The sequence below is a fragment of the Schistocerca gregaria genome, chromosome 2, assembly GCF_023897955.1.
Source record: "Schistocerca gregaria isolate iqSchGreg1 chromosome 2, iqSchGreg1.2, whole genome shotgun sequence".
NCBI lineage: Eukaryota > Metazoa > Arthropoda > Insecta > Orthoptera > Acrididae > Schistocerca > Schistocerca gregaria.
In genome coordinates, this window is record NC_064921.1 from 864,061,560 (window position 1) to 864,205,738 (window position 144,179).

The 144,179-nt window shown below is 42.5% G+C and overlaps 1 protein-coding gene across 1 annotated transcript; it reads left to right on the forward strand.

Annotated features, from left to right (window-relative positions):
* The first annotated feature begins 26,928 nt into the window (after positions 1 to 26,928).
* On the forward strand, positions 26,929 to 91,178 carry LOC126336025 (uncharacterized). The gene is made up of 3 exons (XM_049999505.1): positions 26,929 to 27,037; positions 51,870 to 53,125; positions 91,074 to 91,178. Exons 1-3 carry the CDS (start codon positions 26,929 to 26,931, stop codon positions 91,176 to 91,178), a joined length of 1,470 nt encoding a protein of 489 aa, XP_049855462.1.
* Positions 91,179 to 144,179: the final 53,001 nt, after the last annotated feature.

Consider the following 144,179-nt stretch of genomic DNA (forward strand, 5'->3'; position numbering starts at 1 on the left):
TGACGTGATAGCATGCTTACCAATTTGTATCATCGCTAAACAGCCCCTCCAGTACTTTGCGAGTACCATCGCGAATGTAAGTAGATGACTGTGCAGTGCATTCATTGTTAATTCTCGAACATACACACGAAAGTATACCAGACAGCTACCTACTTATGTCGAGCACTTCGATCATAGTGCGTAAATTACGATCTTTCTCATTGTGGGTGGAGTCACAAGGCATTCTCGCATTCTAAGAATAAAGTTAGAGACAAATGTTCAAATGTGTGCGAAATCTTATGGGACTTAACTGCTAAGGTCATCAGTCCCTAAGCTTACGCACTACTTAACCTAAATTATCCTAAGGAGAAACACACACACCCATGCCCGAGGGAGGACTCGAACCTCCGCCGGGATCAGCCGCACAGTCAATGACTGCAGCGCCCAAGACCGCTCGGATAATCCCGCGCGGCAGTTACCGACATAAAGATCTCCTCACATTGTCTTTGACCATCACTCCCTGCACCTGACCAGAAGTAGACCGCTGCATTCCACGTTCCGTGTAGGAACAGTGCGAACCGAGGCTGTAACTGCTGTCCCGCACCCATCCAAGAGCACAAGCTTTCTCCAGATGTCGAGGAGGTTAGCACCCCTTGTCGAAGTACGGTTGATATGAAACTGTTGTGATCATATAACAGATGGTTACGAGCAAGAAATGCATGAGGGAGCTCCAGAAGGACAGTGTTTGTTGCGTTTTACGTAAATCAACTACGCTATCAATTCTAAAGTATTGCTCTAGTGTCTCGGGTCAATACCAAGAAGACACTGGTAAGAGAGAACATAACCACACGCACTCCTAAGGCTATAATGTTCTACACTTAAAACACGCTATAATGTTAGATCGTTGATGTTTCTGACCTGTTAGTCGTATGGAAATCAATACTGTTACTATCCCAATGTAAGAAATATTTCCAGCCCATGACCTGCATTCTCCTTGCAGGTTTCTCTACGATAAACTATGGCGATTAACTGTAATATGAAAAACTACTTCCTTAAAATATCGATTCCTTGTGATACACGTACAATATAGCTTTGCAGAGGTATATAGCTCCCCACTATTCACATCCGAGGACGGTTCCGAAATTATACTGTGTTCGCATCAGCCCTATATAAAATGATCGTTTGTGACGGACAAACCCATAGCAGCGGTGTTTCACATGTGAAATTACCCGTCATCCCGCCATTGACTCAGTAAACAGGACATCCGTCTAGCAAATGTATACACAGGGATCCTAGTGCCTCACAAACACCTGTCGCTAACTGAGAATCGCCGCTGTTATGAAATTGAGGACTCGATTTTATGTCCAAGATGCGGCAGGGGTTGGAGTATGTCGTATAAATCTTCGTTAGTCTAGAGGAATGTGTCGAAATAGGATGGAAGTCCTCTGATGACAGAGAGGTTAGATGTTAACGAACGCAGGTACACAGTGCTCTAAGCCACATACAGAACACACAGTTGTATGCGAGTCGAACGCACGTTATATCACAGAACTGATGCGTCCCGACAGAACAACGGAAAAAAATGGTCAAATGACCTACAGCGACTTGTCCCTCTCTCTCTAGAATGCATCGTCAGTGTACCATTAAATCCTACCTCATTACAAATCCACCTCAACTGATCACTCCAGCCACTCTCTTCATCCTTTAACGCATATGCAAGTAACAAGTAACCTTAGAGGCAAATGATGTATTTTTTTTTTTTTTTTTTCAGTAAAGCATCAAAGACAGCAGTCAACTCGCGCGTGTCACTATTACCTCAACAGACATACAGTAGAACGTTGCTTCGACGAAAAATGAAAGACAGTTTCCTCGGTTCCTGGTGTTTCATCTCAATGACTTCCCGTATTCCTATTGCTGTCGTATACTCGTTCCCATATTCAAAAATAGTTCTGCACCAATCAGAAGACATGCAAGTACTTCCTAAATTTCCCCGCATCTCGGCCTATTTTCCCTTAATTTATACGTATTTTCCATAATTTATCGACCTTATGTCACTTCTATCCATGTGAACACGACATCACTTACCGTTCCGTGTTACAAAATTGCTTTTAAATGTAGTACAACTGCCAATACCTAACGCAATTGCACTATTTTTCCTGTCGAGCGGCATAGTATAGCACTGTACTCGAATGCAACCAGTCGCCTCCAGCCGCATATTCTACAGTTGCAGCACTTTTCTGTATGTCTGTAACTGTGCATTTGCCGCGGATGGCTCCCAGGTCTCATAGTTGACCCGAGTTACCGTTCAAGTGTGGATCCGCCAAGAGTTATTCCGGAGTGATGTTGGGATGTGGATTCACAATATACCACATCCGGAACAGGATTTGAAGGTGGAATCGCTGAGCATTATACACTCCTGGAAATTGAAATAAGAACACCGTGAATTCATTGTCCCAGGAAGGGGAAACTTTATTGACACATTCCTGGGGTCAGATACATCACATGATCACACTGACAGAACCACAGGCACATAGACACAGGCAACAGAGCATGTCGCCACTAGTACAGTGTATATCCTCCTTTCGCAGCAATGCAGGCTGCTATTCTCCCATGGAGACGATCGTAGAGATGCTGGATGTAGTCCTGTGGAACGGCTTGCCATGCCATTTCCACCTGGCGCCTCAGTTGGACCAGCGTTCGTGCTGGACGTGCAGACCGCGTGAGACGACGCTTCATCCAGTCCCAAACATGCTCAATGGGGGACAGATCCGGAGATCTTGCTGGCCAGGGTAGTTGACTTACACCTTCTAGAGCACGTTGGGTGGCACGGGATACATGCGGACGTGCATTGTCCTGTTGGAACAGCAAGTTCCCTTGCCGGTCTAGGAATGGTAAAACGATGGGTTCGATGACGGTTTGGATGTACCGTGCACTATTCAGTGTCCCCTTGACGATCACCAGAGGTGTACGGCCAGTGTAGGAGATCACTCCCCACACCATGAAGCCGGGTGTTGGCCCTGTGTGCCTCGGTCGTATGCAGTCCTGATTGTGGCGCTCACCTGCACGGCGCCAAACACGCATACGACCATCATTGGCACCAAGGCAGAAGCGACTCTCATCGCTGAAGACGACACGTCTCCATTCGTCCCTCCATTCACGCCTGTCGCGACACCACTGGAGGCGGGCTGCACGATGTTGGGGCGTGAGCGGAAGACGGCCTAACGGTGTGCGGGACCGTAGCCCAGCTTCATGGAGACGGTTGCGAATGGTCCTCGCCGATACCCCAGGAGCAACAGAGTCCCTAATTTGCTGGGAAGTGGCGGTGCGGTCCCCTACGGCATTGCGTAGGATCCTACGGTCTTGGCGTGCATCCGTGCGTCGCTGCGATCCGGTCCCAGGTCGACGGGCACGTGCACCTTCCGCCGACCACTGGCGACAACATCGATGTACTGTGGAGACCTCACGCCCCACGTGTTGAGCAATTCGGCGGTAAGTCCACCCGGCCTCCCACATGCTCACTATACGCCCTCGCTCAAAGTCCGTCAACTGCACATACGGTTCACGTCCACGCTGTCGCGGCATGCTACCAGTGTTAAAGACTGCGATGGAGCTCCGTATGCCACGGCAAACTGGTTGACACTGACGGCGGCGGTGCACAAGTGCTGCGCAGCTAGCGCCATTCGACGGCCAACACTGCGGTTCCTGGTGTGTCCGCTGTGCCGTGCGTGTGATCATTGCTTGTACAGCCCTCTCGCAGTGTCCGGAGCAAGTATGGTGGGTCTGACACACCAGTGTCAATGTGTTCTTTTTTCAATTTCCAGGAGTGTATCTGGAGCTATGTTGGGATGCGCATCCACAACACATCACATGTGGGATTGGGCTCTATGGTGGATCAATCACTCGTTACGTCCGGAGATGTGTTCTATGTTCGAAGTTGGATCCACTGGCGGGAAGAGCACGTCATGGGAATACTGCATTTCCTAACGATTTTCGAAATGGAGTGTCCCACGAGCCTAGCTCCAACTAAGGTCCTGCGTTCATAGTCTGTTAATTCCTGTAGAGTACCCATAATCACACTGGAAACCTTTTCACATGAAACATTTGCATACAAATGACAGATCTGTATACGCACTTTGTACCTTGTCTACGCGATACAACCGCCATCTCTATGTGTGCGTATCGCTATCTCATGACTTTCATCACCTCAGCGTATATCCTTCTTGCTTCGTCTATCATGGTTTATTTTGACACCAAGGTAACAGCATTGCTTCACTTCACTTACATCGTTGCCCCAAAGTTCGATGTTAACCTTGTTATGAACCTCTCATATATTATTACTCACTATTTTCGTCTTTCTTTGGCTTGTATTGTGTTGTATTTAATCTTAACTGGGGAAACGACGGAGAGGCTCCGTCCCGGCCGCAGCCGCAGTGGTCCACAACCACACGACAAGTACAGCATTCCCGTTCACCCCCCCCCCCCCCCACCCCGCACGGAACCACTCTTTCAGGGTTATTGTGCGGTTCAGCCCCGGTGCCCCTCCCCCCCTCACCTACAAGAAATGCAGGGAATGTCTCACACCAGACGAGTGTAGCTCCTATGTTTGCATGGTAGAGTAATGGTGGTGTACGTGCAAGTGGAGAACTTGTCTGTGCACCAAACGCCAACATAGTTTTGCTGGGGCGGAATAAGAGGAACCAGCCCAAATTCGCCGACGCAGATAGAAACTGCCTAAAAACTATCCACAGACTGGCCGGCTCACCGGACCTCGAGACAAGTCCGCCAGGGACCAGGTGCTCCTTCCCAATCCGGAAGATCGCACGGCTAACCGGGCGGGCATCTTTCTTTGGCTTACTCTCAGGCCATATTTTGTGCTCGTCAAAGTGTTCATTTCATTCAAAAGGTCTTGCAATCGTTCCTCAAGTTCACTGAAGATGACAAAGCTAGAATACTATACAAGTGAGGCTTTGTGTTGCACTGACGTTTAAATGATACTCATTTGATTTATCACGCAAGTTACTGAGAGATGAACATACTGCATCTGGTTGCGACCTTCTGAACTAGGTGTATGAAGGTTGTGACATGGTAAAATAGATGGATGTTTGCAGACATAACGCACACAGGCGTTACTCAATGAGATCATATTTAATTATCCTACTAGCTCTCCATAGTCAGATTTAATTCATACCAGTGAGTTTGAGTGCTGAGAATCCTAAACATAGCGCAACACTGCGCATTTTTCGCTCGCATGCACGTTCGCTTCTTTTTCCTCCTAAGTAACACATACACACCTTTTCAGTGACTTTTTACCTTCTCATCTGGGGGGTACGTGAGGCGGGAAATAATCTCATGTATTTGCCTTAGGTGTCTTAAGGTGGTCGTTGACGGTCGCCTGTGAACAAAGAACTCACGTAGCTGTGCACCCTCTGGCAGTTACTGCGCAAAGTTAGTATTGAAGGAGATGTAGCAGATTTTTTTTTCTTCCCACTGATGTTGCGATACGCGATGAAGGAATTGAATATACACATATCAATAAGAAAAAAACATCTTACTATACTCCGTTACTGTGCGTCACATGATTATAACAAGAGCTGTCATCTTGTTTTGAAGGTCTACACAACCCATTACTTCTCATAACCAAGGGCACTTTGAACTGCTGTTTGCAGTTCGTCAGAATCTGAGTCACTGAAAGACAAATCACTTACTTCATTGTCACCGTTGAAAATATTATCCATAACCTTCAGTAAGCACTCCTCATAGTCACCATGAACTAACCTTCGTCATGTTAGTTGTTTACTAAATTAAGCTACCACATGATAAACATGGCCTATGCTTCGTTTTAGAATACCTGTAAGAGCTAACTACAATAGAGGGGGAGAAGGGGCTGTAACAGTTTTAGAGCAGAGGGGCCCATTGTTCTTGTTATGTAAACAAACTGACCACTTTCTAATTACCCTTATGTAAGCAAGCCACTTGCTTGGACTCTTGTTTTACTTATTTAGGACATGATTAATGGGCAGTAACAGTCATTCTAATTAAAATTCATGGCCTTCAACTGCCGTTATAATTACTGCAATTTATAGGCAGTATGTCACTGTTCACGTTTACCCTTACGTCTGAATGCTTTTAGCGTCAAGTGTCAACTGCCATCACGAAGAAGGCAACTTAGACCCTCAAATGTCGTCTTCCCTCCCCCGCTGTTCCAGCGTCCTCCCACCACACCACCACCTCCTTTAGTGGCTCCAGCATCTTGAGACCGTCATTCATAGTCTGCACCTCTCTCCAGCGACTCCACCACCTCAGCAGACTAATTCACCTCAAAGCCTTTTAGCGATTCTCAAGGAATACAGTTGTAAGTACGGAACATAACTCCACAGTGCACCAAAATACACTGTTTTTAATCTAATATTACAGTATATAACGACCCTTCACAAAAATACAGAGGCTAGTAATTAACGTCACATTGCACCAAAATATACTATCTTCCTACTTTGACACTATAACATTATAATAAATAACATTGGGATGGGTTAGCTATTTGCTTTGTTGGCTCACACTGTACTCGGCTAAGACGAAGGGGGAGAGGGCGGAATGATGGGTCATGTCACAGCGCCAGGTGGCTAATGGACTGACCAGCAGTGCCCAATGCAGGCAGGCGGACTGCTGGCTGTGGCTAGTCGCACCTCACCCTCTGGAGTAAACATGGCCCACCGTCTCTCTCTACATGATTTGCATCTTATTCAAAGTGCTTAAAGACATGCTGCTGGTTTAGCACAGTTAGTATGGTACCTGTGAACAGACAAAGAGAATGGCTATTATTAAAACTGGATGTGCTGAATCAGGCTCACATTTTATATGAAAAACATAAGAAGACACATTAAAAAACCATTTATTTTTATTAGATCCCTTTTTTACAATGTTCTCAACAACGTTTCATGGTAGGTGGACCAAAAGCATCACAGTCTCCATTCAACTGAAAAATTTTGTCACAATATTCATAATTGGAAATAAACTCGTCAGTCTGCAACACTAGTGGTAGCTTGGGAAATATATGAGTAATTCTCTAGGAAATAGATAGTAATCTGTTGCATTCAAATTATAGCATCCATCCATAACAATTTTTTATACATTTCAGGAATCACCTTGCCCCGTCTTATACATTTAAGCTATTTCAGTATGTAATATGCGTAACACTCTCCATCTTGTCGGATCCAGACTCTTCTAGTTGCACCATCGTCACGTATTCCATTATAATTTGTTCAAATATGTTTATAACGGCTTTAGAATGGCTGTAGACTACACAGTGTTGAAAGATGCTTCTGTGCTGAGGAGTTGCAGTATGCAATCGTCGCTTGCATTTAAATTAATGACTAATACCACTGCTCACTTCTTATCGCATTTGGCATCTATTGCCATGATCTTATTCATTGTATCAGGGAATAAACTGACTGTGGAGCTCTCTGCACAATTCTTTTTGCACACCTGAAACGAAAGATGATTACATACACCTTTTTCCTTTTTAATGTTTAATACACTGCTGCATATACAATATATTAACGGCGGTTTAGAATAGCACTATATCAGTCGAGTAAGACCTCTTAGAGTGAAGATATCAAACAGTGAATCACAGTTTATCTCTTCATCTTGAGGCAAGTGGCAAGTAAGTATTAGTGGCGGTGGAGATTTACTAAAAGAGTGTGACCACACATATTTGTATCTAACATATTTCTTCATCTTCCCACAGGTGAGGCGAAGCCACCGGATATTAGAGTTACGTTATATAACACTACCTACAGCTAAAATATCAGGGAGAACAAACGTGTTAGCATTGGGGTGATCTTCGATCGCGAGTTCTACCCAGTGCTCGTTTTCAAAAATTCCTTGATATAGCGATTCCAAAGTCATAATATCCTTAAATGAAATAACCATAGAGTTTCCTCATGGGACTTCCCTGTCATGATCAAGATTTATACCGAAAATGAGAGCACTCGTCTATAGTAGCAGACATTTATAAACTTAATATATGCTACTTACGCAATTATGCATGTCCTGGACAGATGTCTAAGCTTACAATCATACATGTACAAATTCGACGAGAAACTGTGGAATAATTTGGTGGTATTGGCGCTCCAAACTCTTAATCTGTCGGAGAAAATAACTGTTCACCTATGTGATGATTGTTGTGCATTAATACACGGGCATATGTGTGAACCAGCCATGCATGCTGTGAGCACTCTATTACAAGCATACTTAAGCATGTACAGAAATTATAAATTAATAAAAGTGTAAGAGCAATATGTGTTTTTCTTTTCTCTCTATAAAATCCACTGCATGCTAATGTAAACCTGTAGTCTTCACCATGGCAGAGTGAATGAGACGTCCTCATTACAAGGACTTCGCACTAACCAGCTAGTCCCACAGTGATGTTGACACCGAGGAGAAGGAGGGTCAATCCTTCCCAATAGCAAATGCGATTTAACTATCAGGCCTTCCGCCTGTGGGCAAACTAATCTTGTACTGTCACCGCTAACACACCCTGTGGGGTGGGGGTGGGGGAAGGAGGGGGGAAAGATCCACTTCGAACAAGTATATGTATTTTTCAAAAATGTTATTTCAGTCAAGTATCAGCATCTGCAGGTAATTCCGCACAGCATCGAGGGAGTAACATACCAGACGTTCAGTGAAAGCAGTGATATTCCGCCACTTGAGAAAGTAAAACCAAACAGCGTATTCAGAACTGACAACGTTTCAATGGAGAACCAGAATGAGATCTAGAAATATATCTACTTTTGCCATCATATGAAAGTTAATGTCTTTTATGTGAGTCAGACATACTGAAGGATTCCAATGCTGTTGATGGAGGATAATGCTTTCAAATAATTCAGCCTGAATTTAAAGCATATTTACCAAGCCACACTACAAACCAAAATGTCATTCAATGAGTTCTTCACCATATGGGAGGATTGTTGGAGTGACTCCCATATGGCTTCCTATACACATAAAAAAAAGGTTTGCATTACCCCAGTTCCCAGAACACCTTAGGATAGACGTTAACTGTGAATATTGTATCACAAACACAGTCCCTTTGACTGTTCAGAGATGTAACTAAATCGACCCAAAGATGTAAACAACCACACATGAGTAGCGCCTATTACACGGAGAGGGTCCGACAGCCGATCAGTTCCAGTCATTCCACCCGGAAGGAGGTACATGGCTCGTCTTGCCTGTAGTTCAACGAAGCCTACACGGTCAATACCGCAGGTCGATCGCGTCCACATTGTTACTTTGTGCCAGGAAGGGCTCTCAAAAAGGGAAAGGTCCAGGCGTCTCGGAGTGAACCAAAGCGATTTTGTTCGGACATGAAGGAGATACAGACTGACAGGAACTGTCGCTGCCATGCGTCGCTATTACCGCATTGGATGGCCGCTACCTATGGATTATGGCTCGTAGGAAAACAGACAGCAACGCTACCATGTTGAATAATAATTTTCGTGCACCCACAGGACGTCGTGTTGCGAGTCAAACTGTGCGTCAAAAGCCGCCTGATGAGCAACTTCACTCCCGACGTCTACGGTGAGGTCCATCTTTGCAACCACGACACCATGCAGCGCGATAGAGACGGGCCAAAACAACATGCCGAATGGACAGCTCAGCATTGGCATAACGTTCTCTTCACCGATGAGTGTCGCATCTGCCTTCAGCCAGACAATCGTCGGAGACGGCGTTTGGAGGCAACCCAGTCAGGCTGAACGCCTTGGCTTAGACACACCGTCCAGCGAGTGTAGCAAGGCGGAGGTCCCCTGCTGTTTCGCGGTAGCGTCATTTGGGGCCGACGAACGCCGCTGGTGATCATGGAAGGTGCCGTAACGGCTGTACGATACGTGAATGCCATCCTCCGACCGATAGTACAACCATATCGGCAGCATATTGGCGAAGCATTCGTCTTCATGGACGACAATTTGCGCCCCCATAGAGCATATCTTGTGAATGACTTCCTTCAGGATAACAACAACGCTCCACTAGAGTGGTCGGCATGTTCCCAAGACGGGAACCCTTTCGAACGTTCCTGGAATAGACTGAAAAGGGCTGTTTATGGACGACGTGAGCCACCAACCACTCTGAGGGATCTACGCCGAATCGCCGTTGAGGAGTGGGACAATCTGGACCAACAGTGCCTTGATGAACTTGTGGATAGTATGCCACGATGAACACAGACATGCATCAATGCTGAAGGATATATTACTGGTTATTAGAGGTCCCGGGTGTACAGAAATTTGGACCACCTCCACTGAAGGTCTCGCTATATGGTGGTACAACATGCAGTGTGTGGTTTTCATGAGTAATTAGAATGGCGAAAAAGATGTTTACGTTGATGTCTATTCCAGTTATCTGTACCGGTTCCGGAACTCTCGGAACCAAGATGATGCAATTTGTTATGTGTTTAGTTATTGATAAAAATACGAAACTGAATTATGGCCGATACAGAAGAAGTTCACAAGAGTTTTTGTTTAAAAGTCGGTGTAGCAATACATTATTGCATCAGTGTGTTGTTTGCTGTGGATAGGATCAGAAGCATGTCATGCACTCAACTCGATGGCGTGATACGTAGACCGACATCTATCTATACGTTGACACAAAAGTGAAACTCTACTGAAAATATCACCAAAACTCTGAAACAACATACTGAAATGCAAGCATGGACAAGGAGGAGGAAGGGTGGGAAGGAGATGGCGCCTGAACGGTAACTGTAAAGGACAATGAAACTGAAGGAAAATTAGAAGATATGAAAAACTCCTTCTGTGAATATTGGGGAAAGAAATGCACAGAAAGAAAGCACTAGAACGATTCTATGGTTAATCAGTAGAGTGAAGGTAAATGTTGATGAGAGTGGACGAATTTTATACATACGAAAAGGAAACCCTGTACATTAACATACATGTGCAAATAAGTTGTGCACCATCTTGAAACCGGTTTAGTAAGCAGCAGTATTGTTAGCAAAATGAAAAAGTCATCGGCATGGAAGGCTATTCGTCGTAAGTTACGAATGCTAAAATTAGGGGAGTTGGTGCGAGATTATTCCTTTGAGGCGTTTAGGCCGTCGGGAATAGCGCTCACGAGAACGACATCGTATCAGTCATTTCAGAGCTTCAAGAAAGATGCATTATTGAATCATTATGGACATGGTCATCAAAGAGCTCCATAAACCAGCACAAAAAGAAAAAGAACATCAATATGCAAGCGTGCTATTACACGTGGTTTGGATGATTTGCGGCAGGCAGATGTGGATATGAGTCAATATTCGAGAGCAAACAAAGATTTCAAGTATATATTTATGGCTATACATACATATTACAAATTCGCATGCGTTGAACAATTGCTGAAGACAGGGACGAATATCCGTCAAACAAACTTCAAACCGACCATGAGTGTGAACTCTACAGTTGGTATTTTAGGGTAGTAATGGATTGGTAGACAATACACCACTCCTCGACATGGAATATTTGAATAGAACAAATAAAAATCTGTGAATGTGACATGAAGTCTCGCAGGAAGAATGCGATCATACTGCAAATTAATATGAGTGCTGCAAAATTGCTGAATTGGTAGCTAAATGAACTGCCACTGGATGGAAAACCAATGCCTTTACTTGATGCGTTTCGGGAGATACCCATCATCAGATAGTATGGAAACCAAAATACAACTCACAGGAAGTATGCATAAAGTAACTTATACAGTTGTCATGGCAGACTAATTTCAAAACTACATCATGTAGATAATTTACGCCACCAGAGGGCGGTGAAGCCTACACAGGTGGTGCTGCACATCGGCGAAAACAGGGTGATAATTTTAATTTATTTACATAAAAATTGTTGAATATAATCCATAACTTTCAGGAACGTATAGAAAGCAAGAAAGTTAAATAACATGCCACAAAACAATTTTTACATTGACGTCAAATGTCCATAATAAAGCATTAATTTAAAATAATATGCGTAAGGTATATAAACCAATTACACAAAATCAAAATTATGCAAAATGATGTACTGACAAAAAATGTGAACCATACTATGTAGTGTTATACAATAAAATACTTGAAACTGCAAGTTTTTTAAAAAAAAACAAAAAAAGAAGAAGAAGAAGGAAAAGTCAGTCATGGCATATGGCACGATTACAAGCGCTCACAGGATCAGGTAATAGAACTAGTACCATTGAAAGATACCAAAATAAATCAGGGGAGAGGTGAAACACACAAAATAATGTAACAAAGCTCCAGGAATACAAAGCACCAAGGAGGGTGTAACGATACTGTGTAAATGCTTAAAAGTAAACAGTACAAAATATAAAGATAAGTAAACAAAAAATATCTGACATTTAAAGGGTATCTGGAACTCAGATCCTCCAGAAAACACATCAAATGCGGTATGTACAGAAAGCCTGCGTCCGTATAATGACACTAAAAATGTTGCACACATTCTAATAAGAGCATTAAATCCCACCCTCACAGGTCAGGGTGAGGGAGATCGTACAAATAATAGGCGCTGTGACGAAGTACAGTCGTTATGAAATGCATGAAATACATTCACAGTTGTGAAGATGAACAACTATCCGTTGTATAATGGATTTCCCGTTTATTGCGGGCGGCCGGCTTACCTTTTTTCTTATTTTTTGCTCCAGGACTTATTTTACGGACTGGTCACCTTTTTTTCTTTCGTTTCTGGGAAAAGGAGTGTCTACTTCAGGCTGGTGGAGACGTTGTGAACAGGGGTCGAACCCCGAGACCTGACCACGATGCCTCCCCCTTCCCATGGCTGAAGGCCCCTCTGGTCTTACTTTCATTCATTTTTTATCTTTTTTCAATTTATTTATTTTGTTCTTCTACTACAAAATTGCAGATACTATTTAATACAAATTGTTTCTGTTAGCACGAAAGCACTTTAAACAAATTAAAGAACATAAATCATCTTAACATGAAATAAATCTATTTTCACCCACATGTACTACGACCGTCCAACTTCCAACACACAGGTGACTCTTATTTTTACCCATATTTACTACGGTCCTCCAGCTTCCAACACACAGGCGAACGCTAAACATCCAACAACCACACGGTCAAAGAAAATCAAATTAATGATGAAAAACAATAAAGCATGCTCTTCCACGACCGCTTCTCATCTGGGTATAAAGTTCATTGGCAGTAAGTTGATAATTATTTCACCTCATGTCAAGGTGAATTACGGGGTGTCGCCTTTTACGCGGTACAAGCCAACTGTAAGGGGGTTTATGAAGACACTGTGCAAATAGATTGCGAACAGTTGTTGATAGCGAGGAGTGTGCTCAAGTGTGCTTTGGTTATCTTGGAGATATTGTCCGTAGTCAAAAACCATCTTCTCATCATCGCAGAATAAGTAATAAATGGACATGCCTTTAAATAATGTTATAGAATGAGTCTTCACGATCAGGAAGTAACTATCCTCTGGACTCAGGAAGAGCTGTGGGTCAATATTGTGAGGTGGAGCATGCATTGTGACCAATGTGACCTACGTGAATGACATCCTGCGACCCTGGAATATGGTGACACGACGGGTCCAGTGCTGTGAACCAATGTCAACCACTGCAGATGAACTTTGGAACAGGGTGAATACAGCAAGGACGCCAATCGCGCCTTATATATCCATCACACATGGAACAAGTTATCAGGGCCCATGGCACACCCTGTACCTACGAGACAACAGGGCACATGCTGAGCGGAGGTGACTAAAATGCTGATTACGTCCGTAGAACATATTAATGTACAGTCGTGGACAAAACGAGCGAGACCCCTCGCCTTTTCGTTACGCTCATCCGCACAGCTTTAAAGTCTGCTACATAGCATAACAGGCAAGGCGACGAAGTGCTAGCAACATACTATGCACAGGAGTGAAATTGAAAAACCATCCGAATTTTTTCAAACTGTTTTCAATCATGTGTAGGAGTATATTAATGCTGATTAGTGAGTTAAACACAACACGTAAATATAAGATATAAATGAAAGAAGAAACTCTAATCAGTATGAACTGTACTAACAAACCGAATTTCAACTTATCGATATAACATAGCTGTTTTAGTAAGAAAAAGTACCCAAAATCGATACAAATTAGCAAAATGTTGTGCGCATTCCACCGCGAAACGGTCTGTGTCAATGTTCAGACCAGTCATACTGGATTACCGTTGCTGACATTCCATGAAAGTGTGCAAATTTAGCAATGCGTGAAAATTCATAACGAAATTCAGTTAAAAATCATTCAGTATCAACTGACTCCTGCAGGAAGATACTGAAAACGCACCTAGAGGACAGAGAGCTTGTGCGTAAGCGCCTCCAAGTTTTCCTTACTAAATGTAAAACAGTTGCGGCGAGAGATAAACTTCCTCGATTACCGTGACGCAGATCACCGAAGGCAGAGGGAATCTGGAGAACTGCTCGCACAGAGATCCGCTGTGAAACAGGAATTCTGAGAGGAAAAAGCCAGTGCTTCCACTTAGTGACGAATGTGATGCTTCCTTCAGAGCGAATGCTATTCATTCAAAGAAAAAAAATTTAAAGTGCGTACTGCATTATTGGTGGAGAGTCCCCATGTGTGGTGTTCTATCGTAGTTTTACTTGGGGCCACTTCGGCGATTTGGGCGTCGATTATGAGCAAAAGACACAGGCGCACTTACACACACAAGCGGGCACACACACAAAGTCCCGAGCCGAAAAATCCTCAACCTTCCCTTGGCCTCGTGATCCAGAGCTATGCTAACCACGTGACCACGAACTGCTTACACAGTGAAGGAGAACTCACGTTACAGGAAGATCATTCTCCTGTGCTTAACTCCACATTCGTTCACCAGCAGCTGTCCAAACAACGGCATCAACGCTATGGATTGGCCGCCACAGCCTGTTGATACGAATAAAGAAAAACATAGATGCAAGGAAGCCAAATGTGAAGACACTATGCGTAACAGAAGAAATGCCTCAGTTGATCGACGTAAAAAGGAAGTACAAAAATGTTCTGGGAAATTCAGGAATACAGAAATACAAGCAACTTATGAATAAAATAAATTCAAATTGCACAGAAGCTAAGGCGAAACAGCTGATGGAAAAGTGAAGTCAAGGGCGGTAACATTAAAGAGTGCTATGGGAATTCCATTGTTCAATGCAGAGGAGAGAATCGATAAGCAGCACGAGTTCATTGAAGGCTTCTATGAGGAAGAAGACTTCTACGATGACGTGATGGAACAAGAAACAGGAGTCGACAGGCAAAATATACGGGATCCAGTATTAGAATCACAATTTAAAAGAGCTTTCGATGACTTAAGACCAAACAGACAGAAGCGATAGATACCATTCCATTAGAATTCCTGAAATCACTGGTGGGAGTGACAACAAAACGGCTATTCAAATTGGCGTGTAGATACTATGAGACTGAAGATAGACCATCACACTTTCGGAAACGTCATCCACACATAGCAAGAGCCGACAAGGGCAATAATTATAGCAAAATCAGCCTAACAGCTCATGGATTCAAGCTGCTGACAAGAACAATATACAGAAGAACGGAAAACACAATTACAGATCTGTCAGTTGGCAATCAGATCTGCTCTAGGAAAGGTAGTCACCTGAGAGGCAGTTCTCACGCTGCGATTGATAATGGAAGCAAGAGTCAAGAAATATCAAGATACGTTCATAGGATTTGTAGAGTTTGGAAAAGCGTCAGAGAATGGAAAGTCGTACAAGAAAGACGAAAGTAATGAGAAGTAGCAGAAATAAGAACAGCGAGTAACTTAAAAACGGAACTGGGGATCACGAAGTAAACGAAGTTAAGGAATTCTGCTACACAGGCTGGAGGACATAAAAATCAGACTATCACTGGTAAATAGGAAACTGGCCACGAAAATTCTACTACTATCAAACATAAGAATTAATTCTAAGGAGATATTTCCGAGAATGTACGTTTGGAGAACAGCATTGTATGGTGGTGAAACATGGACCGTAGGAAAACCGGAATAGAAGACCATCGAAGCATTTGAGATGTGATACTACAGAAGAATGTTGAGAATTAGGTGAACTGATATGGTAATGAATCAGGAGGTTCTCCGAGAAATCGTCGAGCAAATGAACAAATGGAAAACACTGACCAGGAGAAGAGACAGGACGACAGGACATCTGCTAAGACGTCAGGGATCAGCTTCCATGGTACTAGAGGGAGCTGTAGACGGTAAAATCCGTAGATGAAACAGAGGTGGGAATACATCCAACAAATAATTGTGGACGTGCTACTCTGTGATTGAAAAGTTGGCATAGGAGAGAAATTCGTTTCGGGCTGTATCAAACCAGTCACAAGACTGATGACTTGAAAAAAAAAATCAATTTTAGAATATTTGAGCTGAGGTAGCACGAAAGCTGTCAGATAACCGTCCACGAGACCAGCTAGCTACATCTGACGCCCTCCGAGACTGTGCTCTTGAAACCTGATAGAAAGTTGTCTCATCTGGCAGTTACGTCCGACTCCTCACAGATTCCATGCCAAGACGCATGATTAAATTTAGAAACAATGGGCGATTCTGGACAAGATATTAGAGAACTAAACCAGAGGCAATAAAATATGAATTAGTTTCCTCTAAGTTCCCTTTTTAACTGACATGAATAATTTAAATATTATTCTTCAGTTTCTCCCGGAGCCGCGTGGCATTAGCCGAGCGGTCTGAGGTGCTGCAGTCATGGGCTGTGCGGCTGGTTCCGGCGGAGGTTCCAGTCCTCCCTCGGGCATGGGTGCGTGTGTTCGTCATTAGGATAATTTAGGTTAAGGTAGTGTGTAAGCTTAGGGACTGATGACCTTGACAGTTAAGTCCCATAAGATTTCACACACATTTGAACATTTTTTCTCCCGGCGTATTTGTTCATCGAACAGTCCAAGGTTGTAACGCTGGTTCGTAGTGTACAAGGGGAAAAATATTCCGGCGATAAGTATCTTTTAAATATGTTTTTAAACACTACATTTCTCTTTCAGTCGCTCTCTGCGTACATACTTAAAAAGTAATAAATTATGAGGGACTTTTTAAGGCTATTTTTTGTTGTTTCAAATTCATCTCTCTCTTGCCTCAATTGTTCCCTCCTGTATTCTCCCAAAAAAAAGTAACAGATTTCTTCTAATATTTATTCACCTTTAATATCACTTCCCATGTCTCACACTTAACGAGCTATGGACTGAGATTGGTAGCAACCTGGATGCCTCCGTTTGTATACAGCTGTTAATCATAGAAACCCACTTTCGTCGGCTCTTCTGGACTCGATGTGCCGGTTTCCCGTGAGGTCATGAGAACGTTTCTGATGTTTGCGGTGAGAGAGTTACTTGAGGTTTGTTCAGAAAGCTGCACGTTGCAGAGTAACACTTTTAGGGGCATAGTACGCTAGACGAACGTATATGAGATCCACGGAGAGTGCTCAATCGCATTTCTGATATGAAAAGACTAAAAGAATACGTTCTGTCTCTGTGTGTGCGTGTTAGTTTTATCACCAGTATCTGACATCCGAGGGCGAGTGTTGTAGTTTAGCGCAGAAGCGCTTGACTTGATGGTACGAGCTTCAGATAAGAAGAAGTTTTGTTCTCCAAAGTACTAGAAGTCTGTAACGGAAATTTCCGAACGTCCTGTAAAACATGTGAGGATCGATAGAAGTTAATATCAAACTGTCAGGTAATAAATTAGAAGGAACTTCACTGGCTGTGAGATATTACTTTACAAATGTGCCCCACGCTCAATTACATAAACCTTTTATTGCCATTTCCGTCTCTTTGTGTTATAAGCGTAAGGCAAACCGAACTGTTTATTCATAAGAACTTTTTCTCTCTTCTGAATTTAGCATCAGCAATGATCGTTTTGTATTCGTCGTGGGTAGAAGTTATTTTGTGTTCTTCTGAGTATTATAGACTGTATGACAATTTTACTTTGGAATACCGTATTTCTGTCATCGTATTGTGTTACTTTCTACACTTCCTGCTTCAATTTCTGTGTATCTTCGCATTGTGCTTTTTCGGTAATCTTGATAATTGCACTTTGTTTCTTTGCACATTTCGCTTGTATGATATGAAGCTTTACATTACTCGTAGCCTACGGAATTTCTTTGTGAATGTTCGCGTCCTGCAAGCAAAACTCTGTGTTTGACTTCTAATTTGCATTCCTCTGTTCTGAGGGTAGTGCCAATGACAGTGTTCTCCATAAAGATCAGAAGATGCTTAAGTAAGCATAGTGTTTACATTACAAGCATGGTAGCCGCTCCAAGAATGTTAATCACATTTGGTGAATGAGATTTTCAGTTTCCAGTGCGCTTAGAAAGAAAAACAATAGTGGCTGTGACAGCAATTCATTTACGATTTTCAGGTTGCAGTCAGTGCATCTGAATTTTATTAGTATCTATACTTTAGCCCATAAGACTAGTTACAGAAATGAAAGTAAGTGTCATTGCTTAATACTGTTCATATTTAGGCCCTGAGTCAACTCGGCAATGTACCTTTGAGAAACGAGGTATAGTCTGCACTTCCATGTCTGCTCACAGAAACCGTTCGCAGTGTAAACGTATTATTCCTGTGGTTAGCAAACTGTCAACATCACATAATATGTTAGGCAACTTTGTGATCAAGTTACTTCCTGGAAAGGCACAGATTTATTCTGGTAAATTCACTTGAATTTTCATGCAGCTGTATTAAACATTCTGAGTGATTTTCATGTACGATGCGGAATTGGTTCATCAGATTTATGGTTTTCAGTCGGGGAAGAAAGTTCCACAGAGAAATGAAACTACTCTCGTCTTTTGCGTCGCAGATCTCTATGTCAACTATAAGTATGGCATTGACAGAGCCTGAAACATTCTGCTTTCAGTAGTCGTGCGGCTATGACGTCTGTTTACATCCCTACCACAGAGCTTCACGCTCACGAGGTTGTTTACTTCGTGTTAGTCTTCGCCAGTGCTTGCACTTTCGACATAGAATGGCGCAGAAGTACCGACAGTCTACCACCAACATCGGCTTCTGTCCGCAGCTGTGGTCTCGCGATGGCGTTCTCGTTTCCCGAGCCCGGGGTCCCGGGTTCGATTCCCGGAGTGGTCAGGGACTTTTCTCCTGCCCCGAAATGACTGGGTATTTGTGTTGTCCACATCATTTCATCATCATTCATGAAAGTGACAAGAGTGGACTGAGCAAACGTTGGAAAATTAAACCGCGCAGCTGAGCGTCCCACAAACCAAACATCATTATCAAATGGCTCTGAGCACTATGGGGCTTAACATCTGAGGTCATCAGTCCCCTAGAACTTAGAACTACTTAAACCTAACTAACCTAAGGACATCACACACATCCATGCCCGAGGCAGGATTCGAAGCTGCGACCGCAACGGTCGCGCGGTTCCAAGCTGTAGCACCCTGAACCGCTTAGCCAACTAGGTCGGCATCATTATCAACATCGGCTTTAATAATGAATTTGCATGACGGAGGGCGCCAGAGAGGGGAACAATTTATACGAGAAGAAAATAGAATTGAACCACCAGATATGATTGAAATCCACTTCCCCAATATAAGCAGAGTGGTCTACGGTCTTCGTCAAAAACACCTACGATAAGGTGTGTGACAATTTTTTTTTTTTTTTTTTTTTTTTTTTTTTTTTTTTTTTTTTGTCATCAGTCTTCTGACTGGTGTGATGTGGCCCACCACGAATTCCTCCCCTGTGCCAACCTCTTCATCTCATAGTAGCACTTGCAACCAGCACCCTCAATATTTGCTGGATTTATTCCAATCTCTGTCCTCCTCTACAGATCTTGCCATCTACAGCTCCCTCTATTACTATGGAAGTCATTCCGTCTGTCTTAACAGATTTCCAATCATCCTGTCCATTCTTCTTGTCAGTGTTCTCCACATATTCCTGTCCTCTCCGATTCTGCGCAGAACCTCAGTTCTTACAGTATCAGTCCACCTAATTTTCAACATTCGTCTGTAGCACCACATCCCAAATCCTTCGATTCTCTTCTGTGTGCGGCTGGTCCCGGGGGAGGTTCGAGTCCTCCCTCGGGCATGGGTGTGTGTGTTTGTCCTTAGGATAATTTAGGCTAAGTAGTGTGTAAGCTTAGGGAGTGATGACCTTAGCGGTTAAGTCCCATAAGATTTCACACACAACTGAACATTTGATTCCCTTCTGTTCCGATTTTCCCGCAGTACGTGTTTCACTACTATACAATGCTGTACTCCAGACTTACACTCTCCGAAATTTCTTCCTTAAATTAAGGCCAATGTTTAATACTAGTAGACTTCTTTTGGCCAGGAATGCCCTTTTTCCCAGTGCTAGTCTGCTTTTGATGTCCTCCTTACCTAGGTAGCAGAATTCATTAACTTCATCTCCTTCTTGACCATCAGTCCTGATGTTAAGATTCTCGCTGTTCTTATTTCTGCTACTTCTCATTACTTTCGTCTTTCTTTGATTTACTCTCAATCCATATTCTGTACACTTTAGATTGTTCATTCTATTATGTAATTCTCCTTCACTTTCACTCAGGGTAGCAATGTCATTAGCGAATCGTATCATCGATATCCTGTCACCTCTAATTTTAATACCACTCCTGAACCTTTCTTTTATTTCCACCACTACTTGGCCTGCCGCGGTGGTCTCGCGGTTCTAGGTGCGCAGTCCAGAACCGTGCGACTGCTACAGTCGCAGGTTCGAATCCTGCCTCGGGCATGGATGTGTGTGATGTCCTTAGGTTAGTTAGGTTTCAGTAGTTCCAAGTTCTAGGGGACTGATCACCACAGCAGTTGAGTCCCATAGTGCTCAGAGCCATTTGAACCATTTGAACCATCACTGCTCCATCGAAGTACAGCCTGAACAGCAGCGGCGAAAGAGTATATCCCTGTCTTACAACCTTTTTAATCCGAGTACTTCATCAGGGCACACCGCTTTAATGTAGCGCTTTCCGTGAGCGGGAGGTGGTTTGGTTGCTCTGGATCTGGAGGGCTTTGCCAGCGACAGCGTAGCTACCAGCAGGGTCACCCATGCCGGACAGGCCGAAGGGGAGGAACCAGACCCCTGTGTCCCACAACGACCTATCGATAACCTCTCTTCTATCCTTTTCCTAACCCTAGCCCATCCTTATCCTTTTCCTTTCCATTTCCCCTCCCCCCCCCACTCCCCCCCTCCCCCGTTAACCGATGCTAGCGGTTAAACCACGCATAGGGCTGCGGAAGTAATGCCAATCCCATATGCAATATGCAAAGCATCTGGGCGATAAGGTGGCAGCCCCACCAAAGAAATCGGAAGCGTTGAGCCAATCACCCGCCCTTCTTAAAAAACCTGAATACTGAAACCGAGACTTTTTTCTTAGTCGTCCACTCTTATTATTCCGTCTTGTCTCTTGTACATAATGTATACAACTCGTCCCGCGCTTTAGTTTACCCCTATTTTTCTCAGGATTTCGAACATTTTGTACCATTTTACACCGTTGAACGCTTTTTCCAGGTCGACAAATCCTATGAATGTGTCTTGATTTTTCTTTAGTCTTGCTTCCATTATCAACCGCAACGTCAGAATTTCCTCTCTGGTCCCTTTACCTTTTCTAAAGCCAAACTGATGGTCATCTAGCATATCCTCAATTTTCTTTCCCATTATTCTTGTCAGCAGCTTGAATGCATGAGCTGTTAAGCTGATTGTGTGATAATTTTCGCACTTGTCAACTCTTGCAGTCTTCGGAATTGTGTGGATGATATTTTTCCGAAAGTCAGACGGTATGTCACCAGACTCATACACTCTACACACCAACGTGAATAGTCATTATGTTGCCAAATCTCCCAACGATTTTAGAAATTCTGATGGAATTTTATCCAGCCCTACTGTCTTATTTGATCTTAAGTCCGCCAAAGCTCTCTTAAATTCTGATTCTAATACTGGATTCCATACCTCTTCTAAATCGACTCCTGCTTCTTCTTCATATCAGACAAATCTTCCCCCTCATTGAGACTTTCCACCTATCCGCTCTCTCCTCTGCATTTAACAATGGAATTCCCGTTGCACTCCTAATGTAACCCACCTTGCTTACAATGTCACCGAAGGTTGTTTTCACTTTCCTGTATACTGATTCAGTCTTTCCGACAGACATTTCTTTTTCGATTTCTTCACATTTTTCGAGCAGCCATTTCGTCTTAGCTTAGCTGCACTTCCTATTTATTCAATTCCCCGGTGACTTGAATTTCCGTATCCCGGAGTTTTTCGGAACTTTTTTGTAATTCCTCCTTTCATCGATCAAATGAAGTAATTCTTCTGCTACCCATGGTTTCTTCACAGTTATCTTCTTTGTTCCTACGTTTTTCTTTTCAACTTCTGTGAAGGCCCCTTTTAGATATGTCTATTCCTCTTCAAACGTACTGTGTAATTCAGTACCAGTAGCCTTAGAGAACTTCAAGCGTATGTCGTCGTTCCTTAGTACTTCCGTATCCCAATTCTTTGCATGTTGATTCTTCCTGATTAATTTCTTAAACTTCATCCTACTCTTTACTACTACTACATTGTGATCTCAGTCTATATCTTCACGTGGTTGCGCCTTACAATGCAGTATGTGATTTCGTAATCTCTGTCTGACCGTGATGTAATCTAATTTAAATCTTCCTGTATCACTCGGCCTTTTCCAAGCATACGTCCTCCTCTTGTGAATCTTGAACAAAGTATTCACTACTACTAGCTGAAATTGGGGACTCAGAAGGAGCCACGTCTGCGCAGTGCCAGAACACTCCGGAACTGCTGGCAGCAGGCATGGACTGCCGGATGGAAGGGCTGTGGTTACAAGGGTGCACTACCTCGTCGTAAACCGGATCCAGCAAGCTTTAAGATGATTGCATTTCAAACCAAGTAGAGAAACCTTCACCATTGTAACATCTCGCGATTCTCCAGTGACTTAGGTTCGTGTTGCTGCTCGTAGTGTCGCCGAGGCGAAGAGAAGCGAGTGGAGTGCTTGGGGAAATCGTATCTGTTTAGCTTTCCTCGACTTCTTAAACTGTTTACTGCGTCCAACTTGTTACAATTTGTTAAGTTCAACCAACGGTAATTTTTCTTGCCTGGTGGCCAGTAACTTCCCAGTTACCTGCCCTGGGGGTTAGTGAATGTAAAGGCAGTGTACGTTTCCTCGCCTTGCCGCTGCTGTCAGGTAAGATGTGTAGTTTTGACAACTTTGTTGACTGTAGGCCGGTTGATGATTCTTCTGCTCCGGTGGTAGTGATTCCTTTCTCGTTCCGGCGCTCTAAACACAGTATTCTGGGGGGACAGTGCAGACCGACGGTTCCGGCTTTGGCGTATTGTTCCATCGTTGCATTTGGTATATCGGACGTCAGGTATCTTCACCAAGATTATCATTCATTAGACTGCCACTAGTCTGAGTTACCATCTTGCAAAGTTAAAGCAACTCTTGGCTGCCTATCTCATCGCTCGAGGAAAGTGTTTGTTACCGGACCTTCTCAGAGGTCGATTCCTGGAGCACCGTCTGTAGCCCCTTGGTTCGTGTAAGACATGTGTGCTCTAAAAGGAGGTCTGATGGCTAGTAGTTCTGTATAGCGCTCCTTCAGCCCACGCCTTCTGCGGGTATAATCTGCCTCAGTACCCTTCAACGAACTTATATATTGGTCCTAGTGATTTATTATTGCATTGTTTATTACAATACCTTGTAATGCCTACATTAGAGGCTACATATGTCTAGTTAATAGTTCTGGTCTCCTTCTGTAATAAATCTGGAGTGTAGTGTTCAGTGGATGTTAAGGGTTGTGTTACAAAATTTGCCATTATCTTATTTCACCCATTTGGTGATCAGTTGCTTGTTTTTTAATTAACCTTAATTTTTATATTATTGCCATTCCTGTCGTGTTAGTCCTTCAGCCCAGATCACAGTGACTTGCTTTTAAAACATTATCTGCTGTATCTGTATTTAATGGTGATTTGCTAAAATGTAACTTACCGAAAACACTATTATTTACACAGTTGTATAATACTTCATTAATAACGTGAGGTATTTTTATTTATTTTCGAATCTGGAATTACTGCTTTAGAATAAATTGTGTGTAACTGTAAGAGGCAACCAATAATTATTGTTTACGGCCCCGTCGACAATCATAACTGAATGGTGCCTTCCCTTGACTACCAGGTATCATCTAGATTGAGCCTTTGCATTTCCCTTTTCAGATTTTCCAGTTTTCCTACCACGTTCAAGCTTCTGACATTCCACACCACAGTCTTTTTCTCATGGTCACCTCCCCCTTGGCAGTCCTCTCCCAGAGGTTCGAATGGGGGACTCTTCCGGAATCTTTTGTCGATGGAGAGATCGTCACGACAGTTTTTCAGTAGCAGGCCACGTGTCCTGTGGGCACATTACGTATCTTTAATGTAGTGGTTTCCATTGCCTTCTGCATCGTACACCACTACAAAGAAGGACTTAAATTTAAACATTCTGTCGGCCATGTCGAAGTAGTGGCTATTGATCAGGCGTGGCTTGGATTAAGAACTGTTGGAGTATTCGAGCTACAGTTTGAGATTCAGGCTGATATCGCGCTTGCAGCGCTACAACTCTATGGTAACAGAAAAATGGACAACCTACACTAAGTACTCGGAGCTTAATGGGGTGCTACAAATACGGTTCCAACTACCAAAACATCTGTATTCTTATCCCACAGTTGGAGGCTGCAGAGCGGTAGTCATTTATGACGGTCAGCCAAAAACTTGCTCGGATTGTGGTCAGCAAGGCCACGCCCGTTCAGCATGTCTTCAACGGAAAATACTACATGTACCGACAGGTGAAGATGTAGCAACATCTTTGGTGACATCCCTCCCTCTCACATATACAAACGTGTTCCGGAAGGACGCCCCGTCGAACAGTGACCTCAAGCAACAGCTGGACAGTCCCGTCCAAGAGCGGATGACGACACGAGCATGGTGGCGGCGGCGACGCCAACCGCCGAGCAGCAGCGACCGATACCTGTAATGCAGAGATCAGGACAGAAAATGGTCATCGATAGTTAGGTAGTGTTATCAGCTGTTTCCCTCTCAGACCCAGTGGCAACAAAGGCACACGCCCACGTTCTGGTATAGAAACGCACATGCGTAAGCAACGATCTTCGAAAGGGCACAAGAACGTCGCCTTACCCCGTCGGACGACTGCTTAACATGATGAAGAAAAGGCCGAAGAAGACGGCCACCGTATGGGGGTACCGACACTTCACATCCAGAACACCACAGTCTCGACAGCAGCATACGCCAAGAGCGACCTGAAGTGGTCGAGCGCGACAACGTAGAGCTACCAGCAGTCAGCTGCTAATCCGAGTTAGTAGAAGAAACGACACAGAAAGACGTGGTTGGAAAGACCCAGCCGACGGCAAACCTGTTCCAAGGAAACTGGGGTGATGATTGTGAAGTAGTCCCACTTTCGGTCGCAACAGGCGACACGGCGGGGGCGGTGTTCTGTATAAAGTTAGAAATACAGCCAACGCCGGTGGACAAGACGGAGCCACGCACCCTGTCAGTCAACAGCAGGTGGCGTAAGCTCCCATGGCCGATACACACGCGATGCAACGAAGACCGGGATATCGGCTTGCCTCCATCAACATCAATACAATACGATCTTCAATTAAGATGCCTTTACCCAAAGATACGCTACAAGCGGTGAAGATCGACATCGTCCTCCTGTAAAAAGTATGCGCTGACGAATTTCCTGTCATGTACGGGTTCGAATACAAAGTGTAAAAAAAAAAAAAATTAAAACTGCTCTGAGCACTATGTGACTTAACTTCTAAGGTCATCAGTCCCCTAGAACTTAGAACAACTTAAACCTAACCAACCGAAGGACGACATACACATCCATGCCAGAGGCAGAATTCGAACCTGCGACCGTAGCGGTCGCGCGGTTTCAGACTGAAGCGCCTAGAGCCGCTCGGCAACTGCGGCCGGCCCTACGTATCGCACGCCTCTTAAACTGGCAGCGGCATACTAATACTTCTCAGTCAGAGTATCGCGGCAAAGGATGTACTGTACGTACCGTTGGCGCGGGGATTAGCAATGATGGTGCTTGATGAATTACACATCAACATCTGTGCACCCTCCGGTACAGACGGGAGATGCGAGTGTTTCCGCTTCTTCGCAGAGGAAATTGCCCCGCTCTTCCAAGGTCGACACGACCGCTAATCCTACGAATGTTGGTGCACAATATGCATTGGTTGCCACCTGCGAACATGTCCATGACCTCCATCCGAATACACCCAAACGACGAGTCATTCCGCTAGCCGTCTCGCCCGAATATATGTTACACGCAATCTTAACGCTGACCTCATCGAAGCCTGTGGCCTGCAGCCTACGCCGACCATAAGGCATTAATCTGTACGATCTCCGTCCAGCGGTAGCAGGTATGGCGGAGGCGCGATCCTTCGAAAATGACCGGCGCCCATTTGAGAGATGCCATTTAAGTTTGGAGATCTTGCGAACGATTGCTCCAGCCGTATCCTACAATACTACTTTGGTGCCTGGATTGTACCAAACTGGCGCTACACTGCTCAATAGTAACATACGTTCGTTAGCTTTCGGTGTGCTGACGTGAGACAACGGAATTTTATTTCACAGTGCTACGGGGTGCACCGACCTAGTGCTCTCTCCGGAGCGGCAAGCGGTAGTACGACGGGCGAAGGCCAGAATTATATCCATGAAGCAACGCCAACCTGAAGGTGCAACGGTCAGGGCACGGACACGAGACAGGGTTACAGGAGAACGCCCAACGATGTGTCATTTCATCAATGAAAGCAAAAGAAGAAGAAGAGCTCTGGGACAAGCTGTGAACACGGATGATGGCACACGCCTAACAGCATAACAAGAAGTAGGTAATACCCTTGTAGAACATTGCACTTCGTTTTACACCGCAGTGTATACAGATATGGTGGCAATTACCGATATTACACATACGATATTCGGCACCACTGGACCAGAGGCGGAGGCGCGACTAATGGAGGAGAATACAGAGGAAGAAGTGGTGGAGGCCATTGGTAGGGAAGCGGTGAATAAATAGCCATGACCAGACGGCCTCCCTTTGGTACGTTGTAGGACCTTTAGCTTTGTCATGGCACCCCGATGGACAGCTATCTGCCGTGGATTACAATGTAGCGAGATCGGTCAGACAAGAATAGCCCTTATCTACTATAGTATGTGCACAGGCCTTCGATGTGTTACTCTGCGGCCATCCTCACCGCTTGACAAGACTGACCTTGCGAGATATACTTTCAAGTGTAAGGCGTGTGTGGATAACCTGGTGCTCGTAGTGCCAAATGGAAATTATACGCGCGTGGGTCACATATATGGAGCGGCTACTCGCAGCCGCAATAATGTAGACAACTCTTCGACGATGGGTATTGGTACTGGACTCACGGAAGAATGTCCAGCACCTTTATGACTAACGGATACCTTCAAATGCCTTGAAATACCAACGACAGCCAGAACATTACGGCCACCTACCCAATGGCCGCTGGAGGAAGCTGACACCACATCTACACACACATGTCACCTAATTCCCAAAATTCCGGGGAAGGGGCATTGAACTCTGACGCCACGTTCGGTCACATCCCAGATGTATTCCGTAGGGTTCAGATCTGGCGAGTTTACGAGGGGGATGGCGGGGGGAGGGACGGCAGTACATCAATTCCAACTAACCACTCTGTTCCTAGCAGCACTCCATCACACTCCTGGCCTTATGGCATGGCGCATTATCTTGCTGAAAAATGTCACTGTCATCCGGAAACATGATCGTCATGAAGGGGTAAATGTGGTCTGCAAACAGTGTACGGTACTCCTCGGCAATCATAGTGCCTTTCACGATCTCCACTGAAGATGTATGCCCACCTGAATGTTCCACAGAGCATAATGGAACCGCCTTCAGCTTGTCTCCGTCTCGTAGTACAGGCGTCTAGGAGCTGTTCCGCTGGAAAATGACGGATTCGCGCCCTGCCATTGGCATAATGTAGTTATTGGGATTCATCAGACCATACAACACTCTCCCACTGCGCCAATGTCCAGTGCCGATGGTGACATGCCAGAAGCTGCCGATGTTGTGGCGTTAACCTTGGCACATGCATACGTCGTCGGCTTTGGAGGCCCGTCTGGTGCTCTGCTTGTTCAGAAACACTTGTACTCTGCCCAGCATTAACGTCTGATAAAACTTCCGCCACAGTTCGCCAGCTGTCCTGTTCTACCAGTCTGCCCAGCCTACTCGTCAGATGACGCTGCTATCGCCTGGACGGGTTTATATCGATAGTGGATAGATGATGATTATGATCTACCTAATGAGTGTACGTCGCACAGCTGCGCATAACCATAACAGACAATGAGTCCGGACAGCGTGAATGGGGACATCATAAGGGCGTTAGACGCTAACCAGCGGGTCACATATGTAAACACCCACCTAGCGTTACCAATACTGCACTCTGCCCAAGTACATACGATGATGGTGATGACAGAACGACGCATACTGGCGGCCTACGGTTCCTTCGTTAGTGCAGGCCTACTACTTACAGCAAGACACGACGCCCTTACCCTCGTTCATCGTAGGTGTGCATTGGATCTGCTGCATGTACACGATCAAACAAAGGAGCTATATATCAGCACAATGTTAAAGCTGTGGAGACGACATCAGGTATGTCAGAATCTTAATAGAAGAAATTGAACGAGTTTCTCGGACTGTGTCGGTGGCGCTCTAGCTCATTTTCCAGTCATTTCAGCATATAGGCGCTTTATTTATCGAGTACAGCTACGTTCAGATGGCTCTGCCGGAAACCAGACATGCAAAGGTGTCCACATTAATTGTCATGAAGTATGGTGACGGAAACATCATGCTTCCTTAGACACAGAAACACGTGCAATGTCATACCTAACAGTTAATTGTAAAAACGTCGCCCGGTCCATACTCCATGCGATTCATAGGGCGGGTTCGCCATTATGCCGTCGGAGGCAAACCCTGGACAACGATGACAACGCCTCATATGCGGCCCCTCGGCAGAAGTGTAGCGTCTGGTGACAAAAATGATCGTATATTTTCCTTCCAATGGGACAACACAACTTTTGACCGGAGACTGTGTTCTTCTCTGAGCGATGCACTATAAATGTACTAAAACGTATGCAGTAACGTGGCTTCGCGGACGACGGCACAAAGAATATGATAGACTTTTGAACTTTTTACAGAAATGACATTAGATCGTGAGTAGTCTGAAATGCCGACAGTATTTGTCTGTCTTCCTATGGACTACTTTCATGAACCCCCGCCTAGCTAGATCGTCCAGTTAAATTATCAATGCGATGAAACAATGACCGGAAGATAAGAGAGCGGCGGGGAGAATGGAAATCAAATCCCACATTATGCTGCGTCTTTATTTCTTCATGTTGTGCGAGAACGGGGTTACGTTTGTATAGCTTTCAAGCAGTACAGATGTATTGTTTCTGGTATTACAATGAAGCCGTTGTTACTAATTCGGCTTCACTAAACCCCTATATATGTGTAACAGGATTTGGTTTATATATGAAAGATATTCAGTAAAATGTTTAGCATAGTTGGAGAACTATTTTGTCAGAAAATAATTTTATTGTGTTTTCCAATTTCTGATGATCGTTTAACTTTCCAAAGTGTACTAGTTAAGTACAATGTTAGTTTTAGGTCATTCTGGTTATTTGTTATACTATATATTATACTATATACATGGAAGAAATTGTTAATCTCATTCTACAAACTGAAATATAAAGGCAGGTTTTTGTATTTTATTTTGTTCCTGTTAATACGTTGATGTAATTCTCTGAAGAAGGAAAATGAAACTTCCTGCAGATGAGTAAAAATTTGGTCTCTAGTATAGGATTTGAAAGGTGCTCTTCCCTTGCAGTGGCGTGTGACCATGTAAACATGTGAACATCTAAATAGAATGAGGCTTTCTATTAATAAAAAAAGTAGACTGCTGGGACATCAGTTAGTATACATTGAAAAAAATATTAAAAAAAGAAAGAGAAAGAAACAGCACTGGCTCTTAGCGTAGTGGCAATGTGATCGCTGTATTCGCTATAGGATGGAAGCTCGCCAGAGGACCATTATTTTGCATCGACATTTCTCATCTTCTTTAAATTGACAGTCCGAAAATCGGCAAGAACATCTTGGAAAGTATATATGAGTATATAAAAACTTCTGGGCTGTTGGATTACCTCATTGGTAGGTATGTTTAGTCATGTTGTGTAATTGCTCAATTGTGTAATTCCATATGTAAGTTTAAAAAAAAAATAGTCACTGAGTAAATTTTACAATATACTAAGGACCGATACATTAAGAAGTTGAGATGTTTGTCTTTGCCTTAACATCATGTTTGTCTTTGCTTTATCATCTTTGGAAACAGTAATGTACTTGAAAATTGGCTTATACCCGAAACCTAACTTGTGCATTAACCGCAATAAAATTTGTGAAGCAAGGCAAAAAACAGCGTTGTTTACGTAATTTACAACGTTCCACCAATAACCCACAGTAGAACCAGTTAAAATACATATTTGATTCAATAGTGAGCGGTATTCGACAGTTTACTAAGTAACTGGACAATTTCGTCTGTGGCAGACTGAGACCTTGCCATGGTAATGAGAAAAAATAGTTTCAAACAACCCCCAACCTGTTAATGCAAATTAAATTATGTCCCTGGAAGTAATCCAATCACGGGTTACGAAAATATCGTTCTTTGTTTCCGCTAAACCCTCTGTCCAGAGGGGTGTATATAGAATGCTTAACGGCAGATAAAGCAAATCGTTTCCTTCAAACCCACGTATTGCGGTTTCTTAGAATCTCGGCTTCCAGAGAGGTCCTGGGAACATCAACCTGTCTAGTCTTAATACTGCTCGTCAGCTCCTACATAAATGAAAAATCGAAGGTCACAAAAATACAACAAAAGGGAATGACAAACAGATATGGTGGCTACCAATCACACAGTTGGAATCGCCATACAAGAAATTGATAAAGTCCTTAAGAATGCCAAAAATCCTAAACTATGAGTTTTAGATGATACGAGAATGGAACAAATGAAACATTCAGGAAACGAATGAAGTTCATTTCAGTGTTTACTTGCTCCGAAAAGACGAAAGAAAAAAAATGGTTAAAATGGCTCTGAGCACTGTGGGATTTAACATCTGAGATCATCAGTCCCTAGAACTTAGAACTACTTAAACCTAACTAACCTAAGGACATTAACACAGATCCATGCCCGAGCAGGATTCGAACCTGCGACCGTAGCGGTCTCACGATTCCAGACTGCAAGGCGTAGAACCGCTCGGCCACTCCGGCCGGCAGTGGTTTAGGAAAATTTGGAAATTATACTTGAAGTTTGTTAGAAATTCCTAAGTGCTCTCTTTATCGAACACAGGGTGAATACAGACTGGATAATTTGCTCGCCATTTTAAGAAAAATATAGGTTTTTCACTCATTTTAATCTGTATGGCGTCATATCTCCTGTATTGTCGGTCGTACAATGGAGTAGTTTTGCAGGTAGATTTAGTTATACCCGTACATGTATGCAAAACGTATTGCGAATAGAGCTAGTAGTAAAGAAGTAATAAATTAAAGCGTGATGCCTGATACAGAAGTCTGACTGTACGACCGGCGAAAATGTTGTAAGCGATAAAGTTCTTTCCTCTCATCATTTTCTGGCGAGGGGGTGGGAGCGGCTATCAGTGAGAAAAAAGTTTCGTAAAGATTTGAAATTATGTAGAAACTTCGTCGAAGTCGTTAACTGCTCTCTTTCTCAAAACCGCATGAATGAAGTCCGTGTACTTGTGCGTCGTTGGATACTTTGCCTCGAGACAAACACATAGTTTGTAACTATAGTGTCTGCCTCGAGACAAACACACAGTTTGTAATTATGGTACTTGTGTTATTGTGTGAAACCTTTAAAATAAGATTATACCCACTAAAAACAGATAATGGCAGCATTTTAAATTTTTAAACTCTCTCAATAATTACGCGAAATATTGAAAATCGGATTTTTGTTGCCCCTATACTACAACTGGTACTTAGTTCCGGGTTCCAGGATGGTGTTTTAGTTATCTTCTATACGACTACATAAAGGCAAGTAGATGTTTATACACTCCTGGAAATTGAAATAAGAACACCGTGAATTCATTGTCCCAGGAAGGGGAAACTTTATTGACACATTCCTGGGGTCAGATACATCACATGATCACACTGACAGAACCACAGGCACATAGACACAGGCAACAGAGCATGCACAATGTCGGCACTAGTACAGTGTATATCCATCTTTCGCAGCAATGCAGGCTGCTATTCTCCCATGGAGACGATCGTAGAGATGCTGGATGTAGTCCTGTGGAACGGCTTGCCATGCCATTTCCACCTGGCGCCTCAGTTGGACCAGCGTTCGTGCTGGATGTGCAGACCGCGTGAGACGACGCTTCACCCAGTCCCAAACATGCTCAATGGGGGACAGATCCGGAGATCTTGCTGGCCAGGGTAGTTCACTTACACCTTCTAGAGCACGTTGGGTGGCACGGGATACATGCGGATGTGCATTGTCCTGTTGGAACAGCAAGTTCCCTTGCCGGTCTTGGAATGGTAGAACGATGGGTTCGATGACGGTTTGGATGTACCGTGCACTATTCAGTGTCCCCTCGACGATCACCAGAGGTGTACGGCCAGTGTAGGAGATCGCTCCCCACACCATGATGCAGGGTGTTGGCCCTGTGTGCCTCGGTCATATGCAGTCCTGATTGTGGCGCTCACCTGCACGGCGCCAAACACGCATACGACCATCATTGGCACCAAGGCAGAAGCGACTCTCATCGCTGAAGACGACACGTCTCCATTCGTCCCTCCATTCACGCCAGTCGCGACACCACTGGAGACGGGCTGCACGATGTTGGGACGTGAGCGGAAGACGGCCAAACGGTGTGCGGGACCGTAGCCCAGCTTCATGGAGACGGTTGCGAATGGTCCTCGCCGATACCCCAGGAGCAACAGTGTCCCTAATTTGCTGGGAAGTGGGGTGCGGTCCCCTACGGCACTGTGTAGGATCCTACGGTCTTGGCGTGCATCCGTGCGTCGCTGCGGTCCGGTCCCAGGTCGACGGGCACGTGCACCTTCCGCCGACCACTGGCGACAACATCGATGTACTGTGGAGACCTCACGCCCCACGTGTTGAGCAATTCGGCGGTACGTCCACCCGGCCTCCCGCATGCCCACTATACGCCCTCGCTCAAAGTCCGTCAACTGCACATACGGTTCACGTCCACGCTGTCGCGGCATGCTACCAGTGTTAAAGACTGCGATGGAGCTCCATATGCCACGGCAAACTGGCTGACACTGATGGCGGCGGTTCACAAATGCTGCGCAGCTAGCGCCATTCGACGGCCAACACCACGGTTCCTGGTGTGTCCGCTGTGCCGTGCGTGTGATCATTGCTTGTACAGCCCTCTCGCAGTGTCCGGAGCAAGTATGGTGGGTCTGACACACCGGTGTAAATGTGTTCTTTTTTCCATTTCCAGGAGTGTAGTTGTTACCAAAACTCTCGAAAAGTAAATAACTGATTTACTCTAACAATACATAATTCAATAGATGATATATACTCTAAAAAGGGGACAACATTTGTAGCAAAAATATCGAGAAGTTCGTTACCATTTTACTTCAGATTTTACGCAATACTCTAATAAACTTTCGCTGGACATATGCTATAAATTTTTACAACTTTCTAGAATAGATTTTTACAAAAACGAACGAAAGAAAATTGGATTTAACGTCCCGCCGACTTCGAGAACATTAGAGACGGAGCACAAGCTCGGATTCCGTCAAGGATGGGGAAGGAAATCAGCAATAACCCTTGAAAGGAAGCATACCGGAGATTTAGAGAAATCACGAACGGATGGACGCCGGTTCGAATCATTGTCCTCCAGTATGCCAGTCCAGGATGCTGGCCACTGCGTCACCTCACTGGGTCAGATTTTTACACAAGGTCTAATAAACTTTTAGACAAACAGGGAAAAAGTGGTTACCAAAAAATATCGAAAAGTTCTTGATAATTTTGCTTCAAATTTTTACTCGGTTATCTAATTAACATTCAGATGGACAAAGGCTATTTAATTTTTTAATATACACTCCTGGAAATTGAAATAAGAACACCGTAAATTCATTGTCCCAGGAAGGGGAAGCTTTATTGACACATTCCTGGGGTCAGATACATCACATGATCACACTGACAGAACCACAGGCACATAGACACAGGCAACAGAGCATGCACAATGTCGGCACTAGTACAGTGTATATCCACCTTTCGCAGCAATGCAGGCTGCTATTCTCCCATGGAGACGATCGTAGAGATGCTCGATGTAGTCCTGTGGAACGGCTTGCCATGCCATTTCCACCTGGCGCCTCAGTTGGACCAGCGTTCGTGCTGGACGTGCTGACCGCGTGAGACGACGCTTCATCCAGTCCCAAACATGCTCAATGGGGGACAGATCCGGAGATCTTGCTGGCCAGGATAGTTGACTTACACCTTCTAGAGCACGTTGGGTGGCACGGGATACATGCGGACGTGCATTGTCCTGTTGGAACAGCAAGTTCCCTTGCCGGTCTAGGAATGGTAGAACGATGGGTTTGATGACGGTTTGGATGTACCGTGCACTATTCAGTGTCCCCTCGACGATCACCAGAGGTGTACGGCCACTTTAGGAGATCGCTCCCCACACCATGATGCCGGGTGTTGGCCCTGTGTGCCTCGGTCGTATGCAGTCCTGATTGTGGCGCTCACCTGCACGGCGCCAAATACGCATACGACCATAATTGGCACCAATGCATAAGCGACTCTCATCGCTGAAGACGACACGTCTCCATTCGTCCCTCCATTCACGCCTGTCGCGACACCACTGGAGGCGGGCTGCACGATGTTGGGGCGTGAGCGGAAGACGGCCTAACGGTGTGCGGGACCGTAGCCCAGCTTCATGGAGACGGTTGCGAATGGTCCTCGCCGATACCCCAGGAGCAACAGTGTCCCTAATTTGCTGGGAAGTGAGGGTGCGGTCCCCTACGGCACTGCGTAGGATCCTACGGTCTTGGCGTGCATACGTGCGTCACTGCGGTCCGGTCCCAGGTCGACGGACACGTGCACCTTCCACCGACCACTGGCGACAACATCAATGTACTGTGGAGACCTCACGCCCCATGTGTTGAGCAATTCGGCGGTACGTCCACCCGGCCTCCCGCATGCCCACTATACGCCCTCGCTCAAAGTCCGTCAACTGCACATACAGTTCACGTCCACGCTGTCGCGGCATGCTACCAGTGTTAAAGACTGCGATGGAGCTCCGTATGCCACGGCAAACTGGCTGACACTGATGGCGGCGGTGCACAAATGCTGCGCAGCTAGCGCCATTCGACGGCCAACACCGCGGTTCCTGGTGTGTCCGCTGTGCCGTGCGTGTGATCATTGCTTGTACAGCCCTCTCGCAATGTCCGGAGCAAGTATGGTGGGTCTGACACACCGGTGTCAATGTGTTCTTTTTTCCATTTCCAGGAGTGTATATATAACAGTCGAATGTTGGTGTTGACGGGCCCAGGCGAGGCGTAAAGCTTTTTATCGTGCAGTCATAAGGGATACACAGCGAGCTTTCGGCTCCGACAGCACATATCGATGATGTTTAGTTGAACGGTTCGGTTCACATGCTGACACTTGTGATGGTCCAGCATTGAAATCTGCAGCAATTTGCGGAAGGGTTGTACTTCTGTCACATTGAACGATTCACTTCAGTCGTGGTTGGTTCCGCTCTTGCAGCAGCTTTTTTGGCCGCAGCGGTTTCGGTAATTTGATGTTCTACCGGATTGCAGGTATTCACGGTAGACTCGTTAAATGGTCGTATGGGAAAATCCCCACTTCATCGCTACCTCGAAGTTGCTGTGTCCCATCGCTCGTGGCGCCGACTAGAACACACTTAAAGTCACTTAAATCTTGTCGACCTGCCATTGTAGCAGCAATTACCGATCTAACAATTGCGGCAGACCCTGGTAGTCGTATATAGGCGTTTTCGACCGCAGCGCCGAGTTCTGCCTGTTTACATGTCTCTATATTTGAATGCCAATGCCAAAACCAGTTTATTTGACGCTTCAGTGCAATAATGAGTCACGAGAGATGATAACATGCCTTCTACGTCGCTGACAGTTCTAGACATCGAAACCACGTTTTCGGCAAATGATAGTACGCTAAGACGCATGCATTTTGGTACGTTATAAAGAGTCTTAACTCTTGTATCGGTCGAGGTATTGAAGCAGTAGGATTTTTTAAAGAGAATGATATACCTTTTAACGGGTATCGAAGGCGTTTTAAAAGGCGACGACAATGATATAAAGCTTGTTACTGCAGAGGCTGAAACGCTTCACAGAAGAATCCGAGAAATATTCTAAAACTGGTAATCGGTCGGTTTCGGCTATTGCGTTGCAAATATGCCTATTCCAGGCTACATTGTGTTTTTTTCCCTTCTGGCTTTAGCAACATGCCCATACAGCTATCTCAATAGTATAATGTCAACTATGACGATATGAACGTGTTGAAGACAACACAACGCCCAGACCCAGAGTAGAGAAAAGTATCAGAATTGGACAAGAACCGAACCCGAGACCCTTAGGTTAGCAATCCGCCACCCTGGCCATGCAGCTACCGATGTGTCAGGCTATATCGTTCTATCAAACCTTTCGACTGTGTTTTTGTCTGCATGCAAAAATAGTAGGAACTGTGTCATCTATTTCTGCTTCATCATTTTTTGCACACAGACGTGTACACCATTTAGGAGAAGTTAGACATGCTACTTTTAATTGGCGAATGGTGACAAGAGACGAGTTGCCACAGAATTTGGGATCAGCCAAAGGAATGTCATTAGCATCTAGCACTGACATTAATTCCACACTTAGCAGCTTTACTCGTATATTAGACACTCGGAGGGTGCGATTTCGAAAATCGTATGGAATTTTGTTGGTTGCTGTGCATCGCTTGGGAAACGACACTAGGTTTTTCCAACCTGTGCTCTTTAGCTAAGAAGCAATGTTTACCACGATAATGTAAAGTTACGTACAACATGCTGCAGTGCTATACTGAAAATCCACGCTGGCTTCGTTAAGTAGAACAATAATGACCGTGAAGCGGAAATTTATGATGCGGCATTATAGGAAACACCATTGTGGGACCTTACTTCATCCCAAGAATGTGGAACGGAAATAGGTACACATACTTTGTTAAGAGCATTCTATATGTTCTTCTACTAAAGGTACCACTGGATAGTCGATAATGTATGTGTTTCCGTCACGCCGACTGCCCTGCTCACTCTTCCAGTGTTGCAGCGCAAATATTCAATGAAAAGTTTCCTGGCATTGGGACAGGACGGAATGCTGTAGTGCAGTAGGTGGCCAGATCTCTTGTTTTGAGTTCTCTTGAATCATTTCTATGGGGAACACTGAAAAATACAACCTAGCACGAAGCCCCAAGTACTCTAGACGATTTCCGCCGTCGAACGGCCATAGCGTACAACGTCATATCATCCAAATCTGAAGACAATTTGAGCACGTACTTAAGTAATGTGTAAAACCATGTTTCGTGAAGAACTTTTCATGTAACTTTCTATGTAACGATTTCTTTCCTTTTGAATGTAGCTCACTAATTTAAAATGTGACCTCCCCGGATAGTTGATCCTGCATTGTCCTTCCCGTCAACAGATGGCAGTCTTTTAGCACCCTGGTTTCTCAGTTTGCCGGCAGCTGTGGCCGAGCGGTTCTCGGCGCTTCAGTCCGGAACCGCGCTGGTGCTATAGTCGCAGGTTCGAATGCTGCCTCGGAGATGGATGTGTGGGATGTCCTTAGGCTAGTTAGGTTTAAGTGGTTCTAAGTCTAGGGGACTGATGACATCTGATGTTAAGTCCCATAGTGTTTAGAGCCATTTGAAACATTTTGTTTGTCAGTTTGCCTCCCCCTTCGTGTACGCTACTCGGTGCTCTGCACTCGCTGGTGGTACACCGCGTCCTGTCCTCGTGCAGCGAGGCGCTCGGGGTCACAGCACAAAGTAATAAGTGTCCTGACGTTCACTGCATATTTCTTTACCCAGGCAGTGATCCGTAGTATTGGCTAGTGTCGCTTTGCCATTGACTTAGGATTCACCGCACCTACCCCGACCGTTGTTTTTTGAAAATGGAAATATCGTATGGCATTGTTGGCCGGGAGGTCCCATTCGGAGGGGTTCGGCCATCGTATTGCAAGTCCTATTTAGTTGACGCCACTTTGGCGACTTACGAGTCAATGATGATGAAAAGGATGATGAAGGACACACAACACCCAGTCTCCTGCGGGAATCTAACCCGGGCCCTGCGTGGTAGGCGGTAACGCTACCGCTATGCTGCGAAGCGGACGCTGTTTTTGGGAATTTGTGGTGGTAAGTTCCCATGGGACCAAACTTAACTAACGTAAACTAACTTACTCAAAGGACAACACACACACACCAACATCCGAGGGAGGACTCGAACCTCCAACAGGAGGAGTCGCGCAAACCGTTGCAAGGCGCCTGGGACCACGCGGCTACACCGTGCAGTGCTGTTTTCTAAAATGTTATGTGGAACTTCGTTTTCCCGTTTGTACATGTACTACTGCTTTTAAAAACTATTTTTAGCTCCTATCTCTTGTTTATTTTCAGTATGACACCTGATAATGGGCATGTAAGAACCCGAAACTAGTCGTGTTTTAACTACTGAAAAATAAAAAGAACCTTACAATTGAAACGGTACTTTCAGCCTTGCTCTAAAGGTGAAGTTGCTACTGTTGCAATCTGGTATAATGCATTAGCTCTTGATCAGTTCGATTATTTCATCTTCCATCTGAAATGGGATTCGAGTATATCCGGCAAGCAGTGCACCGTTCGGCAACTTTATACAAATAACGGCCGAGAAATGGCAACGACACAAACATTTTAACATTTAAAGTGGAGTTGCAAATTTTAAAAATCGATTTAACGAAACACGTACCTTCTTTTCTCGTGATTCGAGGCTTCAAGGTTCTCGTGGTACACGACGGGCCACCGCAGACGTGCGTCATCTGCAGTTCCACAGGACACATAAAAAGCGGGTGTCTGCGTGCCAAACCGCAGCGTCAATGAAGCACGAAGAGTAACTAACATACATCCAGGTAGGTAGTAGATCCGCCTTCACCAGGCGCACACCCGCCAGGGCCGATTGGAAATCAATGGGGCCACTCGCTCTCAACGAGGAGGTAAACAACTTAGCAAGAAACTGCACTCTGGCTGCCTATAGCGAAAATACGAAGTACGCAGACGGACTAGTCACACAAACAACAATTTTAGAATGAAGACTCAGGCCTATAGGATATCGTACACAGACCTTTGAGCGGAAGGACGTTGATCGCGTACGATGCGTGGCGAAGGGTACCCTAGTCATGCCCCCTCCTGTTCCACATGCAAATAAAGCGAGGGAAAAACGACCGTCTATATGCTTCTGCACAATGCCTAATCTCTCTGATCTTATCTTCATGGTCCTTACGCGAAATGTACGTTGGCAAACATCCTCACATTGCTGCTCACCCTGTCCGCCACATGATTTATGTATGCAGAAAATAACGGCGGTCCCGTCACACTCCCCTAGAGCACCTCTGACGATAGCCTCGTCTCTGATGAACACTGTCTGTCGAGGACAACATACTGGGTTTTGTTACTTAAGAGGTCTTCGAGCCACTCACATGCCTGGAAACTTATTCCACAAGCTTGTGCCTTTGTTAACAGTCTGCATTGCGGCACTAGGAATATGAAATCCTCCTGTTGCCCTTTATCTATCGTTTGCAGGATCTCATGTGAGGGAATGACAAGCTCATTTTCGCACGACCGATGCTTTGTAAAACCATGCTAATTTGTGAACAGAAGCTTTTCCCTTATAACTAAATTTGTTATACTCGAAGCCAGAATAAGTTCAAGGATTCTGCAGGAAACTGATGTTAAGGATAACGGTCTGCAATTTTCCCTATATGCTATTTTACCCTTTTTATATACAGGTCTCACCTGCAATTTGACGGCTGTGTTGGCCGAGCGGTTCTAGGCGCAACAGTCTGGAACCGCGCGACCGCTACAGTCGCAGGTTCGAATCCATCCTCGGGCATGGATGTGTGTGATGTCCTTGGGTTAGTTGGGTTCAAGTAGTTTTAAGTTCTAGGGGAGTGATGACATCAGAAGTTAAGTCCCATAGTGCTCAGAGCCATTTTTCACCTGCACTTTTTTCCGTTGCCTTGGGTCTTTGCGCTGGACGAGAGATTTGCGATAAATGCAACCAAAATAATGAGTCAATGCTGTACTCTGTAAAACCGTGGGAGATCTAATAATTGTAGTTAAATAACGCATAACCCATAGATTATGAATTCCTTTCTATCAAATGTGGATTATTAAACATTACAATGATTTAGTACAATATAACTATTCCCCCAACTTTAGTGTTCTAGGATTAAGAAAGACAGCACAAGAGTTTCCGACTTAGGAAAACACCGGGGCCGAATTTGTTAAGATGAGCGTGGAAGATAAGACCGATGACTTTATGAACACAGCAAACAACAACCTTCCTAATAGTATAACAGCGTGACCCGATGAGATCGTTGAAGAATAGACGCCTCACATTTATGCAACCACATAATATAGTTACTATTGGCAGAACTGAATGGTGGAATGTCTACGGTAGTACTTATGTGTAGCAGATGCGAACGTAGCAATACTTCAAGAGGTGATCACAGATAAAGTCTCCGACTTTTATGGGACAGTAATAATGTATAAGGTGGGCATATCATCACTCGCAAATGGGAGAGGCAGTGCGGCAAAAATACACGACCTCTTCTTGGTAAATATAGGGTTGTATCGATACCTAAACCGGAAAACTGCCGTATGAATACCCAGTTTTACAGGGATTATGTTCAGACTGAGCGCCGAAAGATTTACGTCGTCAATAGTGTCAGTGTCACGACTTGCTGGTAGGTGCTGGTACTGGTACGGCCTTACAGCTGCAGCCAGTCAACATGGGTCTGGACATGGCGAGCAGGACTTATTCGCAGTTTTATCAAAATAATAGCAATAGTTCTGCGGCTCTTCGCAGTTATTGACCCATTTCCTCGTGAGGTCACTTGGGCACTGCATGACAAGACCTGAACCCTTGTGACTTCTGACTGTGGGATTACCAGAAGGACACGGTTTATCATCGGAACACTATCACACATCGGAGGTTGATGCTCAGCTTGGCGAGGAAGGTAGCCAAAATCCCATGTGATATATTTCGGGCAGCAGTAAAGCCATCTCTAGTGCAGTCCCAGACTATCGTGGATGCAGGTGGTCGTCATATTGAGAAACGTTTGTAAGCCTGATATGCAGCTAGCAAATGTTACCTCTCGTATGAAAGTCAAATTGTGTTTCTTTCATCGTTTACCCGTTATTTCTCTTCCGCACCTCTTTACAAATGTTTCCACAAAGTTTCCTTCTCCTACGATCACTCGTTTCTCATGTGGGCTCTCTCAAACAGCAAAAGTTTAACTATAATTGGTATGTATGCTGGTAAACGCTGCGACTCGCTCCACAGACAAACATGGCAGAAGCGTTTTGTTTCGCGACGAAATAGTGAATCTATTAACGGAAGTGCGAGATAATGTAATTTTAAAAGGAAATTTTAATTGTATTTTGCATCGGTAAGATCTGTGCCCTAATTTTAATTTCTGTGAAGAAATTTTCAGGGCTATCGTGACTACCACATCACGGCTCACTACTACAAACAACAGCGCCTCCTGGGACTAGAGGTCTAGCAACTAAACATGTCGCTCCTAGATGACGAGGTATTGTACCAAGCAGTCGCTGAAACATCGACACGATGTCTCCAGAACCAGTCAAGCCAGTCAAGGCATATTATCGGGTGGATTCAAACTGCAAAACAGCAAAAAAAAGTAGTGTATTGCCCAAACTGTTGGATGCAATGCTGAAATACTGTTTCTTATGCCTACCCGACCCGTACAATGAACGAACGAATTTGGTAGCAAACAGTTTTCGAATGACACACCAAACCAAAAATTTCTGCTTTGTGACTGCAGTCATTGGAAGGCAAAAAAGTGCGAGCACGTCTCACAACTTGTATCAGTCAAGAAAATATTCCGGTATACAAAATTATAAGGGAACAGAAAATCATTCAGTACATTTCCCACGAACAATGAAATAGCTACGATCACCAAAGTGGAATTAAGCTTCATACTGAACGGTAGTATATGAATCTTTATCCTGAATCAGAGACCCAACTATGGACGAAGCTTTCCTCTTTAATATACAACCCATAGTTAATGCGGAGAATATCGAAGGGTTTGTCGAAACATCTCGGAAGAAGAAAGAGAATCAATAGTTACAGAATCTCCACGTAACATATCGGTTGAGTGTCGTTCAAGATTTTGGAACATTATTGGCTATAAACTGACAATAATTTATAACGAACTGTTGGCAGACGATGCATTGTATAGCTTACATATGCAGTTCTTCTTGGGGTCGTGATATCTACATCTGCATCTACATCCATACTCCGCAAGCAACCTGACGGTGTGTGGTGGAGGGTACCTTGAATATCTCTACCGGTTCTCCCTTCTATTCCAGTGTCGTATTGTTCGTGGAATGAGAGATTTTCGGTATGCCTCTGTTTGGGCTCTAATCTCTCTGATTTTATCCTTACGGTCTCTTCGCGAGACATGCGTAGGAGGGAGAAATATACCGCTTGATTGCTCGGTGAACGTATGTTCTCGAAACTTCAACAAAAGACCGTACCAAGCTACTGAGCGTCTCTCCTGCAGAGTCTTCCACTGGAGTTTATCTACCATCTCCGTAACGCTTTCGCGATTACTAAATGATCCCGCAACGAAGCGCGCTGCTCTCCTTTGGATCTTCTCTATCTCTTCTATCAACCCTATCTGGTACTGATCCCCCACCGGTGAGCAGTGTTCAAGCAGTGGGCGAACAAGTGTACTGTAACCTACTTAGTTTGTTTTCCGACATCATTCCCTCAGGATTCTTCCAATGAATCTCAGTCTGGCATCTGCTTTACGAAGTTTAATTTTATATGGTCATTACATTTTAAATCACTCCTAATGCCTAATCCCAGATAATTTATGGAATTAACTGCTTCCAGTTGCTGACCTGCTATATTGTAGCTAAATTATACAGGATCTTTCTTTCTCTGTATTCGCAGCACATTACACTTGTCTACGTTAAGATTCAATTGCCATTCCGTGCACCATGCGTCAATTCGTTGCAGATACTCCTGCATTTCAGTACAATTTTCCACTTTTACAACCTCTCGATATACTACAGTATCATCCGCAAAACGCGTCAGTGAATGTCCGATATTATCCACAAGGTCATTTATATATATTGTGAATAGCAACGGTCCTACGACAATCCCCTGCGCCACACCTGAAATCACTCTTAATTCGGAAGACTTCTCTCCATTGAGAATGACATGCTGCGTTCTGTTATCTAGGAACTCTTCAATCCAATCACACAATTGGTCTCATAGTCCATATGCTCTTACTTTGTACATTAAACGACTGTATCAAACGCCTTGCGGAAGTCAAGAAACACGGCATCTACCTGGGAACCCGCGTCTATGGCCCTCTGAGTCTCGTGGACGAACAGAGCGAGCTGGATTTCACACGATCGTATTTTTCGAAACTCATGCTGATTCCTACAGAGTAGATTTCTAGTCTCCAGAAAAGCTATTATACTCGAACATATTACGTGTTCCAGAATTCTACAACTGATCGACGTTAGAGTTATAGGTCTATAGTTCTGCACATCTGTTCGACGTCCCTTCTTGAAAACGGGGAGGACCTGTGCCCTTTCCCAATCTTTTGGAATGCTTCGCTCTTCTAGAGACCTACGGAACACCACTGCAAGAAAGGGGGCAATTTCCTTCGCGTACTCTGTGTCAATCCGAACTGGTATCCCATCAGGTCCAGCGGCCTTTCCTCTTTTGAGAGATTTTAATTGTTTTTCTATCTCTCTGTCATCTATTTCGATATCTACCATTTTGTCATCTGTGCAACAATCTAGAGAAATAACTACAGTGCAGTCTTCCTCTGTGAAACAGCTTTGGAAAAATACATTTAGTATTTCGGCCTTCAGTCTGTCATCCTCTGTTTCAGTGCTATTTTGGTCACAGAGTGTCTGGACATTCTGTTTTGATCCACCTACCGCTTTGACATAGGATCAAAATTTCTTAGGAATTTCTGCCAAGTTAGTACATAGAACATTACTTTCGAATCCTTTGAACGCCTCTCGCATAGCCCTCCTCAAACTATATTTCGCTTCGTGTAATTTTTGATTGTCTGCAAGGCTTTGGCTATGATTAAGTTTGCTGTGAAGTTCCCTCTACTTCCGTAGTCGTTTTCTAACTCGGTTGTTGTACCACGGTGGCTCTTTTCCATCTCTTACGATCTTTCTTGGCACATACTCATCTAATGCGTATTGTTCGGAGGTTTTGAACTTTGTCCACTGATCCTCAACACTGTCAGTACTTTAGACAAAACTTTTGTGTTGAGCCGTCAAGTACTCTGAAATCAGCATTTTGTCACTTTTGCTAAATAGAAAAATCTTCCAACTTTTTTAATATTTCTATTTACGGTTGAAATCAGCGATGCTTTAACCGCTTTATGATCGCTGATTCCCTGTTCTGCGTTAATTATTTCAAGTCGTTCGGTTCTGTTTGTCACCAGAAGGCCTAATATGTTATCGCCTCGAGTCGGTTCTCTGTCTAACTGCTCAATGTAGTTTTCAGATAAATCACTTAAAAACAAGTTCACTATATTCTTTGTCCCTGCCACCCGTTATAAACGTATGAATCTCCCAGTCTATATCTGTTAAATGAAAATCTCCACCCAAAACTATAACATGGTCGGGAAATCTACTCGAAATATTTTCCAAATTTTCCTTCAGGTGTTCTGCCACAACAGCTGCTGAGCCAGGGGGCCTATAGAGACATACAGTTACCATGTTTCAGCCTGCTTTAACCGTGACCTTCACCGAAATTATTTCATATTTCGGGTCTCCGTCAATTCCCTTCGATGCTATTGCACTTTTTATCGCTAGAAACACGCCTCCCCCTTCACTGTCCAGCCTGTCTCTGCAGTATACATTCCAATCTGAGTTTAGAATTTCATTGCTGTTTCATTGTTTTAGCCAACATTCCGTCCCTAGTACTGTGTGGTAATTGTGACCGTTTATTAATGAGAGCAGTTCTGGGACCTTTCTGTAGATGCTCCAGCAGTTTAATATTACCACATTAATATTGTCATTCCCTGTTGCGTTTTGCCTACTGCTACCTTGTCACGTCTCAGGATGCGTCTTGTCGGGCCTAGGAAAGGGAATTCTCTGAGCCAAAAAACCCACTTGTGCACTCCATACGTACTCCGCTACCCTTGTAGCCTGTAGCTGTCCAGCGAATAGTGCACGCCTGACCTATTCAATGGCCACCTACATTTCTCCAGCCGATAGCGGACGTCGCGAAATTTGCACTCCAGATCTCCGCAGAATCGTCTGAGCCTCTGGTTTAAGTCTTCCACTGGGCTCCAAACCAGAGGACGGCGATAGGTTCTGGGAACGACACTGCAGATAGTTAGCTCAGATTCCACCCCGCGAGCGAGGCTTTCCACCTTCAACAACTCAGCCAACCGCCTGTATGAACTGAGGATGACCTCTGAACCTAGACGGCAGGAGTCATTGGTGCCGACATGAGCAACAATATGCAGTCGGGTGCACCCAGTGTCCTGTATGCCGCCACAGGGCCTCCTCCACATCTCGGATGATACCCACCGGCAAGCAGACAGAGTGAACACTGGCCTTCTTTCCCGACCTTTCAGCTGTTCCCCTAAGGGCCTCCATCACCCACCTAACACTGGAGCTCCCAATCACTAATAAACCACTCCCCCCCCCCCCCCCCCCCACCCATGTGGCTGCTCGGACGTTTCTGAAGGAGCGGCCCGTGGAAACCACAGGAAACAAAACGTTTCTACAGGTGACGCAAAAATGGCAACACTACTAAGTAAGATAGAAGCAACAGGCGAGCATCAGTGGCAACAAAAAGTTCTTTACGAGCAGAAACTAGCCGAGGACTCAATAGAAGTGAAATTACCTCCAAGGTAGCTATACCTCCTCACCATCCAAATGATATTTTACTCGAAGGCAAGGTAAGCAGTGCTTTTAAAAATTGACATGTTGCCAAACGGAAGTTTGAGACCTTTGTAATGTTTGTACAATAATTTATTACGTCAACGATCGCTTATATATATTCACATTACCGGTTTCGGAAAAAAATTGTCATCCTCAGATGTGCTTACCCCACTAAAAGCTTCACACATACTAACAAATATAGTCAGAACTTTCAACGTGATACAGTCATTTAACATTCCACAGACTGTACCTATCGTCTCATGACAAAAGACTTGCCATGAAAAAACACAGAACGTAGTCGCATGTCAGGTGTGTTGTGAGAACGACGTGTTCTGTAATTTCCACCTATGATGGAATTTTAATGTGTTTGATATACAATTCGAACAAGGAGCTACGAGTAAAAATGAAGATCACTCAGACAATGATCTTTTCTTAATTTGTTGCAATTAACATCTCAAAACTCATTACGCAAATTTGTGCAGGATGCGATTAGGTATTGGAAATACTGAGTTGTGACTTGAGATCATCACGGACAAAGCTAAATATATTGTGAGTCCTCATTTTCTTGGGCGAAAAAGGCATCAGTAGTGCTGAACGTAATGTCAGACGTGACAGCACATTCAAATTCTGGTACCGAGATTTCGAAGGAAGAGCACAATGTATAAGTGCATTTTCCTTCGTACGACTACAGTCGTAAATTTCAATCCCAGCAGACGGGTTGAAATGTCTGTTGTGTAGAAAGAAACTAGAGGACGATGCCTTGGCCTAACAACATAGACGATTTTACTTTGCGGGCAAACATTTTTGTTTTATTTTGGTGGCAGCAGTAGCGGCCTCTCGTTGCCATGTTAACCATGCCACGCTCAACAGCGGAACCTATGGTAATGATTGCTGCAATATCATAGTTGATCCAACTGGATCCATGACATACTTTCACCGAACCAATCATCACATTATTGGGCGCTGATGTGCTCGGCGTTTAGCGCCCGTAAGCTCCAAATACACAAACACATTATCGGATTCAAAAACACCAACTACTTTACTAGAATATTTATACAACGGAATAAGTAATTCTGTATGACATACAGCAACTGCTAACTTTGCCAGCCTCTGGTGTAAAAAAGCATTTTATGGCGTTAACGGAACAAATCGGTAGTTGAAACTTCCTGCAGGTTTAAACTGTGTGCCGCACCGAGACTCGAACTCGGGACCTTTGCCTTATGCGGGCAAGTGCTCTACTATCCTTTTTTTTAACATCTCATTTTGTTCTATACAGTTCGTTGAATTTGTTCCTGGCGGACGTCCGATGACACCCGTTCAGGTTGCTCGTTGATCCGTTCACTCAGTTTTTTTATTGTAGAGGGTAGCTGAACCCTCTGACGGAACACACTGAGCTACCGCGCCGCCGATGAAGGTTGATGATGAAGACGACACAAGAACACTCAGTCATGGCGGGGTAGGAGAAAAGCAAGCTGAGCTACAATAATCTGGAAACTTTCCACAGGCTGTGGCTAAGCCATGTGTCCGCAATATCCTTCGTTCCCGGAGTGCTAGTTATGCAAGGATCGCAGAAGCACTTCTGTGAGGTTTGGAAGGTAGGAGACGAGATACTGGCAGAAGTAAAGCTGTGAGGACGGGGCCTCAGTCGTCCCTGGGTAGCTTAGATGGGCCGGAACGGTAGCTCAGCGTGTTCGGTCAGAGGGTTTAGCGACCCACTGTAATAAAAAAACTGAGCGAGCGGATCAACGAACAACCTGAATTGGTGTCATCGGACGTCCGCCACAAACAAATTCAACGAACAATGTAGAACAAAATGAGATCATCTAAAAAGAGATGGTAGAACACTTGCCCGCGAAAGGCAAAGGTCCCCGAGTTCGAGTCTCGGTCCGGCACACAGTTATAATGATGCCAGGAAGTTTCATATCAGCGTACACTCCGCTATAGAGTGAAAATCTAATTCTGAAAACGATAGTTGTTTTGCGTCAGGGAGGTACTGAAGAAATCCCAGCTACCGATTTCCTTCGAAGGTCGCAGCTTGAGTCAAAAAAGTGAGGAGCATAGAATGAGAGCAGTTTTCCAGAAAGAGGGCGGTATCTTACGCTTAAAGTATAGCCTCCACTACATTGATGTTGCAGGATCACATCCACCATCGCATACCTCATGGTCAGTCACGGCTGCTTCGAAAACCACCTGTTCCACATCAGTTTTACACCACACCCGATGTGTGCACGTGCTTCGTGAGAAAGAATTGAATCATATCTTCATCAGTTGTATTAATCAATATGATTCCGCGAATTGCAAGACCTTCTAAAACAGAACTGTCCCCTGCCAGTTTTCATAACTTCGTTGTTATTGGAGAAAAATTTAACAGTACGAGACAGCTGTGACAAAATCATACACATCCTCATTAACCCAAAACTCGCTCAGATACACCAAGGACCGCAGGATTCGTCGAGAGGAAATATCCCATGCTTGGCTAAAAATCACAGAAATCCAGGCTCAGTTCTTTCAGTCAAAGCAACGTTTGCCATCGTGTCCTAGTTTCCACCGAATTCAGCTCTTGGAAGTCTACTGTACCCATAGACTGATCCCAGAATACCAAAGGGATAGAGTAGCATTTACAATGCATGGACTCAGTCATTTGTTGGATATATTCCAATCTCTGTCTCCCTCTACATTGTGTGTCCTCTGCGTATCCCTCTAGTGCCATGGCGCTATTCTACGATATCGTAACACATATCCTGTCACAGTGTTCCTTCTTGTACTGTGTTTATAACATATTTCTATCCTCGTCTATTCTGTAGAGGTATCCTCACTTTTTATCTATGTACACCTAATTTTCAATATACGCCTGTAGCACCACATCTGTGACGATTCGCTTCTCTTCTTTTCTGGTTTTTCCACAGTCAGTGGACGGCTTCTATGCAGTGCTGTACTCCAGACGTACATTCCCAGTAACTTCTTCCTCAAGTTAAGGTATATGTTTGTTACTAGCAGACTTCTTTTAGCGACGAATTCCCTCTTTACCTGCACTAGTCTGCTGCATACTACACGTTGCTCACTCTTATAAACGTACCCCGCTATAAATACAACAACTGCAAATATTGTTCTGGTACAATTTTATGATTAGCGCCATAAAATTGTGGTGGACCGCGTCAGTCGTGCAATGCAGTCGTCAAAGCATGTGTGCCTGAAGTGCGTAAGTAGTTAAGCAGATACCATAGTGTGAACATTTATAACGCTGATTGAGAATCTATAAAAATACGTATGTGTTCAGTAGAGGTGAAGTCTAACTAGGGAGGCGATTAAATTAGCCGTAATTGTTAAAAATACGGCAATCCGTTGACAAAACGTCATACAGGAGTTTAAATGATTACCATTAGTATTGATAGTGTATGCATATTCCGTGCTACCCTGTTAAAAAAAAATTGTGCTCAGGATTACACAGTTCAGTACCTCAGTATCTGATACAGAACTACACAGCAGCTCTACACTCTGTCACTCCCACGGTGAGTGAGTAGGACAAATGATATCAACGAAGTCGTCCTTTGCTGATACCACCATTGACCTCATCGAACCTAACGCGTAATTTTTCAGGCTAGGAGGCTAGGCAACCCATTATGCCGCCCCAATGACTATAATTTTCTATGAGCTGTCCCGGCGTTGCTGTATGTACTGATCTACAAAGCGGCCAGCGCTGAGACGTTCCTGCATTTTAATGACAAGCTAGCATTCAAGGGCCTTTCGTTTACTGGTCTGTCGCCACACCACGTGATTCTTTAAGGTGAAAGCACTTGTCATTATACAAGTTCCAGCTTTTTGCGATAATTCTGCAGACTCCGTTGTCTGCTTACTGTGCGATCCGACGATTACCTGGCGTCCCAGTCTTATTATTAATTGTACCTTATCACATGCCCTCTACGTGACAAAAGATGCCATTCCCACAACAGAGCGCGGAATGTAAAAAAAAAGAAAAAAAATTGCAGACAAATTCGAGTAGTAGAACTCGCTCTCTGAGGGTCCCTTACAAACTTAATTGCGTATATAGATAGCTGTGGTGGTTTCCATTAATAATTAACATTAATGTCAGCAGTGGGCTCAACATGATCCACATTAGTTCTTCTATAGGTTTTGATGAGTCAATTTGCGAATATCAAATAACGTATCTTTCGATTGCATTGACTCAGAAGCTTAAATATTTTACTCTAGTGTCTTTGTAATATTTTTAACGCATTATTAACTCGAATCTCATATCTCTAGAAATATATTATTCAGTTTAAAAAAGTAATAGGATGTTTCGGGGATGGAAGCATTCTTAGTTGACTTAACTAAACTACAGACATTTTCAGAATGATTATAATCTATTCACGTGATCGTCTTTGTCACCTCAGATGTATGTGACTATTGTGGAAAGATAGCTGTTAGTACCGAGAAAGATAACGCTTCTCCATTTACATGCCTTAAGTTTCGATAAAGGACAAACGCCATTGTTCAGGAATGAACATTCACTACTTGGAAACATCATATTATATTAACACAGATGACGGTATATAGCGTTAAAAATGGCTAAATGGAACATTAACACAGTAAAAAGAACAGAAAGCTCCTAATGTCCGATTACAGGATTAGTACCCAGCCTGTGGAACACAGAACATATTTTAATATTTAATAGTGTTAAAGAGCGATGATATATACATAAAGCCAGTATTAGTCGGATGGAAGTCTTCTTGGAAGGGTTTGTGGAAAGAGCATACAACGCGCTACTGTAACGAATTTTATAGCAGTGATCCACTGAGGGGAGTCATTATCAGGTAGATATGACTGTAGACGTCGAACGAATTCAGGGACGTTCTCCTAGGATCCTAAAATATCGGTATAACGCTTTCGAAAACGTCGCAGCCACCTTGGGGAAATAACATGTGGATCTTTGGAGGAAAACCGGATGATGTTGTTTCGTAGTAAGAAAGACTCCTCCTATTCTGTAGGACGGTTATAAAATTCCCCTAAAGCCAACTAGATTTAGGTTTGTCATGATTTCATTAAACAGCTTTAGGCGAATGCTGTGATGGTGTCTTTAAAATAGTACGGCCAATTTCCAACTGCAGCCTCGTCCAGTAAACTGAACGTTAAACAGCAATATTCCTTCTTTCCTTTAGAAGAAAGGAGTCGTTGTCTCGTGAAACCGCGTTGGATAAATTTTGAGAACCTGTGTTCGAAGAAGGCTGTGCGACAACTCTGTCGCCGTCATCATATATGTCACGTAGTGATAATAAAAATAAGGTGAAAGAGATTAAGGTGCGTTGAGAGGCTGTAGGAATTTCTCCCTCTCCCAATACGCGACTGAAATAGGACAAAAAATGGCTAATATTGGCACCAAGTACCCTCCGCCATGCACCTTACAGCGGTTTGCGTAATGTATGAGTAAATATAGATATTGCTACAGTACTTGAACATGCACTTACGCGGAAAATTATTGCCAATCTTATAATAATGGACAGAAGCTATATGATGAAACAACAATGACATAGTCGCTTTCCTAGGAAACCAGAGCTCAACAGAGCTGCAGAGGGTATATAAAGAAACACGCTGCGACCACATTCAGTACAGTTCAGCAGAGCGGAGGTCAGCGTGGTCGCTTCCCCGTATCGCCGCCTCCCCGTCTCGCCGCCTCCACGTATCGCCGCCTCCACGTATCGCCGCCTCCACGTATCGCCGCCTCCACGTATCGCCGCCTCCACGTATCGCCGCCTCCCCTTCTCGCCACCTCCACGTGTCGCCGCCTCCCCGTCTCGCCGCCTCCACGTATCGCCGCCTCCACGCCTCGCCGCCTCCACGCCTCGCCGCCTCCACGTATCGCCGCCTCCACGTATCGCCGCCTCCACGTATCGCCGCCTCCTCGTATCGCCGCCTCCCCGTCTCGCCACCTCCACGTATCGCCGCCTCCACGTGTCGCCGCCTCCACGTATCGCCGCCTCCACGTATCGCCGCCTCCACGTATCGCCGCCTCCCCGTCTCACCGCCTCCACGTATCGCCGCCTCCACGTATCGCCGCCTCCACGTATCGCCGCCTCCCCGTCTCACCGCCTCCACGTTTCGCCGCCTCCACGTATCGCCGCCTCCACGTATCTCCACCTCCACGTATCGCCGCCTCCACGTATCTCCACCTCCACGTATCGCCACCTCCACGTGTCGCCGCCTCCCCGTCTCGCCGCCTCCACGTATCGCCACCTCCACGCCTCGCCGCCTCCACGCCTCGCCGCCTCCACGTACCGCCGCCTCCACGTATCGCCGCCTCCACGTATCGCCGCCTCCTCGTATCGCCGCCTCCCCGTCTCGCCGCCTCCACGCTCCACGTTTCGCCGCCTCAACGTATCGCCGCCTCCACGTATCGCCGCCTCCACGTATCGCCGCCTCCCCGTCTCACCGCCTCCACGTATCGCCGCCTCCTCGTATCGCCGCCCCCACGTATCATCGCCCCCACGTATCGTCGCCCCCACGTATCGTCGCCATCGTCGCCTCCACGTATCGCCGCCTCCACGTATCGCCGCCTCCACGTATCGCCGCCTCCACGTATCGCCGCCTCCACGTATCGCCGCCTCCACGTATCGCCGCCTCCCCGTCTCGCCGCCTCCCCGTCTCGCCGCCTCCCCGTCTCGCCGCCTCCCCGTCTCGCCGCCTCCACGTATCGCCGCCTCCTCGTATCGCCGCCTCCTCGTATCGCCGCCTCCTCGTATCGCCGCCTCCTCGTATCGCCGCCCCCACGTATCGCCGCCCCCACGTATCGCCGCCTCCACGTATCGCCGCCTCCACGTATCGCCGCCTCCACGTATCGCCGCCTCCACGTATCGCCGCCTCCACGTATCGCCGCCTCCCCTTCTCGTCGCTTCCCCGTCTCGTCGCTTCCCCGTCTCGTCGCTTCCCCGTCTCGTCGCTTCCCCGTCTCGTCGCTTCCCCGTCTCGTCGCTTCCCCGTATCGTCGCTTCCCCGTATCGTCGCTTCCCCGTATCGTCGCTTCCCCGTATCGTCGCTTCCCCGTATCGTCGCTTCCCCGTCTGGTCGCATCAACTTCCCTGCAGTGCACCGAGCTACAGAGTCCTCAGTTCCAATCAAGGTTTTTGGGAGGTTTTCCTTGATTGTAAGGCGAATGCCGGAACTGTTTACCTCCTCCCATCGATACAGAGATGTAATTCATGTAAATAATAAATTGAGAAATAAATGCTATAAGCGTACTTTGCCTTGTCTTTAATGAATTTTTATGTAAAGGAACTGAATAATAAATGACAGTGTATAGCTGACTGTTGCTCTGAAGCAGAAAGTTTAGTCTGTTCACATGAACCTAATGGTTTTCAATGGGGTAGGGGAAAACATAAAAATATAACACAGAAACGAAGAGAGAACAAACATTTACTCACAGAGCACAGAAAAATATAGTCCTATGTGTTTTCTTTTACATGTAAATGAAAGCGAACTGATGTTTAACTTAGGTGCATGCAAACATTCAGTGTTAATACGTGAAATATACAACGCTAGTTGTATCTCTATCGTTTCACTGCGAAGTATTCCACGTACACCTCAGTTATTAGCTGGACACATTACTGTACACATTATCAGTTATTCAGCTGTTCAGCATTCGTTAGTCGCAAGCAATGTCTCTGGATTAAGGAATCTGTGGCAGGCTGGCTGATTGCGTTCACGATTTATTGCACCTGAAAGATATATGCTTTGCTTTTAGCGTCCACTGTGGTTCTTTATATTTACCAAAAGGCTTAACAACTTATCGGCTAACCACAATAATCTATGCTGGAACGGTAAGTAGAAAATACCACCAAGATATAACATCGTGGTTAACTGCTTAATCATTGTGATCTGGTAAACTACTGTTAATGAAAGTCTTTGCAACTTATATTCAAATGTAGCTTATTTTTTAACGGTAAGAGGAGTCCAAAAATATTGTTAAATGTTGCTCGTTTTAGCTTTTCTTTACCTTTGTGAAGATCACGAGGTATAATGAGGTACAGTTAGATGTGAAGGATGTTTATTGAGCAGATACTGTGTACAGTGCGAAGAAGGATATTTACTGAGCAGATATTATGTGCAGTGTGAAGACGGCAAACGTATGTTTCGATCAAATAAGTTATCAACATTTCAGTGTGCTGCTATGAAGCATTCAGAATGTTGTCTTGCAGTAATAGGGAATAACACAGTATTTCATTCAGCCCTCATTAAAGAAATTGTTCTTATACTCACATAGTTAGTAGGCTTTCCCACTATATTATGCCTGAGATTAAGTTGAATCGCAGTACAACTCTGAAAGAGAAAATTACCTAAATTTAAGGGATCGTTATGGACAGAACACATGTAACAGAAATTGATGTGAAACACTGGAATTTTTCTCAAATGCACAAACCGATGCTATGATAAGACTGGTGTAAACATAGTGACGCATATTTTCATTAAAAAAGTCAATACATTACGTTGAATTTTGTACAGATCGCTTGCTTATCTTTAGGATTTGCGAAAGCAAATTATCGAGTGTCTACTGTTTTATGTACTTAAGCATATGAGCTAGTCCATGACAGTAAAGACGAAGAGTTTAATTTTTGTTATGGTTTGATTCTCGCGCAGATAAAAAAGTGTTTTCTACAAAGGAAGAACAGACAGCGGGCTGTGCTATGTTACAGGATAGGAAACAATCCTGGTTGTCAAAACTTTCGTGCCTGCTGACAAGATTTTTCAATACTGTAAGTACCAAAGAATTTGAGGCGAAACCACTGCACGTTACAGAATTCGTAATCCAGAGGAAGTATTTTTAAGATTCTGATAATGCGTAAACGAATGAGTGCAAATATTTTGTAGTTATCATCAAATATAAATTAATTTGCAAGGACCTTAGAACATCCGCATTTGTTAATTGAGCTTTTGATTTGTTGCATCGTGTTCATTGGGTCAGGAAACTAAAATATTTTGTATTCGTAAAAACAACGTGAAGCTATGTTCAGGAGTTAACTTATGAAATCCGTCAACTATATTTAGAATACGTTATTTTATTATCGAATTAACATTTCGTGTCACAGCTTCATAGTTGACAAAGGATCATCATTGCTGCATCAACCTTTAATATTGTAGTGATTAAGCCGTTCCACTGAACTATGCGAATCAGATCTATTACAATATTAGTTTCCACAAAGAGAGATTCAGTGACAGCGATACTCTGCAAGCAAAGATATATTTCATGGTGGAGATCACCTTTAACATTTTTCGCCCGCAGATAGAGCGTGGGAGAAATTACTGCAAACCTCCAAATGTATGTACTCTGTTCTCCCTCTTTTTTCTCTTGATCGTTGAGCGATACATATGCAGAAGACAGTAGAGTTACTTCCTAAGAATTCTCGAAAATTGATTCTCTAGACAAATTCTGTGAAGTTTCAAAACAACAATGTCTCCTTGGCGCCAATAATCACGATTCAGTTTCACAAAATAGGTCCCATCTCCGTGTGACCTACAATGCCCCATTTACGATAGAGCTTTGACTTTCTTCGATTTTCTCAGTTAGACAAGCTTCATGAGGGCTTCACACACTGATGTACGACTGCAGAATAACTTGCATTAAGGGGACACGCCCCTGAACTGGCTGCATTTTTAGCATTATCTTCACCCTCATAATGCAACTGATCTATAAATGAGAGATAGCTGAAAACTCTGAAGCACAATTAGGTCATTAGTCAAAGCATTTCCCAAAAAATCATTGAGATATTTATTATATTTTGGTACTGACAACAATATTTATAACAGTATAAAACACAGACCACTATTTCACTGCGGTACCATTTTCTTTCGAACCACTAGCTGACTCGAAAAAGAGTCGGAGTACAGACAACATTCACATAAATGTTTCATGCCTCCAGTTTCCTTCCCTAACGCTGACCTGCGAAAAAGACAAGTAATTCATTTTACTACAACAAAGATACTTAAAAATATACCTCAAATATCACAACAAAGTTATTTAAAACTGTACCTCAAATATCACCGACATCATCATCATGTTATAAATTTTTCAGGAAATAGTAGGCAAGGGAGGTGGCGGGATCATTCTAAATATCTGTACCAATTTTTGTGAGTTTAACTTAGGTCATTTAGGAGAAAAGTGTACCTAAATGCTGAAAATTCAAGTTTTCGGTAAATCGCAAAAGAAGATTTACAGATTTATTAACTTACCACTATGCTCGTTTAGAACATTCCATCTGTATACTCCAGTTGTTCTCCTGTTTCCTTATCCTCCATACTCTTTCTCTTCATTCTTTTCTTTATCCTTGATTCCTTGGTAGCAGCTTCTGCACCTGTCTCTACTTCGATTACCGGCCGCTTATCAATAGCAATTATAGCTAATGTCATATTCCTTTCCGTCTGGATGTTTAATTTCTTCGTAACATTGATCCTTGAAATTGAACCATTATTGAATGTTGTTATTTCATCCACGACACCAATCTTCAGCACTGTCAGCCCAACTAATACAGTTTTGGATATTCTCTCCCATATATGGCTGTTGAAACTTTCATTTGCATTCTGAGATAGATCATGCATACATTTCGTAAGTAGATTTTTATTTTCCAGATCCCTATATTAGACCTAACTAACTGCCTCCATTACAGCAAGTGGTAAGGACTGCTTGTGGGTAGCATTGCCCAGCCAGTAATTACACCACGAATCTTCCCCTTTTGGACACATACTATGCTGTGGGGTTTCATCTGTTGACACTCTGTGAAACCATGTTGCCCAGACAACTCGTCTCATGTTCTCCAAATCTCCTACATTTCTCCTTATTGCTAGTATATAATATTGAGTCAAAGAATCAGTTTCACTTTTGTAAGACGACCTACACCACCTATGTGTTTTCCGTCTGACAGTTTTCTTCCACTGAAGTCTTTACATAATTTTCCTAGCCGAACTCGCATTGTTTTTGTACATGCCCAACACATTCAAGCTTTTCTATCAGAGTGTCCCCATTTGGTCTGTCATTAACAACAGAAATGTGTCCTTTACAACCTCCATCTCCAAGGTAGCCTACATACCTCACACTACAACTGACCTCTGATCTTCTAAAAATGTTTAGAACTCCTTTCGTTTCCATGTTAGCACTTGGCCGTTAAATTTTTTTACCCAATTATAGGTTCCAATAAATTTACATGAACAACCCTGACAGTGGTTTGTTAGACATTCATAATATAGTATCTTACCAGTTTCAATAAAAGTGGCCATTACAGCCCCATTCGGAGAAGCATGACCTCTCTTCTGCCAAGATCCATCAAATGCTGCCACAATGTCTGCATTCTTAGACAAGATTCCTGCTTCTTCTGCTGCTCTTTTCATTGAATGTTCACTTACACCACAATAAGTATTATGTATTAATTTATTGTATCTGTCAAACCTCAGTGGAGGCAGAGGTAAATCCATCACTGCACAAAAAGTCTGGGCAGCTCTCCTTCCCCTTCCAATACATCGCAATGCGTAAGCAAGCTGAACATTTACAATGTAATGTCGACTATCAGTTACTGGCGATGTCATAGTATCACTGTGCATCTTCACACGAGTTACAGGCACTCACTAAACGACTTTAAAGACCCTTCCTTGCTGAAATGTACTCAGAATCGTCAATACTATCTTCACAATCGCAGTACTTACATTTCACAGCACTCTTCAGAAGTGTTGACACCATATTTAGATTCAGAATAACATTTCCGTCGTTACTGCTGCTCACAATACTACTAGGCTTGTTCTCATTACGTTTAGAAAGTTAAAGTTTACCTCTAGAAGCACTGCCTGTAGACGCAGTTTCCACAGGCGCAACTGATGTGTATTATTCGGTTGTGTTTGGAACTGGGTGACGCGAAGCTTTCGTCTGGGACTAAATTTCTTCACTCTCGGCGTTTGTAGCACAGAAAACACACACACAGAAAGAAAACAACACACAATAACTACAAAACCACACGCTTGTGAATTTCCGAAATCATATATTCTAAGTCTTCTAGACATGGCTATGCTTTGGTTCTGGGGGTCAGTACCTTCCAGCATACACCTGTGTTAACGATCCGTAACTAATGACCGAAAAATCGGAAGAACAAAATAATGCATTACGTATTCTGAACCACTTTAAACTGACAGATGGGCGTAGCCCTGTGCAACATTACGTTCAATCTCAATTTTAGAACGAACGGAAAATGATAATGCCCATAAACTATACATTTTTGAAATCAGCATGAAATATTCTTTTCTACAGAGCAAGAAATTTTTGTTATTTTCTCGAGCATATCCCCTTAAACGCTTTTGTGTGACTTTCTGACCATGTGAACAGCACTCCTGCGACAAATTCAAGTCTGCCGTTTTCCCTTTCTGCTACTTATTTCACCAGTTCGTTGATACAGTCGTTAAGACAGAGGTATTGCATTTGGGAGACGGCTACCTCTGGTCATCAAGATTAACATTTTCCTTGTTTTTCCTTAGGTCGCTTGAAATAAACGCCATGCTCCTTCATCCAAGGAAGACATGGCCAATTTTCTTGCCCCGAAATGAGTTTGTGTTCCGTCAGTAGTTACCGCGTCGCTGACGGGACATTCAATCCTGGTCTCCCTTCATTACTTATTTACACAATGGCTTGTGGTTAACTTGTGTAAGTCTGGGTGTAGATGTTTTGAAAACATTTCATCTATCTCCCGCGAGCCAGTTTACGGTGTGAGGAGGAGGTTACTTGGGTTATCGCTCTCTGATCATCCTTTCGTGTTCCATTCGTGAACAGCACACAGGAAGGATGAGTGTCGGTAAATCTCCGCGTTAGCTGTAATTTCTTCGTTTTTTTTCTGTACGCTTATTTCCCGAGGCTTATGTGGAAGGAAGCAGTACGTAGCCAGACTCTTCCGGGAACGTCCTCTCCCGAATGTTAATAGTCAGCCTCTCAATAATGAACAACTCCTCTCTTGTACCGTCTGAAACTGAAGTTTGGTAAGCAACTACGTAACATGCTGGGGTCGACTAAACGATCCCGTAACAAACGCGCTGTTCCTCTTTAGAACTTGTCTCTCTCTTCTACGAATCCAGCCTAGTAACGGTCTAGAACGCGTACGTCGAAAGCGGCCCGAATCAAATATTCGCGTAGCCCGCTGTTTTCGGCCGTATTTTATGGCAATATGGTTGTGGAAACTAATAGCACCATCCAGAAACGTCAACTAACGTTAAGACCTTCTTAAAACTGTATGTTTCTCGCTCAGTAACAAACAAAAACATACAGAAACAGTAAAATTTTAAGATGTGCTTAATTTGGCCGTGAGCTAAGTAAAGTCTGCCACTTACGTCAGGAGCAAAGTGTTATGCACCGAGGTCACTGCAGAGTTAAAAGAAATGAGAGGGGAAAGATTTTATTGTTTTTCTTCCAATGCTGACAACATACAAACGTGCGCAAGTAGCAACGAACAGCTGCTGCGGTATACACTGAACAGTCAAAGAAACTGGTACACCAGTCTAATATCGTGTAGGAACCCGGAAGGCACGCAGATGTGCAGCAACACGACGTGACATGGACTCGACTAATTTTAAAAGAGACTCTCCACACAGACAACAAGTTTCCAGTCATCAACAGTCCAATATCGGTGTTGACGGGCCCAGGCGAGGCGTAAAGGTGTGTCGTGCAGTCATGACTATGTGATCCAAAGTATCCGGACACTTAGTTAGTTAGTTGCGTGTTCCATTGATCAATTGCACGGAACTGTAGCCGTTATGATGTGGAACCTGTCAAGTGCACAAGAAATGCACATGTGAAACAAGATTTCTTTATATATATATATATATATATATATATATATATATATATATATATATATATATATATATATTACAATACAGAGCTAAGTAAAAATATTTTTATTATTTACCCCATTCCCTTAAATAGCACTATATTTATAGATTTATTTATTCCTACTCAAAAATTGATCTTTAGTATACAAGGAGTTGTTAATAAGATATGATTTCAATTTATTTTTGAAGATATTACTACTGTCTGTCAGAGATTTTATTTCATCTGGTAATTTGTCAAAAAATTTTATAGCAGCATGTTTTACGCCATTCTGTGCCAAAGATAGATTGAGTAAAGGATAGTGTAAGTCTTTCTTTTTTCTGGTATTATAATCATGAAATTCACTGTTGTTTTAAACTGGTCCATGTTGCTGAGTACAAATTTCATTAGTGAGTGAATGTACTGTGAGGCTGTTTTAAGAATTCACAATCTTTTAAAAAGATGCCTACAAGATGTGCGACTATGAACCCCACACATTATTCTAACCACTTTCTTTTGAGCAGTGAATACTTTTTGTCTAAATGTTGAGTTAACCCAAAATATTATTCCCTATGACACCAGAGAGTGAAAGTATGCAAAGTATGTTAGCTTACTAATTTCTATATCCTTAAAATTGACAATATTCTAATATCAAAAGTTGCTGAACCTTGGCGCTTTAGAAGATCCAAAATACAAATTTTCCAATTAAGATTGTCATCTATATGTACACCCAAAAACTTAGTACGCACTACACTGTCTACTGAATTCTGTTGATGTCTTATATTTATTGAAGGAACTGCACATTTTGCAGCAGATAGTTGGATGTACTATGTTTTTTCAAAGTTTAGAGGAAGCCCATTTGCAGAAAACCAATTAATGACTTATCCAGACACCTTATTTGTACCATCTTCAATTGGAGTTTCTTTTACCAGATTAATAACGATGCTTCTATCATCAGCAAACAGTGTCGGTTTAGCTTCCTGTTTCAGATAGGAAGGTAGGCTGTTTTCATATATCAACAACAGAAGGGGACCCATGACTGAACTTTGTGGAACACCTAATGTAGTTTCATCCCAGTTAGGTGAAGTGGCAAACTTATTTAAATCACTTGACCCATATAAGGAAACAGTTTGCTTCCTGTTCTGTATGTACAACTTAAACCACTCCTATGTTATTCCATTTATACCATAGAACTGTAATTTCTGTAACATACTGTAATGGTTCCTAAGATCAAATGCTTTGAACATCTCACAGAAAATTCCTATTGGTGAAATTTTACTATTTAAAGATTATTATGTGGACAGTGAAATTGTATATTGCTGTCTCAATGGAACAGCATTTTTGAAATCCGAACTGTGATATACCATGTATCCCATTACTGTTGAGATGGGTAAACGCTCTTGAGTATATTATTTTCTCGAAGATTTTTGAAAATGCTGTAAATGAGGATACTGTCAGATAATTATTGAAATCTGTGGTGTCCCCATTTTTGTAGAGAAGCCTGACAATGTCATATTTTAACCTGTCTGGGAAAATGCCTTGAGTTCATGACACATTACGTATGTGACTCAAAACATCAGCTGTAATTGCTCCACATTGTTTTAATATCTTATTAGAGATGTCATCTACTCCAACAGAACAATTATTTTTCAAAGATTTAATAATTTCACTTATTTCACAAGAGGTTGTTAGGTGAAACTTAATCTGACTAAATTTTTTCAAAACAGACTCTTCCATGTACTGTCTGGCTTCTTCTTTTGCACTGTTCTCACCGATTTCTTCTCCTACACTTAAGAAATGGTTGTTAAATATATTAGCTACTTTTGTACTGTTGGTTAGGATAGTCCCATTCTCCTTAATAGTAATACTACCTACCCCAGTGGTTACTTTTCCTGTCTCCCTTCTATCAACATTCCATATTGATTTGAATTTATTGCCAGAGTTGTTAATTTCTTCTGTTACATACGTATTTCTTGATTTCCTTACAACTTTTCTCAGTATGTTACAATAATTTTTATAGTGTAAAACTACTGCTGGACTTTTACTAATTCTCGCTGTCTCATAAAGTTTTCTTTTTCTTTCTGAAGACACTATAATACCTGTAGTAATCCAAGGTTTCTTTGAAAAGTGTGTGGTGTTACATTTAGTAATTTTCTTTGGGAAACAATGTTGAAAAAGGGATATAAATTTCTCAAGAAATATGTTGCATTTATCATTAGTATTTGACTCATTAGACACATCTCCCCTATTAACATTTCTTAAGCTTTCTTTGAAGTGCTTTATAGATACCGGGTTGAGCGACCATACACTTTTACTTAATGGTTTCCGAACTGTACATTCTGTTAGGTTTTGTTAGTTAAACATTTGTGCATCATGGTCTGATAATCCATTTACCACAGGGAGAGCATGTGTCTGTTTTACACTCTATCGCTGTACAAATACGTTACCTATTAGTGTGCTACTGTCTTGAGCTATGCGTGTAGGGAAATTCATCACTGATTCTAAGTTATATGTTCTTAATAACACTTCTAGTTTACTTTTCCTCTCAGAATTATTTAGAAAGTTTACATTGAAATCACCACATATTAATAACTTCTTCTTTTTGTCTGAGAGACAGCATAAAAGGGTGTCAAACTTTTTTATGAATTGCTCCCAGTCTCCTAATGGGCACCTGTACACTGTTGCTAATATCAATACTATATTATCTAGCTGAAGTTCACATGCACAAACCTTAAAGTGCTGATCAACACAAAATTTGCTTACATCTACAGTTTTGTATTTATATCCTTGTTTCATGAAAATGGCAACTCCTTTGTTCATCGTAGATTTACAAGTGTAAGATACGAAATTATACCCACTTATACTGTCACTATCCATGCCCAAAAGTACATGCTGATCAGACAGAGTATATCAATCTTATTCTTATTTTTGAGATCATCTAAACACATTAATAGCTGATCTACTTTAGTTTTTATTCCCCTGATATTTTGATCAGGTAAGTTGATACTAACCTCAGCTTTACCCCAATTTACTGTACATGAAGTTTCTTCTATTCTATTTATCTTGATTGTTGTCTGTCTGGACTTTGGCTTTAACCCAAATAATCTGTCTGCCTGGATCCATTAATTACAGGGATCACCCGTTGTGTGTCTTTGGACCCCCTTACAGTTTCTGCTAATAGAGAAGCTAACTTATTTTCCCCCACCCTGTTCAGGTGCAGACCATGTGTAGTGTATCCCCACCTACCAATAGCATTTACTGGAACATCACTTATGTGAGATTTTGTCGGTGACTGGAGCATCCGGTTCAGCTCAGTGTTAACATGCCTTACAGGAGTGTTTACCCAGTGCTGATCAGGGCACTGAAAGACCTCCAGAAACCCCACATATGTGTGCTCAGTTTCTGCTCCTATTTTATCCAGGTCATATCTAATACTGTATCTTGGATTCATAGCCAATTATAATTACCTGATCTTCCTTCCCAAAATCCCTGCATAGTTGACTTACGTTTTCTGTCATCTGGCTAATGGTAGCACGTGGTTTCACAAAACTTGTGACCTGGTACCCTGCACCTAATTTCTCCTGAAGCTGCTGGTCCACACCCCTCCCTTGACTGCTGCGTATATGCAGAATTCTTCTTTTCCTGTTCTGGTTTGACCCCGATCTGTCTTTTTTCTTTAAGCTAATATTCTGCTTCAACCTACTTTCAACTACATCTGGATGAGGCCCTTTCTCCACTTCAGATAGCAAGACAAACTGATTTACTAATTGAATTTCTGGAGTTTTTTCAAGTGTTTCCCTGCTTCGCCCTTTGCCTTCTACCTTTTCCTAGTTCCCAGTCTCTTTCTCCTCCCCTAACCTACATAATTCGAAGTTCGCGTTTTCAAATTCAGCCTTAAGCGCACAATTTTTTGCCTCCTGTCCATCGATTTTTCTGTCCTTTCTACATAACCTACACTGCCATGGAATGTATGAAAATTATTTACAAGTTCATATCGCCCTCCATCGGTAGTGCTGGAATTAAATATGCTACTGTCCCACCCTTACACTTGATGACAGATTTGACTCTCGCAGGCATACGTTCAGTCAGGTGCTGGAAGGTTTCTTGGGGAATGGCAGCCCATTCTTTACGGTGTGTTGCCTTAAGGAGAGGTATCGATGTCGGTCGGTGAGGCCTGACACGAAATTGGCGTTCCAAAACATCCCAAAGGTGTTCTGTAGGATTCAGGTCAGGACGCTGTGCAGGCCAGTCCATTACAGGGATGTTATTGTCGTGTAATCACTCCGCCACAGGCCGTTCATTATGAACAGGTGCTCGATCCTGTTGAAAGATGCAATCGCCATCCCGAAATGCTCCTCAGCCATGTGAAGCAAGAAGGTGCTTAAAACATCAATGCAGGCCTGTGATACTGCGAGGCAAAACAACAAGGGGTGCAAGGTCCCCCCCGCCCCGCCCCAAGGAAAACACGACCACTCCATAACATCAATGCCTCCGAATTTTACTGTTGTCACTACACACGCTCGCAGATGAAGTTGACCAGGCATTCTACATCCCCACATCCTGCCATCGAATCGCTACATTGTGTACCGTGATTCGTCACTCCACAAACCTTTTCCTACTGTCCAATCGACCACTGTTTACGCTCTTTACACCAAGCGAGGCGTCGTTTGGCATTTACCGCCGTGATGTGTGGCATATGAACACCCACTCGAACATGAAATCCAAGTATTCTCACCTCCCACCAAACTGTCGTAGTACTTGCGGTGGATCCTGATGCAGTTTGGTATTCCTGTGTGATAGTCTGGATAGATGTCAGCCTATTACATATTACGACCCTTTCAACTGTCTGCGGTCTCTGTCTGTCAACAGACGAAGTCGACCTGCACGCCTTTGTGCTGTACGTATCCCTTCACGTTTTAACTTCACTATTACCTAGGAAACAGTGGACCTAGGGATGTTTAGGAGTTTGGAAAATCTCGGGTACAGACGTATGACACAAGTTACACCCAGTCACCTGATCACGTTCGAAGTCCGTGACTTCCGTGAAGCTCCCTATTCTGCTCTCTCACGAAGTCTAATGATACTGAGGTCACTGACATGGGGTAATTGGCAATAGGTGGCACCACAATGCACCTAATATGAAAAACTAATGTTTTTTGGAGTGTCCGTATTCTTTTGATCACATAGTGTAAGCCGGCCGCGGTGGTCTCGCGGTTCTAGGCGCGCAGTCCGGAACCGTGAGCCTGCTACGGTCGCAGGTTCGAATCCTGCCTCGGGCATGGATGTGTGTGACGTCCTTAAGTTAGTTAGGTTTAAGTAGTTCTAAATTCTAGGAGACTGATGACCTCAGAAGTTAGGTCCCATAGTGCCCAGAGCCATTTATTTACAAAGCTGCCATTCGACATCCTAACCATTTGTGTTGATTTTCAATTAATTAAGTTACAAAAATAGCCACTGTTGTGTTATATTTGGCCGAATACAAAAGTCCGATTGAAACGGTCCCCTGCAAGCGGTTGGCAATCTTTCAGATGCTAGGGAATCAAGATACCTAAAAAATGTGCCCGAAAATCTAAAAAACAACATGGGATCCTATTGCGATGATCCTGTCCACAGTAGCCATTTACGTACGGAAATTTGGTCGCCAATGAAACCTTCAGAAAATTCGTGTAATTCCAGTATATTACTTTCTTTTACACTTAAGAATACTTGTTGTGATAGCTTACAATATGTAGATCCAAATGTGTAAGTGGTAGGCTTTTGTCAATAACCATGGCTTAGTGAAATTTGAATTTCTCTTTGAGTGGTCACTTTACTCCCCTCCCTCCCACCTCCCTATGCAGCCCGATGTGTTGCGTTACAATGTCAGTATTGTCTCCTAAGCAAAAAAAAATTGACGTCCACTAATCTAGTCTGACGAGCAATGCTCGATAATCGGACCAACAGGTGTTTTCTAAGCCACTCATTTCGTGGATAAATTACATTCTCTTACGATTCACCCAATGAGTCTGTCTGGCATCTGCTTTTCCCACTATTTCTTTTATGTGGTCATTCTGTTTTAGATCTTTCTGGATGTTTACTTCTAGGTAGTTAATATTCCCAGTGATTTGTTGCCAAAAGTGTAATTGTAAAGAAGCAGATTACTTCGTCTTTTGTGCGCTTTATGTTATATTTATTTTTCTTCAGCGTCAACTGCCACTTTCTACATCAATCATCGATCGTCTGCAGGTCTTCTTGCACTTTGTTAGTCATCTAGCGCTCCTTCCTTCTTACCGACAACTGCATCATCAGTCAACAGCCTCGTAGAGATTCCGACGTTACCCACTATATCCTTTGTACATTGTGTAAATAGTACGGTCCTACTACACTCACTTGGGTTATTCCTGAAATTGCCTTCCCTTTTCTCGACTTTGTTCCGATAAGAAGTGTTGACTTCTAACTGCAAGGGAGCTCTGAATCTATTCACAAACCTGAACAGATACTGGGTAAGCTCACTGCAGAACTGTATAAATGCGTTCCTGATGTCAAGGAGATCAGCATCAAATTGGGCGCGTACGTGTACAGGACTTTGTATCTCGTGGACGAACAGAGTGAGCAAGAAATAAAGATGACCACGGCACAGTGCATGCCGCCGCTTGCTCTGGCTGGTGCTACAGACACTTGGCGGCTGCCAGAGTCAAGCAGATAAGTTGTTCTTATTGCGGCACTCCCTTGGCGCAACACAGCAGGTATGCTGTTGCCTAGACCACACCAAACAGCTCGCCATCATTACGTTCGCTGGGAACTCAACATGAGGTCTGAGTTCATTTGTCGAAATCATTTCGGCTGTTTATAAGATGCAGATGCTTTTTTAATCTGACTCTATGTGGAACCTGGAAATGTTCAGCGACCGCAGTTGTTGGTGAAAGAAGGTACTGCATCAGCCATAACTGGCGTTTATTGTGCCGGCCGGTGTGACCGAGCGGTTGTAGGCACTTCAGTCTTGAACCGCACGACCGGTACGATCGCAGGTTCGAATCCTGCCTCGGGCATGGATGTGTTTCATGTCCTTAGGTTAGTTAGGTTTAAGTAGTTGCCCGACATGAACCCCATCGACATTTAGGGGAGAAAAGCGAGAGTTCACTTCATGCATAAAGCCTTGCACCGGCAACACTTTCGCAATTATGGACGATTATAGAGGTAACACGGCTCAGTATTTCTGCAGTAGACTTCCAACGAAATGTTGAGTCCATGCCACGTCGTTTTTCCACACTACGCCGGGCAAACGGCAGTCAGACATGATACTGGGGGACTTTAATCACCAGAATGGTTCAAATGGCTCTGAGCACTATGGGACTTAACTCCTGAGGAGGTCATCAGTCCCCTAGAACTTAGAACTACTTAAACCTAACTAACCTAAGGACATCACACACACCCATGCCCGAGGAAGGATTCGAACCTGCGACCGTAGCGATTGCGCAGTTCCAGACTGTAGCGCCTAGAACCACTCGGCCACCCCGGCCGGCTCACCTCAAAGCATTCTTGTTTGATAACAATTACGTACTTACCTGTAGCCACCTACAGGAGGTAGTTCACATTACTACGTTCGATTCTAAAGAATTTTTCTGATTTAAAATCGCTCACCGTTTTTAGCGCTTCAGGTTGCCCCGATAAAAATGCATTTCGCCAAAATGGCTACTTATCCCATGACGAATGCCAATGACGAATGTATAGAGGGTTTCATAGTCACGTATGACGTCACTGGGGCCAGCGGTGAGATAGCAGTAAACGGCAACCTCAGTGCAGTTTGAACTCTTGACGTGTGTAGTCCAACATGGACAATGCCAAATAACGGATGAACTGTTATAATTTTGTCTGCTGATATATAACATCCATTTATATGTGAAAATTATATAATTGTACTTTGGTGTTAACATATACACGGTTCCATTTTAATTGGTTAGTGTATTGCCTGTAACACTGAAAATGGTTGCTCACTGACCGAAATATACATTTGCTACAATAAGGACAAGTAGGGATGACTGCTGAACCTTCTTTCACCAGCTGAGATTTTAATGCATTAAAAATTTTCTCGATTTTCAGGCGGCGTCATTTCGAACAGGTTTCTCAGCAATTCTGAACAGATTCAATTTTTTCTCATACTGTGGCTGAGGGCCAGTGTGTCATACACAGTCCGTCGGTTCAAGTCCGTCTTACAAGTACTCGTTATGGGTGCGAGTCACATGCTTGCGTGTAAATCAGCCGCCAGTAGCCAGCCGCTGTGACCGATAGGTTATAGGCGCTTCAGTGCGGAGCCGCGCTGCTGCTACAGTCGCAGGTTCGAACCCTGCCTCGGACACGGATGTGTGTGATGACCTTAGGTTGTTTAGGTTTAAGTAGTTCTAAGTTCTAGGGGACTGATGACCTCAGATGATTAAGTCCCATAGTGCTTAGAGCTATTTGAACCATTTTTTTCAGCCACCAGTCACTTCGCCAATGGATCAGCGACGTCAGTGATCAGTTGAATGTGCCGAGCGTAGAATTCTAAAATCTTGAGCACACTTCAGACGACACAGAGGATGATTCGAAAAGATCATGTCATCCCATAGAGGAAGTTACAAAGTTTTATGTTCGCGCAGACTTATCCAAACACTTAATATGAGATCCATGTTTTGCTCATTTCACTCGTGACTAGACAGGTTCCTGTTTACTGACACGACAGCTTGAACAGTTTGACTTCTTAGCTTTCAATAGCAGTATTTTAAGCACCTCTACAGAAAAAAATCTCAAGATGTGAGTGCTGGTGACCTGCGAGGCCAAAAGCAATGAACAAGATCTTATCGTCCACCTCTTCCAGTCCAACGAGGTCGGATGAAAGAACACGCCAAATCCCAAGGTGAAAATGAAAGGGGGCGCCGTATGAATAAAAATAAATAACTGAAATCATCGGGTGGTTGAGTAAACAACCAATTTTACAGCACGTCTAGGTATGACATTCGTGTCGTTACACTATCGCAGAAGAATCACTGGAAGCAGTTTCTTGTATTAAACTTCTAGAAGCTTGCATACGGAGCGATCTGAAGGGGAACGACTACATAAAATTAATCATGGGTAAGGCAGAGGCCACACTGAGATACATTGGAAGACTCCTCAGTAAACGTGGCCCATCAACAAAGAAAGTGGCTTATAAAACACTCGCTCGGGCAGTACTTACATGCTGGTCTTCAGTTTGGGACCCGTACCAGTTTTGATTAATAAAGTAATATGAGGAGACCCAAAGAATCGTAGCACGTTTCGTTTCAGATTCATTTAGGAAGCACTAAAGCGTCATGGATATGGTCAGTCAGTTCTAATGGCAGAGGCGTCTGCATTACGGTATGGTCTACCGTTCAAATTACGAAGGCCTACAATCCTAGAATAGTCAGACAATATATTGACTCCTGCGACGTTTATCTCATTAGAAAATCATTAAGATGAAACTAAAGAGATTCAAGCCCATACAGAGGGTTACCAGCAATCGTCGTTCCCGTGAACCATATGCAGCTGGAACAGAAAAAGGAGGAATTGACACTGGAACACAAGGTACCCTCCGCTACACCCCGTAATGTGGCTTTCACATTACATTTTTAGGCTAAATGTAGAAGTGTTCTTTCACAAGAGAGACGAAATACCTGAAAGCGGGAGATTATTTACGTTTTACAATATCTGAATAAAGAAAAGGCCTGCATTGTAGACAAACAAGACGTGCTTCGATACACGTTTTTCAAGAAAATTCTTTCAACAGTGAAAATGCGAGATCTATTTACAGAGGAAAATAATTTTCTACTTTATTTGAAAGCTACGATTACAAGAAAATAACAGACAAAGAATTTTTTTAAAAATGCATTATTGTCTGCCTTGTGAAAATTGTTTAATCTGTTGTAAATACATCACTTTTGTCGAGTAAATAAATATGGAAGTTTCGGAAACGTTTGGACGACATATCTTATATTCTTTTCTCAGTAGAGAATTTGTCAAGAACATCCGCTACGAATTTTTGTTTGGTAATTAATAAATTGGACTTTAAGGTAAGCTTTCGTATACAGAGTGATTTTAAAGGCTGCGCGCAAACTGAAGGAGCAGATAGAAGAGTCGGAATACAGCAACTTTGGAATAGAAACTCGTGGCCTTGGAAGTTATTCTAAGCCAGTGAAATGTCAATTGAATGGAGCTAAAAGAGGATTATTCTAATCTGTCTAATGTGGAAAAGCTATGCGACGTCAGGATAAGACGGAGGAACGACTTTTGTGACGATTTCTTATAATCATACTGGATACAATACTAGAGAACCAAACACATTAATATATTTCTGAGATCGATCTGTCCTCTAGGTCTCTGTAATATTATTCAAGCTATTACAGTAGGTGAACCGCGCCTTTTTTGTTTCCTTAATAAGTCTCCTAGTGTCTGTGTCTAGTGTTCTCTATTATCGCTCTAGCGTTTGTTCCCTAAGATATAGTGCTAGGCTAACCTTCGATAAGTCAAAGATTTGAAACAGTCAGTCCCAACGGAAAACTGGCGGTTTCAGAGAATACAACTGTTTTCCGCTAGACTATTAAATTTCTTCTCGCTAGACGTATGCCAAACATAAGAAAGTCGTAAGCTTACCTTGGTGTCCATACAAGAGTTTGTTTCCAGAGTACTTCATGCATTACTTTTGGGTATTTCTTCCAGCAGGTATTCAGTATTTTCCATGGACAGTTCGAATAGTATCTATTCCCCATACTTAGCTCTACGCTCAATACTATTTTAGTGGGGATGTGGTATGATCGCATGGAACATCATAAGACCTTCAATTTCCAAATTTTGTTAATGTCGAGCGACACCGGACTCAAGTCCCCAGTAGGCAGTCATTTGAGAGCGAGTACAATTGTTAGAGAGCCAACACTCACAATAAGCTAATCTAGATCTTCAGCTGCATTACAAAGGCAACACGTTTCTGGGTCGTTAATAGCAGTAATGAGAACTAAAAGTCTCCATAAATAGCGGACAGTCGATGGAGTTTAATGAACAGTTGATGCCAGATATTGCTACTGATCATGGTCTTAGGGGGTTCATCGAGCGCAATTGTTAGTACACTTGACTCACATTCAGGTGAACGAAGGTTTAAATCCGCGTCCGGCAATCCAGATTATATTTTCTGTGATTTCGCTAAATCTCTCCACGCGAATTCCGGGACGGTTCCCTTGAAAAGGACACGGCAGGTTTCCTTTCCCTCCTGCATCCTTGACCCACTTCGAGCTTGTGCTCCGTCTCTAACGACATCAATGTCGATAACACGTTATACGCCAATGTCCCTTCCTTCTTTCATAGATTATCTGAATATGGACATAATACTGTAATATCTCTCCGGGGTTTCTATTTATGCAGCTACCTCAGTTTAGTCATTTGAACATTTAATTTTCGTTTTCTTTATTTGTAATTGATGGTGTTCTTTACTAATAGTGTCGCCCCTCCATTACCCTCTAGCTTACCCAACGTTGCCAGCCAGAGTGGCCGAGCGGTTCTAGGCGCTACAGTTTGGAACAGCGCGGCCGCTACGATAGCAGGTTCGAATCCTGCCTTAGGTTAGTAATGTTTAAGTAGTTTCAAGTCCTAGGGGACTGATGACCTCAGAAGTCAAGTCCCGTAGTGCTCAGAGCCATTTGAACCATTTGGAACAACTTTTCACAATGCCATCAGCATCACATGATCTTTCATCTTTTAGAATTTTAAGAATTCTGTTAATTTCAATGAAGGTCGATGGTGCTACTTGTAGTTGCTATATTTAGAACGTCATTGTTGAAAGTACTTGCAATTTGTGAATTATCAGTCACAAAATTGTCATTTAGTTTAACTGTTACGGTATAATGTACACTGATTGGTTGTCCTGTCCCTCGTTTGTCAATATCGCATACAGTTTTAATCTTATTATCAACATTATTTATTTTTATTAGCACGTGCACACTTCTGGACCTTCTCATGACTTTCCTTAAAATGCTGCAGTACTTTTTGTAGTATGCAACTAGTGTTGTATCTTGACTTACTTTGGCCTGTATATAAATTTCCCTCTTCCTCTTACTTCAGATTCTTATATTCACGGAATTCACATATGTAACTACCGTGTTAATGTCCATTTGTGGCTCACTTGTTTTATAGTTTGAAAATACGTTTCTTACCTGTCTGCCATTCATTTCGGTGACTTTGTATTTATCTACACACTGGGACACCCAGTTCAATAGATCTTGACGGTGACATCACTTTACAAACTCTAATTGAAACCAACATTATCGTACTTGATAATGGCTTAAGGCAGAAATCGTGACAGTAAAAAAAAAAAAAATATAAAGTTTGTACGGTTAAAAGGCGTACATATAATTCAGAAATTAGGTGGGTGTTTCACGTTCACTTACAGTTGAGATTGTACATAGTAAAATAAAAGTTATGGGGACGGAAGATGTATTTCTTTCCTCCTAGAAATACTGGTTGGGTATTGGATAGATTCGAGGAGCCATTGCTTACATCAGAGGATCAACAGGTTGAAATGGATCTGGAGGAATCTCTGAGATTTCTGGCCGACAGAATAAAGGGGCAGAAAAGCGGAGTCAAATGCGCAATGGTGCAGTCAGTTTGATCACATTGTATTGGCACCACTGTTTAAGATACGAAAGTTAGAGTCAGTGCAATATTTCTGAGTGCACAAGTTACAGAAAAGTGCAGGCCTGTTGACAGTAAGTTACGCTGACGAGCAGTTGCGAAGTAGAATGGAGGCCACAGGGCCGTCGAACCGCTGAAAAGCGTAAACGCAGCAGTTTGCATGGCTCAAGCTACAGGCACAAGGGGCCCACTTGCGCAATCTAGGTGTTATGAGTACGTGATGCGAAGCGGCGCGTTAGCAAAACAGAGGTGCACAGCTGTGTATAAATAGGTGCCGGTTTTCTAACGAGGGGCATTCAAGTGTGGCAGCTCTCCTGGATGGTGGGGCGTGTCACACGCAGTAGCAGACGGTGCGCCAGCACTCCAGTCCACAGCGAGTAACTGATTCGACCATCCGAGGCCAACGTGGGGTCTGCAGCCAGCCAGCGGTGGGCCACTCGGCAGCTCGCTACCACGGACAGTCTTGTTGGCTCCCAACACACGCCGGAGACATCCAGAGGCGAGAGCCGCAGATTTGGCTGTCGAATTGCAGGCGCCTGTTGTCGCCCACCATCTTAACCACGACGGCGTAGAAGCACGCAGCAGGCCGCTCTGTTCCTCCCAACGAGTAGTGCTGAGGCAATCGAGACAAGGGCCGCTGAGTCACCTACCGGCGCATCCTGATGACATCAAAACTCCGCGGCTGTACATGGCTGGGACACCGCGGTACTTTGCACGGGTCGCTGAGGTAGCCCTTCCGCACCAAGCTGTTTTCCAGATAGCGAAGTGGCGTCCTCGGCCACACAGGACCCTGCGACACAGACGGAGAGGAACGCGGCACTGTAACTGGGAATAATGAAACACTTGAAGATCATGACCGAGTTTTAATATGCCGCACCCTGACAGTTTCCATCTACGTCCAACATTCCTCCACCACTTGCCAACATGTACATTTGGCAGTGACAGCTACAACATTTACATTGATGCTTATTCTGATTACATGACATCAGATGTTGGATGGAAAAGATGCGATAAGGGAGAGCTAGTTCATTAGAAGTAAATAGATAGATACTGGAATTTCAAACACGTTCTTGTATTTTTCTGAGGGCAACGAACAGGAAGTAAAGGAAACGGAAGAGAAGTGCGATATTTGTTCCTTTGTGTGAACTGTTATTACTTGTAAAATTCTCAATAACCGAAACCAGAGAAGCTAGTGATATTGGAAACCCGGAGTCTAGAGCGAATTTGACGTTCCAGCTCATTCAAAGTGCTTCCGTTCCGTTCAGGTCGGAACTCTGGCCAGGTCTACCATTTCTGGAATGTTTGTGTCCATAAACCATTGCCACACAGATGCTGCTTTGTAACAGAGTGCATTGTCATTCTGATACTATCATCGTCTCAGAACGTTTCCTCTTTTGTACATAAAACATGATGATATCCTTCCACATTTTGCGTTTTCTTCAGAGCAACAAGCGTATCACGCCCTAACCGTGAATAACTGCCCCCACACTCCATCCCGTAACACCACTTACTCCATACTTCACTGTTCGCTCTACACATCATGCCAGATAGTGTTCTCCAGGTATTCGCCAAACCCAAACCCTTCCATCGGGTTGTCATATGCTATATAGTGATTCATGACTCCAAATCACTCGTTTTCAGTCATCCATTATCTAGTGGGGTCGCTCTGTACACCACCTCAAGTATCGCTTATCATCGACTAAAGAAATGTGTGCCTTATGAGGAGTTGATGACCACTTTACGCCATTCTTTTAAAACCATAAGCACAGTCAGTGTGCTGGCCAGACTTGGGAATTCATGAGTGATTCCTTCTACTGATTTCATGCGGCTTTTAACAACCGCCCTTCGCAATGCTGGGCAGTCCCTGTCTGTCAGTACATGGGGTCTGCCTGGTCTTGGTTTAGCTAAGGTTTTTTTTTTCTTGGCGCTTCCACTTGACAATCACGTCACCGCCACTTGCGTTGGTCAGCTATAGCTGGGGTGAAATGTCCCTGGTTGATTTGTTACTCGATTGATATCCCCTTATTAGTGCATCTTCGAAGTCACGAAGCTCTTCTGAGCCACCCATTTTGCTGTTGCTGCTTATCTATTAACAACACAATACCGCCGCCTCCTTTTGTAGCGACAGGCCCGCCTCTCGTGACAGCTAGTGGTGAATTTTGTGTTACATAGGGGTGTCCAGACACTTCTGATGGGTAGCGTATTTACGACAGTAATGAAAACGGAATGAACTTGGCTAGAAAAATTAGTATACAAGTTCTTTACTGGAGTCCTTTACATAAGAAAAGACTAAGAAAGTAGAATGTACGTAAATACTATCAGAAAAGATGAAAGGGCAACAGGAATGCGTATAGTTGAGCACCATAACACATGAGGAGACCTTTATCTGGCCTTAGATGTCAAAGGGATGATGGTGGTAGTGATGAAGAAGAAGAAAAGAAAACGAAGATGATGAAGAAAAAGATGATGTTGAAGATATAACTGTATGATGATAATGATTAGCCATAAATGTAATACTAGTGACTGAGCTAATATATATTCCGAATTCGGAAAATGGATTAAAAGGAGTACTCACGAGCAGCTATAGCTACAGATTACTGTTTAATAACGCTGAACAACAAACCTAAATTTAAGAGAATCGTCAAAAAGAATCGACGTGGAGAGAAGTGGGATACTGAAGTACGGAACCAAGTTTGCTGTAGACAATGCGATGATGAATACCAAAACAATTCAGTCGACGAGAAACAGATATCTCTAATAAGTGGTGTCATCCTTGGGTAACAGAAGAAATAATTCAGTTGAGACACTGAGAACCATAAGAGCCCAAAACAAGTACACAGAGTTTTGAGAAAAATAGATATTTGTGAAAATCAAATTTGTAGAAAAAGTGCCAGTCTCGTAGGTTTGACCTTTTTTTAACCAAGCCACAATTTCCTACATTTCATATGAAAAAATAATATACCCACTTTGATATAAAATAACAATTAATATTTAGGATTGTATGAAGCGCTGAGACACATAATAGCCTGATGCACACCATCGTTGATTTTGAGGTTGTGGCTTGTACACATACTCCTGACATATTTTGATCCTGTGGTGAGTTAGGTTTGCCTGTGCTATAGACCCACACTGTACACGTGAACACTTACTAAAATTTGTCTAACTGATTTCTCTGACATTCCCTTCCATATGGGCCCGACGATGGTGTGCTTCAGGCCCTTCTGCTTCTCAGTGCATACATTTATTATTAATGTTAATTCACAAAATTTCCATATATCTCCTAGTGACAATAGTGTCTTTTTTCAGTTGTAAGGTTTGTCATTAATGTGAAACTAGAATCAGAATATAAGGAACACATACTAATTGCACCACGCATATAGTTGTGTCTTACTACGATGCTTCATGGTCCTCGTTACCATCATTTTCATTAAGCACGTTCTGTGGTCTGAGGATCAACTAAAACTACCGATATACCTCCGATTACGAAGTACTACTACTACTACTACCACTACATAAATGATGTAGACACTAAATTGTGTTGGCAATCCCAGATAACTATTGGACACAACAGAGAAACAAAATTATGCTTTGCGCTTTGGGACCACGTGAAAACCAGTACCAGAGAAATCGGTAAGACAGTTTGTCTTGATTGTTCATGTATACAATGTGGGCCTACAGCATAGATAAAGCTGTTTCACTATAAGGTCGACAGATGTCAGGAGCACGCATACATGCTAAAATATCAAAATCATGGACGACGGGCGTTACATCTTCACTGTGCTCAGCGTCTCGATTGATCGACGAGAGAAGGGACTAAAAAGATGTTCCTGTAAAGTTGGGAATACGACAGTGTAAGTTGCTTGTTAATGAAATAAACAGGAAGTGCAGCAAAGCCAAGGCTAAATGACTACGAAAAAACGAGAAAAAATCGAAAAAGAAATGGTCATCGTAAGGACTTGATTGAATATACAGAAAACCCAAAACAACATTGGTGAAATTAAAAGTAAAGGTGTGAACATCAGAATGCAAAAGTAAACCTACTGTTACACGGAATAGGAGAGAGTGCATACGTGGAAGGTGTGCAATGAAGGGCTCTGCAAGGGGAAATAACTGTCTGATGATGACGTGATAGAAGAAGAATTGGTAGTTAATATGAAAGACGAAGGGGATGAAATATTAGCGTGAGAGTTTAGCAGAGATATGGTATACTTGCAACCTAAAATGGTGCAATGTTTAGATAACATTGCTACAGAAATTCTAAAATCAATGACGGATGGTGGCAACCATACGACTAATCAGTTTGGTTTGTAGAATCTGAGTCCAGAGACGTACCGTCAGCCTATCGGAATAATATCATCCACACTTTCCCGAAGATGGCAGCGACAGTGAAGTGCGAGGACTAAAATCAGCGTAACAGTTCGTACATCCAAATTGTTAGCAAGAGTAGTGTACAGAAGAATAGAAAAGAAAACTGAAAATCTGTTAGATGACGGTTAGTTTGACCTTAGAAAAGCAAAGCCTCCAGAGAGGTGATTCTGACGTTGCACTTCATAGTGGAAGCAAGACTTTAGAAAAAATCAAGGGACATTCGGGGGATATGTCGATTTGGGAAATGCATTCGAAAGTATAAAATGGTGCGAGATTGCCAGGAAAATAGGGAACGACAGACAATATACGATATGTACAAGAACCAAGAGGTAATAATAAGGGTGGAAGACGTAGAATGATGTGCTAGCATTAAAAAGGGTGTAAAAGGGTTTTTAATTTATTATTGTGACCATAACTTCCTTCATATTTTATTATTTCATAGAAGTGTCAGACAAATATTTCATCTCTAAAAGCAAATGAAGCTTTGTACTTCATTGCTACGTAACTTGGTAAAAGTATTTACAGACTAGTGTTGGTGCCATTCTGCAATACGACGGATGCCCGTCGCCGACAGCGAGAAGCTACCGAATAGATCAGGTTGTGGCAAGTCTTGCACACTGCATGTACGTGCGTACGTTAAGCCAGAACACATGACAACACGGACATTATTGTCTCAGCAATGCTGTACCAATTCTTACGCTCTGTGTTTCTGGCTCGCTTCTGTCGGCATTATTACCGAAATAGCACTGGTTACTGTTCTCATTTTCTATACTAACGCAATATTTCAAACCAATATAAATTTCACGAATAAAAATTACTCCCCTTTTAAGAAAGGTTTATTTAAAAATAAAAAATTTTAGCACTGCTGATATGGCTAATTGATATTTCGGATTTTTACTCGGCTATTAACAAAAAATAAAAATAAACGTTATAGCCGAAACGAAACAAATACCGGTTATTCAGAACTAAACTACCGGTATGTGTTTTAACCGGTCGGTTTCCCTCATGCCTGGCTCCCCATTAGATCTTCTCTGTCATATTAATGCTAAATGGTAAGTGCCCCAGACTGATAATCGGTCTCAAATGTCTTTTCCAAGGCACTTCTTTTGTGGATGAATAACGTTTCCTTAACATTCTACCAATTAATCTCAGACTGGCATCCGCTTTTCGTACTGTTTGTTTTTATATGGTTATCCACTTTAGGTCGCTCCGAATGGTTACCCCTACGTATTTTACGGTAGATACTGTTTCCATTCATTTGTCGCCAATATTGTAATTGTACAGTAGTGGATTTCTTTTATTATGTGCGCGCTGTGTCTTACATTTATTTACGTTCAGCCCCTGCCCCACTCATCAATCATCTGCAGCTCTTCTCTTATTGTTACCTTCTTACACACAACTACACTATCGAAAACAGTCCCAGGCAGATTCAGACGTTGTCGATTAGTTCATTAATGCAAATAAAGCGGCATGATACACTCCTTTCGAATACTCCAGAAATTACTTTCAGAATTCAAAATTTTTCGTAACATTTTTGAGAAACAGTGATCTTATGAGCAATATAAAATCAGTGAAAAAGTAGGCTGGATCGCGATGGTTCTTATATTAAAATGGCCGGCTTCGGCTTAGTCTTAGGTCATCTTCAGACAGCAACATCAGCTGCGTACAACACTCAGTTGTACTCAGTCGCTGAAATTGATGAGCAGCAATGGTTAAGTGCGCATTCTTTTTATTTGGCGAAGAGGTACGACACCAATCCGTGCTCGGTATTTTCAGTTTGGTGATAGTGTGCCCAGGTTTCACGTAACAATTCTGTCCACGAGCCCATTACTTTCGACCTGGAAACGACGCAAAAGTTCCTCACAGGTACCGATGCAACGATCTTTCAGTTCAACAGTCAACTGACGTGGCGCCACCGTTGCGCACGCTGTATTGTTTGCAGCACTTCGTAGACAAATGATGTGCTAACCAGCACTAATATCCAAAACAGCGACTAATTAGTTTAAATTAGTTTACAGTTTTCCTTCACAACAGCGGTAATGTATTCGTTCGTTACTGTGCTGTGTCCCTGAACTGGCCGTGGAACATCTTCCACAAAAATTTTTCCTCTTTTACACTTTCTACACCACTCGTACACTTGCTGCAGGAACAAACATGAATGACCGTACTGTACTTCCATCCTGCGATATATTTCCACGTGTTTAACAGCTTCACCACTTAACGAGGTATCTCACATTGCTGTTGCAAGCGGTGCAAGTCGATAAGGTGTTGGCCACCTTTATACTGAAACAGTTTTCTTTTCTATGATACAGAAACAGGCTACTAACTGCTCATCATTTGTCGAGATGCAAGGATAACTTCTGACAGCTTCCAAACCAATGGTACAACGTTTAGAAATTTTATGGCTCTCTTAAGGATTTCATTTGGATCGCCCTCGCAAATTGGTTGTTTCTTCTGATCTCAGAGGTTAGCCTATGATGATTTGGTTGGCGTCGCCCTTCAGCCACACTCACAAGAAGCTTTTTCTACCCACTGCAATCGATGATGATCCTATCTAAATTTTCCACGACGGAAACGAAGGGTAAACAGTATCACTAGAAAATTCCGTTATACCCTCTAGAATCGTACCGCGATCGTAACGGTATGTTCGTGCCTATTTACAGATTGTGTCGTCCCTCGTGTTGGTAAGAAGTACGTAAGTTTCTGTTCCATTCTGCACAAATTTGCACCAGCAGATGGTGGTGTAGCTCTGCATACGGATCAGCCGTTTTTCTTTGTACTTCGCATTGGTATCGACAACTTAATTTCCCATTTCCTCCGATAACATAATAGTGTTTATGCGACGTTGCGATTGCACGAGGTGCAGGACACGTAATTTTATCACAAGGTTGTGACTGTGACTTCTTTGATGTTGTCTGGACAATTAAGCACGGCAGCCGGACATAATCTACGTAGAACGCAACGGAACTATGAGATGTGTCGTGGTAGTCAAATGTCCCCTATTCAGTCCCACGTTTCTCATAAGATATTTTTCTGCGAGTTTAGTTGAATCTCACCTCTTGAGATGCTGTATATATTTACGGGGCATGACAGGCTTACATTATCGTATTCCAACACCCCCGTAAGCAGATTCCTTGAGATAAATAAAAAATTAAACGTATATACAAATCTGGGTCAGGATTAGAATTACAAGACGCTCTGATGCTTCTTTAGCATGATGCAGCAGCCCCCTCCCCCCCCCCCCCCACCCGTCATTTCCCCCTCTTCCGCCACCCAAAATCTCAACTGGATGCTTTCGCCACCGTTCAGCAACGGTGGTTTCTTCTGAAGAGAATACCCTGTTACATAAACGTCAAAAATTAGTTGCACTGACATTTGAGAAACGACAACTGGTAAAATGCCTAGGACATTCCTTAACTTTTAGCTAAAAAGTCTATGATCGCGCCTTGCTAGATACAGTGAACTGATGGAAAAAAACACAACAAATAAAGTCATGTTGGTTGTAAGCTTAACGTAGTGCTTGTGTGGATGTTTAACGAAAGAAATGATTAAGTACAAGATATAAAGTGATTTTTGACCTGAAACCGCGCTGACCTGAAATTTGTTACTCAATGATAAATTCGAAACCTCTTGTGATAAAACGCGATAATTTTCATACAGGTAAAAGTCACTATACACCGTGCCACACAATATGGCACTAAGGAGACTGGAACAGGGGTGAACATCCAGAAATTGGTTAGAACTTAGAACGGTGGACGAAACAGTTTTACCACGACATGTTAGGAAGCAACATGCATAAAAAAGTCGTCTTCGTGGTAAGCACTAACACTCAGCGTCACCGCTCGAATCAATTATAAGAGTAAGGCCTCAGACAAGGCCAGCCGTTTCGGCACTTGTTTAGTAGGTTATTTGTGTAAATTTGGGGTAAGTTCCTATGGAACCAGACTGCTGAGCTTATCGGTCCCTAGGCTTACACACTATTTAATGTAACTTCAAATACAACACACACACCCATGCTCGAGGGAGGATTCGAACCTCCGACGGGAGGAGCGAAGCGAACCGTGGCAAGGCGCCTGAGACCACACGGCTACCAGCTAAAACGAAGGACTCTACGATCTACTGGCCATAAAAGAAAAGAAAAAATCTCAATACCGAAAAATAATTAATGTAGAGTAATGAAATTCGGGAACACATTTCGCTAGATAACATATTTAAGTGATTACCATTGGAAGATCACAGTACAATGTAAATGCGAGATAAGGCATTGCAAATATGAAATTCTGGAACAGTAATAACAGGCTTAACCGCCACAATGTTGAACGCAAGAATGCAAACTTGCAGGCATTGTGTAGTAAGGGTGCCAGATGTCAGTTTGTGCTATGGAATTCCACGCCTGTTGCACTTGGTCAGTCAATACCCGAGCGGTGGACAGTGGTTGTGGATGATGCTCGAGTTGTCGTCCTATAATGTCCCATATGTTATTGATTGGAGACAGATCTGGTAATCGAGGAGGCCGAGACAACATATCGATACTCCTTAGAGCATGTTGGATTACAACAGTGGTATGTGGGCGTGCGTTATCCTGCTGGAAAACACCCCCTGGAATGCTGTTCGTCAGTGGCAGCACAACAGGTCGTATCACCATCATTGGCACTGAGGTTGAAACAACTTTCACCAGAAAACACAACAGACCTCCACCCTGCCTTCCAATGGGCTCTCGCTTGACACAACTGACATCGCAAATGGCGGTGGTTTAGGGTCGGTGGAATGCACGCTACAGGACGTCTAGCTTTGAGCTGTTCTTGAGGTAACCAATTTGTAACAATTCGTTGTGTCATTGCGGTGAGAACCGCTGCTCTAGTTGCTGCTGCAGATGGAGTGCGACGCGCCAGAGCCAAACGCCGAACACGACGGTCTTCCCGCTCGGTAGCGGTACGTTGCCGTCTGGAGCCCAGTCTTGTTGCGAGCGTACTTTATCGTGACCGCCGTTGTCAGCAGTCATGTACAATGGGTACAATACTCCCAAGTCTTTCTACAATATCATCAAAGGAACATCCAGATTCCCGTAGCCCTGTTAAACGAGCTCGTTCAGGGTCAGTGAGGTGTTCATAATGACGTCTTTGGCACCTTAAAGGCGTTCTCGGCTAACATCAACTCACTACGTCCAATCTCAAAGTTAAACATCCCGGCATTTGCCTGAAGCGATTTAGAGAAATCACGGAAAACGTAAATCAAAATGGTCGGAAACTGGTTTGAACCGTCGTCGTTCAGAAAGCGGGTCCACTGAGCCACCTCTCTCGGTCGTGAAATTTGAATAGACATAATCTGTCAAACGTTTGTTTATGTCGCACAACTTCATCTACATCTACATCTGCATACATACTTCGCAATCCACGATACGGTGCGTGGCGGAGGGTACCTCGTACCACAACTAACATCTTCTCTCCCTGTTCCACTCCCAAACAGAACGAGGGAAAAATGACTGCCTATATGCCTCTGTACGAGCCCTAATCTCTCTTATCTTATATTTGTGGTCTTTCCGCAAAATGTAAGTTGGCGGCAGTAAAATTGTACTGCAGTCAGCCTAAAATGCTCGTTCTCTAAATTTCCTCAGTAGCGATTCACGAAAAGAATGCTTCCTTTCCTCTAGAGACTCCCACCCGAATTCCTGAAGCATTTCCGTAACACTCGCGTGATGATCAAACCTACCATTAACAAATCTAGCCGCACGCCTCTGAATTGCTTATATGTCCTCCCTCAATCCGACCTGATAGGGATCCCAAACGCTCGAGCAGTACTCAAGAATAGGTCGTATTCGTGTTTTATAAGCGGTCTCCTTTACAGATGAACCACATCTTCCCAAAATTCTACCAATGAACTGAAGACGACTATCCGCCTTCTCCACAACTGCTAGTACATGCTTGTCCCGCTTCATATCGCTCTGCAGTGTTACGCTCAAATATTTAATCGACGTGACTCTGTCAAGCGCTACACTACTAATGGAGTATTCAACCATTACGGGATTCTCTTTCCTATTCATTTAAATTATTTTACATTTATCTATATTTAGGGTTAGCTACCATTCTTTACATCAATCACAAATCTTGTCCAAGCCATCTTCTATCCTCCTACAGTGACTCAACGACGATACCTTCCCGTACACCACAGCATCATCAGCAAACAGCCGCATGTTGCTATCCACCCTATCCAAAAGATCATTTATTTGGATAGAAATCAACAGCGGACCTACAACAGTTCCCTGGGGAAGTGTTTTTGGTGTTGCGATTTTTTTCCGTCACTTCATTTTTCCCTATCAATCCCTAACCCAGTTTCTTGGAATACCGCCCTCAAGTGCAATCGATTCATAATTGGCAGCAACAATGGCTAATTGAAATCTAAGCAGTTTTCAATATCATCGTATACAGGACCTGCAACGTCCGAGAAATAGAGAAAAGAAACTTTCATGATTGCAGCCAATGTAGGGAATGGTATCATAAAACTGATAGTCAAAACTTGCCAAAAAGATGATACCCCCAGTCTGTCCATAAGAAAACCACACCTATCACAAATGTTCCTGCCGTTAGTTATACTGCCATTGTTTAGAAATAGTTAGTCATCATTTCTTTTTCCATTAGAAACTTCACTTTCCAGACTGAAACACATTTGTCTCATTTACGCAAGTATTGACTATATGCCAGTCAAATTTGTGTAAGATACATAGAAAATAGTGCTCTGTTTGCTAAGTTATTCATTATTGACACATTTGTTATTTGGGTATAATTATTAATCAGTCATTATTCCTTAAATACGAAACGCTCCATTCCAAAATACTGTGTTATACAGATTCCTTAAAGTGATGCACTGTCGCCTACGACCAAACCAACAGGCACACAGTGGTGTAGCGCGGGATGCCGCACCTAACACACGCCAGGAAAACAATCTCGGGAGACCACAATCCAGCACTAAACTCACTGCTGAAAAGAAAAGGTGCCAAAAACATACATGTGAAAATAAGTTGTGCACCATCTTGAAGCTAGTTTAGTAAACAGTAGTATTGTTGTTGTTGTTGTGGTCTTCAGTCCTGAGACTGGTTTGATGCGGCTCTCCATGCTACTACATCCTGTGCAAGCTTCTTCATCTCCCAGTACCTACTGCAGCATACATACTTCTGAATCTGTTTAGTGTATTCATCTCTTGGTCTCCCTCTACGATTTTTACCCTCACGCTGCCCTCAAATAATAAATTGGTGATCCCTTCATGCCTCAGAACATGACCTACCAACCGATCCCTTCTTCTAGTCAAGTTGTGCCACAAACTTCTTCTCATCCCCCTAATCCTATTCAACACCTCCTCATTAGTTATGTGATCTACCCATCTAATCTCCAGCATTCTTCTGTAGCACCACATTTCGAAAGCTTCTATTCTCTTCTTGTCCAAACTATTTATCGTCCATGTTTCACTTCCATACATGGCTACACTCCATACAAATACTTTCAGAAACGACTTCCCGACAAATCTATACTCGATGTTAGCAAATTTCTTTTCGTCAGAAACGCTTTCCTTGCCATTGCCAGTCTACATTTTATATCCTCTCTACTTCGACCATCATCAGTTATTTTGCTCCCCAAATAAGAAAAGACTCCTTTACTACTTTAAGTGTCTCATTTCCTAATCTAATTCCCTCAGCATCACCCGACTTAATTCGTCTACATTCCATTATCCTCGTTTTGCTTTTGTTGATGTTCATCTTATACCCACCTTTCAAGACACTGTCCATTCCGTTCAACAGCTCTTCCAAGTCCTTTGCTGTCTCTGACAGAATTACAATGTCATCGGCAAACCTCAAAGTTTTTATTTCTTCTCCATGGATTTTAATACCTACTTCGAACTTTTCTTTTGTTTCCTTTACTGCTTGCTCAAAATACAAATTTAATAGCACCGTGGAGAGGCTACAACCCTGTCTCACTCCCTTCCCAACCACTGCTTCCCTTTCATGTCCCTCGACTCTTATAACTGCCATCTGGTTTCTGTACAAATTGTAAATAGCCTATCGCTCCCTGTACTTGACCCCTGCCACCTTCAGAATTTGAAAGAGAATATTCCAGTCAACATTGTCAAAAGCTTTCTCTAAGTCTACAAATGCTACAAACTTAGGTTTGCCTTTCCTTAATCTAGCTTCGAAGATAAGTCGTAGGGTCAGTATTGCCTCACGTGTTAAAACATTTCTACGGAATCCAAACTGATCTTCCCCGAGGTCGGCTTCTACCAGTTTTTCCATTCGTCTGTAAGGAATTCGCATTAGTATTTTAAAGCTGTGACTTATTAAACTGATAGTTCGGTAATTTTCACATCTGTCAACAGCTGCTTTCTTTGGGATTGGAATTATTATATTCTTCTTGAAGTCTGAGGGAATTTCGCCTGTCTCATACATCTTGCTCACCAGATGGTAGAGTTTTGTTAGGCCTGGTTCTCCCAAGGCTGTCAGTAGTTCTAATGGAATGTTGTCAACTCCCGGGGCCTTGTTTCGACTCAAGTCTTTCAGTGCTCTATCAAACTCTTCACGCAGTATCATATCTCCCTTTTCATCTTCATCTACCTCCTCTTCCATTTCCATAATATTGCCCTCAAGTGCATCGCCCTTGTGTAGACCCTCTATATACTCCTTCCAAATTTCTGCTTTCCCTTCTTTGCTTAGAACTGGGTTTCCATCTGAGCTCTTGATATTCGTGCAAGTGGTTCTCTTTTCTCCAAAGGTGTCTCTAATTTTCCTGTAAGCAGTATCTATCTTACCCCTCGTGAGATAAGCCTCTACATCCTTGCATTTGTCCTCTAGCCATCCCTGCTTAGCCATTTTGCATTTCCTGTCGATCTCATTTTTGAGACGTTTGTATTCCTTTTTGCCTGCTTCCCTTACTGCATTTTTGTAATTTCTCCTTTCATCAATTAAATTCAGTATCTTTTCTGTTACCCAATGATTTCTACTAGCCCTCATCTTTTTACCTACTTGATCCTCAGCTGCTTTCACTATTTCATTCCTCAAAGTTACCCATTCTTCTTCTACTGTATTTCTTTCCCCCATTCCTGTCAATTCTTCCATTATGCTCTCCCTGAAACTCTGAACAACCTCTGGTTCTTTCTTTTTATTCAGGTCCCATCACCTTAAATTCACACCTTTTTCCAGTTTCTTCAGTTATAATATACAGTTCATTACCAGTAGATTGTGGTCAGAGTCCACATTTGCCCCTGGAAATGTCTTACAATTTAAAATCTGGTTCCTAAATCGCTGTCTTACTATTATATAATCTATCTGAAACCTTTTAGTATCTCCGGGGTTCTTCCATGTATACAACCTTCTTTCATGATTCTTGAACCAAGCTATGATTAAGTTATGCTCTGTGCAAAGTTCTACCAAGCGGCTTCCTCTTTCATTTCTTAGCCCCAATCCATATTCACGTACTATGTTTCCTTCTCTTCCTTTTCCTACTGTCGAATTCCAGTCACCCATGACTATTAAATTTTGGACTCCCTTCACTACCTGAATAATTTCTTTTATCTCATCACACATTTCATCAATTTCTTCCTCATCTGCAGAGGTAGTTGGCTTATAAACTTGTACTACTGTAGTAGGCGTGGGCTTCGTGTCTATCTTGGGCACAATAATGTGTTCACTATGCTATTTTTCACAGCTTACACGCACTCGTATTTTTTATTCATTATTAAACCTAATCCTGCATTACCCCTATTTGATTTTGTATTTATAACCCTGTATTCACCTGACCGAAAGTCTTGTTCCTCCTGCCACCGAACTTCACTAATTCCCACTATGTCTAACTTTAACGTATCCATTTCCCTTTTTAAATTTTCTAACCTACCTGCCTGATAAAGGGATCTGACATTCCTCGCTCCGATCCGTAGAACGCCAGTTTTCTTCTCTTGATAACAATGTCCTCTTGAGTAGTCCCCGCCCGGAGATCCGAATGGGGGACTATTTTCCTCCGGAATATTTTACCCAAGAGGACGCCATCATCATTTAATCATAAAGCTGCTAGCCCTAGGGAAAAATTACGGCTGTAGTTCCCCCTTACTTACAGCAAGGCCGTTTTGGTTAGTGTTACAGGGACAGATCACTCAATCATCCAGACTATTTCCCCTGTAACTACTGAAAAGGCTGCTGCCCGTCTCCAGGAACCACACGTTTGTCTGGCCTCTCAACAGATTCCCCTCCGTTGTGGTTGCACCTACGGTACGGCTATCTGTATTGTTGAGACATGCAAGCCTCCCCAACAACGGCAAGGTCCATAGTTCATTGGGGGGTTGGGGAGGGTCAACCTCCTCTGCCGGAAAAGTCACGGTGGCAATCTCCTGGGATTGTGATGGCGTCATTCTCGTGGATGTGATGCCAAGAGTGTCAATCATCATATCAGAAGCATACGTGAAGGCTCTCAATAAACTCAAGAACTGTTTCCATCGTTTTCGATCGGACAAGAATCCAGCAGAAATTACTGTCCATTTTCTAGTTATCAACAAAAATTTTTGGACACTACGAATTTTGCTAGGCCATTTAAGGTACAAAATGGATTTTGCAGCAGTATTTGCCTGTTAATGATAACTTTTTATTCATAGATGTTAAGTGTTACATATTATGTATTGGGTGTTCCATGAAGAATGCAATATTTAATTTAATAATAAAACACTTACTTTATTTGAAAACCACTAGTATTATTATGTCAATGGTCAATACGGAACACAAAGACTGAGATTAAACATGAAACAGGCAAATGTGTTCCACCACGCTTCGTCTGCAGACTTCCACAAAATTTTCGACTATACGAGAGCAAAGTTTCGCTTAAATTTTTACCAATGGCGCCTTGGCTTGAGGGATGGTTCGTGGATTGATCATATAAACACGAGATTTGACATGGTGTCAAATTCGGTGGCCAGTTCTGATCGCCATTGCGAGACATGAGACGAGCAGGGAATCATATTCTCAGCTACCTTGATGTTCAACGGTAGTGTGGCGTGCTTTCCCTCTCCTGGTGGAACTACATGCGTTCCATATTCAATTCTTGCAACTGTGGTCATAAAAACTGTGTTATCATATGGTGTTAACGATCAAAAGCCACAACTGGAGGCAGATTGTAATACCCACTACACACTGTATGTCATTTTCGTTGCATTATGACGAGCGGTTTCCAATGTATCAATAAATAATATGAAGTCAGCACTTTTTATGGCAACTAACACACCTAGAAATCATTTGAGACCAGTAAGTGTGCAATGTTTCCCAATTTCATTTCTTCCCGGATATCCGCTCATTGCAGGGTAGCACCCTTACGTATTATAGAAGTGTATGTACGTATGTATGTTCTACATCTCCTCCTAAATCACTAGAGCGAATTCAACCAAACTTGGTACACGTATCTCTTACTGTCAGTCAACGATCTCTGTGGGGTTAAGAACGATCTGCCGACTATAGTTCCGTAGATATGACATCATAAACAATGAGATGCGTGAAAAACTGCACCATCATCGGTAAAGTTTTAATATATCTATTCTTTACTACGAAGACATTCCCAGAGTCGAATCAACTTACGAAAATCCCTGACACCTGGCTGCATTTTTGACAGATTTCAGGTGCGAAGCTCAAACAGCTTCAGGCGAAAACAAGTCACAGAGATGGGAAGCAACTTCGCCCTTTGGGCGGAAACTGTCTAATTTGGATACTGTGCTTATGCATTTGTACGTTATGTATATTTCCTTCTACGACTGCTTCGTAATGTCAAAGATGTTTTCAGAAATACAAGGAAATGAAATTTTTTGATATTACACTAAAAATACAGTTCATTTTTTGTTTTCTTTGGTAATAGATAATTGGAAATTGAATACCCTGGCAATGCCTCTTTTTCAGGTACTGTAACAATAGAACCCATATATAATCATCCTCTTGGTTCAGATGGCACATCAAACTTTGTGTCCCCGTATAAGTGGCTGGACGTACCGGCTTTCAGGCCAGAGGAAGAGAGAACCATTTCCACCATGATCACGCCATTAAAAGAACGATTATTAAAAAATTACTGTTATATGGATTACCGTATTAAACATAATTTGTGACAGGATTGAGGATTTCTTGGTGGGGAGGACGTAGCTTGTTATGTGATTTCTGGTTTTCTCGGCGTAATTGGTTAAAGGTGTGGTTCTGGATACACAGCCGAGTTGTTGTTTCCATTTTACGCACAATATTTCGACGACCTAACTAGTCATCATCTTCAGGTGTCGCGAATTTTCTTTTATGTGCACTCACTGGCTAGACTCCAGCCACTCTGGTGGGAGTCCAACCAGTGAATGCAGATAAGAGCAAAACTCACAGAACATGAAAATAAGTACTGGGCTGGTCGCCGAAATAATGTGCATAAAATAGAAAAAACTCTTATGTGTACCTGCAAGACACCATGTTATCTTGAATGGACAGTCAGCGACGGAAGTGAAAGTAACTTCAGACGTTCCCCAGAGGTGTGTGCGAGCAGCCTTGTTGGTCAAAGTGATTACAATTTTGACAACTTGTTTTAAATCTTCATATACTAAAAGCGTTAGTTTTGGAAACATTCGACTCCAACAAACAACTGCGTGTAACAATTAGTAGGAATGTAAAATGGAGTTATCAAATAGGTTCGGTTGTGGGTAAGGTAGGTGGCAGACTGGTGCATTGGCGGAATATTAAGGAAATGCGGTCAGTATACAATGGATATATGATTTTCTTAATTTCAGAAGGTGAAGTTTGTGCTATATTCATATGACTGAATTTTGTGAAAGTTGTTTTTTCAACATACTGCTGTGATTTTTCTCTTGTACTGTTTGTCCCTATACTTTCTGCTATATTTAAGAAATGATTATTAAATATATTTGGTACCTGTGACTCATCATTTATAGCCTTCCCATTCAGCTAAATAGTGATGTTATCCTGTTCTATTGCTGGTTGCCCTGTTTCTCATTTCGCTATATTCTATATAGCCTTGCATCTGTTGTTGGAATCATAGATTTCTGACAGTTTACAGATGTTCCTTGATTTTTAATAAGTTTCCTTAGTAATTTTGAGACTTATGTAGTGTGCAACTACTACAGGATCTCTTCTTGTTTTCACCAATAGATATACTTCTGTTTTCCTTTCACAAGATACTTTTCTCCCTCTAGTGATCCATGGCATTGTATATGAGTGTTTAGTGTCCTATCTGATTAGCTTATGCAGAAAGTTATTTTCAAATAATAATATGAATTCATCATGGATTAGATCAAATTTTATGTTGAAATTCGGTTAATTATAAATTTTATTCCAGGTTATCTCTTTAAACTATGGTTGAAAATATGTGTCCTGGAGTAATTAATTATTCTGATTTCCACTGAGGAGTATCTATGCTGTAAGGCATTGTCAGGAAGATGAATCACATAATCATTATTAATAAATAATCCAGATAAGTCAGTGAATGGCAATATTATGGAGGAGGTACAAAAATAATATATGTCTTTCATCATTCCAATGCCTGAAGTGAAGTTTCCATAGAGACTCAAGGTTTGATATGAGAGATGAGAAACATAGTGCATGGGAATATATACATGTTTATAGGGGTTTTCACTCTAGGTCCAGAGTCAATGCTCTCATCTTCTTTTTGTGATGAGTCATAAAATAAATTAAAGTTAATTTATAAACGTATGTAATAAGTTTCAAAATGTTGCCAAGGTTGCCCAGGTGAAGGACACAAGTCCACTCTTCAGATTATGAGAGTATGTTTTCCAAGATTAACCAACAAGAATATTACCTCTTTTATGCACACATCACATAGAGAGATAGTTGGTTGTACACAGATAGTTATTATTCTTACACACCATATACAAATTAAATAGGTAGGAGAGGAGGGTTATGTACCTCTGCTACACACTTACAGTTTGTTCACTACGTTCTGACTGACATTTTAGGAAGGTGTGGGGAGGGGAGGAAGCAAGCTCCACCTACTTGAGCCCAACACATTGGCAGCTTCAGGGACAGTGGTAGTGCAGGAGGAACAAGTTGCACTTTCATGACAAAGTTCTGGAACTTCACATGTGTTTACTGGGTTGGCACACTACAGCCAGGTAATCACTTCATAATGGCTACAGGACACATAGGTACTGTATTTTAGATCACTGGTGCTGGCAGCAGCCAGACACAAAACGTTCATGTCCTCTAGTCTGCTGCCTTCTACTGTCCTAAGTCAATCAGTTACTATGAAGGACATTGTGAGACTACTATACTGGTGCTTGTGGGGACAGATGTGTATGTAGACTCTGTGACACATAGGTACACATATGGACTGATTACCACTTTTTGTGATTTGCAGTTTCTTTAACTCCCATCTGATAAGTAATGATTGAAACCTATTTTAGTATAAATTATAAAAATTGAGCAAAGAATCCTTATTATGCACTGATAATGTTAGCATCCTTCTCACAATGTTTCCCAGCCCATTTGGTTAAGATTGCCTAAGAGTTATTCTATGGATGGTACACACTGCTCCTCCCACATTCTGTATATCTCTGAAGGTAAGTGTGTAAAACTTGATTGTTCCGCTATTAACCAATCAATTGTGACCACCAAGCACAATGAAACAACACTGAGCTTTGGAGGACAAATGTAAAAGTATCCTCTTTCTAATCATCTCAGTTTTAACTACTGCTAATCTCTCTAGTAAAATAATTTTTTAGTTGAACTCAAAACTAATGTTGTGAACTTTGTGCCATGAGTAATTTGTGTAAATAATATTATTTATATAATCCCATAAATGCTGAGTGCTGTTAGTTTCACAAGTGTCAATGCATTTAGGTTATTCATTTCCTAACTGTTTAAGTCACATGTATTTTACAGGAGTTAAACTGGAGGGAAAAGAATCCAGAGGACACTATTTCCACTTCATCAGGGGAAGGTATGTGATAAGTATCATACTCCTCCTTTTAGATCAACAAACTGAACAGTTAAGTTCAAATATTTCAACATTTTGTGTCTGAAGCAGTTGCCAAATGTCTCCCTAAGAAGTTAATGTAAATTTAGATATATGCTATTTGTGATAGTTAAACCGTCTTTCACTAAGTATAGTTAACACTTGTATCTGTTCCAGAAACTACATTTTTGTTCCTTTGTTTCCTTTTTGAGTTTCTTTCTTATCTTGAAAAAAAAACTGTGATGACACTGTGTGCAGCTGTAGTGATGATTTTTTATGGGTGTTATTTGCCAGTATTTGATCTTGCAAACTTCTATTGTAGTACCCAAAATTAGGTAAACAGTGCTGTACTATTAAATACACTACCCAATTCAGTATAGCGGTATACGATACGTGGCCTAAAATGACATACACTTCATGGTACATGTACAGTGAAGACAGTTTGCTCTGATCTGTGTGCTCTGCAGGATCCCATGGCATGGGCAATGTTACAGCCAGAGCAGGTTGGAAAAGGCTAGTGTCCACTCTGTGTGCTTTCCCGGAGGGTGTAGTCTGAGATGTGGAGCAGGCTCTGCTGGCAGTGACTGAGCACATTGGGTGCACTCGGCTGCAAAACATTTTTCATGTCAGCATGACTGATGTCTGCTGCCTGGATTCACAGGCCATCCTTAGTTCCTACAGGCAGCAGGCTGATTGGGTGAAGACAGTGGGTCATGCTCACAGAGTGAAAACACAGCTAACATTATGCAGCATCACTCCCACAAATGACCATGGTCTTCTGATTTGGAGGTAATAGGGTGGCTTAAAACAGAGGCTCAGACAATTCATTGATCATTGTGGATGTTGATTTCTTGACCTCTGCTATTGGGTCGAGCAATGTATAGCCCCCTACATCTACATCTACATCTACATCCGTACTCCGCAAGCCACCTGACGGTGTGTGGCGGAGGGTACCCTGAGTACCTCTATCGGTTCTCCCTTCTATTCCAGTCTCGTATTGTACGTGGAAAGAAGGATTGTCGGTATGCTTCTGTGTGGGCTCTAATCTCTCTGATTTTATCCTCATGGTCTCTTCGCGAGATATACGTAGGAGGGAGCAATATACTGCTTGACTCTTCGGTGAAGGTATGTTCTCGAAACTTTAACAAAAGCCCGTACCGAGCTACTGAGCGTCTCTCCTGCAGAGTCTTCCACTGGAGTTTATCTATCATCTCCGTAACGCTTTCGCGATTACTAAATGATCCTGTAACGAAGCGCGCTGCTCTCCGTTGGATCTTCTCTATCTCTTCTATCAACCCTACCTGGTGCGGATCCCACACTGCTGAGCAGTATTCAAGCATTGGGCGAACAAGCATACTGTAACCTACTTCCTTTGTTGTCGGATTGCATTTCCTTAGGATTCTTCCAATGAATCTCAGTCTGGCATCTGCTTTACCGACGATCAACTTTATATGATCATTCCATTTTAAATCACTCCTAATGCGTACTCCCAGATAATTTGTGGAATTAACTGCTTCCAGTTGCTGACCTGCTATTTTGTAGCTAAATGATAAGGGACCAATCTTTCTATGTATTCGCATCACATTACACTTCGCTACATTGAGATTCAATTGCCATTCCGTGCACCATGCGTCAATTCGCTGCAGATCCTCCTGCATTTCAGTACAATTTTCCATTGTTGCAACCTCTCGATACACCACAGCATCATCTGCAAAAAGCCTCAGTGAACTTCCGATGTCATCCACCAGGTCATTTATGTATATTGTGAATAGCAACGGTCCTATGACACTCCCCTGCGGCACACCTGAAATCACTCTTACTTCGGAAGACTTCTCTCCATTGAGAATGACGTGCTGCGTTCTGTTATCTAGGAACTCCTCAATCCAATCACACAATTGATCTGATAGTCCGTATGCTCTTACTTTGTTCATTAAACGACTGTGGGGAACTGTGTCAAACGCCTTGCGGAAGTCAAGAAACACGGCATCTACCTGTGAACCCGTGTCTAAGGCCCTCTGAGTCTCGTGGACGAATAGCGCGAGCTGGGTTTCACACGATCGTCTTTTTCGAAACCCATGCTGATTCCTACAGAGTAGATTTCTAGTCTCCAGAAAAGACATTATACTCGAACATAATACGTGTTCCAAAATTCTACAACTGATCGACGTTAGAGATATAGGTCTATAGTTCTGCACATCTGTTCGACGTCCCTTCTTGAGAACGGGGATGACCTGTGCCCTTTTCCAATCCTTTGGAACGCTTCGCTCTTCTAGAGACCTACGGTACACTGCTGCAACACACCCTAGGTCGAGTGTGTGCACTACAAGCAGGAAGCAGCTACTAGGGCAGCAGAGTATGTGCAGCAGGCACATGTGGATATCTTAGGATAGAAAAATCCCTCTACACACCTGATAAGACATATTCTGAGTGCACACAGAATAGCATTCAACATAGAAGATTGGAGAAACAAAATTTTAATAATGTATTACCCAATAGCAAGAGCATATATGGAAAGGTACCAGAACTAGTCTAATTTATAAATAATAAAAAAAATACCCACATAATATTAGGGACAAATAGGTGGCTGAAACTGCATGTCAACAGCAATGAAATCTAGACTCCAAGTGGAATGTACGAGGGTCAGTCAAAAAGTAATGCCTCCTATTTTTTTTTTTCTACGTTTAATTGTCAGGAAATTTAAATGCAATTACATAGGTTGAAAACCACAACATTGAGGATCATTTTGTCATTTTTCAATGTAATCTCCGCCCATCTCTACAGTTTTGGTCCATCTTTGAACAAGGGCATGTATCCCAGCACGGTAAAAATCACAGCTCTGCTTCCTAAGCCATTGACGCACGGATGTTTTTACGGCCTCCTCATCTTCAAAATGAATCCCACGATAAGCTTCTTTTAGTGGCCCGAACAGATGGAAGTCTGATGGTGCCAGGTCAGGGTTGTATGGGGGATGAGGCAAAACTTCCCATCCAATTTTGACAATCTCGTCAGAGGTGTGACGACTGGTGTGTGGTCTTGCATTGTCATGCAAAAGAAGAACATCTGCCATTGATTTTGTTGGGCGAACTCGCTGAAGACGTGCTGTAAGTTTTTTGAGGGTTGTGACGTATTGAACAGAATTTATTGTGTATCCCTGCTCCAAAAAATCAACCAGAATCACACCCTCTGTATCCCAGAAAACTGTTGCCATAACTTTCCCTGCCGATCGCACAGTTTTGAATTTTTTCTTCCTCGGCGAGCTTGTGTGACGCCACTCCATTGACTGCCTCTTTGATTCGGGTTCAAAAAAATGCACCCATGTTTCGTCCCCGGTCACAATTTTTTTCAGAAACTCATCTCCCTCCAAACGGAAGCGCTGCAAGTGTTGGGAGGCTATTGTTTTCCTTGCCTCTTTATTCTGATCGGTTAACATTCTTGGAACCCACCGTGCACAAACTTTTGAGTACCCCAATTGTTTAATAATCGTGATCACACTGCCTTTACTAAGAGAAATAATGCGACACACTTCATCTGCAGTCACCCAACGGTCACCACGAATGATGTCATCAACTTGCTGAATGTTGTGTGGAGTCACTGCACTCACCGGCCTGCCGCTCCGTTTTTCGTCAGTCAACGGTGTTTGCCCTTCAGCTTCCTTACAACGACGAACCCATCATCTAACAGTGCTGACATCCACTGTCACAACACCATACACCTTCTTCAGTCTTTCATGAATGCGTATGGGCGTTTCACCTTCTGCATTCAAGAATTCAATCACAAAACGCTGTCTCAAACGAACATCGATGTCGGCCATCTTACAAACTTCTGCTGTGCTGCCACCTGTTGACACAGAAAGTTACTACTGCAGTGGATTGCAGAAGAAGGTTTGAGGAATGGCGCCAAATTCAAATTTTTCACTTAACTTAATTTTTTTAAGTAGAAAAAAAATGGGAGGCATTACTTTTTGACCGACCCTCGTATATCATAAAAATTATACACTCCCTGACTCAGCAGCAATGGTGGAACACCTGAGGGGAAACTTGGAAAAAATTTCATGTAATTTTCATGATCATGTGGAGATTTTAACTTACCAGGGAGACTCAATGATTAGGATTGGTAGTAGTGACAGAGAATTACTTGAAATTTCTCTAAGTACCTTACCCAAAAATTATAATGAACAGTTAATTGGAGAACCAACTCACAAAGATAAAATCTTATATCTGCTGGAGACAAAAAGACATCAACTTTTTGAATCAACACAGATCAGGGAATCAGTGATCATAAGTCCATTACAGTTTCACTGAATATGGCTGTAAATAGTAATACAAAGAAAGGCAGGAAGATCTTTCTGTTTAACATGGGTGACAATAGACAAATTACCGATTGCCTGACAGGCAAACACAAAAATTTCATTTCCAGCACTGATAGTGTTCTGCATCAGTGGACAGATTTGAAGAGCATCTTACAACATGCTTTAGACATATATGTGCTGAGTAAAATTGTGAGGGCCAGAAAAGACTGACCATGCTTGGACAACCATGTTAGTAACCATAATGGCATTGAAACAGGAGATGCCACAGAAAAGGCTGAAATACTAAAAGTCTTTCTACAAAACTACTTCACAGAGGAAGATCACAAGGTAGTTCCTCCTTTAAATTATTCCTTAGGTGGCAAATAACAGTTATCATAACAAGTGACCAAGGAATAGAAAAGCACTTGAAATCCCTTAAAAGAGGAAAGGCCACTGGACCTGGTTGAATACCAGATCATTTCTACACTCCTAGCAAAAGTGAACCATAGGTCTCCACAGGTGTGAAGCATTGCTAATGATTGGAAAAATGCTTAAGTTATTTCAATTTTCAAGAAGGGTCGTTAAGCAGTTGCATGAATTTATAGGCCTATATCTTTGACATTGATCTATTGTAGAACTTTGGAGCATGTTTTATGCTCACATATTATCACATTTCTATAGATCAAACATCTCCCCTGTAGACATCGACATTGGTTCCAAAAACAACAATCCTATGAAAGCCAGGTAGATTCTGTGTTGCTTGATATCTACATCTACATGATTACTCTGCAATTCACATTTAAGTGCTTGGCAGAGGGTTCAACGAACCACAATCATACTATCTCCCTACCATTCCACTCCGGAACAGCGCGCGGGAAACCGAACACCTTAACCTTTCTGTTCAAGCTCTGATTTCTCTTATTTTAGTTTGATGATCACTCCTACCTATGTAGGTTGGGCTCAACAAAATATTTTCGCACTCGGAAGAGGAAATTGGTGACTGAAAGTTCGTAAACAGATCTCGCAGCGACGAAAAACGTCATTGCTTTAATGACTTCCATCCCAAATCGCGTATCATATCTGCCACACTCTCTCCCCTATTACGTGATAATACAAAACGAGCTGCCCTTTGTTGCACCCTTTCGATGTCCTCCGTCAATCCCACCTGGTAAGGATCCCACTTCGCGCACCAATATTCTAACACAGGACGAACGAGTGTAGTGTAAGCTGTCTCTTTAGTGGACTTGTTGCATCTTCTAAGTGTCCTGCCAATGAAACGCAACCTTTGGCTCGCCTTCCCCACAATATTATCTATGTGGTCTTTCCAACTGAAGTTGCTCGTAATTTTAACACCCAGGTACTTAGTTGAATTGACAGCCTTGAGAATTGTACTATTTATCCAGTAATCGAATTCCAACGGATTTGTTTTGGAACTCATGTGGATCACCTCACACCTTTCGTTATTTAGCGCCAACTGCCACCTGCCACACCATACAGCAATCTTTTCGAAATCTCTTTGTAACAGATACTGGTTTTCGGATGACCTTACTCGACGGTAAATTACAGCATCATCTGCGAACAACCTAAGAGAACTGCTCAGATTATCACCCAGGTCATTTATATAGATCAGGAACAGCAGAGGTCCCAGGACGCTTCCCTGGAGAGCACCTGATATCACTTCAGTTTTACTCGACGATTTGCCGTCTATTACTACGAACTGTGACCTTCCTGACAGGAAATCACGAATCCAGTCGCACAACTGAGACGATACTCCATGCGCCCGCAGCTTGATTAGAAGTCGCTTGTGAGGAACGGTGTCAAAAGCTTTCCGGAAATCAAAAACTACGGAATCAACTTGAGATCCCCTGTCGATAACGGCCATTACTTCGTGCGAATAAAGAGCTAGCTGCGTTGCACAATAACGATGTTTTCTGAAACCATGCTGATTACGTGTCAATAGATCGTTCCCTTCGAGGTGATTCATAATGTTTGAATACAGTATATGCTCCAAAACCCTACAGCAAACCGACGTCAATGATATAGGTTTGTAGTTCATGGGTTACTCCTACTAACCTTCTTAAGCACTGGTGCCACCTGGGCAGTTTTCCAATCTGTAGGTACAGATGTATCGGTGAGCGAGCGGTTGTATATGATTGCTAAGTAGGGAGCTATTGTATCAGCGTAATCTGAAAGGAACCTAATCGGTATACAATCTGGATCTGAAGACTTGCCCGTATCAAGCGATTTGAGTTGCTTCGAAACCCCTAAGGTATCTCCTTCTAAGAAACTCATGCTAGCAGCTGTTCGTGTTTCAAATTCTGGAATATTCCATTCGTATTCCCTGGTGAAGGAATTTCGGAAAACTGCGTTCAATAACTCCGCTTTAGCGGCACAGTCGTCGGTAACAGTATCATCGGCACTGCGCAGCGAAGGTTTGCGTCTTTCCGCTTGTGTACTTTACATAGACCAGAATTTCTTCAGATTTTCTACCAAATTTCGAGACAATGTTCCGTTGTGGAACCTATAAAAGGCATCTCGCATTGAAGTCCGTGCCAAATTTTGCGCGTCTGTAAATTTTAGCTAATCTTCGGGGTTTCGCGTTCTTCTGAACTTCACATGCTTTTCCGGTTGCCTGTTTCGTGTACCATGGGGGATCAGTTCCATCTCTTACCAGTTTATGAGGTATGAATCTCTCAATTGCTGTTACTACTATATCCTTGAATTTGAGCCACATCTCCTCTACATTTGCATAGTCAGTTCGGAAGGAATGGAGATTGTCTCTTAGGAACGCATCTAGTGACACTTTATCCGCTTTTGTAAATAAAATTAATTGGCCTTTGTTTCTGGTGGATTTGGAAGAAACGGTATTGAGCCTAGCTACAACGGCCTTGTGATCACTAATCCCTGTATTAGTCATGATGCTTTCTATTAGCTCTGGATTGTTTGTGGCTGAGAGGTCAAGTGTGTTTTCGCAACCATTTACAATTCGCGTGGGTTCGCGGACTAACGGCTCGAAATAATTTTCGGAGAAAGCATTTAGGACAATCTCGGAAGATGTTTTCTGCCTACCACCGGTTTTGAACAAGTATTTTTGCCAACATAGCGAGGGAACTATAACCATATGAGTGGGGTATTTATTTGTTACGAGACTCAAATTTTCTCTGAACTGTTCAGCAACTATATCATCGGAGTCTGGGGGTCGGTAGAACTAGCCAATTATTAACTTAGTACGGCTGTTAAGTATAACCTCCACCCATACCAATTCGCACAAAGAATCTACTTCGACTTCATTACAAGATAAACTACTACTGACAGACACAAACAGTCCACTACCAATTCTGCCTAATTTATCTTTCCTGAACACCGTCTGAGACTTCTTAAAAAGTTCTGCAGAACTTATTTCAGGCTTTAGCCAGCTTCCTGTACCTACAACGATTTCAGCTTCTGTGCTTTCTATTAGCACTTGAAGCTCAGGGACTTTCCCAGCACAACTACAACAATTTACAACTACAATTCTGACTATTCCTTGATCCAAGCACGTTCTGTATTTGCATGCTCCCTTTGAGATTGCAACCCACCCGTACTTTCCCGAGGCCTGTTAACCTAAAAAACTGCCCAGTCCACGGCACACAGCCTCCGCTACCCGTGTAGCAGCCAGCTGAGCGTAGTGAACTCATGACCTATTCAGCGGAACCCCACCATCCTATGGCGCAAGTCAAGGAATCTGCAGCCAACACGGTCGCAAAACTGTCTGAGCCTCTGATTCAGACCCTCCACCCGGCTCTGCACCAAAGGTCCGCAGTTGGTTCTGTCAACGATGCTGCAGATGGTGAGCTCTGCCTTCATCTCGTAAGCAAGACTGACAGCCTTCACCAAATCAGATAGTCGCTCGAATCCAGAGAGAATTTCCTCAGATCCAAAGCGACACACGTCATTAGTGCTGACATGAGCCACCACCTGCAGCTGGCTGCACCCTGTGCTCTTCATGTCATCCGGAAGGACCCTTTCTTCCCCCCCCCCCCCCCCCCCTTAGCAGCCATATCCCTTAGGGGCCCCATTACACGCCTAACATTGGAGCTCCCAACTACCAATAAGCCCACCCTCTGTGATTGCCCTGACCTTGGAGGCTGAGAATCATCCTCTGAAACAGGGCAGGCAGCTGCATTTGGCTCAGCCAGAGACAGTACCTGAAAACTGTTTGTCAGACTCATCGGGGAGGCTTTCTGATCAGCCTCCAGGGACGTCTTTCGCTGCCAGCCACGCCTTTGAACGACCTCCCAATCAACCACAGGCGAGGGCTCAGCCCCACTGCGGGCAGCAACCAGGGAAACCACAGCAGCAGACCGATCTGGGGACAGACGGGACGAGGTTGACATCCCCGTGATACCCAAGTCCATCTCCCCACAGTGGTGCCCATTGGTAACAGACTCAAGCTGCACGACCGAAGTCAACGCCACCTGCAGTCCTCTTCCAAACACAGCAATCACAGCCCCTGTCCATTCTAATTGATGCTGGACAACAGTTATTGAAACATGAGTACATGCCTAGATAACATAAGGGAAACATGCAAAGAATGTATGAACTAACCTGTACAAATGCCTAACGACTTCGCTACAATCTGCCTGAATTTGAGATTACAGTAACTAAAACTCGAAATTACACCTCCTATACGAAACTATGCAACAAATAAGTGAGCAAGGAGTATACGACTTGCTGCTGGCAGCCGCTTATCCAACGGTGGCAGGGAGCACACTGGCTGTGACCAACCGACAATGGCCGTTCAGAACAAAAACAGAAGACAAATGACTACGCGAATTTACACTATTCAGGTACTAAAACGCGATGTTACAACTCTCAAATACTATAATACTTCCAGAAGGTGTTCAATACAGTTCCACACTGCTGCATAATGAACAAAATACAAGTGTATGACACACACACACACACACACACACACACACACACACACACACACACACACACACACACAAGTAGCTGCTTCCATAAAATATAAGTATACCTAACAAAGCCTGGAATGTTTTTAGTTTTTAATTATTGACTTGAGCATGTTTTCCCTAAACTTTGATTATTGCCTTCTCGCAAAGTAACTTCATGGCTTTTAAATTTTCATTCTGATGCAGACATCCTTAGAAGTGTCAAAACATAGGTAAATGTATTAAACAAATATTTCCCACCAGCTGTCACTGTTATTTCTCCATTGAAAGTTATTTATATTAATACAGAACACAATTTCATAAACATTGACACAAGTAGATTTTGAGTCATCAGCAGACAGACGTGTGTGCCTGTGTATTAATACTGAAAAACAGATAACTTTTAATTGTAACTATATATAGTTCCCCACTGGAAAATTTTGAACTGCTTATGAGGACTCTCCATTCCTTGCTACACTGTCAGTTAGGCAGTAGCAAGCATTAATAGTCTATGGTGACTTCAGTGTAGACTTACTAAAGGATTTTGATAGGAAAAATGATGTGGAAACCTTATTTGGATTCTACAATTTGATCTCAGTAATTAACTTTCCAGTACAGATGATAAAGACAGAAGAACCCTAACTGATAATATTTTCTTTGGTGACACTCAAAATAAGAAAATAACTGTTAACCCAGTAACAAATGACCTCACTGATCACGAAGTAAAGTCAGCCAGAGTAAATAAGGAAGTGCCTTACAGTGTAGATACCGCTCAGTGGAAATCAGAATAATTAATTACTCCAGGACACATATTTTCAACCATAATTTAAAGAGATAACCTGGAATAAAATTTATAATTAACCGAATTTCAACATAAAATTTGATCTAATCCATGATAAATTCATATTATTATTTGAAAATAACTTTCTGCATAAGCTAATCAGATAGGACACTAAACACTCATATACAATGCCATGGATCACTAGAGGCAGAAAAATATTTTGTGAAAGGAAAAAAGAAGTATATCTATTGGTGAAAACAAGAAGAGATCCTGTAGTAGTTGCACACTACAAAAACGTCTCAAAATTACTAAGGAAACTTATTAAAAATCAAGGAACATCTGTAAAATGTCAGAAATCTATGATTCCAACAACAGATGCAAGGCTATATAGAATATAGCGAAATGAGAAACAGGGCAACCAGCAATGGAACAGGATAACATCACTATTTAGCTGAATGGAAAGGCTATAAATGATGAGTCACAGGTACCAAATATATTTAATAATCATTTCATAAATATAGCAGAAAGTATAGTGACAAACAGTACAAGAGAAAAATCACAGCAGTATGCTGAAAAAACAACTTTCACAAAATTCAGTCATATGAATATAACACAAACTTCACCTTCTGAAATTAAGAAAATCATATATCCCCTAAAAATTAAAGCTCATCTGGATTTAATGGTGTTCCCAGTAGAGGATTAAAAATTTGTTCCAATATAATTAGCCCTGTCTTATCTCAGATCTGTAATGCATCACTAACTCAAGCCATCTTTTCGGAGAGACTGAAATATGCCCTTGTCAAACCCCGCTTTAAGAAAGGTGTTAGAACAGATGTCAGTAACTACAGATTTGTTTCACTACTGACATCATTTTCCAAATTTTTTGGGAAGGTGATGAATTCTAGAATAGCATCTCACCTGAGCAGTTATGATATCCTCTGCAAATCACAGTTTGGATTACAGAAGACTTGCTCTTCAGAGTATGCCATTTACATGTTCAATCACCAAGTATTACAAGAATTAAATAACAAAATAGTGACAATTGGAATTTTCTGCTGCCTATCTAAGGCATTTGAATGTGTGAATCACAATATTCTCATATAATGTAATCGGACAGGAAAAAAAATTGTACACACCAAGTGGCAGCAACACACGTAAATAAGGTATAGATATGCAAAGCTTTTGGAGCCAGTGGCCCTTCCTTCTGACAGAAGGGCTGAAAGGTAAGGAGAAGGAGTGAAGGAAGAGGACTTGTGTGGTATAGGAAATGGGTGGAGTTTGGAAAAGTTACCCAGAAATCCAGGTCAGGTGAGACTTGCTGGATGGGATGAGAAGGAAAGACAGATTGTTGGGGACTATATTGCATGAGATCTGAAAACCTCAGAGCTGAAAGGTGGAAGATAAGGTAATATGCAAGACAGTTATTACTGCCAGAACATCATACATGAGTTAATAGGATCAAAAAGCTAAGTGCATTGTTTATGATAGATGGGGGAGGATGAAGGCAAAAACTAGACAGATCAAGAGTGAAAGATGTAGAAAACTAAGTTTCCCAAGGTTCAGGCTTACATCGACTACTTTTCCTCATATATTTAAATTATTTTCCATCTATTGTACAAGAAGCAGAATTAGTTCTTTTTGCAGATGACTCTAGTACTTTACTCAATCCAAGCATACATGCAGCAACAGAAGAAATGGTAAACAAAAATCTTAATCATATCATTGACTGATTTTCTGCAAATTGGTCTCACAGTCCATTTTAGAAAGCACAACCTATTCAGTTCTGCATATCTAGGTGTACTGCACCAATAAGTGTAACTCATGGTGAGAAAATAATAGTCGTGAGGGTGAAAAATTCAAAATTGTTAGGTGCCGACACTGATGTGAATTTAAACTGGAAAAAGCACTTTTGGAACTCCTGAAACAACATAGTTCAGCCATATTTGCACTCAGAATCATTGCAAATCTTGGGGAGAGATAAACCAGTATGTTGACATATTTGTAGAAATCTGTTTAAGGTGTAGAGTTTCCTGACTATTGCTTCGCAGTATGTTTATTCCCTCATGAAGTTTGTTGTAAATAATCCACTGCAGTTCAAAAGGAATCATGATGTGCATAACTGCAATACCAGACGTAAAAATTACTTTCATGCTCAACATTAATGTTGTCTGTAGCACAACAGGGGTGCACGGTGCACAACTAAAATTTTTGACAAATTATCAAGTGATATAAAATGTCTGACAAAGAGCAATGTAAAATTTGAAAACAAACTGAAGAAATTTCTCCTTGACAACTCCTTTTATGCTATAGAAGAATTTCTGTTACTGTAATGTGTAAAAGAAGTTTGGTAAGAATTACTAATTCAAAACTGTATAAGCAAAAAAAAAAATAATTAAAAATAAAACAACTTTAAAATGTTCAGCATGTTTCCATATTTACAAATTAATTTGCAGTGTAAATGTAAAATGACTCAGTCCGTACAATTAAGATTTATTGTGCAAATGATTCATGGAACATGAAACTAAATTACTGAGTTCTTTGTAGCAATTTCACTAAGTTGTTATCAAGATATATTTTGCAAAGAAGGAAGGGATGTTTATATCTCCTGACTTGAAATTTATATGATGATCTGGGATACCTTCAACATTTCTCTAACATCCAAAATCCTGGCCAGAACCATCCATGGGGCTTCTAGCAACTCTTAAACATAACAATGTTATTATTCACATGAAAGGCATAAATTTAAAAAAAAATTATTGTAAGAGATGATTTACGACCATGTGATGTGTGTGTGCACTGTGGTGCTGATAAAGACAATAGATGATTATTTCATTGTTCACTGAAATCTATTAATTATTAAAACGTGCATTCAAATGACACGTGTAAATTCAGTGTATCAAATAACATAATAAACAAACAGATAAGATCAGTGTGCCGTATGAGAACACTGTATTTTCTAATCAACTTTTTGTGATGTTATAAGAATCATGCTAAAATGCATCCCATTCAAAAACTATTAGTACTTTGTCACGAACAGTATCCCATAACAGTGATTTACATTATAAACATGTGGACTGTAGTTATTATATATCATATACTATTGTATTAATCATTGTTTTGTACTGAATATGCTCATAGCTAATTAACTAGTCTGGTTTGGTCTCTCTGAGTTTTAATTAGTGATTATTTTATTTGATAGGTCTCCTTTCGTGTGGTTCATATATCACATTCACAATCAGAACTAATATTATTCATTGTGTTTTAATTAATTGAGAGGAGATTTTTTTACATAAACTTTTTACCCAATTAACCTCCTCATTGGGAGCTTTGTAAAATATTAATTCTTTACACTGTAACATGCATTGGTGTCATATTTTCATTGTCTCCTACTTATTAATTGTCTTTATATGCTTTACACACTGACTGTAACATGTTCAAATCAACAATAGTTTACAGAAACTCTGGGTGCACTTTGACACCACACCCATGGCCCAACAGACATGACCACTTTTCCCAACAGCATACTTTGCTAAAAGTTCAACCCTTTTTTTTCAATATGTAGTTACAAATAGTCAGTATAGTCTGATAGACAGGTATTGGCATTCGAGCCACAGCAGCAATGAACTCCATTTTTTTTGTATAAAATCTAGTTAATATGCTCTCTGACAAAGTTCAAATGTTCTTTACTTGTTTAATTGCTTGATCTGCTACATTACAGGCTCAAATTCATAATTAAAATTTACTTATCTTACAGGTGTGTCAAATGCTGAGATATATGTAAGACCGGAAGTGATACAACTGTGACGTCTCAGGAACAGACCCATAAAAAAACACTTCAATACTGTGCCAGCATGGGTGCTAGGAAGTGAACAAGAAAAACCATCAGTGGTAATTCTGCTGCCTGAAGGCTCAGCAGATAATGAATAGGTTTTCTGATGTGTAGATGGACAATAGAGTTTTATCTTCCAAACATTGTGTCAATAGGAAATAAATATCAAGAACAACAGAAATTTAAAGTACTTAAAGAAATAATATGTTGCCATTGAGCAGCTATATGTAATAGGAATAATGCACAGAATAACAGAAATCAGACTGAAACTCAATATAATACATCATAGACCTCTGTTATCAAGCCTCATCACAGCTCTTCCAATCCACTTGTATGAGCTTTTGCTTCTGATAGTTTGAAAAGATTGAACTGCCAACACTGATAAATTACATGTCTAGTCTGACTGTAACTATTTTTGCATGCAGTCATCACTGTTTTCCTTCTTAGTTATTTATGAATTTCATGTACAAAGCATGGAGTACAAGTGTGAATAACTTTTACACATATGAAAGGGAGTGAGTGAAAGATGCAGTCAAAATATATTGTACGTATGTTGAGTTGACTTCAATTCATTTTTAGCTGGGTTTCTCTGTCACTCTAATAACCCCTCATTTTCTTCATTATTCAGCCACTTTCAGCAGTTGCTCCATTTCTTCTGACCTTGTTATCAGTTTCATGTACATATTTCTAAGATACTACTCAAGTAAGAAGAGAAATTTTGAGTGAATTATCATGTGATACTGGTCAATAATCTAAGGAAGTGAACTAAGAGTCTCCCTCATGTACCTTATTGAAGTTCGTGTAGCACTTGTCTTAAATTAGATATCTTCATTGGGAATGCCAGTTAATTCTCTTCTTTAAGCTGTATAATAATTATTGTAAACAGATGCCTCATTGTTGTCATTATTTATTAAACAAATAAGGTTTTCTACTATTAATGCTTATCAATATGAAAAAACAGATACTGTTACCAGTGTTTGCTGCATTACACCATTGTAAATTGGAAAGAAACTTATAAATATTTTTGTATCCTAACACTCAGTTCTTAAATTGTAATGCAACTACCTCCACTTTCTATTTTTATTTCTCAAAAAAGTTTTTCACATATTAAGTAAAGTTCCTCACTTTGCCATCACATCTTGCTCTCACCAATGTTCTTATTAATGTGGCTTTCTTACTTTCAGCCTTAATAATTTATTACAGTTACCTCTATAATTTTAATTCCATTAACCTTGAGGAAAAATGTGTTTGCACATCCTTGATCCTACCTTATCTGATACGTTTACCAAAGCATGCCTTGCTGTAAAACTGAGCAAGTATGTCTTTTGTGTGAGTGCAGTTTCTTCCTAGTTGTAGGGGACAATAAGGCAAATTTCCTGACATTCACAAGCAATTTTCATCATTTATAGTCTCAACATTATGACACTGACTTTGTTCTGTTCTAATGGAAATATATATATTTTTTCTGTGGCACTTGAAAGAAGCTTTTAAGAGAACTTCAATGACAGAACATGTACAGCACTTGATCAAATATTATCAAAATAACAACACTGCAAACCACTGTCCCACCACCAGGAGAAGAGATTCCATCAACATCTGCCCTGTCATACTGAATGTAAGCAAACACAAAACTCAGGTATGGTTCTTGTTGAGTGCATGAAGCCCAACAGTCTGTGTTCTGCCATTGTAGCAGTCAGACAACTTGCTTGTAAAACTATTGAGATACTCACATTGTGCATTGAGCATCGTTTATGGTGAATGTAGTGAAACTGTTAGAGAAGTGGTGCAGTTGTACACTGAAGAGTGTCCAAATTGTGCCAAGCAGTGTCACTCTGTCTTTGTAAACGTTATAAATAAAGTACTAGAAACTTGAAGTGTGGAGGATAAAATATGCGGAGGGAAAAGAAGAGGAACTGATGAAAGCTATTAAAACTAACATTTTAAAGGAGTAACGCACAATGCAAGTGTCACTTACTGGTAGTTCGAAACTACAAGAGGTATCAATCAAATGAGTGTTCTGCAAACACTGCATTCCGTCAAATTTCATCTTCTTCAAATTTCACTAGATCCACAGCTTCATGGCAGTGACTATCTAAATTTGATTAAAGCCTTCTGAATAGTATCTACAAAAAGTGCAAAGTCAGGTGGCATACCTAAGCAAAATTTTGTTTAAGGAAGAAGCATCATTTACAAACCATAGGCAAATCAGTCTTCACAACATGCACTAAACATCAGTTGAAAATCCATGCTGACTCAATGAATGCTCTTGGTCTTTCAATATTTGGTGCATGTTTTTAAGACCCACAACACTGGTCTCTGTGTTGTTGATGGAATTCTGAATACATTCAAGAAATGTGAGTTCCTAAGATATACTGCTGCTGCAGTTATTGGAAGACACCCCACTGAACATAAGGCAGTCAGTGTGGTACCAACATGATGGATATGCCTCTCATTCCACACACATGTTGACAGGCCCTCTTAAGAGCACATCTAAAGAGCATTGGAATAGTTGTTCAGGAAATGGAAAATGGTCTACAGGATCACCTAATTTAACACTTCTACACCTTTGTCTGTGGTGAGATTTAAAACAAGAAGTCTATTATGAAACACTGAATGACTCCCAAAGGAATGAAATGCCATGTAACACATTGAGTCCAGATGAAATTCAATATGCAGTGCTGTTTCACCAGAGTAAATTTATAGGGTGCAGCAATGCTAAAGATCAATATTTTGAGCACATGGTATGATAGCCATGATAATATACATAAAAACCATACCCCGAGTTCCGTCCTTGGTGTAATAGGGCACACGTTCCTGGAACCTCTTCCCCTGATGTTACAGTCGCAGGTTAGAAACCTGCCTCAGACATGGATTGTGTGATGTCCTTAGGTTAGTTAGGTTAAAGCAGTTCAAAGTTCTAGGGGACTGATGACCTTAGATGGTAAGTCTCATTGTGATCAGATTCATTTGTTATCTTGATACTGTTTGATCATGTACCATGCATATTATGTCAATAAAAATTACGTGTGAATATTGGGAAATTCATTGTATTGTCTGGACATATTTGTGATGGCCTACCTTAGCTGCCTCAATCTATCTAGAGTAAGTTCTGTTGTAGGTGGTGTATAATTGCCTTACTCCAATCCATATATAATGAATTTCAGTTGTGCGGATGAATCATATTGGGTTACTGTTATGCTGCTAATGCAGTTGTGTGTTACACAGTAATACCAAGAAACATGTAAATCTGATACCTGTCTGTTATTTTGATGATACATAAAATTCACTAACATATTTATGAGTGGTCTCTATACCACTCATATATAGTTTCCTTCTACAACATAATTCTCACACCTTATTTTTCTGTTTTTAACTTTCTACCAATTTTTCTTGGTAGAAATACTTGTATAAAGAACAAAAAATAAATATTGCTTTGTTATTTTTATTTTAAAAAGCAGCAACATAAGATTACTTTTTGGAAATTGAAAGATAATATATACCTCTAAGAACATCCTGCATTCTTGTCACTAATAACACTTTTTGTTTCCAACTATTTCTGTATTTTATAATTAATAAACAAATAAATATGTTTTTATTATTTTTGCTTTTACTTCATAATTCAGTTAGTAGCTGGTTGTTTACTTTCCATTTTTGGTTGATATTCAGTCATTTACACACAGTGTTCCATAGATCCCATACCTTCAGGGATATGGTACAAGTCGTGATAAATATTTACAAAAGATACAATGTGCTTCATTTAGTGTGTGGCCATTAATGTCTACTTATGGCACAACAGATCATTATTGTTAATTTTAAATTGCGTAACATGTCTTTGTGAGGCTGAGACTTTACTGTTAGCTGTGAACAACTTGTAGGCCTGTCCAGCTAGTATCTGGTCTGTGTCTGCTGAGCTTGAGTTTGGATTTATGCTTGTGTTATCATCAAACATTATAGCTTCTGCACTGCACTTCAGAGTCACTGAAAGATCATTTCTGTAAGTTAAGAACAAGAGGGAGCCCAGTACTGATCCTTGCAGCATGTCATCTATTATGTTCTCACATTCTGACATTACTTTCAAGCCTATGTCACACAGTTGATAGGCTTACTAGAGACAATGTGCATTACATTTATCCAAAGCTTCATTAAATCTTCACTGTCATTTGCATTATGTGATCGATCGGACCTTACTTTCTGAGTAGCCCCCATACAGGTGCAGAAAAAGAAATAAGTACACCTGGAAAAACAACATTTATTCTGGTCTGATTATGGCATATGTTACCTGGGCGATAGTAGACATACTGATAATGATTTCAACATCATCCTCCCACAGATAGTGTAGTGACCTAGCTACCAGAGTGCCGTCTACGTCTACTATAAAATAGGGAATGCTCACAGCCAGAAGGCTCAGTGTGGTGCACATATGTGAAGCAATCAGGTAAACATGTCATGGAGATGCACTCATGTTCTCTTCAGCCAATTGCACAAGTTTGAAAGGGGTCAAACTGTGACCTTCTGAGTGATAAGATGGTCCTTTCAAAGAATTGCCACACAATTCAGACATGCTGTGTTAGATGTGCAATGCTGCTGGTACCAGTGGCACATGAATGTTCTCACACTCATGGATGATAATCTGGATCCCTATGCAGCGCAGTTGCCCACCAGGATCGCTGTGTTGTAAGGGCAGCAGTTGCAGATTGTACAGCTGTCACAGCACAGAGAAGAGGTCTTGTGAACCCAGACATGTTGACACAAACTGTTGGGAACTGGTTATTGGCAGTGGAACTATGGGCACACACACCTCTAGCCCTTCTTTGTCTCATGCCACAGCACCGAGACGCACAGCTAAACTGGTGCTGTCAAAGGAGCATTAAAAAATAGTGTGACATGCTGTGGTCTTCAGTGATGAAAGCAGAGAGTACTCTAGTAGGAGCCACAGTGAAATATTAACTCTTACCATATTTTGATATGGGCAGCACGATGAACCACTAACCAACATACAGAAACTTGTAAGTGTGAGTGAGCCTCAAGCTGAAAACATACCGCAGCTCCACAAGTTCTTTAACGCCACTACGGGAACTTGCGAGTGAATGAGCATGATATGATGATGAAAGACATACAACACCCAGCACCCAGTCATCTCAAGGCAGAGAAAAATCCTTGATCCCACCAGGAATCGAACCCGGGGCCCTGTGTGCGGAAAGCAAGAATGCAACCACGAGATCACAAGCCGCAGACTAATTGTGGCTAATCATGCAGCAGTTCAAACCAGAATCTAGGATTTATTGGTCATTTGTTGAATCTGTATGCATGACCTGACCAGTGTAATTTCTGCATCTCTTCATTATGGCTTCATTTTGGTTCCCACTCTTTCGGAATAAATGTTTACTAATGGACACTCTTTCTCATATTTCTTAGAATTTCCATTGGGGGAAATTGTTCCCATATCAGTTTTTCTTCTGCATTCATACAACTCCATTTTACTCCCTGAGTATTCTTAGTACAGATAATGTGAATAGAAAAGTAGCATTTCTTCAACAAAGGAAAGTGCAGGATGCTCCCAACATTATGATCCTACCTTCTGACAAAGGCTCCACTACTGTTTTTTTGAACAGCAAGGATTACTTGGCAGATGGACTCTGCCAGTTGTCAGGTTCACACGCCTACAAACCCTGGCACAGTGAGCCCATTTCAGATATCCAGCATGATCTCCAATCTCAACTCAAATCCTTAGGCCCATCCCAGAACCTCTCCCCAGAGTCCCTCTCTCTCCTGACCCCTACCATTTCCCACACTTCTATCTTCTACAAGCCTCCTCTCCTCCCCCCCCCCCCCCCCCCCACCACCCAAGACAATCTACAATCTCTGCTGTTGTAGAGCAACACCTACAGTCTATTACCAGCAATCTACCCTCCTGCATGAAAGATACTAATCATTTCCTCCACCAACTCTCTACGTTTCCTGTCCCATTGCCACGGCAACCTCCTCGTCACTACTGATGCACCTCCCTTTATACTAACACACCTAATGCCCATGGTCTTACCAATACTGAACACTACCTTTCTCAACACCTGATGAATTCCTAACCAACAACCTACATCCTAGTTGTCACGACCAACTATATCCTCACCCACAATTACTTCTCCTTTGAAGGCATTACCTACAAACAAATCTGGAGTATGTCTATGGGCAACCACGTGCCACCATCCTATGCTAACCTTTTCATGGGCCATCTAGAGGAATCCTTCCTAAACACCCACAATCCCAAACTCCTCATCTTCATCATCTGGATCGAGGGCAAGGGCACCCCATCCACATTCCTCCAGAACCTCGACAATTTCTCCCCCATTCACTTCCCATGGTCCTAGTCAACCAATCAAGTCACTTTCCTCAATATTGATATCCACCTCAAAAATGGCTATATCAGTACCTCTGTCTATATCAAACCTACCAACCACAAGCAATACCTCCACTTTGACAGCTGCCACACATTCAATACCAACAAGTTCGTTCCATACAGCCCAGCCACCAATGGCCATTGCATCTGTAGAGATGAGAGGTCTCTCTTGAAATATACCAAGAGTTTCACCGAGGCCTTAACAGATCATAATTACCCTCCCAAACTTGTACAAAAACAGGTCCTCTGTGCCTTATCTTTCCAGTCACCCAATACCTCCCAAAGCTTCACCATCCAGTCACAGAGCAACATTACCCTCATGACTAATTACCAATTCAATTACATTCTCCACCAGGGTATCGACTACCTCTCATCATTCACTGAAATGAGAAATGTCCAGCCCACTATCCTTCCATCTCCTCCCCCAATGGTATTCTGCCACTCATCATATCTACACAATATCCTTGTTCATTCCTACACAACCTCTGCTCCCACCCCTTGCCTCATGGCTCATATCCCTGTAATAGACTCAGATCCAAAACCTGTCCCATACATCCTCCCACCACCACCTACTTCAGTCCTATCACCTATCCCATCAAACATAGGGCTATCTGTAAAACCAGTCATGTGATTACAAGGTAAGCTGCAAACACTGTGCTGCATTCTACATGGGCTTGCCAACCAACAAGCTGTCTGTCTGCACAAATGGCCACCAACAATCTCTGGCTGAGAAAAAACTGGACCAAACTGCTGCTGAGCACACTGCCCAACATGACGTCCTTCATTTCAATGACTGCTTTACAGCCTGTTCCATTTGTAGCCTTCCCACCACCACCAGCTTTTCTGAATTGCACAGGTAGAAACTCTTCCTGCAATACATCCTACATTCCCGAAACTCTCCTGGCCTCAACCTTCATTAGTCATTGTCCTTACCCATCTAGCCCCTTCCCTGTTTCGATTCCAGCAGTACACAGCCCTCTGTTCCACCAACATACCCAGTACCCAGTCTTTACTTCTCTCCTTTCCCTCTAACCCTCTCTCTACCCCCACCCTCCATCTAACCTCCCGACTGCACTTAGCTGCTCCACTCTCCACCTTGTCCCTGCAGCACTACCCTGCTATCCCTCCCCCTTCCTGTGCCAGCCTCCTTCACCTCCACCACCTGGTTGCTTCTCCCATAATGCACTGCTGCTCGCAGTCTGGCTCCAGCTGCCAGAGATTGTGCTCAAATGTATGTGAGTTTTGTGTGTGTGTGTGTGTGTGTGTGTGTGTGTGTGTGTGTGTGTGTGTGTGCGCACGCACGCGTGCGCATGTGCGCATGTTTTGTCTAATTCGGAAAAATGCCTCATTGGCCAAAAGCTAATTGTCTGACAGTCTTTTTCTTGTGCTTTGCTGTGACTCGGCATCTCAGCTATATGGAAAGGAGCATTTCTGTTACATGGAAGAATAATTTTCTTAAGCCAGCAGATAGCCTTACATTTGCATGAATAATATGAAAGCATCTGATCCTGTCTATTAATGTGAGGCATATTTGCATTTTATTTGACAATTGGTGGAAGTTTTGAGGTCATTTGCTGGTGTTAATTCTCTGGAAATATAGTACCTCATCCCCCATTTTTTATCATTACACTTTGTGAGTACAGAACAATTGTATTTCCTTCTCTCAGTTTGGCAGATACTTCTTTAAGGATGCTCCTCCTATTTAAGCTTAGTGTTTTTTTTATGAGCAAAAGGGTTTTAGATAATGTATGTCTTTCCTAATAATTAGCCCTGTCCACGTAAATGTGTGTGATTACCAACATAAAACTACTTTAAAAAATCTGAAATGAGCTTTCCAGCATGACTTTCCCAACTATATTGTCAAGTGTCCCCTTGTACACAGATCACTTATTTGCAAAACTGTCCAGCTTCTTCAACATGTACATTCTAATACCATATTTACACATCTTATTTGGTATGTATCATATAAATGACAATCTCCATCTCAATAGAATCATCAATTCATTTAACAGTATCTCTTCATGAGTAATACACTTGACATACTTTGCTGTTAAAATAATTTGGTATAGGCACTACTTAGTATTGCACCATCAGTTCTTTGGGTGTCTTGGCTGTGGATTTTTTAGCAAAGTATAATGAGCGTAACATGATCATAGAGCCATATCTGCACACACTCATCACTACTGCTCTGTTTTGAAACTATAGATCTTCCTTGCAGTAGTCTTGATATCTGATGGTAATCACGTTACCTGTATGTTATGTAACTTTCAAAAACACAAGCATACTTACTAATCCAAGGTGTATCCTCAGTCAAATATATATTCACAGCATTATCATTCTTTTAATCAACTACAAACTGAAGTATGACATCTGTAAGTATTAAACCTGAGTATCAAACCTAAGTAAATTTATTGGTGTATTACTAGTAGGATGAACATTCTTGTTTTGTAAATGGATGAATGTTATGTGATTCTTTATCACCATTGGTTTTGTTACCCTCACTACTCTTATCTTTTGGTTCTTCAGCATCATAAAAAATATTTGAAAGTTCTGTTCCACACTATCATCACTATGGCAAGTTTCTGTCTGCTTTAGATTCTAGCCATTCTCCTCCAATCAGTTATCTTTCAACTCATAATCAATACCTTCTAATATGTTCAGGAACTGATTATCAGCAAAATTTTCATTCTTCCTATTCTTTTTAGTGTATAAGGGCCCCTGTGTTGATTAATTAGCTGCCACTTCCAAGAATGTATATCACAAACAATTTTGTACAAGAAAAAGTTGCAGCCACAAAAATCTGTTCTCCGACACTTTGTTGCCTGTGCACACTCCTATTCTACAGCTGCAAATTTAGACTAAATAATGCACCTTTGAATGTGTAGTGTATACAGTTCCGTACAGTAAATGGCTCCAGTAATAAATATAGACTTTGACCAGAAGTCTGTAGCTAAGGTAGAATTTACAAAATTTTTAGGTGTGTCCATTGATGAGAGGTTAAACTGGAAGCAACACCTTGATGGTCTGCTGAAATGTCTGAGTTCAGCTACGTATACTATAAGGGTTTTTGCAAATTTTGGTGATACGAATCTCAGTAAATTAGCTTACTATACCTACTTTCATTCACTGCTTTCATATGGCATCATATTCTGGGGTAATTCATCGTTGAGTAGAAAAGTATTCATTGCTCAAAAACGTGTAATCAGAATAATTGCTGGAGCCCACCCAAATTCATCCTGCATACATCTATTTAAGGATCTAGGGATCCTCACAGTATATATATTCACTTATAAAATTTGTTGTTAATAATCCAGCCCAGTTCAAAAGTAATAACAGTGTGCATAGCTATAACACCAGGAGAAAGGATGATCTTCACTATGCAGGGTTAAATCTGACTTTGGCACAGAAAGGGGTAAATTATGCTGCCACAAAAGTCTTTGGTCACCTACCAAACAGCATCAAAACCTGACATATAGCCAACTAACATTTAACAATAACCTAAAGGAATTTATAGATGACAACTCCTTCTACTCATTGGCTGAATTTTTAGATATAAATTAAGGGGAGGGGGGGGGGGGCAAAAAAAAACTTATACCTTAGTGTCATGCAATATTTTGTGTAATGTAATATCTTGTACAGACGTCTTTTATTAACCTGACACATTCCACATCATTACAAAGTGTCGTATTCATGATCTATGGAACAAGTATTAATCTAATTTAATCCATATTTATCTCAGCCACAATAATTGTTAATGTGTTTGGCGTTGTCCTATTATGTCATCATGAACACAGTCAGCAGAATTTCAGCTTTTTAACCATCTGATGAATTTTGTATTCTCATTAGTTGTCTTTTGGTTGTGCATGCAGTGTCTGAACAAGCAAAACTAATGCAACCATATCTGGTTGCTTATTAGGTGTGAAATGTTTGCTGCCATTGGTAGGAAGTAGAGCCTAATCCTTGAATTATGTGGTCGATGATTTAAGTATCACTTTTTCTGAGCTGTCTTCTGAGGGCACACATTCATTTGGATTAATGCTTTTAGTTTGGTTCTTGTTAATGATGCTTCAAATAGTTGTTGTCTTATTCTTGGAGCACTTTATGATATGGGCATATGTGTTTCACTTTTCTTAATAATGAACTTGAGGGTTTTACAATGCTGAGGTAAGGAAGTTTCAACTTTTTACTACAGATTGACCTCCTGTTTTGCAACTAGGCATTGCTGAAAGTTAGAATTGGTTCACTGAATTAAGTTAATTAACAACAAATCCTTCCATCAATATAATCAAAACATTGTATTGCATTGAAAGCATACAATTCCGTTAGTCTGGATAATTAGATTGCAATAACTGTTAGGTTATGTGGTGTGTCCTTCTCATTCTGGAATCTGAATGACTTCCTACTACTTTCCAACCTTCAGTAGGTAAGCCTTCTTTTCTCCCTGAAGAACAGTCATGAAAGTCCAGAAAGCTAGAAATAGTCCTTTCTCCTCTCTCTGTATTGACAGTGCTTGGAATTATACCTAAAGAAGTGAAGTATTGGCCAGCGACACAGCCTCACTGTAATTTAACATTGGTGTTACTTTCTCATCAGCCATATATGGGAGTCATTATGAAAGTTTCGAGGTATGATACATTAGGTTGTAATATTTCACTTCTGACATACTGCCTGATAAAACAGTGGTGCACTGAGATTGGGAAGCAGGAGACAAAATGAGACTTGTGATGAAATCTTCTCAGGCTTCCATCCCGGTAGGTGCACCAAAAATCTGTGATGTTTTGATGAGTGTCATTCTCATCATTATCTGGGGAAGTGTCGATGGGCTGTGGCCACCATCTATATATGTAGCTGGTAGCTGGTCAGTGGCGCATGGTGGCTGTCCCTCGCCACCACTCCTACTGGCGCTGGGCCATTGGGGGGGGGGGGGGGGGGGGGGGAGAGCCGCGCAGGAACGGGCGACACCAGCTAGCTTTGAATCGCGGAGCGTTAGCAGCTGAGCACAGTCCCAGTGTATAGCTGCTATTGCAGGGTTCCAGATCAAACTTAAACAGTAGCCCTCATCCCTGTTGACAAGATTGTCATGTAATCTTAATTTGACTGATTCCTTTATGGTGCTTTCCCAGAAGTCTCTGGCAAAGCAATGCATTTTTGTTTCTTCAAATTGGAAGCTGTGTCCCTCATCAAGGCTGTATTCTTCCAAGGCCCATTTACCCTTGTGTCCCAGTCTTACGCATCTAACGTGTTCCTGGCAGCATTGCGAGATGCAGCGTTGTGTTTGAGCAGTGTACTGGAGCCCACACTTGCACGGTATACCATATACACCGTGAACCTGTAGCTGCAATTTGTCCTTCACTGAGCCCAGTAACTCTTTCATTTTTGGAGGTGGTCAAAAAATTGCTTTGATGTTGTTTTCCTCCATTATTCTTGCAATTTTGACTGTTGGGGGCCCCAATGTAGGGGATAAAGGTTACTTTCTTTTCCTCTTCCTCTTTTTTGTTGATGGCTGTGTCACTCTCTTTCTTCCTCAAAGCACGTCTAATGTGTGCTGTGCTGCAACCATTCTGATGAAACACATCCTTAAAGTGCTGCAGCTGAGGTGGAAGGCTGTCTTTGTCACAGATGACTCTTGCTCTGTGAACCAGTGTTGTTAGAACAGTGTTTTGCTGTGCTGGGGGATGGCAGCTTCAAGCATGGAGATATAGGTTTGTGTGGGTCTTCTTACTGTATACCGCATGTCCTAGTATGCCATCTGCTTTTCTCCTTATAAGAATCTCCAAAAATGGAAGACATCCATCTTGTTCTAACTCCATTGTGAACTGTATGTTTTTGTGAATGCTGTTCAGGCGTTCATGGAATTCATTCAGGGGTTCTCTTCCATGTTCTCACACAATGAATGTGCCATCAACATATTGAAAGGTTTAAGGGGTCCTGTTTCCAGTGCCAACTCCATATAGAGATTGGCAATCCCTGGAGAAAGTAGTGAACCCATGGCTACCCCATCTACCTCTTCATAAAATTCTTGATAGTTTGAGATGGTATGTGATGTTATTTTTGGTGATTCCAGAATCAAGACATATTTACAAGGAACTTGGTAGTATGAGCCCATTTATCAGTATAACATTGTGCTTCCTCTAGCCTGAATGCATGCACTGATTCCATTGGTAGGGGTGTCATACAACTGTTGTTTTATCTGCTAAGGTAAGCTTGTGTGCAGCTGTTCAACTGGTCTTGATCTCCTAGATACTGGCACTGAGATGTAGTTGACATCCAAGGTGGCCCCACAAATTTTCTATTGGGGATAGATCTGGGTATCATGCTGGCTACAGCAGTACCTCAAAATCATGCAGACAGTGTATAAAGAGCCACATCATGTGGACAACTGTTATCCTGCTGAAAATTGGCGCAACACCATTGTTGCTCAAGAGGTAACACACAAGGATGCAGGATATTGGAGGAGAGGTAACTTAACCAGTAGCACCCAAGTCATACTTGATGAATCTACACACTACGATGCTAAGAGTAACACCAGACAGGCTCTCCAAATCACTGGAAGAACTCCATCTCTCCCCAGATTGCTGCCATATTCACTGACAGTGCCCATCCAGACTGAATGCAAAGTGACACCATTCATCAGCAGTCCATGCTTCCCAGTCGTGACATCACTCCAAAAGCAGCTGTTTGTGTTTTGGTTGTAACTGTGGCATACACATGGGATGGCAATTCCCTAATCCATCTGCTGCTAGTCTCTGATCAATCATGCGGGATGGCACAAAATCTTTCTGGGAGTCAGTCAGTCATTCTCAAATGGCAGGCACAGATATGGAGCTAAAATTGCTGATCCTCCCTTGACATGGTCTCATGTGGTTGAGTGGAACCTTGATGACAATTACACCTGACTTCCCATTTCCATGCAGTCCAACATCTGAATGCCACACAAATTGGGATACTGGACAATTTAACAAGCCACCTAAATTGAGTCCCACAACACTGCTCCTTTCAAACTCTATGATGTACCAATCATGCTGTCTGACACAAGTATGCAGCAGCTCTAAGTCCTTCATAGGGAGCACCCACCTGACAGTATTCATTCCTCTTACATCCTCTACCAGGCTTAGTAACAACACTAAACATGAACAATATTAATACACTCAGATAGCCATTCAAACTTTCACAGAGAATTCCAATTGTAATCATTAACATACCTGCTGATTACAATGACATTTGACCATCTCTTCTAAGTGCTTCACTTTCTTTGTCAGGCTATGCATACATGGTATTTTTAGAAGTCTTTCATTACTAATCTGTGAAAGTTTTGTAATACCAAACTACTTATCACTGTATGGGCTGTGATGTTCCAGTCCATGAGACACCAGGTTTTTATTACCAGCATCATGGAGCTGGGAAAGGAACACTTTCATATCATGACTTTAACTTCAGGAGTGGATTAAATAAGTGTGAAAGGGAATATGCAACAGGGGTTTAAAAAAATACTTATGATGAAACAGACATTCAGTGGCTGAAAAATTCTGAAGAGGCAGTACTTCTTCAGAAGCTAAGGACTGGACATCTGACAATTGCAGTTATGCTGTTGTTTGTGAAAATTGCATTGTTATGAGAAAACTTGTGAGGGGGAAAAACCATGTAGCGATACTTAACCCTTAAATGAGAACACCATTTGTCACAACACATGCGGGCATCTGGTGCACTTCGTGCACATGTAGAGAATGGCTACCTTTATGTTATCTACGTAAATATATGTATGAGCAAAATCACACTTTGATCTTAGTTTAATTAAACAATGATAAAATAAACTTATTTGATATGAGCTAAAGCAGTATTTAACTAAACATTTATAAGATAAACTTTCATTATATCATTCTGCTGCCACAGACAGGTGTTACCAAAGAGTAATATACCACTCAAGGCATTAGAAAATGCATATGCATCAGATGTTAGTCAGCCAATTATTCAATTACTAATTAACTCATGGCCTCATGATTGTGCTGCTAGCTCACAATCAGGTCATTTTCTTGCATGCATAGTAAATTTTTTCTCCCCTAGCTTGCTGTTTATTTTTTATTACTGCTGCTCACTTAGAAATATGACAGCACAACTTATTACTGTTTTAGTTGAAGGAGTAGTGGATGACTAGGTATGGGCTCACAGTTGTGAAACAATAACGAAATGGTGCAAAACAGTTTTGTTTGTGTTTGGTGCACTTTATACGTAGTTGCAACCGGTCAGGGGATAACATCATCGAAGTGGCACTATGAATGCTTAAGCAGCTTTGTCCAAATTCTGTCACTTACAAAAAAATGTATTTATAACAATGATACTGATGATAAAACCTAGGTTTTTTATTTTGATACAGAAATTGAGCATTACTCAGTGGTGTGCATCTTTTACCAAGAAACTCACCCGACAGGCACAGAAAAAGAAATGGAAACTTTGATAGCTCTTAGACGAAACCTTGGATGAGCTAGAGTATATAAACACTGTAATGTTGCAGATGGGACTGTATGTAGCAAACAGATCAACACCAAATCTTTTGGAGATAGTGATACCATTAATTGATGTTATGTATGCATATTCCATAAAATTTTAGTGTGGAAACTGGTTTATTTCAAAATGTTGATTATTTCAAATTTGTTACTCAGAAACATCAAAGCAAATTCTGTCATCAAAATCAAGTGAACTGATAAATTTCAGTAATACATTTAATTATGTTTTACTTTAACAATGTTGAAAGTAAATGTTGCCTCTGTTGTAAAATATACATACAAGTATGGTGGAGTCCATGAGGAATTAAAATTGCTATAATATAGGAAATTATGGGAAAGAGAGGAGGAGGAAATTAAGGAAATTATCATCTGGGAAGAGATGCTAGGAGAGAATCACAGTGGAATGATGGATGTAGGAACTGAAGTAGAGAACATGAAAACAGGAACAGATCATGGAAATGAAATAATAGAACATTTAACAACAGTAGATATGAGACTAGGGGCAATGGTCAGGTATATTAGGGGTTATCCCTCTGACAGCCTGTCAATCAGACAGAAAAGATTATGAAAGGATGAGAAACTTTGAAGCATACGTGCAGCAAGACAGAGACTGATATGAACTGAATAGTCTATATTCTGATAGGAAATTTTGGAGTGCACAAACATTGTTATGCATAGAAAATTGGGACAAGTTACTCACAGTGTGGAAGTAGAACTAGATACAAAATCATTAACGAATCTTTGCAATGTATCAAGTAACAGAGTTTTAGTGGGAGAAGAGATAACTGATAATTTTTTTTATACATTTGGGTTACATAAGTTGCAGATTAAGGTTGCAGATGTTGTAGTGGTTTTCAATCCAAAGACTGGTTTAATATATCTTCTCCATGCTCCACTCTTCAGCTCCAAATAACTCCTGCAACCTGCAATCCTTCTAAATCTGCTTACTGTATTCATCTCTTAGTCTCCCTCTATGATTTTATCCCCCCGCATTCCACCCCCATACGGTAGTTATGTAGTCTACTGTGACGTCACTTGGGATTTGTGACATCACATACAAAAGAAACTTTACACACACAGATTATATATAAGGAAACATTCCACGTGGGAAAAATATATCTAAAAACAAAGATGATGTGACTTAATAAAAGAAACACTTGCAGGTTGATAGATGTAAATGGGAAAGCGCCGGTAGACAGGCACAATAAATAAAACACACAAACGCACACACAGAATTTCTAGCTTTCGCAACCAACATTGCTTCTTCAGGAAAGAGGGAAGGAGAGGGAAAGACGAAAGGATGTGGGTTTTAAGGGAGAGGGTAAGGAGTCACTCCAATCCCGGGGGCGGAAAGACTTACCTTAGGGGATAAAAAGGGCAGGTGTACACTCGCACACACACACATATCCAGGTTTATGTGCGGATGGATATGTGTGTGTGTGCGAGTGTACACCTGTCCTTTTTCCCCCCTAAGGTAAGTCTTTCCGCTCCCAGGATTGGAATGACTCCTTACCCTCTCCCTTAAAACCGACATCCTTTCGTCTTACCTTCTCCTTCCCTTTCCCTCTTTCCTGAAGAAGCAACCATTGGTTGCGAAAGCTTGAATTTTGTGTGTATGTTTGTGTTTGTTTGTGTGTTTATCGACCTGCCAGCAGTATATATATAAGATGATGTGACTTAATAAATGAAACACTGGCAGGGTGATAGATGTAATGGGTTGGAGGTGTTGATGTACGTAGGCAGAGATACGTTCTGTGGGCGCTTGTTAACCAGCTACAATGTTGCGGCCGGAATGATTGGGTTTGTGAATTTTAGGAAGAAGGTAGAAGGTAGGGGTGCGGGGTGTCAGTGGGGTCAGGAGGTTGATGGAGTCAGGTGAAAGGTTTTGTAGGGGACCTAAGGTTCTGAGGATTCCTTAAAGCTCTGCTGGACATCAGGAATGGGATTATCTTCGCAAACTATGTATGTGGTGTTGTCTGAAAGCTGCCGCAGTCCCTCAGCCACATACTCCTGATGATCAACTACCACGGTCATGGAACCCTTGTCCGCCGGAAGAATGACTATGGACCGGTCAGCCTTCAGATCATGGTTAGCCTGCTCTTCAGCAGTGGTGATGTAGGGAGTAGGATTAAGGTTTTTTGAGAGGGATTGAGAGGCAAGGCTGGAAGTCAGAAATTCCTGGAAGGTTTGCAGAGGATGATTTTGAGGAAGAGGAGGTGGGTCCCGCTGTGACGGAGAACGGAACTGTTCAAGGCAGGGTTCACTTTGGATAGTGTCATGGGGAGTTGAATCATTAGGAGTAGGCTTAGGATCATTTTTCTTCATGGGAAGGTGATATTTCCAGCAGAGAGTATGAGTGTAGGACAATAAATCTTTGGCGAGGGCTGTTTGGTTGAATCTGGGATAATTTCTGACTTCCAGCGTTGCCTTGCGTCTAATAGTTTGGTAATATTCACACCTTTCAGCACCTGCTTTCTTTGGAATTGGTATATATTCTTCTTGAAGTCTGAGGGTATTCTACCTGTCTCATACACCTTGTTCACCAGATGGAAGTGTTTTGTCATGGCTGGTTATCACACGGTACCATTAGTTCTGACAGAATGTTGTCTACTCGTGGGTCCCTCTTTTAACTTAATACTCCACCGTTCTGTCAAATTATTCTCACATATCATGCGTCCCATCATATCTTCATCTGCTTTCTTGTCGTGTTTCTATAATACTGCCTGCGAGTTCAACTCACTTTTATACAATGTCTATGTACTCCTTCCACTTTTCTTTTCTTAATACTAGTTTTCCATCTGATCTCTTGATGTGCATATAGCTTCTTCTCCTTTCTCCAAAGGCCTCTTTAATTTTATTGTAGCTGGTGTCTATCTTTCCCCCAAATCCTTACATTTTTTCTGTAGCCATTACTGCTTAGCCATTTTACACTTCCTGTTACTCCCATTATTGAGTTTTTTGTATTACCTTTCACCTGCTTAATTAACTGCATTTTATATTTCTCCTTTCAATTGTAAAATTAAAAATCTCCTGTCTTACCAAAGGATTTCTCCTTAGCCTTGTTTTTTTACCTATTTGATTCCTCTATTTCCTTCATTATTTCATTTCTCAAAGCTACCCATTTCTCTTCTACTGTATCCCTTCTCCTGTTCTTGTCATTTGTTACCTAATCTCCTTCTGATGCTCTCAGCAACCTCTGGTGCTTTCAACTTATCTGGATCCCATCTCCTTAATTTCCCATCTTTTTTTGCAATTTCTTCAGTTTTTAACTGCAGTTCACAACCAATAAATCATGGTCGCAGTCCACACCTCCCCAAGAAATGACTGAAAGTTTAATGTCTCGTTCAAAAATCTCTGTCCTACCACTATATTATCAATCTGAAACCTTCTGGTATCACCAGGTCTCTTCTACATGTACAAGCTTCATTCACGGTTCTTAAACCAGGTGTTAGTGATAATTAAACTGTACTCTGTTGAAAATTCTACCAGGTGGCTTCCTCCTTCAGTACTTTCCCCCCAGTCCACATTCATCAACAGTTTTTCCTGCTATTGATTTTCAGTCACAAATCACTATTAAATTTTCATATTCCTTGTTGTTGTTGTTGTTGTTGTGATTTTCAGTCCTGAGACTGGTTTTATGCAGCTCTCCATGCTACTCCATCCTGTGCAAGCTTCTTCATCTCCCAGTACCTACTGCAACCTAAATCCTTCTGAATCTGTATAGTGTATTCATCTCTTGGTCTTCCCCTACGATTTTTACCCTCCACGCTGCCCTCAAACACTAAATTGGTGATCCCTTCATGCCTCAGAACATGTTCTACCAACTAATCAATTCTTCTAGTCAAGTTGTGCCACAAACTTCTCGTCTCCCCAATCCTATTCAATACCTCCTTATTAGTTATATGAGCTACCCATCTAATCTTCAGCATTCTTCTCTAACACCACATTACAAAAGCTTCTATTCTCTTCTTGTCCAAACTAATTATTGTCCATGTTTCACTTCCATACATGGCTATGCTCCACACAATTTTTTTTCAGAAACGACTTCCTGACACTTAAATCTGTACTCAATGTTAACAAATTTCTCTTCTTCAGAAACACTTTCCTTGCCATTCCCAACCTACATTTTATATCGTCTCTACTTTAACCATCATCAGTTATTTTCCTCCCCAAATAGCCAAACTCCTTTACTACTTTAAGTATCTCATTTCCTAATCTAATCCTCTCAGCATCACCTGACTTAATTCGACTACATTCCATTGTCCTCATTTTGCTTTTGTTGTTGTTTATTTTATATCCTCCTTTCAAGACACTATCCATTCCATTCAACAGTTCTTCCAGGTCCTTTGCTGTCTCTGACAGAATTACAATGTCATCAGCGAACCTTCTTCTCTGTGGATTTTAATACCTTCTCTGAATATTTCTTTTGTTTCTTTCACTGCTTGCTCAATATACAAATTGAGTAACATCGGGGATAGGCTACAAACCTGTCTCACTCCCTTCCCAACCACTGTTACCCTATCATGCCCCTCGACTCTTATAACTGCCATCTGGTTTCTGTACAAATTGTGAATAGCCTTTTGCTCCCTGTACTTGACCCCTGCCACCTTCAGAATTTGAAAGAGAATATTCCAGTCAACATTGTCAAAAGCTTTCTCTAAGTCTACAAATGCTACAAACTTAGGTTTGCCTTTCCTTAATCTAGCTTCGAAGATAATTCGTAGGGTCAGTATTGCCTCACGTGTTAAAACATTTCTACGGAATCCAAACTGATCTTCCCCGAGGTCGGCTTCTACCAGTTTTTCCATTCATCTGTAAGGAATTCGCATTAGTATTTTAAAGCTGTGACTTATTAAACTGATAGTTCGGTAATTTTCACATCTGTCAACAGCTGCTTTCTGTGGGATTGGAATTATTATATTCTTCTTGAAGTCTGAGGGAATTTAGCCTGTCTCATACATCTTGCTCACCAGATGGTAGAGTTTTGTTAGGCCTGGTTCTCCCAAGGCTGTCAGTAGTTCTAATGGAATGTTGTCAACTCCCGGGGCCTTGTTTCGACTCAAGTCTTTCAGTGCTCTATCAAACTCTTCACGCAGTATCATATCTCCCTTTTCATCTTCATCTACATCCTCTTCCATTTCCATAATATTGCCCTCAAGTGCATCGCCCTTGTGTAGACCCTCTATATACTCCTTCCAAATTTCTGCTTTCCCTTCTTTGCTTAGAACTGGGTTTCCATCTGAGCTCTTGATATTCGTGCAAGTGGTTCTCTTTTCTCCAAAGGTGTCTCTAATTTTCCTGTAAGCAGTATCTATCCTACCCCTCGTGAGATAAGCCTCTACATCCTTGCATTTGTCCTCTAGCCATCCCTGCTTAGCCGTTTTGCACTTCCTGTCAATCTCATTTTTGAGACGTTTGTATTCCTTTTTGCCTGCTTCATTTACTGCATTTTTATATTTTCTCCTTTCATCAATTCAATTCAATATTTCTTCTGTTACCCAAGGATCCCTACTAGCCTTCATCTTTTTACCTACTTGATCCTCTGCTGCCTTCACTACTTCATCCCTCAAAGCTACCCATTCTTCTTCTACCATATTTCTTTCCCCCATTCCTGTCAATTGCTCCCTTATGCTCTCCCTGAAACTCTGTACAACCTCTGGTTCTTTTAGTTTATCCAGGTCCCCTCTCCTTAAATTCCCACCTTTTTGCAGTTTCTTTAGTTTTAATCTACAGCTCATAACCAATAGATTGTGGTCAGAGTCCACATCTGCCCCTGGAAATGTCTTTCAATTTAAAACCTGGTTCCTTAATCTCTGTCTTACCATTATATAATGTATCTGAAACCTGTCAGTATCTCCAGGCTTCTTCCATGTATACAGCCTTCTTTTATGGTTCTTGGACCAAGTGTTATCTATGATTAAGTTGTGCTCTGTGCAAAATTCTACCAGGAGGCTTCCTCTTTCTTTTCTTTGCCCCAGTCCATATTCACCTACTACGTTTCCTTCTCTCCCTTTTCCTACTACCGAATTCCAGTCACCCATGACTATTAAATTTTCGTCTCCCTTCACTATCGGAATAATTTCTTTTATTTCATCATACATTTCTTTAATTTCTTCATCTGCAGAGCTAGTTGGCATATAAACTTGTACTACTGTTGTAGACGTGGGCTTCATGTCTATCTTGGCCACAATAATGTATTCACTATAGTGTTTGTAGTAGCTTACCCGCACTCCTATTTTTTTATTCATTATTAAACCTACTCCTGCATTACCCCTATTTGATTTTGTATTTATAACCCTGTATTTGCCTGACCAAAAGTCTTGTTCCTGCTGCCAGCAAACTTCACTAATTCCTGCAATATCTAACTTTAAACTATGCTTTTTCCTTTTTAAATTTTCTAACCTACCTGCTCGATTAAGGGATCTGACATTACATGCTCCAATCCATGGACAGCCAGTTTTCTTTCTCCTGATAACAAAGTCCTCCTGAGTATTCCCCGCCCAGAGATCTGAATGGGGGACTATTTTACCTTCAGAATATTTTACCCAAGAGGACGTCATCATCATTTAACCATACATTAAAGATGTAGTTTCCCCTTGCTTTCAGCCGTTTGGAGTACCAGCCCAGCAAGGCCGTTTTGGTTAGTGTTACAAGGCCAGATAAGTCAATCATCCAGACTGTTACCCCTGCAACTATTGAAAAGGCTACTGCCCCTCTTCAGGAACCAAACATTTCTCTAGCCTCTCAACAGATACCCCTCCATTGTGGTTGCAGCTACGGTATAGCTATCTGTATCACTGAGGCACGCAAGCCTCCCCACCAATGGCAAGGTCCATGTTTCTTGGAGGAGGGGGGGGGGTCATCTTCCTTAATTATCTGAATAATTTATTTTATCTCACCATACATTTCTTCAGTCTATTAATCATCTTTAGAGCTAGCTGGAATATAAATTGTATTACTGTGCTGGTTGAGAGCTTTCGGTCTGTCTTGACTACAATAATATGTTCACAAAGCTGTATGTAGTACAAGGGTTGCCCAGAAAGTAAGGCACCACACATTTTTCTTCAACAATTCTTTATTGAACATAATGAGAATTACACACACAAAAGAATGGTGTTTTATCTACACACCCTATTTTTCCATGTAATGTCCATCCCACTCTATTGCCTTCCTCCAGTGTGAAACAAGGGCATGTATGCCCTGTTGGAACCAATCCTTGTCCTGGTGGCAGAGCCAGTGCTTCACTGTGTGAATCACCTCCAGGTTGTCGTCAAAATGTCTTCCATGAAAGGCATCCTTCTATGGCTGAAAACAAGTGGACATCTGAGGGTCTAGGTCACGGATGTCAGGTATGACTGCCGTGGATGGTCTCCCTGCCCACTGTAAATTGTGGAGCTCTGCCAAACTGCCTGCTGACGACCTCACCCTCCATGCCCAGCAACTACCTGTACTTCTGTTGACAGCAGATGCTCCATAGATTTTCCACAAGTGTTTGTGAATATGCCACACAGTTTCTTTCTCTGCAGTGAGAAATTCAATGGCAGCACATTGCTTGTAACGTGCATCACCTACAGACACCATTTTGAAACTGTCCTGCAGCTAAACTTTCTGTCGAAAGTGAAAGAAACTTGATGCACTCACTCAGGAGACTTCAGATAATACATATGTAATAATTTTGCATTTGTAGCATTATTTACAGCAAAGGAAAAAAATGTGGTGCATTACTTTCTGGGCAACCTTCATAACTTACCCATTGAGCCATGCACAGCTCGTGTTCATGCCATTTATTGTTTGTCATCTTCTATTACTGTACTGCTGCCTCGTTTTCTTATTCTATTCACTGGCATCACTGCCTTCCTGCCTTACTTCGCCGTGAGCAGCAGCAGCAGCACGTATCGATAAGTGCACTATCGTACCACTTCTGGAGCGACCAATAGTACGTCTGGGTTATCGTTTGTCTGGCAGTCGGTTGGAGGTTGAATAGCAGTGCAGTCGGGACACAGCAGCAGTGAAGTCGGGGATGGAGCACCAGTGAGGTGCCAACCGCCAGTGCTCGCCGACCAATGGTGACACACATTTACTGTCCGATGGAGGGAGAATGGAGCAGGACAACTGGTTGTTCAGTTGGTCGTCTCATCAGCCAATGTATAATTGGTCCTTGCACTGTTGCTAGGCCTGGGCAGTTCGTCAGTTGGGTGTGGAGTAGTGAGTAAATCTACACAGCGCATTGTTTGTCTAGTACCGTGCACTGTGGAATTTAAATCCACAACAGACGTCATGGATACTGAAGACCCATAGAGGTCTCTCCACCATCGCTCCATAAGCTGTGGTGGCACGCACCTCCTGGCCCGCATTTAGAGTGAGGGCACCACAGTGGAACATGTGGTTGCAGCGGCCAATAGCAGCGTCCCCGATAGAGTACTTAAGTGCCTGCCTGTCGATCAGCCTGCCAGTCTAACCTTGTGTTTGTCTCAGGAGTTACCGCCTTGCATTAGACAGCGTATTTACTTTCGTGTTTTCTTTACGAGTGGATGTGGTTGTCTTGTTCGGGTTTCTTGACTCTGTTGTCCGTTCTTGTTGTTGTTGTAAGGTCCTTCGTTGGTTGTGTCTGTCTTCTCCCGTTGTGTTGTTGTTAGCGGGCCGCTCCGTGGATCCCACCGTGTCACCATTACAACATTTTACGACGAGGTAAACGGTGGTCATTGTTGGTATGGAGGCGAAGTTGGTCTGTCTGCCGGAGCAACAGCAGCAGCTCATACAACAGCAGCAGCTCCAGTTAGACATCTTACAAAAGTCGCTGTAGTTGCTAACAGACAAAGTCGATGCCTGGGACACTTTACCACTACCGCTATTGAGTCCTTGGGTGTCCGATGCTTTCCCATGGCCGCCGTCGTTTCCACCCTTTAATGACGCTAACGGGGACTGGGAAACCTACTTACATAAGCTGAAACATCATTTCATGGCTTTTCAAGTCACGGACGACTCCTTGCCGCAGTCATTGTTTTTGTCTTGGGCCTCCCCTGACTCTTTCTTTCTTCTCCGCAAGTTGGCCCTATTGTCCGATCCTGTGGCTCTCTCTTTCCAGGAGATCTGCCTTTTGCTGACCAATTATTATTCCCAAGGCTACAATGTGGTCACCTCTCGGCTGGAGGTCCACCAGTACCATAAACAGCTTGGTCAATCGTATCGTTCGTGGGTCACGGTCTCAGCCGTCGATGCGATTTTACTTGCAACAATCAGCAATGTAAGGCTTTGTATGCACACTCCCTGATCTGGGATGTGATGGTTAAGCTGGCTCGCGATCCTGAGGTCCGTAATGCGGCGTTGAACTCGACAACGCCTCCTTGGGAGAGATTCTCTGCATTGCCCCCTCCTCGGAAATTGCTCAAGCGGCTATGGCGCGACCGCAAGTGGCGGCGATTGCGGCGTCACGGCGGGTTCCGCTCTCGCGACGTCGACGTGGCCCGGCTGACAGAGGCCAGCGCTGTTGGGACTCCTCGTTGTCCGACGTCTCTACGCCATCAGCGTCTTCGGTTGCCCCTCGTCACCAGTCGCCCCTTGTCGTACACTTTCATCTTGCCCACAGTGCTTTACTGCACATTCGCGGGCTGATTGTCCCCACCGATGGAAAACGTGCACGCTGTGTAACAAGGAGCGCCACATCCGATCGGTCTGTCGTAGTCGCTCGACTCGCTCCAGTCCTGCCCTCCTGGGCCTCAAGATACAGTCCATGCTCTGCAATCAGTCATCCAAAGGACGACCCATCGGTGCGGAAGCTTTTCCTCACGCTCCGCATTTTCACTGAGGATGTCAATTTTCAGGTCGACACTGGGGCCACCGTCTCCTTGATTAATATGATGACATATACCCAGCTGGGCTCTCCTGCATTGTGCCCTCTCTCTCACCGTTTGGTCGCCTCTGGCGACGGTTCCATTCCCCTTCGTGGGCAGTTTGTCGTCCAGGTGACATACAGGTGTGTTCCCCGGCTCCATACCCTCTTTTTCGTCGACCATCCGTCGGCTTTGAATATATTTGGCCTGGATGCGTTTCAACTGTTTGGCGTTTCAATTTCCGACGAAGTTAAGTCGTTTCCACGGCTCTTCGCTTTCAGGACTTGGACGATCTGTGCTCCACTTTTGCGTCGCTGTTTTCACCGGATCTCGGATGTGCTTCTGGCTTTCAGGCGCACATCACCCTATGGTCAGATGCACAGCCTCGCTTTATCTGAGCCCGGCCCCTTCCGGCGGTCTTACAGTCAGCGGCCAAGCAGGAACTTGATCGGCTCCAGCCCGCTGGCGTGCTGGAGCCTGTCATTTACAGTGCATGGACGACAACACTGGTGGTCATACGAAAACCCAATGGGGCCCTTCGGCTGTGTGGGGACTTCAGCTCTACAGTCAATGTTCAGTCCCTCGGTGACACTCACCCCATTCCCCAACAGGAAGACCTTGCCAAGCTTGGCAGGGGAGAGTATTTTTCCAAGATCGAACTGGCTGCGGCATATCACCAGTTGCCCTTGGATGCTGAATCTCATAACATCATGGTTATCAACACGCCTTTCGGATTGTATTAGTACAAGAGCCTTCCCTTATCTGGATAACATCTTGGTCACCGGGCGTTCCCGCCAGGAACATTTGCAAAACCTGAGCGCCTTATTTCACGCTCTGCAGTCTGCTGGTTTATGCTGTCGGGTAAACAAGTGTTGCTTTTTTTAAATCGAAAGTGGAATACTTAGGCCACTGGCTTAGCAAAGATGGCATTCGTCCTTAAGGTCGTAATTTCGCGGTCATTGAGGCCCTTCCTCGCCCCAAAGACTTATCTGAACTCCAGGTGTTTTTGGGCAAGGTTACTTATTACTTAAAGTTCTTGCCCCAGGCTGCCTCCATTGCTCAACCCCTCCATCACTTGCGTCGCAAAGGGGTACCTTTTGATTGGACTCCTGCCTGTGACCAAGCTTTTCTCCATTGAAGGCGATGCTGAAGTCTGCCCCTTGTCTTACCCCCTTTTCTCCGGATGGCCCCTCGGTTGTGGCAGCTAATGCATCGGCGTATGGCATTTGGGCCATCCTTGCGCACCTGGATGCCGATGGCTCCGAACAGCCCATCGCTTATGCCTCTAAGACATTGCCCCAGCACAACGGAACTACTCCCAGATTGAAAAGGAGGCTCTGACGATCGTGTTCACTGTCCATGAATTTCACACCTACCTCTTTGAGGCAAATTTCACCCTCCTGAAGGACCATAGACCCTTGGTAGCACTTTTCGGACCCCACTCTCACTTTTCAGAGCGGATGGCTCAACGTCTCCAGCGCTGGGCATTGCTTTTACATAATCAGGCTTACACCATCCGGTATAAGCCCACTGCCCACCATGCTATTGCGGACACTTTGTCGTGTCTCCCAGTGGGCCCTGATCCTGCCTTTGACCACAGGAGGTCCTCTCCATTCACATTTATTCCACACGCCAGCATGCACTGGACAGTCTGCCTCTTATGGTTGCTCACATTGCTGTGGCTACCTGCCGCGACCCTGTCTTGCAGCAGGTTCTCAACTGCATGGTCCATGGATGGCCATCCTACATCACTTGTCGGATGCAGTCCGATTTCAGACCCTGGCTCCACCTGTTCCAGAGGCTCTACATGGTCAATGATGCCCTTCTGTTGGCCACGGAGTCATATGCCCATCAGGTGGTCATCCCTCCAACCTTGCAGCTTCAGGTGCTCAGTTTGTTACACCGTGGGCACTGGGGTATGTCCCGTATGAAAGTTTTGGCTTGCCAGCATGTGTATTGGCCTGGCATCAAAGGCGATATTGAGAGCCTGGTCCGTGGGTGCACTGTCTGTGCATGTCACCAGGCAAGCCCCCTCAGTCATTTGCACCCGGCCTCTGCCTTGCCGGACCTGGGATCGCATCCATGTCGACTTTGCGGGCCCATTTTTAGGGTCCATGTGGTTACTCATCATTGATGCCTACTACAAATACCCGCATCTTGTCCGAATGGCATCCACCACCACAGAGGCTACACTCATGGCCCTGGCCCAGGTTCTCACCATCGAGGGTCTGCCACACGCATTGGTATCCAATAATGGTCCCCAATTCACAGCATCCTCTGTCAGGCCAACGGTATCAAACATATTCATAGCCCACCTTTCCACCTTTCATCCAATGGCACTACAGAGAGGCTTGCCTGCACTTTTAAACAACGGTTGACTAAGGCAGTTGAGACATCTCCAACAACATCGGCCCTCACCCTGTTTTTGGGCACTTATCGCGCTACGCCCATTGACGAACGCAGTTTGTCAGAGCTCCTTCATGGGCAACAACTGCAGACCCTGCTCCATTTACTGATGCCATACTCCACCCACCCACACTCCAGCCTTCGCAGTGGTGCACCCTTGGCATGGCCGTGTGGACCCACAAGTATGGGTGCAAGGCGGGCTGGACAGTCGCCACGGTCGTCACAGCCCATGGGCAGCAAGTGATGTCAGTGCAGACATCAAAAGGCATGGAGCGCCGCCACCATAATCATCCCCACCCACAAGCCACAAGAGGACTCACGCCGCCACTTCTGTCCCTACCTCCTTCAGGTATGGACGTGGTCCTCAAGTCACCATCCCTGCCCGTGGTTGCCTTCTCCCCAGGGGCCTGCCGCCGCCCTCTCCACCTACGGGTGGATCAGTGGCTCCCTCCTCCACCCTGGACTCTGGGTCAGCTGTCATGGATACCCCAGGCATCCCTTCCTCCCCGCCAATAGCGGTTGATGAGCCCACTCCCTCTTCCCTCTGCCACCCACCTCGGCACAGTCTGGGGCGTTTCAGGGGGAAGGGATCTGGTACTGCTTGCCACGGAATTTTAATCTGCGACAGACACCATGGGCGTCAAAGACCCATAGAGGTCTCTGCGCTGTAAGCTGTGGTGGCACGTGCCTCCTGGCCCGCATTTACAGTGAGGATGCCACAGTGGAACACGTGCTTGCAGCGGCCAATAGCAGCGTCCCTGATAGAGTAATTAAGCGCCTACCTGTTGCTCAGCCTGCCAGTCTAACCTTGCGTTCCCCTCAGGACTTATTGCCTCGAAATAGACAGCATATTTACTTGTGTGTTTTCTTTACGAGTGGACGTGGTTGTCTTGTTTGGGTTTCTTGACTCTGTTGTCTGTTCTTGTTGCTGATGTAAGGTCCTTCGTTGGTTGTGTCCATCCTCTCCCATTGTGTTGTTGTATGCGGACCGGTCCGTGGGTCCCACCACATTTCCGTCACTTCAACCCCGCAACTGTTCCGGTCTCCGTTACAAAAGTTTGGGCTGGCTGCTGGCAGAATCTAAGTGTGGTTGGAGTGTATGGTGCTTTTCCCATTGCTACAAGGTCTGTGGCTCACCGATCCTGGACACGAAATTTGAGTTTTGACTTAATCTACTAGCAAGTCATGACTGTTCATATTGTGTAATTTGGATTTCGTTGTAGGCTGTTGAGACATTACTGCAAGCAACAATGTGTGTTTTCGAGTTGGCAAATTTTAGCCACCCTCTGGTGGAGTTTAACTGTACTTGGTTATTTTGAATTGTAGTGCACCAGCGGAATCTTCTGCTTTCTGGCCATTACTGTTCCTGGTACCTGCCGGTGGTGTAAATTCAGGCAGTGTATTTTCGTCATCGAGTTGTCGCTGTCCAGCACAGTGTCTAGTTTGACAGCTCAATATATAATTGGTTGTGGGCGCCAATGCTTGCTACGTTGTTCCATTGAACTCTCTGTTGTATGCTGGTCAGGTGAAGTGGAAATTATCTTGTCGGTGGGTCCGTTGACTGTCTGTCAGTTGGGTTGTTGTTGGATTGAGAATGGTTGGGCCGACTTAAGTGAGGGTTAGTGTTTGAATTCCAGGCTGACCCTCGGAAACTTCTGACTGCTGTTGGGTGCACTGCCTTTTCTTATTTGTTCTTGTTGTTTGTATTTGTATGGCTTCTAGCCGGTTTTTAAATTAAGGTTGTTTTGCCCTTGAGGCGTAAGATTGTTTGGGCCGCCAGCCTAATTAAGGAACTGTTTCAAGATAAGGCTTTTCAGCCTTTCAAAATTTAGTTTGGTTTGAGTCTTAAGTGATGGGCCTTCAGACAATTTTTAAATTAAAGTTCTTTTGCTGTTAAGGTGTCAGATTGCGTGGGCCTTCAGCATAATTGAAAGAACTGATTTAAGGTAAGCCCTTCTGCCTTCTACATTTCTGATTTTGGTTTGATTCTTAAGTTAATAGCTTTTAGCCGATTTTAAATTAAAGTGGTCTTCCCCTTAAGGCATGAGATTGTATAGCGCATTGAGCCAGTAATTAAGTTCAAAAAATTAATGCTATGTTTTTTTTCTTCGCTCTTGTAGTGTTTGGTCAAGTAAATAATGTATGTTTGAGTGTAACTGACAGATGCTTATTTTGGCCCTTTCCACAATTTAAACTACCTGTCCTGTCCTGCAGGTTTAGCAGGGTGTCTCACCCGAATTCCTATTTTCTTAATCATTATTAAACCTACTCCTACATTACCCCCTATTTAATTTTGTGTTTATAGACCTGCATTCACCTGACCAGAAGTCCTATACCAACTGCAATTGAACTTCACTAATTACTTCAATGTTTAACAGTAACCTATCCATTTTCCTTACCAGTTCTCAAATTTTATAACCTACCTGCCCATCTACACTTCAGTCCATAGAACACCAGTCCAGGCTGTTGCTCCTCCAATGCTGAAAAGGCTGCTGCCCTGCTTCAGGAACCATACATTTTTCTGGCATCTCAACAGACATCCCACCATCGCTCTATTGTGACAGCACCTATGGTACAGCTATCTGTATTGCTGATGCACACAAACCTCTCCACCAATGGCAAGGTCCACAATTCATAGGAGGAGCAATTTCAGATACAAAATGTTAATTTACTGTTTCTAATGTTGAAGCTGGTGAACTTGGCAATCATGTAACTATGGGGGAAGAACCTATGTTAGGTAATAATAGTGGTAAGAGTGATGGGGAGACAATTACAGTGGGATTGGTGAGGAAGATGTGGCATTCAGTAGCAGTGAGAAAAATAAAGATGTTGTTGAAGATACTGAAGAGAGGATAGGAAGTCAAATTGACTTTTATTAAGAATTAGATGGTATGATTAAGGTGGAGGTTGAAGGAGAAACATTTGAGGAAGGTATTTATGGTGGCAGCTGTGAAAATATTCAGGAAGGTCAGAACTGTGATAGAGAGGCACATGTAAGTGAAATTTTACTGGGTGATATCGGTAAAACAATAAGCTCTTGTGAAGATGAAAGAAAGTATGCAAAATGTATAAGTAATGAAATTTTAAAGGTAGCTTGGAGTAATTATGATAATAAGAGTTGTAATAGTGGAATATAAGATATGCTGAAAAAGGTATGTGAAAGTTTGCATCCAGGATTGTGGAAAGAGACAAGAAACGCTGCAGAGAACTTAGGAAAAACTGGTATGTCCCTGAGTGTCGTACAACCGAAAGTAGAAACATACACAAACAAAGATGAGGTAAAAGATGTGGGATTTAAAGAAACTGATAAATATCTTTGGTAGAAAGCAGAAAACAAAGATGATATTGATATGCAACGAAGTCTATATCTATTCATATTGAAAGTGTTAATGTGGACAGTAGCAGTCTGACACGGGGAGTACAATATGTACAGTGTCTGAAAAATTAAGAGATGGAACTAAACACAGTCAACATTTTTTTAGTTATCTTTAATAGGTAATAAGATTAGAGGAGCTACTGGTTGACATAGTAAAATTGTGAAATGACAATATTACTGTCAATATAATATAACTGGGCAGTTAAAAAAATCTATTCACCAAACAGCAGCAGGAAAACACACATACAACGATATAAAAGTTTGCAAGCTTTTGGAGCCTATGGCTTCTTCTTCTGGCAGAAAAGTTGAAGTGGAAGGGCAAGGGGTGAAGGAAAAGGACTGGTCAGGTTTAGTAAAAGGGGCAGAATTCAGAAAAGTCACTCAGAACCCCAGGTCAGGGGAGACTTACCAGACAGGATGAGAAGGGTAGACTGATTGTTGGGGACTGCATCGAACAATATTTGAAAACCTGAGCACTTAAAGATGGAAAAAGGGTAATATGCAAGACAGAGATTATTGTGAAAACAGTGTGCATGAGTTAACACGAGTGGAAAGCTAAGAGCAGTTGTAACGTTCCCTGGCAGCATACACACTATTAATAAAATGAAATTACATTTAATTGTACTATGTACGCTGCTATGAAGCAATTTGTATGTACTGTAATTGTTTAAAAAATGTTATTTAATTTTGTGTAAAGGACGTTGGTTATTATTGTAATATTTTCTGTAATAATATTCTCGATGTATTTACGATTGTAATGTTTCTATACTCATAATGTAATTACGAAGTATGTTAATATCTGCGATGAAAAATTGTGAAATATAGCCACAGAGGAAAATAATGTTGTAAGATTACAAAGAGACATTCACAATCAGCAATAATATAAATAGCGCAACATAATATGCATTCTTTGTCGTCTTCCTCGAGAGCTGAGAGAGAGAGGAACCTGTGACGTAGCATTATATGAATGAGTAGACTTCGTTTGTCTGTATCTATCTTTAGCCGCCATTAGAGAAGAAATTATAAAGGTGTGTAATTTTAATTATTGTTATGGTCTAAATACATTATAATCTATCAAAACTGTGTATTACTAATGTAAATTAGCTTGCCCATGTCATCTATAATATTTCTTTAAATAATTTTCAGCACTTTTAGCGATTATCGTTAGTGTTGCTGGGCTGTGCGGTGACCGAACGATTTGCAGCGGCGGCACATTTAAAAAATTGTTCCGCTATAACATTAACCAAACCCGTAAATCGGGAGCAGGTAAAATTAGCAGTGAATTACGAAATATTTTTCTTTTACAGCGATCCTGAGGCTGACTGAATTTATTACTGGTATTACATTTGTGCATTCATAGGCGGATAATTAACGTTGAAGTTGTTAATCTGTTGGTTCTTTCCATTTCTAAAGCAAATAACTTAAACGTATAGTGAAGTGTGTTTTGTCAATGATAATTAAACGTTCTGGTCGTCTTGGCAATATTTAACCATTTTATGCTAACAGAGACAGCCTTGTGTTCCAGAGCTAACGCCAGGAAAGAATTCAGTAAATATTTAAAAACTCACTTCATCTAGAAAATGTGTGCCAAGGCCGAAATACGTAAAAAAAATTAATTTAAATAAGTTTCAAATGAATGTTATTGATCAGTTAGTTTGAATTTATAAGCATGAGAGGGTTGCTAAGGTTCACGTAATTTTCAATGTGCTTAATTCTGTCCAAATGAATTTTTATTACCACACGTAAATAAGGGGTTCTACAATAAAGTTAGTACTGAAACAGTAAATAACATAAATATTTAAAGCTATTTCTTCCCCATTTTCATCCATTCTCATTGTCACATAATAATTATTTTTTTCATTAAACATTATACGTGTTAAGAGATGGGTGGGGGGAGGCAGCACAAAAAAAGGATGGGTCAGAAACTGAGAGACAAAAAATAAAAAGGAAGTGAAGAAAGGAATAGTTACTGTGAAGAAATGTTGAGACCAAACAAATCAAAGTAAATTATTGCTGGGCGGATGGCGAGAACCAAGCATATGTTGTAGTGCCTCTCCCCAACTGTGGAGTTCTGAGAAACTGGTGTCAGGAGACGAATCCAGATGGCACATGTGATGTAACAGGCACTGAGGTCATGACTGTCACATTGTACAGCATGCTCTGCAACAGGATATAGTGTGCTTCCAATATACACCCTCTGCCTGTGCCCATTCATCTTAACTGATAACATGGTGGTAGTCATGCTACTGTAGAAGGCTGAGCAGAGTTAATGTAGTAGCTGGTATTGAAGTGTTGTTTCACAGCTGCCTCTCCCTTTGATATCGTAAGTGTCACCAATTACAGGACTGGTATGGTTGGTTGTATGAAGGAGAATAGAGCAGTTCTTACAATGAAGATGGTCACAGGGGTAGAAGCCATAGGGTAAGGAGATGGGTGCAAAAGGATCATACGGTCTGACAAGGAGATTGAAGAGATTTGGAGGACGAAGGAAAGATACTCTGGGTGTGGTGGGCAAAATGTCAGTGCACAATTTTGGGAAGTCATAGACTTGTCAAAGTAGCTGGTAAACACATTCAAGACCAGGATACTACTGAGTGACACGTGGTTTACTCCTAAGACGTTTTTTGAGGGATCAGCAGTACTAGAATTAGATGTGATGGCCTGGGAAATCTGTTTTTGAACTATGCTTTTGGTTTAATTACACCCAGCAAAGGCTGAGGTAAAATTGGTGTTGTATTCCTGTAAAGAGTCTGCATCTGAACAAATACATTTGCGTCGAATGCCAAGGCTGTATGGGAGGGAACGTTTGAAATAGAAAGGATGGCAACTGTCAAAATTGAAGTACTCCTGTTTGTTAGAAGGTTTAATGTAAACAGAACTGTGTAGCTCACCTTCAGAGAGTATGAAATCAATGGCTCCTATCCCTGTAACCATCACTTCTGTAAGACTTGCCCTATGCATCCATCTACCACCACCTACACCAGCCCTGTAACTTGCAGAACATATTCTGGGTGTCCCACATGAAACTGGTAACCCTGAGATCCAAGTAACAATGAACTAACCAAAAAAGAATAAATAATAATAATAATCATAATAATAATAATGTTTAAAAATGTAGTTCCCTGTTTATAAGGAATGGTGGAATTGGGGCCATGGGAATTTTAAAGGAATATCTGCATGCTGAGCTTTTATTAGAAGAAACCATAATTATAAGTAATGAAATGAAGAAATAATTTGAGCCATAGATACAGTTCATGGGTGTATAAATATTGTATGCAGCCACTGGAAACATTTGAAGAATTTTGATCATCAGGTTATTGGCTGAATAAGAAGCACCTTTTTGTTTTCTAATGGTTGTCCAGATTGGACGTATTTTGTTACTCCACCATTAATACTACATTAGTTTATTAATATGTTCACGAGTTGCAGAATGCAATTCTCAATGTAAGTGTCATAATTTGGTTGTGTTTTATTTCAGAATATGCTGTTATTACTAACCTATGTATGTTTTACTTTGTATCTGTAGTCATTGTAAGATTGCTTGGTGACTTGGCATGCCAAAAGATTCTGTACTTCTAAGCAAAAAGTCATCGAGCTCGATCAACCATTGTCTTTTGGTGCTGTGTTATTACGAGTCCGATTTTATTCAAAAAGCGGAGAGAAGAAACACGGTTAAAAATACAGAAAAAGCCATGCTTAAGTGCCAAGAGTTTGTATGAAACATATTTTACTAATTCATAAACTTAATTGGTCTCTATTTAATATTCATTATTATAATTGCTTGTATTGTATCGATTCAGATACGAACGAGCTAAATTAAAGCATCCCGGCTTCACTGACTTTGTGCAATGATGTTACTAACAACACACTGTAATTTGCAAGCATGATGTAGTTAATTTCACTTGTAATGGTCTATTTAAGACAGTCTGTTATGTGATGGACATAATCCACCACAGAAGTGGTGGAGCTCGCGAAAGAGCTTCTTGGGACATCGAAGAAGTTCACCATTTCACCAGAGAAGGCAAGACTGGAGTTATGGAAGAAGTTGATGCCTCACCTCCATGGATGGATGCCAGAAGCTGAAGAACTACCATCTAGACACAATGAAAGCTGGCTGGTGTGGAAATCTTTAAATAGATTACGATAAGGAGTTGGACAATCTGAATAGATGGGGCTTCATAACAGAAGATATGTCCTGTGATTGTGGACAAGGACAAACCACAAGCCAGATGCATCAGTGCCCTTTGTGCCCTACATCCAACATGAAGAATGATCTCCTGCAAGCCACTCCAAGCCCCTTGGGGTTTGCATAGTACTGGGCACATGTAATATAAATACAATTTGTACACTCCTGGAAATGGAAAAAAGAACACATTGACACCGGTGTGTCAGACCCACCATACTTGCTCCGGACACTGCGAGAGGGCTGTACAAGCAATGATCACACGCACGGCACAGCGGACACACCATGAACCGCGGTGTTGGCCGTCGAATGGCGCTAGCTGCGCAGCATTTGAGCACCGCCGCCGTCAGTGTCAGCCAGTTTGCGTGGCATATGGAGCTCCATCGCAGTCTTTAACACTGGTAGCATGCCGCGACAGTGTGGACGTTAACCGTATGTGCAGTTGACGGACTTTGAGCGAGGGCGTATAGTGGGTATGCGGGAGGCCTGGTGGACGTACTGCCGAATTGCTCAACACATGGGGTGTGAGGTCTCCACAGTACATCGATGTTGTCGCCAGTGGTCGGCGGAAGGTGCACGTGCCCGTCGACCTGGGACCGGACCGCAGCGATGCACGGATGCACGCCAAGACCGTAGGATCCTACGCAGTGCCGTAGCGGACCGCACCGCCACTTCCCAGCAAATTAGGGACACTGTTGCTCCTGGGGTATCGGCGAGGACCATTCGCAACCGTCTCCATGAAGCTGGGCTACGGTCCCGCACACCGTTAGGCCGTCTTCCACTCACGTCCCAACATCGTGCAGCCCTCCTCCAGTGGTGTCGCGACAGGCGTGAATGGAGGGACGAATGGAGACGTGTCGTCTTCAGCGATGAGAGTCGCTTCTGCCTTGGTGCCAATGATGGTCGTATGTGTGTTTGGCGCCGTGCAGGTGAGCGCCACAATCAGGACTGCATACGACTGAGGCACACAGGGCCAACACCCGGCATCATGGTGTGGGGAGCAATCTCCTACACTGGCCGTACACCTCTGGTGATCGTCGAGGGGACACTGAATAGTGCACGGTACATCCAAACCGTCATCGAACCCATCGTTCTACCATTCCTAGACCGGCAAGGGAACTTGCTGTTCCAACAGGACAATGCACGTCCGCATGTATCCCGTGCCACCCAACGTGCTCTAGAAGGTGTAAGTCAACTACCCTGGCCAGCAAGATCTCCGGATCTGTCCCCCATTGAGCATGTTTGGGACTGGATGAAGCGTCGTCTCACGCGGTCTGCACGTCCAGTACGAACGCTGGTCCAACTGAGGCGCCAGGTGGAAATGGCATGGCAAGCCGTTCCACAGGACTACATCCAGCATCCCTACGATCGTCTCCATGGGAGAGTAGCAGCCTGCATTGCTGCAAAAGGTAGATATACACTGTACTAGTGCCGACATTGTGCATGCTCTGTTGCCTGTGTCTATGTGCCTGTGGTTCTGTCAGTGTGATCATGTGATGTATCTGACCCCAAGAATGTGTCAATAAAGTTTCCCCTTCCTGGGACAATGAATTCACGGTGTTCTTATTTCTATTTCCAGGAGTGTATATGTATGTGTGTGTATATATTTATTTATTTATGTGTATGGCTACCATAAATTTGTATGTTACCGACTCGAGAATATATAGGGAACATGTTAGTGATGTGAGCCATATTTTGGTTGCATGGGTGAGCAGCTGCTCCATCTTGTTTAAAAATTGCATACATCTTCTCTGCATCTGTTAACTGTGCATAAAAAGAGTCTAGATATCTGGCACTGTTAAAGGTGTAATTGAGGACACACACCAAACATCTGTCTTCTCTGAGTGAAATGTGTCCTGTGACCAATATCTTCCATTCTGGCAGTAAGAACAATGCCACTCTACTGTCTCTTCCTTTCCAAGAAAAATCCGTAGCATGTCGAGGTCATGACATTTTCTACAATTAATTGATATTCGCTTAAGTTTTCTTTGGCACTTTCAGTGCTGGACAATGAACGGTGATGGCAGGGAGCAAGGGACAAGGTGACACTCACCAGGGGAGCTGGGTGGGGCGTGGGCACTGGAGAGGGCGGTGAGTTGTGGTGGGGGTGGTGGTGGGGGGAAACGTGCGTTTCTCAGCAGCGAGCGACCGAAAGTGACTTGCCAGAGTGGAAACAAGAAAACAGACGCATTTTAAGGGAGGTTGGAGGAGGGGGCAGAACATGTGATCATGAACCCCCTTCCGCTCCCCACCCCCACAACCAAGTTTTAATAAAAACATTCGTATTTTTTACAGTTGTCACTTTCAAATTTTCCATCTAACTTTCGGAGAATACAGTTCTGTGAGAACAAGTCTCGTAAATGGCGAAAAATTTTAAAAAAAATACAAGCTTCCTTTAAGAAAGGATACCATTCAGTTGGGTTCATGAGAGTTTAGTCCATATAGACTGGGTTTAGGCCTGACTTGCTGTAAACTCAACATAATGAGGTATCTCGAACAGATTCCAACATAATGAGGTATCTCGAACAGATTCCAACAACATAATGAAGTATCTAGAATGGATTCAAAAACACTGATCATGTGAAATCCAATTCGCACTCTGACATACTGATAGCTCTGGATCAAGACAGTCAGGCATATGCAGTATTTATTGATCTCTGAAAAGCATTTGGCTCAGTTCCAGACCTACACTTACTGCAAAAAGTATGATCATATTGGGTATCAAGTGAAATTTGTGACTGGATTGAGGACTTTTTGGTAGGGAGGATGCAGCATATTATCTTGTATGGACAGTTATCATCAGGTGTACAAGTAAATTTGCATGTGTCCTGGGGAAGTGTGTTGGAAACCTTGCTGTTTATGATGTATATTAATGACTTTGCAGACAATAGTGATACTAATATCACACTTTTTGCAGATGATGCAGTTATCTATAATAAAGTACTGTCTGAAAGAAGCTGAATAAATATTCAATCAGATCTTGATAAGTTTTCAAGGTGGTACAAAGATTGTCAACTTGCTTTAAGCGTTCAGCAATTGAAAACTGTACAGTTCACAAAATGAAGAAACGTTCTATCCCATGACTATAACATCAGTGAGTCACAGATGGAATTGGCCAACTCATACAGGTACCTGAGTCTAGCACTGTGTGGGTATATGAAATGGGTAAAAACAGTTGGTAGACTTATGTTTATTGGTAGAATACTGGGGACGTGCAATTAGTCTACAGAGGAGAGTGCTTAGACATCACTCGTGTGATCAGTTATAGAATATTGCTCAAGTGTGTGGGACACATACTAAATAGGACTAACAGGGTATATTGAAAGTATACAGAGAAGGGCAGCAAGTATGGTGACAGGTTTGTCTGACCTGTGGGAGAGTGCAAGAGGGTTTCCAGAAAAACTGAACTGCAAACTTTTAAAAATAGACGTGAGTAGTAGGGCGTTTGGGTTACAGGTGCAATTTTGATATCAAATTGACATGCAAAATAATTAAATTGATCAATTAATCACCCCCACCCCCGCCACCCCCCACCCTACCCCGATCGCCCGCCCCCCCAATCACGCCCACCCCACCCCTAGATGAT

Coding starts and splice junctions, on each gene's coding strand:
- LOC126336025 (XM_049999505.1), top strand. CDS start 26,929: ATGGTGGCAATTACCGATATTACACATACGATATTCGGCACCACTGGA. Junction 27,038..51,869: donor AGAAGTGGTGGAGGCCATTG/GTAGGGAAGCGG, acceptor GACCACATTCAG/TACAGTTCAGCAGAGCGGAG. Junction 53,126..91,073: donor CCACGTATCGCCGCCTCCAC/GTATCGCCGCCT, acceptor CTGACATTTTAG/GAAGGTGTGGGGAGGGGAGG.